General features: G+C 32.2%; 1 long non-coding RNA gene across 1 annotated transcript; it reads right to left on the bottom strand.

The window, feature by feature from the left end:
* Positions 1 to 33687: 33687 nt before the first annotated feature.
* LOC148273243 (uncharacterized) lies at positions 33688 to 111454 on the bottom strand. The gene is made up of 3 exons (XR_015824626.1): positions 111332 to 111454; positions 95252 to 95560; positions 33688 to 34530 (listed from the first exon to the last, which is right to left on the bottom strand). It is a non-coding gene; the product is annotated as an uncharacterized LOC148273243 (long non-coding RNA).
* Positions 111455 to 144179: the final 32725 nt, after the last annotated feature.

Below are 144179 nucleotides of genomic sequence, written 5' to 3'. Positions count from 1 at the left end.
TTATTATAAATTAAGACAATAAGTGTACAAAAGTGTCATAATAGAGTTTAATCAAAAATGTTTTGAGTGTGTCCAAATGTTTGAGAGACTAAGGAAATATTTACATTTAAATTTGTTGCGACAGAGAAGGAAAACGTTGGAAACAAACATTCACAAAAGTCAACAGACGGAAATGTTAAAGAAATGTGGTTTAAACATATGCAGAAGGGTAAATGTTACACAGTGTGTAAAGTGGCCACGTAAACCAGCCAATGACAGGTCATAAGCCCTGTAAATGCCTGGATTTTCATATTCCCTTCACATAAATGTTTTATTTTTCTTCTGCAACAACTTTAAAATAAGTGTAAATTGAAAAAATAAGGAACGAGAAAAATTATAAAGAATAATCATTTTACCAAATAGGATAAATTGTGTGTTTATATGTTTTAAGTTTTATACGATTTTAAAATGATTAATAAATATTTAGGGCATGTTTTAAAATAATTTCAAATGTTTTCTTCGGCACAGGACACCCTAGTGAGGAACATCATTACATAATCGGCCTCCGTGGTGTAGTGGTCAAGACGCTTGACTCACGCACGGAAGGTTCCGGGTTCGATTCCCGGTGAGAACACAAAAATTTAAAATGTGATTTCTCTCAAGCCTGGGTGCTTTGTGATGTAATTCACCACTGTAATTAGGCCTCCTGGCCTGTTGTGGTGCAAAAAAAAAATGTAAAATGTAAAAAAAAAAAAATCTCTCATTAAAAAAAATAAATACAAATTGTAATATAACGTATTAATTCATTAATGTAGGTGTTAGCAGTTCACAGTGGAGTCCTGGCGCCAACCCTGATGTATGGAAGGGAAGTATGGACTTGAAAAACTGGGATGAAAGTTGGCTGAATGCTGTCAAAATGCGATCTCTCGGGCGAATGTGTGATAAAACAATGAATAATAGGTGCACAAATGTCAAGATGCATACATTATGTAAGGCTGACATTAGCATTATCGACGAATTCAAGAAAGGAGCTCGGAGTTGGTTTGGACGTGTAGAGCAAACGGACAGCGAAATAATGGCTAAAAAGATTTACGATGCGAATGTAAATGAAAAACGAGGAAGACCGAGATAGACATAGCTCGACCAAATACTTAAAGATGGATATGTCAGAAGTCGGAATAATCGGCGCGCGTGCATGAGAAAATGTTTGAATGTAGAGGAAGTATGTGTATGCAAAGACATAGTGATATGGCGTTCTATCCTCTCTGCCTACGGAAAAACGGCGTGATGGTTTTTTTGCATATAAGTATTTTATATTAACCCTTTCAGCCCGGGTCTTCATTAAAATTCACACGAAATTTTAGTTAATGGGAGTAAATCTCACAGGGCACTGCATTTGCATACTAAGTGCAGTGTACGAGAATCTATCACGTCTTGCAGCTGCATGGGGCGGTAAATTTTTTTGCCCCCATTGAAATGTGGACTTGATGTTTTTTTGCTGAAATAAACAGACTGATCCCTTTGTTTCGAAATATTGATGTTTTATTGTAACTTTACAAAAATATACTTGATTACTTCACTGCTCTTATTATGATTAATTCAAATGGTGCCTTACTTTGCGTGGGCCAACAATCGTTTAAAATCAAGGGCCTTTAAACTGATAGAGAATTCTGCAGAAAGAGAGCGTGAACGACTTCGCGCGCCCTTTTATGACAACCGAATTCACTCCGAACATATAAAAAAATCCAAGCAAATTCAGAGTGCTCAACACAAGAAAACATAATATTAAATAGTAAAATTATTTTAAGTTCTTAATAAAAAATCCAAAAGCCCCTATTTATATTATTTTTAAAAATGGCAGTTAAGTGTTACTTTTTTAATAATTGTTTACAAATATAAGCTAGATTACAGCGCGTATGCTAACTACGTAGACAGTTAGAATTCTAGAAATATACGAAATTTAAGTGTAAGATTATTTGATAGATAATTAAATTTACATTTAGAAGCTTGATTACCAAAAGTCTTGCAATTACGAAGCGCACGGATGAGTGGAGTTCTAGAAACTTTAAAATTATTTTAATACAATACATATACATTGAGCAGGGTAGTAAGTTATCAAATAGTTGCAAATTACTAAAATGTTATTCTAAACAATATTTGTTAATTACACTAATCAATGAAATTATTCCAGCAAAATTATATAAATTTAGGCATAAAAACTTAAATAGCTTCCCTATAGATATTGCGGAAATAAAATAAATAAAAATATTTTTTTTTATATTTTTTCATTAGTAAATCTTTATAAAAACATTACTTTAAGAAATAAAAAACTGAACAATTAAAGTTGAACTTGTCAAAAAAGAGTCAGTGTCTTATGTTTGGCAAGTGTACAAAATAATATAAAATAAAAACGTAAATGCATAACAAATAAAAATCATAAATTAGTAAACAGTTAAACGTTGAAAATATATACATAACACTTTTCCAAAAATACAAAATTAATTTATATTCACATGTATACTTAATATGCATATAAACCTACTTACGCAATATATAGGTTACATGACATGTATAGTTAGATACATTTTGTTTAAAAAATACAGTTAATATTAACTATGGAAGGAAGCAGTTCTTAAATTTTCCGTAATTTATTTTTTCACGTAGATTTTGTGTTGAATTATGGACACTTTAAAAATGACATTTTTAATTTTATTTACAAATATTTTTAATTACGTAAATTCTATTGATACTCGTATTAAAAGATAATTTAGTGTAATTCCCTTTCCAAGCGCAAGAGTTTGTCGCTTCTTTAGAAAGAAACAGCATAAAAAACAAAAATAAAACTTTACTTGAATACTGAAACTGAAATATAATAAATATCCCTTAAAAGTAAATAAATATATTTTAACAAGTCATCATAAAAATGAATAAATACTTGATAACGCACTCTTTTAACATGTTTGCCAGGATGAGCAAAGCGATGGCCGATGTCCAAAGGGTAGTAATATTCTCTGCCTGGTTACTCTAGACATGTGGCAAGGGATGCGGCTGCGAGGCTTGTTTTTAACAACATAATTATTAGGAAATTGGCTCACAATATACCAGCCTTTGATTAACGTACCTAATCGAATCTGCCCCTAATAACTATTCCACGGAAAGGGTTTGTCCTTTCCTTTTCTAATCTCAAACTAAGTATGAACGTATTAACTTAATACCTCAAAGGACCCAAGCACATAATTGAATATGAGTAATATATTTTATCCTTTCGAGTCCAAGACCATTGTACTAAGTTAGAAAATTTCTCAACTTTTTTAAATCCTAACTATTAACGTGATTCGACCACATTATTCATAAATTGTCATACTTAAAAGCTTCTGATCCCTTATCCCGTAACTATTTCGTTTCGCAAATTAATTCATATCGTATGAGCGGAACAAGAGCAAAATACGGCTATTACATTAGAGTGAGATGAATGTATGAGAAACGAACGAACTTACTAAACGAAATTATGACAGAATAAGGGCTCAGATTCGATTTCGCCTTTGACCAAACCTAAAACCAAAACGAAACTTGTACATAATAGATTCCCTCAGTAACATATATTATACTTTGTTTTAAAAGATCAATAAATCTATTAAATAATACTTATAATAAACAATAAACAACTACAACAGTGTAAGTCACTCTCCAAGCACAAGAGTAAGTCTCTTTTTTGGAGAGTTACATTGATAATATTTACTAGATGTGTTAAACATAAATGAATAGAATTTTTTAAAAAACATGTACCTTTTATGAAATTTATGAATAAAAAAATTATTTTTTTTAAATAAATAAAAATCCATACACGTTTTGTCATTATTCAATAAAATATTTTGGCCATTCTTTTTTTTCAAAAAGTAAACGCAAAACGCCATAATGTTGTGAGATTTATTTTTAAAACTTTAGCATAAAATCGTTAGTTTTCATAATTGTTTTTTTAGTAGATAATTGAAAACAGGTTTTTTGTAAAAGTTTTTTAAGATTTACCTACCATGTTTTTGTATTTTTTAACAAACAAAACTAAGTAAAAGTACATATTTTAATAATGAAATATCTTGTTTTTTTACCATTACGCCGTTCCTTTGTAATGGTAGGCAGATACGATAGAGCGCTATATAACTCTGTCTTCACATACAAACCTCGCTTCCTCTACATTTAATGTAGTTATTTTAGTTTAGAACAAAAACTCGATCTCATTATAAATAAACAAAAGTTGTTATCGGAGGAAAGAATAAAAACGCATACCTTAGTCCATTGATTGATGACATACACACGTGCTAAATATTTCATTTAACTAAATGTTATTTAATATTTGTAGAAAACCACTTACCGACTTTTCTATGTCTACCGGTTTCGAGACGTACCCGTTTCTTTGTCAGGACACCAATTAAACAAACATGCAAAACCCACTATACACCATCACCATAGTTGTTGCACAAAAATATAAAACCAACACTACATGCATTTTTATAAGCACATGCACTGTGCAAGATTAAATATTTTATAAAATGTTTGACCACAAAGTTAATGCTTTAAATGTTAATAAAATTTCATTAAAAATATAGACCAACGACTGCTAAAAGCAACTCAGCGTTTTCCGTTAGGTACAATACATTATATTCTACAAGACCAACAGTGTTTCACATTAAACATCCGTCTACACATACGAGCAGCGTCCTGAAATAAATTAACGTAGTTCCCGCCATGGATACACGAAGAACAAAGGGGGGCGGCCTATAAAGAGATCACAGGGCATGGTAACGAAGTCAGTCCAATCAGTCAACTCAGTCAGTTCAACAACACATCATCGCAGTAACACTCGCGCTTCATTAAAATGTTCCGTATATTTATTCGCCACGTAATAAACACACCTTGAAACTTCAACATCGTTTATTCTGTCCACCTCCAACTGGGGTAGGAGCACCAACCTTTAAAAACAACCTCAAATCTTTTATATGATTAAGATTCAAAATGTATTATTTGGTGACGTTACATGTAATCATAATAATATTATCCCAGAATCTATTGACCGTCTGTAAGTATCTCTTTGCTTTGTAATATCTTTGTAAAGCTAAAAGCTCTTGAGTTGGCTATAATAAACAAGAAACAGAAAACGTTAAACATAACTAAACTAACGATATTGAGTTTACTTAATGCTATTAGATATTTGTTTTAAACCACTTACCGACTTTTCTACGTCTACCGGTTTCAAGACGCACCCGTCTCTTCGTCAGGACACCAATTAAACCAACATGCCACACCCACAACACACCTTCACCAAAGTTGTTGCACAAAAATATTAAACTAATACGACATGCATTTTGTATTGCATTGCATTTATTTTAGATAGTTGTACAAATAATTTGAGCATCTAGTTATACCTTAACTAATAAAAAAAAATACATATATTAAAATAGTTTCAAAAACAAAACACTATTTTAAAATTTAGACGCTCTTCGATGACACTCTACCCATATGGATGTTTGTTTTTAACAAAAGTCATCGCCATCCCACGAAACGATGCTATAGACCCAGCATCCCCGATCCCTTTTGGCAACTCACTAAACATCTTAAGTCCTCTATGACACAGATTGTTTTGAGTTGCCTGGATTCTTGTTTTGGGGAGTGAAACCTTCACCTCCCTTCGTTGGATAGCGATGAATTTCCTGAACATCACAAAACATGTATTCGGGCAATAATTTATTTTTCCACTTACATATTAACACTCAAGTATTTAAAATTACTCTTTGCATTACCGGAAACATGTATCATTTGAATAAATCCGTAGCATACATCATTTGAATAAATCCGTAGCACGTGACAACAAAATAAATTATTTTAATTAAATTACAAATTTAAAAGCTTCAATTAAATTAACTTAACAATTGAATCACCGTGTAAAGCGGCCTTGAGGTATTTTATTACGAAAATGGCGCTATATAAGTTATCCATAATTAATTAATTGATTGATCAAAGGAACACTTTTTTTAAAGCTTTCCCATTGTGAAATATTTCCATATTATCGACTTTTAGCCATTTATTATTTGTAATTAAAATTTTAACTCCTGTATTTTTATTGAAGTCATGATTAAAATTGATCAGGTGATTTGCGAATTTAGAGAAATTGTTATTGTGAAGACACCTCATATGTTTTTTGACAAAAAAAATCGGTTAAAATAAAATAAAATAACATAAATGTCCTCTGGTATTAAAATGTTGTGTTCTGATTCTTTTTTGCTTATCGCTTTTGAAATATATTTCTGTATCAGATAATGGAGCGAAAAGATAAACTGTTTGGAATTCTCTTTCTAGGAAAGTATTTATTGGAATTTCTCGAATGTTGATTCCTCCCTTTGTTATATTCCGTTATATTTATACTCTCTCAACACTTCCTTCTCAGTCACTGTTATTGAGAAAGATGAGATTTTCTAATAAGAAAACTCACTTTACTCTATATTAATTCCGTTTTCTTTAGTATTCAATTCACACTTCTCTTAAAATGCTTTTACTCGATGTAACAAAAGATAAGGCGATACTTTTCATTTAACTCTTTCATTCCGAGTGTACACCGTCGGTATACTGGCAAAACCCTCTAAATGCATTTTTACCTATACTGAGAGAAAAAAAATTAAGCCCATCAACAAGGTAATGAAAGCCTTCATTGATTGTCGTAATTGTTCAATTGTTCCAAGAAGCTAAACTTTTAGACCTAAGACAAATATATTGTTATCAATGTTTAAAATATATATTTTAGAACCAAATTTTATTTACAAGTAATTCAAATAGATCAAGTCAAAGAATCGTGAATTAGACATACCACATTGTAAAACGAGGCTCGCGCAGAGACATAAATATTTTATATGCCCAAAAATTTTTTTTTTTTTTTAATGATTCTAAACTTTCAAAATTTTCCTTCTTTTAAAAAACACGCACTATCCTGGATTCAAACTAAAGATATGAACTGTTTTTTTCTATGATATATTTTGTTGCCCTTTAATAATAAGGAATATTTTTATGTTTTTTTAAATATTCTTTTATTTCCTTTTTTACCAAATTCCATTTTATAAAAATACCATATGATCTTTTACAGAATATTTTATTTTCTCTTTCTTATGTTACACAAAAAATATTATAACTGTCCATTATTTATTATAGGAGCAAAAATTCATTAACATTCTCTTGTATACCCACAAACAGGCCATGCCTTTGTAGGATTTTTTGTTTAATATTGTTACTATTAATTTGTATTTCATTGCTATATATTTATGCTTTATTTTTTGAATACTCTGTTTTACCTCCTTTGTATATTGTAAAAAAAAATTTAAAAAATACGTGTATAGGATAAAAGGTGAGTTTCTGGCGCCTCAAAACCAAATCCAACCAGCTAAGGGAAGGTAACCCCGACAGAAAAACCCACCAGAGAAGGCAACGGAAGACTCTAGTCATATTTTCTCAGGAATCACTATGGCAAATACATCCAATAAGCAGTTGTCCTGGTTGCGGAATATAACAAAAGCGACCTGACAAGGCAGACTAAAAAACTGCTGCACTAATGCCAGAGAGAGTATTTATGTTAGAAATGTTATTTTCACTGAACTTAAACTTTAAGATACTAATAAATTAGCTTTAATAGAAACATGAATTCAAAAAACTTTCTTAATATTTGTATGGCACGGCCATTTTGAATGCCATGCTTTTGTTGTAGGAACACATCGACAGTACTGTTTTCTTTGATTTCGTTAACTGTTCTGAAGATCCTTGGCATAGGGGAAAAGAATCTGACGTTGGTTCAAAAATTTCCCATAACATTGGTACGCAAGGTACGGTGAAGTACATTAAGGTTAATCTGAACAAGGATATCATAAAAATCTATGAAGTTAGATATTATTTTATCCAAGAATATTAAACCAACCAAAACCCTTCTTAAAGTATTCTAGAAGATTATAATAGTTCATTAAAAGAGAAAAAAAAATTCAAAACAATTTTGTTTTTAAGTACATTTTTTTCTACCAACCGGTATCAAAGCTACACAAGCTTCTTTATCAAGGCATAATTACCTAATGAATTATATCATATTTTATTTTTACAGTGACAACTAAATATTACATTATTAATACATATTATGGAGCTTCTAAGTTAAGTTTTTTTAATGACAGGAAGTGTGAAGTGAGACGGATACGATCTTTAAATCTAGACAGGAGTGGACTAAAGAACACCGATCTGTAGAAAAAATTAATAACATTAAAAACAACGTTGTTTTATATTAATTTATTATAATAAATAACCACAAAAATAGTGCTTCAAATGAAAATTTTAAATTTAAAGAGTATTTCATTAATTTCTAAATATTTACTGTTTTAAAGATTTACGGTGAATCGATTTAATGAATATCAATTTTTGACTCAACAACAAGTCTTTTCCGGTCATCCCTATTTATATTTTGGAAATAATATATATTCGTGAAACCACCTTGGTTCCTTTAAATTGTTTCAAAATATGTGATTTCGACAAAAGAAATAAACGGAATTAATAGTTTTCACCAGAAAACATTAAAAAGTAATTTTATTAGTTTTATATATATGTCTACTTTGAAACTAAACCTCGGGGGGTTGAGAGGATTTTATCACTAAATCAAATATAACATATAACTGCATTTTTAATTTGTTTTCTCAAATGCTGTCGCTAAAAGGGTTTTATCGGTAAAACGATGATATTTATTCTGTAGAAACTTAGTCAAAAAAATTTTAATTATATAATAAAAATAAGGTTGAAAGACAGATTAAATTATGGTACATTTTTAAATGTGCGCGTAGGAATATATGTTTATATGTAAGAGGGTGTGTTTGTGTATATTTCTATGAGAATAAATGTTCAGGTGTGTATAAGCGCGTGCATCATTGAAAAGCAGGTGGAAGTGTATCACAGCCAGATAGAATGAGTCACGTAAGAAGCATGTTAAATATATCAACACATAAAAATTAAAAAAAATAATTGAACTAGAACGATAGAGAAAAAAGTGGTTTGCATAGTTAGTGCTACAAACTGGCAGATAGAATAAATATTTTTTTCGTGTGACGCGAAAGGGAATATACTATATACGAGTATATATATATATATATACGAGTATATATATATATATATATATATATATATATATATACATATATACAATACATACATGTATATATTTATAATATAAACAAGTATACACGAAATTTAAGATTTATTTTCTCACGTACCTACCTAAATTAAAGAGCGGAGTGTTTATTTCAAATAATCAGTATCTAAAAGTTCTTTCATATTTTTGTGCTTATGTTGGTAGTCGGTATTACAGTGAAAAGTTTGTTTTTCAATTTGTCGGCTGACTTCTGGCTGGTTCAAATAAATTCAGCATGGTTCTACAAATTTTACTTTCATAATCTGGTGTAAAAAAGGCCATTTGAAGATTACGAAAAATGCAATATCATCATTAAAAAAATATAAGAAAGGTATATCAAGACTTTGATCGTATGTAGACTAGTGTGATATCACAGCCACACAAGAGTTAATAAAACAATAATCCATTTTAAAACATTCATAAATATGGCCAATATAAGACTTACTTTCTTTTTCATGCAGAGTTTTCTGTTTTAAATTGATATATTATATAATTTTGTAATGTCGCTGTAGTTTAAAATAGGCGCCGTGGCGCAGTTGGTTAGACGGCCAACCATGAAACTGGCGTCGCGGGTTCGATTCCCGCCAGTTGCAAGAAAAAAATCAAAGAGAGATTTTTTTCCCAATTAACCTGGGTGTTGTGGTGTATTTTTCATTACCTTCTTTCATATCCCCTTTATCTCACATGCTGACAAGCCTAAAAGAATAGAGGCTTAGCAGGTTATTTCTTTAAAAATAAAAATAAAATATTTTCCATACAATTTTTGTTTTTTACTTTAACATTTTATTATGTTTTTTTTTATTTTCTATTTAGATTTTATTTCTTTTAATCATAATGCTGTATCTAATTTGTAGGTACCTAACTAATTACATACATATGTGCTTACATGTATTTTAGTTTTTATTTTTTTATAATGTAAGTTTTTTTTGTAATGTTGAGTTTTTTTTGCATTATATAATATTTTTTTGGTTCCTACATGCATTAAAAAAAATATGTTCGGTTGGGTTTTTTAAATAAATATTTCTTACCGTGTTTGTGTTACTATGTTATTTTTGTAAATACCCCCTGGGCGTAGATGTGAAATTAAATTAAACAATTAGAATTTAAAAAAGGTTGGATTCTGCATCCGTCACCGTATTTTTTTTTGCCGTTTTTTTGCCATCCATTCGCTCTACATGCCCACACTAACGCGGTACTCCATTCTTGATTTTGTCAAAATGCTTATCTCAGCTTTACGACATTCGCATTTCGACAGTATTCACCCTGCTTTCATCCTTGTTTTTACATTTCCATACTTCGCTTCCATACAAAAAAAAATTGGCACCAAGAGTCCATTGTGAACGGCAAAATGCAGGAACTTTGGTCTGGAGTCTCACGCATTTAATGATAAAACGATAATTAACGATATTATACCGCGATTGAGCATATCAACTCAATTATCGATCTTATATAAAACAAGATAAAACCAAAGATAAAACCAAAGATAAAACATTATGTTGATGGGTATATAGATTTTTCTTAATTTATGAATAATGCAACAAAGATAAGAATTTCCACATAAAATAATTTTGTGTACAGAGTCATAGGGACCCAAATTTTATTAGAGGTTTTATGGCCAAAGCTTCCTATAAAAACTTCGCTTTGATAAAGCTTTCTGACTGGAATTCTACATCCCTAATGATGCAACTTCCTCGTCGTGAAACAGATTTTTCCTTCCTTCCATCTCTATATTCAGCCTCCATACAGCCTCCTATACAGTCTTCCTTACGAGGGGTAGTAAAGATAACACCATGACACTATTCTCACCCCTATTTCGGCGCTAATTCAGGACAGAATTTTATCCGGCGTAAGAAATATTTAGCTCTCATTGTTTGATGTTCATAAAAATAATTGGACAGGTACAATTTTTTTTTCCAAAATTTAAAAAAACTTATTGCAGCTTTCCAATATTATTTCTTTTTTACCCTAGCCCTTGATCAACAACATTTCGTGTTTTTTTTTTCTTCTTATTTTTTTATTCACATACAAAAAACAATTATCAAGTCCTACTGAACCATATGACTGCATTTAGTCAGAATGTGCTAATCACTTAGATCTTGTAAATATAAATAGACATATTATTATCTCTTAATTCTATAACATATCAATATGACTGACTTCAAAAATATCAATACCCTTAAAACTCTTTTCTGTTCCCTAGTTCGCCCGCGCCTTGAGTATTCCTGTGTTATGTGGTCTTTATATTATGATGTTCACATCAAAAATATTGAATCAGTTCAACGTCGATTTTTAAGAAAGTTATGCTGGATATTGGGCTTATCTATAGACTAATATACGTATAATGAGTTAAAAACTAGTTCAAATATATCTTCTCTTCAAGACCGTCGAAATAAATCCGACCTTCTTGTTATATTTAAAATTCTTAACCCACTATTTGATGCGCCTGATCTAAGCTCAATAAAATTAAATATTCTAACTAGAAACCCCAGTTAAAACTTACTCTTTCATACCGATAACCATTAAACTTGCAATGGTTTTCATTCCCTTATGCCCAAAATTCTTAGGTCTGCCAACAAACATACCAGTCTTGATTTATTTGATAACAAGTTGTCTTTTTTCAACAATCACTGAATCAAATTAAATTATACTGTCTAAATCTTTTTTAATTATATTCGTTTTTTTAAGTTCGTCTTCTTTGTTTATTCTCAAATGTAATTTTTAAAAAAAAGTATATTATTAAGTGTCCTTGGCACGGGAAACCCCAGTGAGGTCACATTATTTTTATTATTAATTATAGTTTGTAGGCAAAAAATATGAATAAATAAATAAAATAAATACCTCTCTCCCACTTTCACTCCCACCAAGTCTTCTATATTAATTTATTTCAACGGCTTACCTCTTTGAAAAAGTATGAAATAATATTGATAAACCATTATAATAAAACAAAACACTAGTACATAAGTATATAAAATATAGATACATAAAATAAAATCATCAGAAAATAAAGAAATAATAAAGGAAAATTAAATAAGAAATTATAACATAAGTATCCAGCATATAAACAATAAACAAATTAGTTAAAATATAAAAAGGATTAAAGTAACAGAGGCGATGTATCATAGTATAATAAACAGTAAAACAAGTATAACACTTTTTATAATTTAGAAATGAAGTGATTAAAAAAACATGATTTTAATTTGTATAAAGATAAATTAAATAAATCTAAGTTTCCGTGTTTGTTCGCAAACATGTGGAGCCATGGAATAGGTTAGTATTTAGCATAGTTTGAACTATACAAATCAACAGCACAATAAGTATTTTGTCTCGTCCCACGCTCTCTCACATAAAAATTCACACAGTTGAAAAGTTCGGGACTGTCAAGAACATTATTTAATAACTTGAAAAGCCAAGATCATAATATACCATTGTCTTTCTACTTTCTTTCATAATAACTTTTGGTAAATAAATATGTCCTTAAAAATGCGCATTGAGCGTATATATAAATAAATAACATATCAAAAATCTTATTACTGTAAAAAATATATTTACATATATGATATATGCCTCGATACAAATAGAAAATTAAAAACAAACAATGGTCCAAATAAAAAAATGGAGTAAGACACAAAATAAAACAATATAGGAATTTCAGTTATTTATTTCCGCACATAATTGTGCATAGGACACAGCATTGGTATACCAACCGCGGTGTATCTGGATTATTTTTGTTACATGAAGGTAATGTGATCGGTCTACCGCTTAAGATGCCAGTCCAAGGACTAAGAAATATTCTAGTTTTTTTTTCAATAAATATTTCATGTCGAAATTCGAACCCTAGACAACTTGTATGGTAAGCAAACACGCAGACCATTTGACGAAAAATAACTGTTTTTAATTAAAGAGGAGTATGAGACAGGTGTAGAATGAGACAAGGTATTTACAGGGCTTTTAACCTGTTGTTGAAAGGTTTTTTTTTTACAACTGTATAACATTCACCTATTGCCATTTGGCAATACGCCCGCAGATTGTATAAAAGGTAAATGAACAATAAATATAAAACAGTTTTTTCTCTCAAAAGATTTAACTGTACCCAAGTGAAATTTATCTCAAAAGCTCACATAAAAATATTAGATAAATTTGTTGCGGCTTCCTGTATGGTAATTTATTCCATGTCAAATTTTGTTACATTTTTAAAAATATTGAAATTTGATTCTGATTCTTTATAAATATTTATTTAATGTGTGGTTCACTGGAGTATTTTACTCTCCCTAGACTAGCAACTGAAGCGTAAGACTAATTGCCTAGTTTTCATGTAACAAATGATCTAAATACGCCGTATTCGGTGCACCAATTCAGTGCCTTATACACTTCTAGATGCGGAAAGGGATGGTTATATTAATTTTCAAAAAATGTTTAAGTTATCTACTTATAAATATTTTTTTAACAAACTATGAATTATATAAAATAGGAAAATAATACCAAAAAAAAACTGAAATAAAAGGTATGGTTTGCATATTTAAGGTGACTAAATTTATATTTTAGTAAGTAAAGTATATGATTCGGAATATGTAAAAAAAAACCATCATTAGTTCAATTATTCATGAATATTTATTTTATGCTCTTCAAAGTAATTACCATTAGAGACAATACACATGTGCCATCGTTTTTTTTACAATCCCCATACCACTTCTCGTAGGTCGATTTCGGAATAACTTTCAGATCCCTCTGAAAAATTCGAATCGAATCAAAATGCTTTCCGTAATAATTTGGCTTTAGGGTACAAGAAAAAGTCACACCCAGCCAAATCAGGGGCAAACCAAAATGGTGCATGGGGAACGACTTTAGCGTTGTCTTTGGTCAAATAATCGCGCACATAAAGAGATGTGTGAAACAATCAATATAGTACATAATATAACATATATAAATATTAAAAATAAAAAAAATAAAATAGATTTGACCAAATGAAACGATCGTTTTAATTTTACTTTTGTATTTATTTCCGCAATATTTTTATTGTATTTGAAATTAATGTAAAATTTTCAAAGAATTGCATTTTCATGTTCGGATATTTTCAAACGATTATTTTTATTTGCTTTTTCATCTACCGATTATTTTCAAAGCAAACGAAACGTGATCAAAATCACACCACCAGTAAAATATCGGGCATCATAAATCTTTCTCTAGTCTCTTTATCGCTAGTGCAGGGGGATGATTGGTTGCATTTACGTGGGGTAGCAAGTGTATCGAGGAATTAGTTACAAAGGTGATATATTTTATCCACCCCGTTCTGATCTAAAAAAATCCTTAAAGTTATGATTTCAGGATGGAGGTTGTAGATTTAGGGATGAAATTAATGACCGTGTTATAAAGAAAGATGGATAGACAGTGAATATTTTGATGAAAAATGCTTGCTAATCGTCTTAAACGTGGTTTTCTTTGTATTTTAGTAATATTTAAGAATTTAGTATCTTATTGTTTTTTAAATGATATGGGCAATATGCTCTCACTGATATGTGCGGTATCATCATAATCAAATGGTGCATGGGGCACTGCATTGTTAAAATAAATGTAACCTACCTCGATTATCTGTTAAATAAGGTAAATTTAACAGTTTTACCAATTCCAATGCATATGAATCTTCTTTCTTACATACAATATTAGGTGATCAGTCTTACGATAAGGTCTTTTCAGTTTTAAAGAATCATTTTTGTTAATGAGCAAAAAATTACGACAGTAATGCTTTCGATTTTTTTTTCACGGTGTTTAAAATTTCGTCAGGGCTGACGTTTACTTATTTAACTTTTTGTACATAATGTTTTTTGTACATTGGCGGGTTTATTGCCAAATGGCAATTTTTTTATAAAAAATAATAAGAGAAAGAATTAGGAAAATATCAAGTAAAATTATTATGAATATTAACAAATGACAACAGGGATGGAGAATACCTTAAATAAGGAAATATAGAAATCTAGGCATTTACAGGACTTATGACCTGTCATTGACTGGTTAAAGTGGCCACTTTACACACTGTGTAACATTTACCATTTTACCTATGTTTCATGTGTCTAGTGGTAACTGAAATCAGCCAATGACAGGTTATAAGCCCGGTAAATATCTAGACTTCGATATTCTCTTCTCAAAAGCGTTGCTCTGTTGCGACAAATTTAGATCTAAGTAAATGCCTGGCAGGAAATCGAGCCTGTTTGCATACATTTTGACATTCAAAACATTATTACAAACATTACACACGGCATTAAAAAAAGCATTTGTTATATTTATGTGAAATATAATATCCTGGCCACGTCGGGATATTTTTTATGGAGTTCCATCACCATTTCCACAAAAAAGCTCCGGAGCCGAAAAATTCCACGATGTTATCAAATAATGAAGTTTTGAAGCGGTAGGAAGCTCTGTGAAGGCGTGGCGTTTACAATCTAAAATCAATTGAAATTACGTATTCCCTGATAAGAAAAAATTGAATTCAAACTTGAAAATTCTGATTTCAAACATTCATAGCTTTATTCAATTTTATCAAATCATTTTGTTACGGCGGCTTCCATGGTGTAGTGGTTAAGATACTTAACTCACACACGGAAGGTTCCGGGTTCAATTCTCGATGAGAACACAAAAATTAAATGTTGTTTTTCTCAAGCCTGGGTGTTTTGTTCTGTAATTCACCACTGTAATTGGGCCTCCTGGCTAATTCTACTTAAATATTTTTGTGTTCAAACTGTTCTCTGTTATATAATATGATTTTCAATATTTGTTTCATTGAAATAGGTAGTATGTTTCAATTATATCTATGTTTTTTACGAAAAAAAATGTTGGTATTTTTCTTGTAAGAGTTTTATTTACCTTTGTGTAATGTACTGTAAGCATATCTTTTCTCTTAAATAGGCAATATTAGGTTTTTTGTGGGATTTTCTGTTAGTGCATATTTCAATTTATGCTGGAATTCTGTTCGTTTATGTTTATTATTATAATTATTATTTTTAATTATTAATGTACATTTATTTTTGTTGTCTATTATTTGTGTTCATATTGTTATTTCTTTCTGTTTGTGTTGTTAATATGTTTATTATAATATGTAAGTCCTAGTTTATCATGTATTGCTAGAAAGTCCTAATAAAGAGAAAAAATAAAAAGAAAAAGTTATTTGATTTTAATTTCTATCTCAAATGATCCGTAAATAAAAATATAAAATTTATTTCACGAAAAAAATGTGTATTTTAAAATAATTATTTAAACGTTGACAAAGACTAGATTTGACCGTCTAGGGAGCTATAAACATACATATATTAAACCCGAGATGCATAACATCTAAGAGAAGGAAATATGGCATGTTTTTTTTTATTTACATATTTATTTGAAAATTGATTAATTAACCCTTACGGATTTTTACGTTCATTTTACAAAAATAATATATTACATATTTTTTTATTTAAAATCTGTTGTTGATGATAATATTTTTCATATCTTTTGAAAAGTTTGTCCAAGTCTTTTGTTTAGTTTTGTCTGTTAGTTTATTGTATAAATTTAGTCCCCGGTTTATTAGTCTCAACTGTCCTTGTCTCGTTTTAGAAGATTTTTTTTTTGATATTCTCGTATTGTGTCCATGTTTACTACAATTTTTTTCAAGTGTTTTTTTTGTTTACAATTGCATCAGTGGCTAATTTATGAATAAATTTTAAGGATTCTAGTTTAAAGAGCTTAGTTTGTTCAAAGTGTTCTTTAGTTGCTGTTAGATAGGGGAGGTTTTATCTCTTTCGCTCCTGAGATATTTTTCAAAATTTTCTTTACTCTCCTTTTTTTTACCATCTCTCCACTTCGGATACTGGATCTATAATATAAAAAATATGTTTTAAGTGGCCAAATACATGAACAATCGTTGTGGCTAGGATCTAACAGAATGTGAAAGGCAATTTAACCTTATTTTATTTTATTTTATTTTGAAGGAAGGAACCTGTAGCAATTGCACAAAAATGTTTAATCCGAGTAATTTAAAAAATATATTTCGTTACCCAAGTGACTTGCTCTTCAATGATTTCAGAGTACTGAATATTATTTAACGGTATATATTGAGAACGGTAGTGGTTACACATATAAATAGAGACATTTACCCAAGCGTCAACCACAACCATAATACAAGATACTTTAATAGGGATCTGATACTAGGTGAAGGGGTCAACACTGTTCTGGCATCGAGAAAACACTATTACGTAGGCAAAAAGGTCCATAACCTTTTGCCAGAATCGTGGAAAGACGGGAGTGTTGTCAAGTTGCGGAAGGTGTTGACCTCGCTCTTTCATGACATTGGTCGTAGAGAGTCAGAAAAGTTGATGCATGCCACGGATTGGAGATTTTTACTGGATGTCGAAAATAAAATATGAAAATGATGAATAATTTCAAAAAATATATTTATAGATGGCAACTATGAAGTTTCGCATAAATAAATTGTCTATGTTTTTATGAATGTATGTATGTGTATGCGCATGGGTGTATGTATGTGTGTGTGTATATTTGTGTGTATTATTATAAATATATATATTATATATATTTATAATATATATGTGTATATATGTGTATGTGTAAGTGTGTATGTATATGTATCAAAATGTATATACGAATAAGTTTATATTTTATTTGTCTGTGCTCTCTATTCATTTGTTAACTATTCTTATAAATAAGAATGGAATTGCCTAGCTTGGAACGGGGTATGTACCCTTGTAAGCTGAGCAAAGTGAACGTTAAATTGTATTTTGATAAAAGGTGTAAATAAATAAATAAATAAATTTGAATTTTCGTTTATACCCACACAACCGTGTTAGTCAGGAGCGAAAAAGCTATACTAACTTAAATATTTTATTTTGCTGTCTTTGTAGTCTGTAGTCCCATAGTAGTTGCATAAAACATATTTTAGTTTTTACATAGGCTTTTTACATTGGATTTTTTTCTGTTTTCAGAATAAAGTTTTTGATTTAAAAAAAAACTCGATAATGTCGCCACATTGCTAATTAAATTTTTGATATGCTTTGTCCATATCAATTGTTAGTCCTAAGTATTTAACATGCTCATTTTCAGTTAGTTGTTCATCATTTATGTGCACATCTATTTTGTGTAATTTTTTTGTAGATTCAAAATAGATATTATTGCATTTTTTTTCATTTTGTGTAAGTAAGTTTGTATTTGTTGGTTTTATATTTCTTACTATGGTGAAGGTGTGTAGTGGGTTTTGCATGTTGGTTTTAATGGTGATCTGAAGAAGAGTAGGGTGCGTCTCGAAACCAGCAAACATAGAAAAGTCTGTAAGTAGTTATATATAACATTTAGTGGAATAAAATAAATACCAAGAATGTGTAAGCATATTTAAAAAAAAAAAATAACAAAAGGATAATTTCAAAAATTTAAAACATTTTGCGTACTTTTTAATTTTTATATTCCTTTCAATGTTTTCTTTTTATTCCTTATAATGACTTTTTATTTTTTACACAATATGTTAGCGTGTTTATTGAATGAAACCATTGTGATATAATATGTACGTATAAACTTTTTAAGCTTTTTTTTTCTTCTTTTATCTACTGTATTGAAGTGTTTATTTTTACACAAAATATATTTTTTGCAAAGTAAAAGACACTACGTGCCGTGTATATTAATAAATAAATATTAGGTAATATGTATGCATAGGATTCGAAAATTTATTTTGTATATTTCATTTTAAAAAAGTATAAGATATTTCTTACTCATATATTATGCTACAGAAGAGGGTAAAATTGATAGAAAAAGTTGTAAGGTCAGACTATTTTACTAGGCCAAACGATCAGGGAATACTATAAATCAAGGTTTATTAACTTAAATTCTAAAAGGCTAAAGAAAACGATTCATTTATAATTTTCGCAATAAATTAGTCTATATTACCTTTTTATTTGCGAGTGGAGGCATTTAGGAGTGGGAAAAGTATTCAATGGTAAAATAAGTTTATAATCCTCCTGAAAAGTGCAAAATTTATGTCCGAGAATATAAAAGTGTCGCCAACTTTAATTTAATCGGAATATTTTTAACTGGCAGAGTGGTCCAAAAACTTCTAGCTAAAAAATGGATATGATTATTAAATTATTACAATGAGATGAAAAACATTTAATTGAAGGCAGTATAGAAGTCTAGGCATCTACAGGGTTTATGACCTGTCAATGGCTGATTTAAGTGGCCACTATACACACTGTGTAACATACACCATTGAGCCAATATTTTAACATCTATATTCGTTCAATTCTTTCATCTGTTGGTGTTTGTAAAGTTAAAGAGCTAAAACCTTTATCTATGCGGGTGAGATTCATCTAATTGAATTATTTCACCTACATACTAGGCAACGCCTGAAAATTTTATTTTTTCAATTTATATACTTGTTCACGGACCAGGTGGATTTATCAACAATCTTTTGAGTTTGTCCAAATTCTTGTAGACAAGGGCTGGATTCAACTCCCTGGGGAGTTGTTAACACTAACGTATTACAACAGAGATGAAGAACATTTAAGAGAAGGTAATATAACTCCCCAGGGAGTTGAATCCAGTCCTTGTTTACAAAAATTTGGACAAACTCAAAATATTGTTGATATAATTATAATAGCGTATCTAAATTAAACTTTCCAAATGTATTTAATTATTTACAAAATTTGTTTGCACACTTATCAATTGACATAAAAATGTTTTTTTGTATAAATAAGTTATCGTTCTAATTAACATGATTTAATCGATTACTCATATTAAATAACTTTAAAAAATAAACTAGAAACATATTTTTTGATCAATTTATACACATTTTTGGAGAATGTCCAGATCTGAGGTATGAGTGATGGAGAACTTACTGAGCCTGAGCAAGAAAATATTAATTTCTGTGCATACAGAAGCTTACAATCATCATAATATTTGTTTATTATTTTGTTTCTTTTTATATTTTATTTTAAAAACAGTTGAGAACCCCTGAGTTCTTATTAGGAGATTAGTATTATACCTATGGCATTTAATATACATTGCAACAATACCAACAAATCAATGATTTATGATTTTTGCTATTTCGAATATACTGCGTTGTCTTAATTTTTATTATTAGATTTTTTTAAAATTATTTATTTACCTAAGTATGTCAAGTATTAAAATCCCAAAGTTATTATATAGAATAATGTATAAAACAACTGTGTAATATGTATTATTATATTATTACATAATTTTGTAATAGAACACTGTTTTGTTAAATGTATTTATGTTTATGTTTATTAAAGGCATTTGTGCCGTGTACACACTAATTAATAAATAAATAATATCATTGGTTGGATTTGAAATGCTTTTATTATGTTTAGTATTTTTTTTAAATTTTCCACTATTGTTTTATTCTTCGTTCGTATGATTTACACAAATATTTTCATTTTGGGGGCATTTTCAACGAAGTAAATAACTCACTAATAGAAAGAGGAAATCAATTTGGGACAGAGTGGGGTTCGAATCTCAGACCTCAGATCTGTAAGTCCACAACACTTTCCACGGGACCATAATTTGATAACATTTATTTTTAATACGAAAAGCTTGGACAAAAGTTTCTTATTTATTATTTTAGTTCGACACCACTTAGATTTTGTTTAGTTTTATGCATAAACTTTATGTATTTTCAATAAATAAAATTAAAATAAACGAAAAATACGTTTAAACAAGTTTCTAAATACGTAATATAAAAAGTGAAACGATATATTTTGTCATTAATAAATAAATCTAATCCAATCTAAAAAAGTATTATTTTAATATTGGTAGATGTCTAAATCAATTTGTTTTAAAGTATCATATTATTAGCGCTATGATGTTTGAAAGTTTTGTAATTTTGAAAATGCATTGCCCGTGACGTCACAAGTTCTTGTGAGTTAGTTCTACTGGTTGGTGAGTTGGCTTCCCGGAAACCGAAAATCTATCACAACATTCAATCATTTGTTGATTCTGAAGAACTTATAGTAGTTGATTTTTAAATGATTTTTCAAAAACTTCGCCGTAAAATTAAATGCTCTAATTTTTAGTTCGTAAGAAAAAAAATCATTTCCAATATCCCGTAGCACTGAACATCCTCATTTTCGTGAATTATTCTGATACTTAAATACCATAAATCAGTATTTTGAATAGCAAAATTAGTTACCGCAGAACACCCATTTTCCCGCTATCCTGAGAGCCATATTGAATTATTACGGAAAATCAGATTTAGTGATGTTGGGCACAAAGTGTCAGAAAAAAGAGGAAGAATAGAGTTTAATGTAGCGCGAAGTTCGCGGTGAATTTATTGGCGACCCCTCCTGGCTCCTAGTTGGGCTGATTTGTCGCCAAACCTTAACTCCTCATACCTTTATACCATCTTCCCCACTTCTTATGCTCCCCTGGTACGCAGACAGGGTTTCCGAACCGTTATGCTTTACCGGTTAAACGGACGTATTGGGTGTTGATACATTTTGTATCCGTTTATTTTCCAAATTAAGAGAACAAGACGACATAACAATAAAAAAAATAACTAGTAAATATTGTGTTCTCCTTCATTATTTTACAAAAAAGTTGTCAATTATTTATAGCATTTTGAAAAGGACAACTCGCCAAACCTACCAATACTGTGACAACAATACTTCGACTTTATACGGAAAAAAACAGTCATGAATTTATCGAATTCATACTCTGGGCAATAAGTATCTAGACATCGGTGATTTCTTCCGTGTGAAGTTTGGTACCTGTAAGGCAGCCTTTTTCTTGTATTTAATCGGTAGGAGAGACTAGTACTCAGTAGTTCTAGACAACTTTTTTTTTATCATTTAGTATTATTCAAAACTGATATAATTTCTTTATTGATGTGTTTTTTTTTCTCAATTTTATTTATTGGTTACAAAATATTTCTTTTGTCAATATTTTTACTGTTTTAAAAGGTACTAAGTGCCGTTGATTTAAATAAAAATAACGTGCGTCCGAGTGATTCCGAAACATAGCGAACGAGAGACGTATTTCCGAGTGATATCGAAGCATTTCGAATAGATAACGCGTTGATATTCACGAATACCATAATTCCATGTCCTCTCTCTAGTTGGAGGATATGGTGTCCACAAAAAGCATACATGCATCTCTATTGGCGCCAGCTTCTGTGTGTCCTCCCAAATCAGCTTCACGTCCTATAGTTTCAACATAAACTGCCGAAAAACAATCAGTAGTGGATGTCCAAGACGTCGAGAATCTGATGCCTTGTAAAGTAGGTAAGCGTGGTTAACTCTCAGGAGGCATCCGCATAATATGGTCAAACCATCCGTATCGCCTCCGCTTAGTGACAGTTGTCACCGGAGTACGCAGCATCCGTTCTCTTATTACTTCATTCCTTACAAAATCAAACTATTCACAAATATACGAATCGGCAAACGTAACAAATTGTGAAATCAGGAAAAAGTGTAAATCTGAAATAGGTGTAATTGATAATATCAGAAAAGAGTCACTAAGATGTTTTGGTCATGTAAAACGAATGGATGATAGAACGATAAAACAGAAAATACACAGCTGGAACGAATGGTAACGTAGGGCTTGGACTATCAAAAAAGACGTGGTTTGATCAGATAAATCGAAATCTCAATAAATTGAAGTCTGGTCACGTAAAAAGCAGACACAACCGAATGACAAGATTTTTGAACGTAGAAGTAGCTAGGATCGTATGTCAGGATAGACGTGTGTGGCGGTCTATTCTCTCTGCCTACTCCTACAGTAAAATGGCGTGATGGTGGTAGTAGTAGTAGTGGAAAAGGTTTTTTAAATTTTTTAACCGGTATTCGTGAATTTTGCAAGCCCTGTCTTACTCTTTTAAGAAGAAAATAAGTATTATTTCCTTTAACAATAGCGGATTGGCCCAATTCAATGTAAGGTAACCGTTTTATACGTAGGACGTGAAACGAAAAATATAAAAATATATATTTTACCTCTCTTTAAAATGTTGTATAACTCCGTGGGGAGTAAATATTCATCCGGGGTTTAATTCAACTATGCCTTAATAGTATGTTCCATTAGATTTCACATTGATCCATAGTTGTATAATGTCGCTAGGTACTCGAATAATAAATGACTATTTGTTGATACTTCTGTTTTGTAATTAAGAGAAATAAAAATTATTATTATTCTACATAATGCGGATAATACTCAAAGCCAGCGTACGAGTAAAATATTCTAAGTTATAATGAATGCATAATGCATTCTTACCTCAAAAACTCAAACTGCAAGCGATTTTGTTAAACAAGTTGTGAACACAATAGAAACGGACGACATAGGTTTGCTACTCATCGATCAATACCCGGGAATTGATTCAAAAAAATTCAAGATTTTTTTACAAAACAGATACTAATGATCTTCACAGCAGTAAATGCATTATTCTTGAATGGTTTAAATGAGAGACTGAATCAAACTCTAGTAAACAAAACAAGATGTACAAGAAAATGAAAAAGAAAAAAAAAGCCTAGACAAAAATAGCTCAAAAATGTGTAAGTAAATATAATGAAGCCATTCATTCAGTCACTGGCTTTGCATGAGTCATCTTTTATATGGTGCATACATTCCGATTTTGCCGAATGAATTAAAACAATGAAAATCAAATAGTAACTGGATCAGAGGCAGAAAAATAGCACTTGAGAATGCAATAATGTTACATTACTACAACAAAACCGAAAACACTTTGAATATAATGAAGGAGACATGTTTTTTGTGGAAAATGGAAATGAGCTAAACAAAAGGAAATTATGGACCATATAAGATAGTCAAAAAAAAATTCAAACTTCATCCACAGAATAGATATTGATCACGAAAAAACAGAATCAAACCTATTCTATATCACAAAGCTTATAACAGATCAAACGATGGAAGTAGAGGACATCAAAAATGGGTTAATTTGGCGAAAATTTCACAATGATTTAAAAAACAACAAGGTGCAATTATCAAATTTTAAAGAAAAAGACAGGTTGTAAGCCTTGTAAATACCCAGACTTTCATATTCCTTTCTTCAAAATATTTCCCCCCTCCGTTGAAATTATTTTCAATAAGTACATATTGCATATTTAAATTTAATAATACTTTTAGAGAGAGAACACTACGAATTGTCACTAATATACGTCGTTTATTTTTTACGATCTGCCCCCACATTCGGCGGAAGAGATAGAACACAGGCGTTGACCCTTAGGTTCTACGGACTATGAAAAGCTTTTCTGTGACCTCACAACCCCTAGTGTAACAAACAAACCAAACTAACTGACTGACAAGCTATAAATTTATAGGGACGAATATACTCGTATATAGTAAACCTATTTATCTTTTTATTTATGAACGCCAATACGGCTTTTACATTATTAAGTACATCATGGTTTACATAAATAATATATGTATATATTAAATTTGGATAATTTTTAGGTGATTCCGTGTAAGTTGAATTCGTTCCGACGTTTCGGCTACCATTTCAGGAACCATCTTCAGGGTAAACTGTGATGGAGGAAGACAAAAAAAATAGTTTTGTTTACAGTTTATTATTAAAAAGTATAGTATAAAAAGGATTTTTTTTATTTCGATTGAATATATACATAAATATACGTTACCGTTTCCTTTTAGGAAAAAAATATTGTTTAATAAAATGAAAAGTAAAGTCTTACAATGATGTCTTTCCAATATTTCTAAAAATGCAAAAAATAATAATTCAATGCTGTTATTTATTTATTTCAACACTTGATATACATGTACAATTAATACACATATGCACAAGGGCGGGCATATTGCCTTAAGGTAACTTCTTCCTGAGTGCTTTCTGCTGGCCTAAAATTTTGGTTTATTTGTATATACTGTATTTTTTGTTGTAATGGCTGTTGTTTTCTTTAAATAAATAAAATAAAATTTAAAAAAAAAAAAAAAAAATTATTAGTAAAAAAAATTTTCTTCATAAATAAATATTTTGTATTCCTGAAGGAATTTTTTATTTCCTTTATATCAATATTATAAACATACAAATCACTATTTACAAAATAAAATAAAACGTACACGTGAAAATATTTTTTAAAATTAATCTCAGTAGGGCATTTCCACAAACCGGGAATAACATTGAAAATATTTTAAATCCGCATAGCGGATTTTTACAATTCTGACGTAACAATCAATGTATAAAAAACACGTTTCCATTTACATTTTATAAAATTTTAAAACGAGCACATACCAAATGGGTCGAGGTTGACGTCACGTCACTTTGACGTCACACGTCATGCCCGCCGAGTGCGTTCCTAACAAACATTGCGTACAAGTATATAAGTTACGAAATACGTGCCGTTTGTCGCATAGGGCGCGAAACGTCTCGTTTTTAGGTAGTTAAAAATGTTCGAATTTGAAACCATTGAATATATTTATTTTAGCCTCTGTTAAGTACTGATTTTACATTTTCTATACTGGCAAATCATAAAAGGCTGTAAATATTCCGTTTCTTCTAAAATCCTTCCTATTTTAAAATCTCTTATTGCTTCTACCGTTCTGTGAGAAAGTCACATGTAAAAAGTCGCCTCTCTGATAAATCTTTATCATATACTGCGTCAGCATATTCGTACAAAGTGAAGTTTAGTGTGTTAAAAATTGTACAGTTGATCATCATCTACATCATCTACACGGTACCGGTATACGTGCTGCAGCAATAATGAAGTGCTTCATTAAAAAAACAATCAGAGGAACATTAAAAGTGTAAAGTAAAACTAAAATACCGCTGTTATCAGATACTCAATGCCTGAGAGGCATGGAACTGACCAAACAGCCTCTTACAAAAAAAATAATAACGTTGTTACTGTCGTAATAGTTTGCTTATTTGGAAACGTGAAAAGACCATGTGATTAATTTTTTTTGAGACGTAATAAGGTGCGTAAATTTTCACGATCACTGTCATCAATATGCAAGTTGGTTTCGCTCCGACGTTTCGGCTACGGTCATGGGACCCATATTTAAACTACGTGCTGTATGGAGAATAAAAGTGTCTTTATCTACTAGCAGTTTGTACCGTGCCGCAGTCGGCAGTATGTATCTACTCGTACATTTAGTGCAATTTTATTGCTAGTCGTATGTTGTACTGGGAAGCATCTTTGGTCAAATTTAAGCCCGTCGTCTTCATTCATGTTATTTGAGTGTCTATATATATGGGTGGGTCAGATATTAATGGATTAAGTCCAAATTTTATAAAGTTGGAGTTTAATGTTTCTATGGGTAGATAAAACAGATTTCTATGTTGTGTGTTACTAACAGAATAGCAGCTTTTTTAATTTTCTCTATAGATGACAATACTACTATTGATAAGAGATCAAAATTTGAAACCTTTCAGAATATTAGAGAATCATGTCCATTTTGACAGCTCGTTCACAATCAGAGGTAATATTATTTTAACTGTTGATTGCTAAAAATGAGTTCAAATGAAGACTTTAGTTTGTCCAGTAATTTAGAATACTTACCAGATGAAGAATCTACCGAAAAAGACGAAATTATTGATGGTTGGATCATTCGCAATACTTTATAGCTGAAGCTTTTTAAAAAAGTCATAATCATATTTGGACACATTCAATGATATGATGGCTCTGAATAATTAAGAAAGCACTCTTACTGAACAATACTGATATTCATTTTTAGATGATACAATCCATCATACTGTTAATATTTTTACATAAGTATCATAAATTCAAAGAAAATTTAAATGATGACATGCCATTTTATGAAATTGACCTGACTAAAAAAGGTCGAGCAAGACCTGTCCAGTGGAGCGCAATCATTCAAGACCCTTTATACATCTGTCGTCGAGTGATTATTGATATTTAAAAAAAAGATATGCTAGATTTGCTTCTTTATATCCCACCTATTTACCACTGTTTTTATAAACATCTCCCCACACAAAGCCACACTCGACAGTCAGAACAAAGCGACCACGACATAAAGAGGAAGGTTTTGAAAATGATGAAGTTATTTACGATTAATGTTGTATTTTAACTCTTAAAAGACTATGGTAAACAATCCCTTTGCGCGCGGTGATGTAACATCGTGTTACACTAGTAAAAGACGGAATATTCTAAAGTTAAGACATTTGAAAAAAAAGAAAAACATGGAGACTACTGCTTAATAATTCTTTTTCCATAATTTATAGGAATAAACATATTATTTAGCCCTGTTATAGCAAAATAAATTTAAAATCACAAATACGCCGCTCATGTTACCCGCGTGCGTTCCCCATCATTGTAATCAACCGACTGAAGACTAAATCCGATAAAACCGCAGAACAGCGTATCTGTCTTCCATGTTATGACTTCTATCCTCGTGCTCTGTCTTGTATAAGGTATCTGTATAGATGTGTTGCTGAATTAGCGGACATATATTCTTCGCGGAGCAAGGATAAACATTTTTTGTATTTATATATGACATAGTTATACAAATTTTACTTTCCAAATCGAGTGCGAAAATGTCCATTTGAAGATTGAAAAAAATACGAATTCATAATTTTAAAAAAATAAGAGAGATATATCAAGTCTTGTGTCCTATGTCGACTAGTGTGACATCACAGCCACACAAGAGTTAAAGTTGATCTTTTTTTTTATGTGCTTCATTTTCGTTGGGAAAACTTTCATAATAATAGTTGATCATGTACATTTTGTTTTATTTTATTTGTACTTTTGATATTAATAAAGCCTTTGTGTAACTTATATTTTGTCTATTTATTTAAATTGTTCAAAGTGTTTGTAGCAAAAATATCCCTGGATTTTACAAAAGTCTTCAACTTTAGGTCTAATTATCTCAGAATCAGGATCGATGGACTTGATCCATTAATATTCTGACCCACCCATATTTTAATGAAGAAGTTCAATGCTACGGAAAATTGTATATTAACAATATTTTCTTGGGTGGGGTAAAAATTAGAGCGCTAAATTGTTCAGTGAAGTTACTTAAAATGTAAAAAAAAAAAATGTTAATAAAAAACAACTACTTTGAACGACATCACTAATTCTTAAGAATCAACCAATTGGAGTTTGATTAAAATTATTTATTGACAATTCTTGATGGAATTTCATTGAAATTATGTGTTGGTTTATATTTACATATTTCACAATGGAGTTCTAGTGCCAACTCTAATGCATGGGAGCGAAGTATGGAATTGGAAAAATTATGATGAAAGTTGGTTAAATGCTTTCGAAATGCAATCCCTCGAGCGAATGTGTAGTAAAACGATGTATGATAGGTGCAAAATGTCGAGATCCGGGAACTGTATAAGGCTGAGATACGCATTATCGACAGAATCAAGAAAAGTGTGCTGCGTTGGTTTGGACATGTAAAGCGAATGGACAACGAAACAACGGCTAAAAGGATCTACGATGTGAATGTTGATGGATGCAGAAAATGGGGAAAGCTGAGAAAGACAATACACGATCAAATGCATCAAATACTTGTTAGATGGATATGTCAAAAGTTGGAATAATTGGCGTGCGTGCATGAGAAGATGCATAAAAGTAGAGGAAACGAGGTCTGTATGCAAAGATAGAGGGATATCGCGTAAAGAAATTGCTCTCTGCCTATCCCTTCGGGGAAACGGCGTGAAGGTTTTTTTGAAGTTATTAATTAAATATACTTGGTACACTTCCACTTATTTGTTTGGCCAATTAGCACTTTCACCCTCTAATGGGCATCTTTAGACTGGTGTATATTACACAGCGTAAGGATAATTTATATAAAACTAAATATTATCTTAAGTGTAGATACATTTAAAAATAAGTTGAAAGATATACAATACGTAATATTTCAATGGAATAGAGTGGGACAAATTATTCAAACATGTGCTAGCGGTGTACTGTAAGCGATGATTATATTCTATAAAAAAAACTATTGTTTTATTACAATGTGAAGGGTCCAACTGAGGGGGCTAATAAGGGTGAGTTTTCGAATTCTATCTGTTGATTTATTAAAGTTCAATCACTTTTATTTTTTATCCTATTTATTTCTAAAACCTCTAATCTAACTTTGGATCTTTATTTATTTATTATATATAAACGGCCTAAGTCAATTACAACAGTTACATTAAGAAACATAAATGCAAGAAACTGAACAAAAATAATATAAAACTATTTAGCAAAGACAAACAAGGGCAAAACAATAATTGTATACAATATATTCAAAAAAACGAAAGACCAAAAACTTTGAGCTAAACCATGCCAACCCAACTTCATCCCACACTGTTTAGTCGCGAAGAAATCTACGAAAAGCCGGAAGATCTATCCCAAAGAATTCCAAGTCGTGTGATGAATTGACTAATCTACACATTCTGGACATTGGGGCATAAAAACCAAAGTTGCTCTTAGAAGATTTTATAAATAGCAGATTTTGACTTCTGGTGACACGGTTGGGAACATGAAAATAAATTGATTGCAACAGAGATGGGACATCACTTAAAGCTTAAAGCACAAGTATTTTGAAAATGCATATAAGGTCCATCTCAGTTCTACGTCTCTCCAATGAAGACAGATTAAGAAATTGCTCTATTTCAAAATAAGGATAATTACCCTTTTGTAATCAGAGCAACCATGCCACTTTTCTTAGAATAATAAATGTTGGACAGATTCGATATGGTCAATATGAATCCTGTAGAATGAAGACCAAATAGGAGAAGCGTATTCTAGATGGGGTCGAACTTATGTCCTATATGTAAAAAAATTATGTCTTTTGATTCATGGAAATTATGTGTTAACTCATTTAAATATTCACCAGTCTGAAGACGCCCATCAGAAGGTGAAAGCGCTAATTGGTCAAACAAATAAGTGGAAGTGTACCAAGTTTTTTAAATTAATAACTTTTATGTAAATATAAGTTATTACATCAATTATAGTGTTGTGATTGATTTTCAGCCAACGTCAAGTCAACTGACCAATCAGCCAAATTTACTGAAGAGAACTTGTGACATCACACGTGGAGTAATTTTAAAAATAAAAATGATAAAATTGAAAAAACATAACGCTGATAATACGATCCAATCAAATAAAAAAAGACCCATTTAACTTTCACATTGCCTGTATTTTTTTTTCTTTATTTTATTTTATTTTACTAAGGAAACAAACAGTACGGTTACATTATTTTATATTTTACACAGTTAGACTTAACTCTAATGGACCAGTGAAGTTTCCGTATTATAAAATAATTATATGTAAGGTTATCAATGAAAGTACAAAAAAGAGTATGAAAAAAAACATAAATGGGAGTTGTTTAAAAATTGAAGTAAAAAAAGTTATGTTATACTGTACTGTGTTCATGGTAAATAAAAAATACGACTGCTACTGAATATTCTAATCGTACTAATAAAATAATAAGACCGCCATTTTCTAATTAAATAACAGCGTACACGAATCACCATTATGCGACACTTTGTCAAAAAATCTTGACACGCTGAGAACTTTCTGCTTTCTACCTGTACCTAGACAAGCCCTCGCATTTAAACTTTGCCGCTCATTTTTGAGAGTGCATGTAAACAACATTAACCTTAATCCCCCTGTGTTTTTGTTTACACGAAGGTCCAAATTCCCAAAACATTAAATGTCGCCGAGCCACCGACGAAACACGCTAACTCCTAAAAGTTGTTTGAGGAATAATCGTGATTCTAAATTTGAAATTCAAACACGAAAAGTTATTTTGGAACGCTTTTTTCTTTCCTTTTATACTAAATTTATTAATTGGATCTTGCGATTTTTCTACGTATATTTGTTTATCATACCCCTTAAGGAGATTTGACGTATACATTAAGTTTACAGAAAAATATCAATAAACAAGAATAAATATAAGAAAATACTTTTTAAGCTGTATTCAAACCTTCTTTAAAAATAATGATTCATTTGATCAGCAATATTTTTTTAAATATATTTTTAGAGAAATATTGAATTTAACCCCTAGAAAGTTTATTAAGATAAATAGAGATTTCAACAGGGGCCTTTTAAAAGGAGAACAACTATTTTTTCAGCGGTTTTGTGAAAATCAACTCAAACAATAGTTATTATTAACCACCTGATATACGTAGCTTGATTCTACACAATTTTAATATTATACTTGTACAAATTTTATTAACAAATACCACAATATAATTCAGAAGTAAATGACAACATTCAACACTGAAGACTGAGTCATGACTGATTTATTTTAAAATGCATAATGCCAAAAACGGCCATTGAAAACGCCACATGTCTTATGTGATACATAATATGTCAATGGTATCACATCAAAGAAAAATAGTCCTTCGGAAATAATGTTTGAAGTACTAGTTTCCTAATAGAGAATCTTCATATAATATTTGTAATCTGCAAGCTTGTTTTAGTATTAAAAAAGTTGACTTGGGTTAAAGGTGTAAAATATAGTGTACTTTTTTGTATGGAGAAATAAGCTGAGGAAATTGGCTAGTTTCATCGTTCACTGAGAACGGGCTGGGCGCACTTCATAGAATTTTTTTGTAGGAAAATATAAACGGTGGTGGTAATTTATAAAAAATAAAAAAAAAATTTATTTATTTTCCCATAAACATGGTTACTTTCAAACATTATTATCGAAAGTCAAATATAATGGTAAGCTTTGCATAATCGTTTATTTTGACGATTCTAGTTTCGTATTTATAAATGTTATTTTTATCTTTAGGGGCATTCCATGACAAGTGGGAAAATAGGGCGAATTCCATTTATTATATCCATAAGCATATCTATATCTTTAACGTATTTATTTTCAAACGCATGATTTCTCCTTATTGGCAAGTGTGCACTGTAGTTTGTTGTAGATACATTCACATAAAAGTGTTTATTAAATCGGGTAACCGACCAGGCACTCGCAAGTTTTTCGTTGCAAGTTGCAACTTGAGTATCGTTACATTTTACTACAAGCCATTTGATGCGGATAGGGGAACAGTGAAAGGATTAGTTTCTTGTTTTTTTAACCGCTCCGTTGTAGGCTTGTCGTTATTTTGGTAAAAAAATCACAAGCGATTTGCGAGAAAAAAAATGTTAAGACTGTTACGTATTAACAAAAATGTTTGTGCTCCATTCCCACAGATAACGAGTTGCATAATCTCACAGATGTCACAATATAGCATAACCTAGATACTAACTGCCATTCACATGTGGTTAACATATGTTACACTTGAGAAATTGATAAATAAAAGATGCGAGGATGTCTCGTCTTGCCAATATATTTGTAAAAGTATTTATTATTACGAGTATTTTGAAGCTGGAAATAGAGCACAAATAACCATATTCTTATGCGTGCTCTTATAATAACAATGTACATATATATATTTCATTTATTGAACACGTATTTCTTAACCTTCTGTTTGAACTTTAATTTTTTTTTCTTCACTTAAGTGTTTTCCCATTTCATAATATTTTTTTACTGCCTTCGAATTTTTGTAAACGGGTGTCTGATTTTTACCTTTTTTTTCTTTTCTTTTTCTTTATTATTACAGTGCGTTTAAAGTTGAATGTAAAATAGCCAATATAAATAATATTTACAATTTTTTTGGTGTTAGTACGCATATTCAAACGCTTTCAGCTTCAGTGCCGAAATACGACGTTATTGGAAAAAAATAGTACATATTTGTATGTTTATTGTCCCGACTTAAAATGGATGCATATAACAAGTTGGAGCATGAAAATAATTACTTGTCGTGGGTAATTTTGCATAAAATAATAAATAAATACTTTATCTATAATTTCAACAAAAAACAATGGAATGGGTGCAAATAGAATAAAGAATTGACTAAAATGAAATATTTCTATTAACTGGATATAAAAACACCTGTTCTGATGATACAAATACGAGTACACAGTTTGAATGATAATAAAATCAAAAAAAATAATTTTTTAAAACTTTATTTTTTTTTTTTTACGCACACAAACAAACATTATTAAATTTTTGGATGAGCTGTACTCTTTAGGCGTTCAGTGGATGTTGTCTTTAATAAAATCAATAAAGCTAGGGTTTCCTAGGACAGCGGTGCCCGTATCTTAACGGCCGTAGTGAACGGTGATGCGGTGGACAGCCGTCGTAGTGGTGACTAGAGAGTGGTTTTATTTTTTAACGGTGTTATCAACACCATTTTTATAGGAAACCACTCTCTAGTCACCGTTACGACGGCTGTCAACCGCATTAATGTTCACTACGGCCGTTAAAATACGGGCACCGCTGTCCTAGGAAACCGAGCTTAATCACAGACTATTGACCATCAAGTCAGTTTCATGGGCGCAAATATGTAGGTATGAAAATGGATTGACATAGTTTAACTCGAAGTCTTATATGTTTATCGACTTTTTTAATGTACTGTACACCATTATTTTATTGGCCTTGTCTGTCTGTGCTACATAGTTTGATGTTCTTTTTTAAAACGGTCAAAAATCCTGTAAATGCCTAGACTTCCATATTTCCTTCTCGATTTCAAGGCAGAAAAGAAACCATCTGCCAAATTATTTTTATTGTGTAGGAACCGGTCAGCAAGAATCATCTGCCGTTCCACGAAGATTTTCACATGACATCGCGTCATTTATTTTTATTATTAAGTTCCGGTATCTCATTTTATAATATACATAAAGACATACTAATTAAGGCCCAAGACCTAAAACATGGAAGGTGAAAACACTCAGCTCTACACCACGAGCCGAACTTCTCTGTACTTTATTTCCTTATTCGAGCTTTTACTAGAGAGTAATCATTCTGTTTTACACACATAATTGAAATATATACAGAAAATTCATTTTTTAACGAACTGTAATATAAGTACAAGAGTTTTAGTATTTTTTGATACAGGTGAGATTAATCCACTACTCCTACTACTACCATCACGCCATTTTCCCGTAGGAGAGAATGGACCGCCACACACGTCTATCCTGGCATACGTTCCTAACTTCTTCCACATTCATACATCTTGTCATACATGCCCTTCGGTTCTGTCTGCTTTTGACATAACTAGACTTAAGATTTCGGTTTATCTGATCATGCCACGTCTTCCATAGTAGTTCTCGTCTCACGTTACCGTTCATTTTCGCCATATATACTTATTTTACCATTCTTTCGTCGTCCATTCATTATATGTGACCAATCCATCTCAGAGACCCTTTCTTAATCTTATCAATTATACTTGACTCAGAATTACACTCACGCCCGACTTCATCATTTATCGAATTTTTTTCAAATTAAAAAATTTAAAAACGACATAAAAATAATGAAAATATCAAGGTCTAAAAGTTGATACTTACGTCGTTAAACCGTTATTGGTTCTTCTTTTACTATATCAGGAAAAATCGAGGACTTACCTGAAACAAAGTTAAGAAAACTATTAGCAATAAACATTAATAGTTAGTTATCTATTAATATTATATCAAGCACGCATTCATTCCACCACTGAAAAATCATTTTACTGCGACATGATCAAACTGAAGTAGTAAAAATAAATGTAAATGAACTTTTTCAATTAGAATCTTTAAAAAATATTTATAAGTTAGCCATTGATATCGTTGTAAACAAAGAACAAAAACTTGAAAAAAAAAACATAGACATAATACAATAATATTAGAACAATATCACATACAACATTCCAAAACGACACAAGGACAATCGAGACTAATAAATCAATTACTGAAAGTATATTATAAACTACCAAACAAAACTTAATAAAAGAATCAGACAAACTTTTTAAAATATGTTATAATCCGTAAGGGTTAATAAATTACTTATTAAATAAAAAATAACTTTGAAATAAGCCATGTTAATTGCATAATTATGGAAATTATCGTTTGGTGACTTATAAAAAGGGCGTCGGACTTGAGTAATCTTTCAAAAAGTGATAAAATAGTTTTAATTTATGTAAAAAAAAAATTATTAGCGAAATTGATTTAAAAGAATTTGTGACGTAGTTTAAAGTAGTTACTTTTAACTAAAACCATTTTTATAATTTTTTTCATACGTATTCGAGAATCTTCGCCGTACAAATGCTATAATTTTTACCGCTTGTAAAAAAACATTTTTTATATCTAACTTTTCGTAGCATTAGACTTCCTCATTTGCCAAACTCTCAGCGAAAGGGGCAATGAAGGTAGAATTGTTAAATTCAATTAAATCGTGATGAATTTTTTTTAATTGGTGTAATTGATTTTCAAGAATTCGTGACGTAGTTTAAAGTAGTTACTTTTAACTAAAACCATTTTTATAAATTTTTTCATACGTTTTCGAGAAACTTCGCCGTACAAATGCTCTAATTTTTACCGCTTGTAAAAAAACATTTTTTACGTCAATTTTTTCGTAGCATTAGACTTCTTCATTTGCCAAACTCTCAGTGAAAGGGGTAATGAAAGTAGAAAAGTTAAATTGAATTAAAATCGTGATTTACAAAATTTACATTTTTAAAGAGTTGACAAAAAAAGGTAATAAAAAAAGTAAATTGACTACAAACATGTTTTTCAGTATAATGGCCAAAAGATAATCAAACATCATAAATTGATTATATTTCCGGAATTACCCTATTTAAGACAGAAACCTAGCATCATCCTATTCAAAACCTATCAACCAACCTATTATCCACACGGTATTAAAATCCAATTCTCCAAACGAGGACGACGTTCTTAACAATACACCACATCTAGCAGAAAAGGAGCAACTCAACTCGACCCCCGGCCGGCACACGCCTCCCAGCCTTACTCGTTACTGTATTAGTAGATAAACCTTTTTTCCTTTTACGGAAATGGACAATACATGACTTGAGTTCGACCCCATGAAGATAATCCGATTATAATTCTTTTACAACCAAAATTCCAGGAACAGTAAAATGTAGCAGTGTCAAATCGTCCTAAAAATTTATATTTCATTTTGACTCTCCCAGGAATCGAACCCAGGATCTCAAGCAGGGCAGGCGAACTCGCTAACCTCTACAGTGCGAGGCAGATTCTATGTTTTATATAAACTTTTGGTCCCAATAAGCCATGTAAGGTGGTGTCTTTCAAAAGATAAATCAAATGAGTGGAGGAAAGTTTATGAAGAAAAAACTGCCAATAAGTGGATCAAGCTACTTTTGAGAAGCACAGATGAGGCCAAAACATTTTGGAAGCTTGAAACGCTTACATATGAACTAGCTCAGGCTCTCTTAAGGCATGGATGCATGAGGGAATATCTGCATCGCTTTGGGCTGCGAGACGACAGTTGCTGTCCATGTGATCGCATCACTGAGCTGACTGTAGAACATCTTATATACTGTCCAATATTTGATAGGCCAAGATGGGAGCTTGAATTCGAAGTAAACACTCGGATTGCTGTGACTAGTAACCTAGCTGAGCTTCTGAACTGTAATGATACACGAAGAGAGACTGTTCGATTCATTACAGGGACGATCAAGCCGGATAAAATATATAATTGTCGTATCTAGCTCCTTTTGTTTTTTTTGTGTCCAACTTTTACGACTCTTTTTATTTTTTATTATTTGTTAATGTAATATTTCTAGAGTAGTTTTGTTTATTCTGATTCTGCTTTTATTTTTATTATTGTTATCTACGGTGAAAAATGTTAAAGCCAACTGAATATAACTTCAAGATAAATATTTTCGATTTTGCATATAACGAAAGCAAGGTACAAATAATTTGCAACTAAAAAAATATATATATAAACTGTTAATCAATTGTATTTTGAGGTTGTTATAATTTTTGCATACAAGAACTAGAAGGAAGTAAAAAAAATGAGTAACATTTAAAAGAAGAAAATATGGAAGTCAAGATATTTACTTAACTTATGACAATGATTGGTTGATGTAATTGCCACTTTATGCATTGTGTAACATTCGCCATTCCATCAACGTTTGAACATCCATATTTCAAAATGTTTTCCCTCTCTGTTGCAACATATTTAGAAAAAAATAAGAATTTAAATAGAAAAGAATAAAAAACATTTTTCATAAATAACAAGTTTATATTCACTCTCATGAAACATCACCAGCATCTTTTTTATTTACTGCAATTGGAATTGCGATGCAGTGCCCTATGCGCCACTGAGTTCAGATAAGAAAATGATGATACATTTATTTGTACCGTCTGGCAACGTAATTCACTTTTGGTTATTGTGATAAAACCTTACATATTCAATCCGGACATATTATAAAGAACCTTTTCTACTGACAAGGAATGTCGTTCAACCCTCCAAGTTTCCGGTTAGCCTCTTCTTTGCATGCGACCAACATCCGGTCTAGTTCTTTATGTGGGAAAATGCCGGAGATGCTTTAGGAAATCACCCTAACATTTTATTTTCGAACGTGTGTATACGAGTACCCCACAACCTTACAAATAATGTCGTAAGATTTCAATAACATATATTTTTATGATCCATTGGAAAATTTAATAAAATTCCATTTTCTTTATTAAAAATTGTTAAAAAAATAATAGATAATCATTTTAATGCGAAATACTTAGCAAATTTCTTGAGTTACATGCGTTTTTTATCCTAAAAATGAAAATAATATGTGACGCAAAAAAACAAACGTGGCAGTATTTACTATAAGTGAAACTGTCTTTGAGTGATTAATATAACTATATGAGTTTCTATTGTTTTTAAGCTATTTTTTATATCAGAAATAAAGGAGATGGCTATGTTTAAACTGTATTTTTTAATGTAAAATAACATAAGTAATCATTTAAAGCAAAAATCACAAAAATTACGGTGGCTGGAGATAGCCACGTTTGTTTTTTAGCGTCACAATTACGTTTTTATAATCTACTAACCAGAAGCAGTTCCTTAGTATGTGCATAAGTAAATTGTACTGCCAAGAACAAATATAGTATATTTATGTACTTAAATAAATTAGTCATTGATGGCAAAAACTCATATGTAATACAATGAAACAGGGATTCATTGCAACATTATATTCGATACTAGCGCCAAAATATCTAGCGAAATCGACTCTAGCGGCCAATTTTTCATCTTGTCTAAGCATACGTAATCGTCAAGGCGCGTATTATGTTTTGCACAATCTTTCTCCCTGAATTTGTATAAAAAATACCAAATCTACTAAAACCGTGATTTGAGATAGATAGACTACGTTTAATACGGGTAAATCGTGCGATAGGGGGAGAAGACAATATATTTATTACAAGTTGACTGAATGTAAAGAAATGCACTGCCAAGGTTTTTGGTCAGGAGCCACCAGTACTCGGTATCCAAATATAATAATTTTTGGAGACCATTTAAAACGAGATGTAGATGTCAACAATATTTGTTTGTCCAAATGTTTGTAGACATGGCTGGATTTTTGTAATGACTAAGATCCAAATTTAAACCAACAATGAGGGAAAACATTTTGAAGAAGAAAAATGGAAGTATAGGCATTTACTTGCATGATAGCCTATCATTAGCTGGGTAAAGTGGCCTCTTCCCACATACAAAATAAGGCAATAAGGTATATATTTAAAAGAAATATCTTTTCTAATGTAGAAAGAGCGCACAAAAAAATTGGCTTGCTCACAGTAAAGCAACAAATTAAATATTATGTAGCAATTTTCATGCATAAAATAATTAAGGGGATGAATAAAATAAGAACAACAATAAAATTTAATCAACAATGTCATACATATGAAACAAGGGGTAAAAAAAAATAAGATTACCAATGAGGAGAAAAACAGAATCTCAAAACTCATTGTACAAGGGATTGAAGCTGTACAATGAGTTACCTGAAAAAATCTAAATATTTCAAATTTATTCGAAAAAATATGTTATTGAGAAATTTAGATAATTTTTAAAAATATTATTAAAATTTTATATTAGTTCTTAAAATGTTATGAACTTACTTAATAAAGCATAAATAAATAATAAATAAAATAAGAGTACAAATTATTAAGTATTATTTTTAGGCGTTGCATAGAAGGTGAAATAATTCAGCCAGGTGAATTTTACACACTTCAACAAAAGTCAACACATGGAAGAGTTAAGAAAATGTAAATGTTTAAACATAAGCACAGTAATGAATGCTACACAAGGTTAAACCAGTCATTGACAGGTCATAAGCCCAGTAGATTCCTAGACATCCGTATTCCCTTCTCAAAATTTCTCAACCTTTTTTCTCAAATTTCAACTCAAGCTCTAAATAACTCATTGTTAGAAAATGGAAATCAAGTTTTCAAAAAGCAGGGTTCGAACCTCGGTCTGTCGATCCGTGTGTCCGCGACACTAGCGACAGGCCACAGGACCTTGTCGCATTCCGCGTCATCCACTGCCATAAATCAGTAACAAATATATTCGGTTGCGGATCCACTGTGCTCGTTCGTGTGTCCGCCTTAGAAAGAGTTTTCTGTATTTGTTTTTATGCTCGGCGTTTGTCATTTTAGTATTTAAATTTACGAATATTATTCATAGCGCCATCCCACTGCGCAAATTTGAATCCCAGAATCTGTCCCGTGTAAAACAAAAATAAAATTGCTTTGATTTGACAGAAAAATTAGGAAGCGAACTATTTTTTTTTCATTTTCTTTATTTGTTAATAAACAATCAAACTTTACCAAAATTAAAATATATATTATTGTGTAACGTATTATCATTGATTTGATTTTTATCATTTTGTAATTTTGAAATAACTCCGCCCGTGACGTCACGAGTTGCCGTCGGCGAGTTGTGCTGCCATTTAAAAGTAGAACCCTGTAGCTGTCCAAATATGTATTTATTTATTTTAAACTTTATGTACTAAGAATCGGAACTGTGGGGGACTTATTTCTAAAAGCAATCTCACAGCCAACCAAAACACAGACTGGCAAAACGAAGAGTTGGTCAAAAATTTGTACTAAACAACGTACGAGTATATATAATAAAAGATACGTATGTACGTGAAAAAATAACCTAATTAATTAAAAATAACAGCTGAACGAAGAGATAAGGTTAGCACATATTAACTTTAAAAAAGTACATTATGTTATACAGATTAAATACATTAAACGTCGAAAAAATGGGTACCCGGAAACCGGAAATCTATCACAACACAAAACGCTTTGATTCATTGGATATTGTTCACAAGAACTTGTGACGTTTTAAAGAAGTTTAATTTTATTAAAACCATTTTTAGTATTTTTTTCTTAAATTTTCGAGTAATTCACCGTACAACTATATGATCCTATTTTTACCGCATGTAAGAAAAGATTTTTATGTCCAATTTCCTATGAAACTGAACTTCATTTATGCACAAGAAACCGCACAAGACCTTGTATACGAGCTTAAGTATAAAAAGCATGTATTTTATTGGCTGCTTGGTTGAATGCATGTATTTTACATAGTTGAACACACAGTTATAGGTCGATTATTTGAAAATTCAGTGGCTTAAAAAAATTTAATATTTTTATTCACTTTTACGCGAGTATATTTTTAATTTAATATTTTGTTAAAACAGTACCTGGGGGTTTCTCTGTAAACTAGGCAACTCGCTGTCTTAGGCCAATATTATATAAAAAGTAACTTTAATATATAATTACATAACTTTAATATATAATTGCTTAATCTACATGGACTTAGGGTACAGTATCGATTCAAATAAATTTTATTTTATCAAAAACGTTTTTATAATGATCAAAAAACAGTCCCAGGGCGTGTCACCAGAGCAATATAGTTCCTTCAGATTTAAATAATGTAAACAATTACTTTAGGAATCAATTAAATTATTTCATTATTTCAACGATATTACATGATTGCTCATAAAACTAAAAAATGTAATTCAAGTTTGTCTCGGCATTTTGTGAACAGTCCCCCTTGTCTTTATTTTAAATTACGCGGCACATAGTCTACCGCTAAAACTATTGCGTTAATGCATGTAACGAAATGCAAACGACCTGAAGTTTGCACGGTTATCACCAAAACCACCCGGATGCCATGTTGTGTAGTGCTGCACGAGCGTCTCTCCGAGAAACCCGTAAAAAAACCTGAAAGCTGACAGTCTTCTGGTGAGAATTATTTTAATTAATTTTTGTGTATTTTATTTATTTGTTAGAAATTTTATTTCGTCATTAGAGATTAATGAAATGGGATTTATTTGCAGAGTTACTAACAAATTTAAAAGTATCACACCAATCAAGTCACTTTATTGCTTTATGGTTAGAAGTCGTCATTGGTCGAATTGGTCATTATCGTGTACACTCTGATTCACTCGAGCGCGGTCAGAAGAAATTTCTAAAACATATTCATTTTAAACTTCATATTCCAGCTGCGTTATTTAATTATAATCAATTTATTTTATTTAATTTAATTTATTTTAATTTAATTAAATTATTTAATTAAATCTTTTAAGACTTTCTGAAAGAATCCTAACTGACCTAATATTACTTTTTAAGTGATCAATTCATTAATTTACTATCCTGACATACGCGTCACAGATCTCATTTTTGTTCTACATGGACTCGCCTATCCCTAGGCTCCATAGATATGGCAATCAGTATGAGGACAAGGCTGATATATTTGGTTCTGGACTTGATAGTTATAAAATGAGTCTGATTTATTTTTTTCTCTCGCAATATTATTCTTAAACTTTTCTTTATATTTAATAATGTTTTTTCTTTTTTTGTTTTTTCATATTTATGTATTTATTTCGTTAATATTTTTGGTTGCTTATGTGTATTTACCTACTTGTTACTATTGTTATATTTATATATGTATTTTTTTTTTCATATTTTTGTTCAATATATGTTAAAGGCAATTTATGCCGTTTATATAAAAATAAATAAATAAATATTCTTTGTGAACAACAAAATAACATTATTTTATTACATTAAACAGTCCCCTGGCAACAGTCCCCTGCGCTAAACCAAACAGGGGACTATTTTCGCCTCCAGGGGACTGTATTTATGTATGTTAATCATTGTTTTATATACTTTAAGCATGGCGCCTAGAAAGGAGAAACTCTCTAAGCAGGAAATTTTAAAGAGAAAAAGAGATGCCGTGCGAAAGGGATATGAGTGTAACAAAAACGATCTGCAGAAAAGCGAAGAACTTGGAGAGAAAGAACGTCTTAAATATCGTATGAAAACTGTTGATTAATTTGTTACTTTATTGTTCAATTACATAATTCCTTAAGTATCTAATTTTGCTACTAATTTGATGTTTTTCATTTAAATAATCAGTCCCCTGTCCATAGGTAACAGTACCCTGTATCAATTGTTCAGAAAATGATTAATATTTCCAAAAGGAAAGGAAATATTTCTGGTTTATCTGCTTTTTATTATTGAGCAGGTGAATATATATTCACTTAATCAGATTTATTTAATATTTAATCAAAAAAGTGGCCTAGACAACTTTCATAGAACGACTTTCCCAGTTTACAGAGAAACACCCGCCTATGGTCTACATGAGAGTAGATTAAAAAAGAAAGTGCATTTATACGGCTGTGTTTTGAATCCACATCCTGTGTATTGAATATATATATATATATATATTGTTATAATTTTACTGTTCAGAATCCCAGCAAAATTCGATGTAATGCAAGAGCTACCTGTATATATTTTATTATCATATCATTAGCAACAAACAAAGGAATAGTTGTCTTCGTCTCGCTCATAAGCGCGAGAGAGACGAAGGAAATTTCATAGAGCGTTTGCCGTGTGACGTCATACCATAAGCTTATTCACAGATACTACACAAACGTAATGTGTAAATTTATATGTTGTTCGCGCCAGCTTCCCTAACAGACCTATAGTTACTGAGGGAGTATTGACTTACAAAAAAGGGGTACAAAGGCGTCCAATTTTGAGAATGTATAACTAAATTTCATTTCATGTAATTATATCAAATATAAATATGTGGATCAAAGGTTTCCATATTCTCTCAAATAAAATTGTTTTCATCATACATTTCAAATAAAAAAATATTTCATACTTGATTGAAAATTTCTTATAAATAATGTCGAATAACGAAGAAGTCAAGAATGATAAAAATAAATTTAATGAAACAATACTTATTGTCAGAGCCTTTGAACCGTACAGCGCTTTGACTTTATTTAATAAACTATGTTACGACGAAAATTTAAAGAATGCCTTGTTTTTTCTCAAGAAAAAGTTATTACGATATCCATTTTTACAAGCAATATTATGAGTGTGTCCAAATTGTTTGTAGACAGGCTAGATTTCCTCCCTTGGAATTTATTAGGGTCCGAATCTGTTGCCAAATAAAAAAAATAGCATTTTTGACCATGGAATATGAAAGATTAGGTATTTACAGGGTATTTTTTATTTTTATTTTTATTTTTTATTATTTATTATTGTATTTTTTTTTTGTTTTTTTTTAAATATACATAAGAATACTTACATAGCAATAAAACACATATTAACAGTAAGAATAGCAAACAAAAAATCCCTCAAAGGCATGGCCTGTTCGTGGGTATACAAAAAATAGTTGTGATTTTTTTGGTTCTATAATAAAAAGACAGGTTTAATATTTTTGTATAATATAAGAAAGAGAAAAGAAAATATTGTGTAAGAGATGAGACAGTCCTTTTTTTATAGTAATTGAAAAATTTAAAAAAAGAAGTAAAAACATATATATATAAATATTCCTTAAAAGGGAAACAAAATATCTTGAGTGAATATCTTTAGTTAGAATCTAGGAAAGTGTGTGTTTTTTAAAAGTAGGAAAATTTTGAAAGCTTGGGATTAACGAAATATTATCAGTAAAAATGAATTAAAAATTTGTCACAAATAATTAAATAATTTAGCCAGATGAATTTTACCCACATCAATAAAACTTTCAGCTCTTTCACTTCATAAAAGTCGACAGAAGGAATAGTTGAGGAAAATGAGCCCTGTAAATGCCTTGACTTCCATATTTCCTTTTACTTAATGCTTTCTCTCTCGTTTACAGTTTTCATCAGATTTAAATACATTTTAATTTCAGATTCGAAAAACGATTAATTGAATTTAAGAAACAAAATGTGATATATTTATGTTTTTCATTAATCGTCATTCATATGTTGGGAAAAAAACCTTAATAATCTTCCAAAAATCTTAAAATCAATGGCAAATATTTAAACACTTGAATTTAAATAATAAAAAAAAACACACGAGACGCACCCTATTTGGAACCCCATACAGAAGAAAATTTTGTATCTTTTAGAAATAAAATATATTATTTTAAAGAATCTGTTTTAGATAATAATTATTAAATTTAAAAAAAATAATAACACATACATAAATAAAAATGAATGAAAAACGAACTCCCTGTTTAAATACGAGTTATTGGAGAGGTAGACACCTTATTATTAATTATGAAAGTATGTTTGTTTCTTTGTTTCGCTTTATGTATGTACGAAATATATTTGATTTTATACTTATTTTTTTAACATTTATTTTCAACAAATAAAAAGTAAATCAAAAAACTTCTTTAGTAAACATAATGTCGTTACGGACATAAGAACGACTCTAAAAGAGTTAAATGTTGAAATTAAAACAACGTTTGCTTTTAATTGACTTTATATATAAATTTATTTTATATACACAAACCATCACGCTGTTTCCCCATAAGGGTAAGCAGAGAAGATAGAACGCCACATCACTCTATCGTTGCATACAGATCTCGCTCCCTCTACATTCATACATCTTCTCATGCACGCGTGCCGATTATTCTTCAGGTATTTGTTGGATTTGGTCATGCCATGTCTTTCTCGATCCTCCTCTATTTCTGCAACCATCAACATTTAAATTGTAAATATTTTTAGTCGTTCTTTTGCTGTCCATTCGCTCTACATGTCCAAACCAGCGCAGAGCTCCTTTCTTGATTTTGTCGATAATGCTTTTCTCAGTCTTACATCATGTACGGATCTTTACATTTGTACATCTATCGTACATAGTTTTAGCACACATTCGCCTGAGAGATGGCATTTCGACAGCATTCAGCCTACTCCCTGTTTTCCTAAATCCATACTTCGCTCCCATACAACAAAGTCGGGACCAGGACTCCATTGTGAACTTTGCTTTTGTGAAAATTTTTCTTCATTTTTTGCCTCATTTCTCTCCAATCCATGTCTTATGTCTGAGGATGGTGATTACGCCTGACTCCAGGCATGGCTCGTTTGTGGACAGTCTCTCTCCACCTGGAACGGTCCTGTGCTCTTCAATAGGCATTCGTCAGTGATGATTCTGATAACTCGGTGACTGTGCCGCTCCATCTTGTCAGTTGGCGTCCACGCGACCTTGTCCTTTCGGCACTTCCCAGGAGAATAGTTTCCTCCAAACTATCAGAGTCTCCCCTGGAAATATGCCCAAAGAACTGCAAGATTCTTTTCTTGCACATGGATATCAGTCTTTCTCCTATGTGCAGTTCCTGTAGAATAGATGCATGCGTACGTCTTTTTTTTTTTTAATTTATAAGTAAGTACATAGTTTAATAATAATTGAATAATAAAATATATTTATACACTTAAGTTTCACTTGCTGTTTAATAATTTTTTGACTATTTTTTTTAATGAAATTAGGTTTTTTTCTTCACGATTTTTAGCTGGTATTAAATTGTACAGTTTTGGTACTACACTACCCATTGTTCTGTCACCATAGTAGTTTTTCTGTCGTGGTACCATCAGCTGCTGTGCCGATACTTGTCGGGTCATGATCTGGTGGTTTATTTTGGATTTAAAATTTCAATCGAGGAAATGATCTGTCAATATCTTATACTGATACTGTTTGTTAATTGGCAAAACGTTAACAAAATCAAATAATATTAATTTGTTGTATTTTGCCTCATTCTTTATTTTTACAGGTACGATAATTTTTAAGATTTGTTCCTGTAAGTTTAAGACTCTATCCGTATAAGATTAGTCCCCATATTCTTAATCCATATTGAATAATTGGGTCAACTAGCCCCAAGTAAACTAGTCTCAGCACTGGGTATGGTATGTATGGTTTTAAATGGAACATGTTAAGTAGGGAAACTCTTAGCTTATTGCAAACTGTTTTTATCTGTTCTTCCCAATTAAGAGTGGAATCTATAATAATACCTAAATACTTATATTTTAATACTTGATCTATTTTTGTGCATTTGCAGTCTTGTAGATTGATATGCAAGCATTGTATGGTAGACTAACGCGCTGACCACTACGCCACGAGGTATTCATATTATATTTTGTACCATATTATAAATATATACACTGTCCATCAGACGTAACAATCATTAAATGCTATTATTATAGAATAATAGAGTTACTGTACCTAATTTTAATATTTTCATCATAGAAAGAATTTATGATTAGGTGTTAGCGGCGCTGCGTTAGCTGATATTATTGCTACTGTAAAATCGATAACTGATTGCGGTCGGGAGACTAAAAGACTTCACGTGTTCTTTACCATAACTATTACCACTTTGCCAATATTATAAATCAATAAACTATTTGCTGAAACCCAAATCTTACGCTTTCTGTAAAGTGGAGTTTCTTGTAACGAATTAATTGATTAAAATACTTTAGAGCTTAATCGTTTAAGTCATTTTCAATTGCGTCGTATGGTTGTTGACGCAATTTAGCTCTTACGCATATAATCCCGGTCTAAAATACTATCCTTACTGAACTTCGATATGTATTCAATGCGCGGGAGTAAAAATACATTCTCAAATCTCACAACATCATCGACATTTCTTCAACTCTTCCATCTGTTGACTTTTTGTTTTGTTTTCCCTCTCTGTTGCAACAAATTTAAATATGAACAGCTCCCTAGGGTGAAAATCCAGCCAGTCTGCAAGCATTTGGACATACTCAAAACATTGTCGTTTGTATACCATTCGTCGGAAGACGGCAGATAAAACTAGGTGCTTTTATGGGTTTTTGGATGGTCCTAGCTCCCATAAAAAACAATTTATCAAAAAAACAAAACAACCGAGACACACCAATGGTAAATATGTACAGTTTGTATAAAAATCATTACTCCAGTGCCATAATCCAGGGAACAAATACAGGAATACGTTTGTATGAAAAACAGTCTTACCGCGTTTCCTCTTAAGAAATAAAAACATAACATTTTTATTTGTTTTGTAATGGCATTCTTTGCATTTTTGTTTTATGTATTTTTCGTATGTGTGCAGTTGAATTCTGAACTGCGTAGTGCATGGTAAGCAAGTTTGTAAAGTGCAGATACCAATTCCATCGTTTAAGTGTTCAAATATTGATGCATTCGTGATGCGATTTTACTGTTAGTTGTTAAACAATTTGAAATTCACGAATTCAATCGTTTCATGGAGCAACTTTCATAGTTCAATTTTTAATCTTTTTTGTTTCAATCCGTTTAAGAAACACAGTGATTATTTTTTAATGGGTTCTAATGTCCGCCACGTGATCATCCAATGGTCCGCGCGTTTGCTTAACATACACGAGGTTACGAGTTTGATTTACGTCATTTTTGATACGAAACATTTATTTTATTTTATTTAGAAAACATACAGTCATGCATAGAAAGTATAAGATTTTCGAATGTGAAAAGACCAATTAAGTTTTCGTAAATTAAGTAAAAGATGTAAACATTTCATGTGACAAAAATAAATAAATAAAAAACTTAAGTGGGAAAGGAATAATTCTTAACATTTACGTTTTCCATGGAGGGAATTATTTAAAATAAATAAAAATACCGATGGATGTGATGGGTCCCCGTAAGTTGATTCTCGTCTTCTGTCCCTAGGTTTTTAGAGTTTAGAGAGTCAGACTGCATATTCGTAAATTCCCGACGCGTAAATCTTTCGGGATGTACCATTCAATGACTCGTTTCATATTTGTGAACTTCAGATGGAGAAACCTGAGCCATAAAACCCTTACGCTTCTTTTGAATCTGGCTATGTATCTAATTCGTAACATCACAAAATCATGTGAATTATTTATTTTAGATAATTTTATAGTCTTTTTTATGGTATGTATCAAATTAGATACACCAAGTAATGAAGGGTAAACCGGCTATTGGGTAGAGGGCACTGCTCTCAAATCCCCATGTTTAATCAAGTGATCCCCCGAATATGCGGCTTATTTTGTGATAAAAGCATTCTCTTCTTATTCTTAGAGGTGGGGATCAGTGCTTTGCAAGCTTCTGACGTCACTGCAACCTGTGAAAATGTATTGTGACGGGTCTCCGTGAATAGTTCTTGCTCTCTAAGCCCAGGTCTATAAAGAGCCTGGCAACTGTGTGAAAATAAGAGTTTACATTTCGCTAAATTTCTTCCTCCAAGCCCAAATCCGTAAAGCATCAGGCTATTAGGCAAGAAGCGAGCTCTTTAACATCCTCAAATTTAACCAATGGTCCCCCGAGGATGAGGCTCCTTTTATGATGTAAAGCATCTCACTCACATATAATGTGTATGGGTGTTTTCTCATCTGCGCTGCAGAACCTACATCTAGAAGTTTCGGAAAGGTTCATTCTAGCAATGTGGTTTTTCAATCTGCAGCGCCCTGTAAGGGTTCTAGTGATATTCCTCACTTGATTTCGGCTGAGATTTATTAGGTCAAAGGCAAACCTTTGCGAGTACCCTTTTATCAGTTCTTTCGCATGGTGCTGACGCTGTACTTTGTTTAAAGCATAACATTCACATATATTGTGCATGCATCATTTTGTGCTCGTAGAACTTACATATAAAAGATTTAAAAAATACTAGGACACTAGGACCTTCCTTTTAATTTTGGTCTAGTAAAATTACTATCGCTAATTTATAACAATTTTCTTTTCTACGTGATATTATAATGATTTTATAGTACGGTTGTTTTAAATGCACTAAATGAGTTTCTTTAATATTTTTTATTCCATTTGGCTTATGTGTGATTGGTGTGGCACTGAAGTATCAAGAAGGGCGAATACCTCTGCTGTCTTTACGATGCTAATAAAAATGCTTTCTACTTTTTGATGATTATGTACAGCAGTTACACTTATACTCGAGTGATTCCTTTTTACGACCAGCTATGAATATTCTACCCGATATTGAACCACACGGTGAACATGAAGAACGCGTTTCATCACGTTGTATCACTTTAATCGTAAAATCGACAATACAAAATAAAAGAAAATTGAACTGATTTGAGTTAACAACTGTTTCGCCTTACTGGTTTGTTTTTTTTTCGGCCTCATAAAAAATAAACGGCCAATTAATTAAACTTTAGTTCACAATGCAGTTACAAAGTGTAGATTAACTATTCCAGAGGTAATATAGTCTAGCTAACCGTCTTTGGCCAACCTTTTTAAGTAATTGCACAATTAGAACTACAATTAGACTCAAATATTCGTAAAGTAAGATTTAAAAAAAACTAATTTAAGCACCTACTAAAACCCCTATTTTGGATCCAATCATCCTTATATCAATGTCGATAGAGGAACTAAATACTTTAATGTATTTGTTTGACCCTTAGTGAATTTCAATTTTCGCTTAGTTTATAATATGAATGTGCCACATAAATAAACAATCCTTCATCATATTTGTCTAAATTCATCAACAATATATATTTCGCCACGTAATAAAATTCAATTAAAATGATAGTTATGTAGGCACTCAAAGTTATGATATTTTATAATCGGTAGATAAAACATTTATTTTGGCATGTGGATAACTAACACGCATTAACACAGTTTTTTTGATTTTTTTTATTTATTCTTAAGTCTTATACATAAATAAAAAGGCCTCCTGGCCTGCATCATGAATCTAAATTTGTAAGATGTTAAAGTACTTTTGTTACATGTTTTGTTTCATGTTACATTTAAAAAGGTTTTCATGAAAAACAAAGCAGTATTATTTACGCACACACAATGTGAGCATGCATAACATATTTTTTAAAAACATGTGTTATGTAGACTCTACACCCATACTCTACATTGTAGAGTATGGGTCCTAATATAGAACCCTGAGGAACGCCCGCTTTAATATTTCTAATACTAATTTGAGCACTATCAATATTTACAGACATTATACTGTTAGTTAGATAATCTTTAAAGACATCATGTAACGTATTATAAAAATATACTAATTTATGTTTATTATGGTTTTCAATCTATATTATAGTATTTTTTGTTGATAAAAGCGGCGCCGTTCTATTATGGTGCTGAAACTGAAATCGTCAGGGCATTGTGCATTATGAAAATCGGAACTTTTTAACAAAACAAACCATCACGCCGTTTCCCCATAGGGCTAGGCAGAGAACGCCACATCACTCTATATTTGCATACAGATCTCGCTTCCTACTTTACGATTATTCCTATTTTTGACCTGTCCATCTTCAAATATTTGCCATCTTTCGTGCCATGTCTTTTTCGGTCTTCGTTTTCTGCATCCATCAACATTTACATCGTAGATCCTTTTAGCCGTTCTTTCGCTGTCCATTCGCTCTACATGTCCAAACCAACGCAGCACCCCTTTCTTGATTCTGTCGATAATGGATGTCTCAGCCTTACACAGTTCACGGATCTCAACATTTGTGCACCTATCATACATCGTTTTACCAAACAGCTGCCTGAGGGATTGCATTTTGACAGCATTTAACCTACTTTCATTATTATTCCCCCAATTCCATACTTCGCTCCCATATATTAGAGCTGGCACTAGAACTTTATTTTAAACTGATAGTTTTGCCTCCTGCGATAAACATTTGTTTGCCAAAGTAGATTTCAGTGCACTTTTTTCCATTCTGAGTAAACAAACTTCCAAGATACACAAATTCTTCTACCTGATTCAGAATATCTCCGTTCACATTTATCTCACATTTAGTTATATTTTTATCCCTTATAAGCAAATCGCTTAGTAAAAATTTTGAAATTTTATGTAAATTTCACAATCACCCTATTCAGTAAAGTTCCAATTCACAATAGAATAGAGGATATTGCTGCATCTTGGGGGTATCGGTCTGTTTATTCTCTTATAAGTCTTATAGCCTCCGTACTCGTACTGGGGAAATACAAGAAAGGATGCCACGACTATATTGATTATAAATCCGACAGTTATATCGAGATAAAACGGAGCTTGTGTAACCCACACTTAATCAAAATTATTGTTCCATAACTCCCCCTAAGCAATACCTTTTGTCAAAAAGATAAATGTTGTAAATCGAATCAGATTTTTAAAAATCTAATCGGAATTTTCAAAGTCAAATCAGAATCAACAATATTTTGAGTTTGTCCAAATTTTTGTAGACAAGGACTGGATTCAACTCCCTGGGGAGCTGTTTATATTAACATATTACAACAGAGATGAAGAACATTTAAGAAAAGGTAATATATGAGTCTAGGCATCTACAGGGCTTATGACCTGTCAATGGCTGGTTTAAGTGGCCACTTTACACACTGCGTAACATTCACCATTCTGCCTATATTTGAACATCTATATTCCTTCAATTCTTTCACCTGTTGATGTTTGTGAAAATTTGGACAAACTCAAAATATTTTTGATAAATTACCTGGTCAATGAAGAAGTATAGAAATTGAAAAAATAACATTTTCAGGCGTTGCCTAGTATGTAGGTGAAATAATTCAATTAGATGAATCTCACCCGCATAAATAAAGGTTTCAGCTCTTTACCTTCACAAACATCAACAGGTGAAAGAATTGAAGGAATATAGATGTTCAAATATAGGCAGAATGGTGAATGTTACACAGTGTGTAAAGTGGCCACTTACACCAGCCATTGACAGGTCATAAGCCCTGTAGATGCCTAGACTTCTATATTACCTTTTCTTAAAGGTTCTTCATCTCTGTTGTAATATGTTAATCAAATCAGAATGATTAAAAGCATTTCAGAATGTTAAAAATGAGTTCATTTGTGTTTAATTATAATTATATTTTTACATTGTTAAAAAAAGACTGAATTACATTTTTACGCATATAATTTCCAAATGTCGCCGATAAACTGCCAAAGACCGCTATAAAAACGACATTCTTTGTCATTTAGATTCTACTTTTTCTCTTAATTGTTTCTACGCGCACCCTTTTCTAAACTTAGGTCTATTTTTGGGGTGAGCGAAACACATAGCAGAACTTTCGAATATTTTAAGTCCTCTTAATCTACACTACTTTATTACAGAGCTGACATTTGGACAAAACAGTTTATTTCAAAACGTTAAACAACGCTAACCGCCATCGTAAAAAAACACAACATTTTTACACAGATAACACATTTCGAATTTTCAAAATAAAATCTAATAATAAATTTCCATTTGTCCATGCGCTTTGTAGGCACGAGGGTTTTGTTAATCTATCATTCGTGTGTAAAAATTATCAATTTAAAAAAAAAAAAATCCAACTAAATGATTTTGAAAAAAATAATTTAAACACCAAAATGTAAATTTTTTTTTTTTTAAAAGGAAAAGAAATATTTACGTTCTTATGATTTACGGAAATATTTAATTTTGAGGGCCATTTTCAATGAGTTGTAAATAACTCACTATTAGAAAATGGGAATCGAGTTGGGGTAAAGTGGGATTCGAACCACGGACCTTTGGTTCGTAAGTCCGAGACACTAGCCACAGGACCACAAATCGATACCTGAATAGAGGCTAGATTTCCTACCATCCATGCGCTCTGCGGCGGCAAGACGTGTTGTAATCTAGCTCCTATCTGTTATCCGTTGTTAAATTCTATCATCATTGGCAGCGAAGAACTAGAATCCCTACCGTCCGTGCGCTATGTAGCTTCAAGACGCGTTGGGATAATTATTGTATAGCAGGGGCGAATCGTCCAAATGGGCGATTACAAAGTGATTTGACTTTCTATAATAATGTGTTATATTTACTATGTTTATGGGAAAATAAATAAAATAATTATTATTCACAAATTACAACCGGGATGGAGAATACCTTAAATAAGGGAATATGGAAGTCTAGGCATTAACAGGGCTTGTGACCTGTCATTGGCTGTTTTAAGTGGGGTTTGAGGGGGTGAAATCCAGTTTTTTGTCTATAAACATTTGGACAAACTCAAATATTGTAATAAAACCAACTGGTCCAAGAAGTTTGAAAATTGAAAAATTGTTTTCAGGCGTTGCCAAGCATATGAAATAATTCCGTTGAATCTCTTCACAACAATAAAGGTTTCAGCTCTTTAACTTCACTCTTTAACAATAAATATGGATGTTCAAACATAGGCAAAACGATGAATGTTACACAGTGTGTAAAGTGGCTACTTAAATGACAGGTTACAAGCCCTGTAAATGCCTAGACTTCCATATTCCCTTATTTAAGGTATTCTCCATCCCTGTTGTAATTTGTTAACCTTAATGATTCTCGAGGGGGTGAAATCCAGTTTTTTGTCTATAAACATTTGGACAAACTCAAATATTGTAATTATATTCATTTTAAATCACCCCCGCCTTTTATATCTTTCTACAAAAAAAATCTATAAAAAGCGCCCAGCGGCCAGCCCGTTCTCAGTGAACGATGAAACTAGCCGTTTACCTCAGCTTATTCCTCCATTATACGTAAACTACATTTTACGTCTACTAGTCGCGTTTTTTCAGTACTAAAACAAGCTTGCAGATTACAAATATTATTTGATGATTCTGTATGAACGGACAAGTCGGACAATTTTTCTATGATGGGATCCGTTGACATATTAAGTATCACATATGACATGTTGCGTTCGAAGTGGCCAATTTTATCATTATTCATTTTAAAAGAAATCGGCAGGTTCTCAGTGTTGGCATTTCAATCATATTGGAAATATATGCTGAATATTATTGTGGTATTTTTTAATAAACTTTTTTACAAGAGTTGCATTAAAATAGCGTAAAATAAAGCTACGTATATGAAAAAGTTAATAATAATCGTTGTGTTAGTTGATTTCTATAGAACCACAGAAAAAAAAGAATCTTTAATTATATTACTTATATATTATGTACTTATGTGTAGGTACGAATGAATGAACATTTTTTGTTGATTACCTCTAAAATAAATTACTGCTCGCTACTGTTGTATAGCACCTTTAAGGTAATTTTCACAAAAATGGCGATACAAAATGACCTATTACAATTGAAAAAATACTGAGTATCTCTAAAAACGTTTCTTAGTGGATCTGCAAAATCGCTATCTAGTTTTGACCGGAATTCGTAACAGACATTATCAAACGGCTACTAGTAGGAGAAACTCATTAATAATGTTATTATAAAACCTCATTATTTATTTTTTTTACATCTGTTCTTTATTATGCGCATTTTAACAATACTTCAATTCATAGCGGCCTCCATGACTCAGGCATGGAAGGTTCCGGGTTCGATTCCCGGTGAGAACATAAAAATTTAATCTATCTTTTCTCAAGCCTGGGTATTCTGTGCTGTAACTCACCACTGTAATTTGGCCTTCGAGTATGTTGTGGTGCAAAAAAAAATAAAAAAATAAATGCGTATATGCAAGAATCTGTTCGTAAATGTATGTGTGTATGTTTATTTATTTGGAAAAACAACAGAAGATTTATAAACAATTAGCACAAGAATGGTAATTTATAAGTCCAGTGGCTTTTTTGTAAACGTACTCGTACTAACGAACAAAACAATAAAGTATGATCGAGTTACTAAATAATAACTACGTTTCCAAAGCGTTCGGAGAGATGTAAAAGATTAGAAAATCTTAGGATTAGGATAAAATAGGAAGCAAAAGTGATCCTGTTAAAGAGTCAACCATAATATACCTATTAGGAAAGAATTAAAGTTTAAAAATTTAAAGTTTAACAAATACGATTTTATTTTTAGTAATATCTAATGTGCTAACGTATTTATTTAGTTGTGAAAAAATCTTAAATAACTAATTTAAACTTACATGATAATAAATATGTACAAAAACAATTTCAATTACTACAGTTATTATAAGTTAAATTCAGACGCATTTGTTTCATATTTTCTATTCTTTATCTGATTGAATTATTTAAGCAACTTTGACTGAATCAACTCTATTTCTGAAAATCACAAAAGGGGTATGTATATCATTATTTGTTAGTTTTCTTAAATATGATTTTTAGTAGGCATGATACTGTCAATTACTTTAATTACAAAACGATCTTAACATGTATATATTTCATAATTCCAATTGTCTTTTTATTATTATTATTTATTCTTTACTTTCACCGATTTTTTATTTCGTGTAATTTTGTTTTTGCCTCTTTTATTCCATATATTTTTAGACCAATCTTCGAAGAAATGTGCAATATTATTGTAATTTATTGTTTTTGTGTTATTTTATAGTTTTATTTTTAATAGAACACAGTTACATTCAATTTTTATGTTTATAAAAGGCGTTTGTGCCGTGTAAATAAAAAATAAATCTAATAAAAAATTATGCTCTTGATTTGGAGATAACAGACCACTGCATAATGTTCCTGTTATAAATTTATTATTTACTTGTATAGCAAGCATCGTGAGTTTTGTTTCTCACAGAACCCTATTTGAAATTATCTTAAAAGAAATATTATTTTGGATTACGATCATTACGCCTCCCGTACGGCGACTAAATAAATCAAGATGTCGTGTATCTCCGAAACAATACATCATTATTTGTTTTTTCTTTAGTAACAAATGTTTCACTAAGCATCAGCATGCGTGGTTTATACTTGTTTAATAATACTTATGTAATATGCAAAAGCCCTATGAGCGTAAGGAAATAAATAAAATAAAATATTATCCGTTGTTAAATACAAACCGCGCTCTGTAAAAGATAAATAATTCGAATGAGTTTCTAAACCCCAATCAAACATGGAGACATAATAGAAAAAAACCCCTTCTCAATTTCCTATAATAATCGAGCAGAAGACTTCAGTTGATTTTCATTCAGCATAAAAGAAACCTCTCTTTCAAATCAAAAGCGTAAGCCAATAATTTTCTTTCTTGTTTTAGATTCGATTATCTCAAGGTTTCCTCTCATTCTTGGTATAAAAAGCATCAATATAAAAGTTTGGGGCTTAAAATGTCTGCCTGTGGTTTTGTCAAACCCTTTTTCAACTCAATTCCGGATTCAAGATTTCATTTGGTTTAACTTGAGGAAAAGTCTCTGTAAGGCAAAGTACTTTGTATAATTTGATTAAACAAAGTATCTAATTGAAAAATCTATAATGTTAAAAGTACGTGATTGTAAGAATCGATGGCTAACTCCACGTGCCATTTTAGTGTTTTCATTTAACTTCAAAATTTGTTGTTTTTTTATATTTTTTTACAAATCCATACTTTAACATAAAATTAAAAATATTTTTTCTTCTATTCGTCTACTTTTATATATTGAATTAATATTTAAAACTGTAACTTTTTTAAAAAGAGACTAGCTCTTGTGCTTGGAAAGTGACGTACACTGTTATAGTTATTTAGTACTTTTAAGTTGAATAATTTCTCATACACATGAGAATGAGAATAAAAAACAGTAATACTAATGAAAAATAGAATGCTATTTTTACTCGGGTCTTAATTTTATTTTAAATTTATTTACTGATATAACAGTTTATTAGTTTTTAGTTTATTTGGGGAGGTAATATTTTTTTTTTCCTATGAAGACAAATTACTTTGGCCATGACTTGTGTGAAATTTAATTTATTTTGTTAGTAGTGAACATATATGAACTTTAAATAATTTTCTATATTGAATGTTTAAGGTTTCTTTCAAATTACTCTCATAAAATCTTTTGACCATTTTATTTTTGTTTAACATATTAACATATGCACCACCCCATTACCATGTTATAATAATGGTTGTACAATTGATTAATAAGCTATTTTTAAATTATTGATTCTGAAAACATTTTTTTAATATAATAAATATATATAAATCGGTGTCAAAAGAACCATTTTTTGTTTGCATTCTTTCAGTTTTAGCTATCATTTGTTTATGCTCAAGTAAATGACTGCCATTTTCCCTTTTTAATGAACTTTTTTTTCTGTATTGCAATACATTTTAATCTTAATACGCAGTGAAATTTTCCACTATTAACATATTTTGTTTATTTTTAGTACCGTATTTAGGAGCTAGAAACAGACTAATTGAATTTCAGTAAATTCTAATAGATTTTTTTTTATATTCCTCATGTTCCATATTTGTAAGACCCCCAGCAACAGATTAATGACGAAGGTTCCATTGTATTTCAAATTGTGATGACACCATACAAAAAATAGCAATCAAATTTAAGTTTCACTGATTCTCATAAAAGTTGATACTAAAACTGAAGTTTTCGTAAAGCTCGGAGCACGTGTAAAATTTCGGCGCTTTTTGGCGATTGAAAGTTATTTTATATATGGCACCTGGGAACGAATGAAGCAGAGAAAAGATCGTCTCGTCCACAGATCGTTGGGTAAATTCGAAACGAGTTTCTGCAAGAGAAAAACGTTATAACGACGATCAAAAATAGACGAGACCAATCAATTTATTTAGTGTTACATAAGTTGTGTCTGTTTTTTCCCAAATTTAAAAATAAGCGCAACAGCAACAAACCATTACGCTGTTTTCCCGTAAGGATAAGCAGAGAGAATAAAACGCCATGACACTATATCTTTGCGTACACATCTTCTTATGCACGCGCGCCGATTAATCTGACTTTTGACATGTCCATCTTCAAGTGTTGGTTGGATTTGGTTATGCCATGTCTTTCTCGGTCCTCCTCTATTTTTACATCCATCAACATTTGCATTGTTAATATTTTTAACATTTTTTTCGCTGTCTATTCGCTCTACATCTCCAAACCAACGCAAAGCTCCTTCTTTGATTTTGTCGATAATGCGTATACCAGCCTTAGATGATGTACGGATCTCAACATTTGTACATCTATCGTACAAAGGTATAACACACATTCGTCTAAGAGATCACATTTTAACCGAGTTCACTCTACTTTCATCCTACCTCTGCCAGTTTGATGTTTTACTTTCAAATATAAGTGTTGGGACTTAAACTCCGTTGTGCACTGCCAGTTTAGCTTCGATTGTCAAAATTTTATTAGCAATTACTGTGCTTAGTGGGTCGTTCATTTTCTCGCCCGCATTCACCCTCCTTTCAACATTTTTTTTACTCTTCCACCTCTTTAAAACATGCTTCCCAGATACAGAAATTCTAATTTTATTGGTTTTAAAAATAATAATAATGCAATGCATATTTCACTAAAGTTACAATTGTCAATGCTACCCGGTTGCTATAAATACCATTTTACATTGAAATAACACTTTTCAAAAATTTGTTGTAACAGAGAGGAGAAACATTTTTGAGAAGGGAATATGGAAGTCTTAGCATTTACAGGGCTTATGACCTGTCATTGGCTTGTATAAGTTGCCACTTTACAAACTTTGTGATATATAAATATGAATAACTCCCTACCTAGCGTGGAAATCCAGCCAGTCTGCAAGCATTTGGACATGCGCAAAACATTGTAAAACACTTTTTTGTTTGTATGGTTTATGTCCACAATATCTTGAGCCTGTCCAAATTTTTGTAGACAAGGACTGGATTCAACTCCCTTCTACGGACAATGCAGAAAAAAATCGCACATTCTCTGGGTGTCATTTGAATAAATCCTTAGCATGCGGTGACAAAGTACATTGTTTTTCTTGAATTTAAAATTTAAAAAGTCAAATTTAAATTTATTCCTTTATATAATCATTTTTGTAAAGCGCCCTTGAGGTATAATACTACAAAAACGGCGTTATATAAGTTATCCATAATGATAAAAATAATAACTTCCATATATAAAAAAACAAAAAATAAATGCATCTACCTGGATTCATTTCTACATGAATTCTTTAGTACAAAATAGGTCGGTCAGAACTCAATATAAAACCTTCCACACCCCTGGCTAGAAAAACTCATTTCCTTAAATTAAACAGTAATTAAACAATGATTACGTTGTATTGTCTCCAGTATCTTCCAACAGGATCACTTTACATGTCGGAAAAGGATTTTATTAAGACACTAAGTTTTAATGTGTAAAGGATTTGCGCTCAAGAAAACTAACAATACGAAAACACTAATTGTTTCAATAAATTTAAAACAGAATGCAATAAAACTGTGCTTTTAATTTAAACGAAATGAGGAATATCAGTGGTTTTTATTTATTTTCTTTGTTAATCGACCAATAAACTAAGCCAAAAAAATATATAAACAAATTGTATCGCATTATCATCATTAACTTTGATATTTTTTTAGTTTTTCAAAACTATTTCCATTTTTTTTTTTGGTATTTCTTTGGATTCTTTTTTGTATATCATTTTGTTTTTTCAAAAATATTTTTATTGTAATGTAATACTCTTCTTATTTGGCTTATTATACGGCCTTAGTCAATAACAATAGTTATACCTATTTACAAAATATGGAATAAAAAAATCATAAAACTATGTAGCAAAAACAAACAAAGGCAATAAAATAGTAGTATTGTGGCGGGTCGACAACGACGGCACGAGCCGAACATTGCCGAACGCCGACGTAGAGCGTACGAACGGGCCAAACCGGTTGAGAGAAAACTACCGGATTCCGACCTCACCGCACGCGTCTTCGAGGCACAAAATTACCGCCAATTTAGATTTACCAACTTCATTTTATTTTGCCTAATATAGTTATTAGAATCCTTCTTTCAATGTGTTAGCTTCAGTAGTTTAGTTTCGTGAATAAATCTTTGTGTAAAACGTAAGTACCCTGTTTTACTTGCTCTCATTCTGTGCACCCACATAACTTTGTACATCACAAAATTAGGCCACCAACTAGGTGCCTACATAAAGGTGGTAACAACACTACGACAAAAGTGGTATACCCCGACGTTTGAACACGAAAACACAACATTAAACAATCAATCACGGTGACCCCATTCAAATTCCATAAAAATTGCGCAAAATTTCAGACAGAAATATCTTCGCTTGACAAAATTGTACAACAATTACTTTTTTTCGGTCGGTACATGAAAAATTTAAAATTTCATTTTTAATTTGATTGCACTTTTAATTTATTTGTAATTAATCAAGGTTAATCTATTTCAAGGTTAACTTATTGTAAGGTTAATTAATTTAGTATAATAGAATTATATTATAATAATTATAATATATAATAGAATTAGATTGTTCAAAGACCGAGCGAATCGAGTGAATTTTTCTGTCGGTAACAATCTTCAATGTAAATGTAACTAATGTAAATGTAATTAATGTAACTAGTGAATTGATTAAACTGTGATTAATTTCTTAACAATATTACTCGGCCGGGATTAATTCAAACAGGTGATTCATAATTTAACTAAAATTATTATAAACAAACATAATATAATACGTTCGAGCGACTCGCTCACCAAAAATCGCACGCCGAGTAATACATTCCTACAACACATATAAATTTTATTTTTTTTTTTTATTTTTCTTGAGTCGAACACACAAACAATTCACACGAACATTTACATAGGGTGCCAGATTGAGTAGAGGTACTTACAGGGTACCGGAACATAATTATTTTTGACAAATATTATATGGCGAGACAAGCGTGACGTAGGCATCCGAAAGTTTTCTCCTTGTGAACGCACTGCGGGAGTAAATTTTTTTTTTTTACCAGCGAAATCTATCGGAAATATTTTTCAGCTGGCGCAGTCGTGCACAATACTTGCAATTTGTAAAATTTTATTTTTGTAAACAACTTGAAACTATCAAACAAACAGATATTCGGGCGGCTAAGCCGACGAATGTTTAACTTAGTACGTGGACATTAGTATCCATACTTTTTTTCTATATACATTATATCGTGTGACTGTACTATATATGTTTATATTTTTAACCTAGGCTATGCATGTTATTATGTGTTACAGATTTGAAGTTTTACCATAAACATTTTTAAACTTGATATATTGTACAACGGACAATCAAAAGGAATATTAATATTGAGGGGACCACTCAGGCTTGGAGAATACAAATACCTAATAGTTGGAAAATGTGTTCCGCCGTATGGTAAAATAATTATTTAAATTTTCTGTTTTTAATTTTCTTTTCTATAACTTGCACAGTACATACATAACAAATAGTGACTCTGACATTTAAAAAATAAATATTTTTGTTTGAAATTTAAATTTAAATTTAAATTTAAATCTAATAATTTAAACTTAACTTTTTAATACAACTACACTCATTATTGAATACTTTTATTTCAATATGTTAACTTATACTGTAATCATTATTACATACATTTTTCTGAATTTTTTTTTAAAAACGAATATTTTTAAACTGTAAACAATGGCTAACAAGGACAACACTGACTTGACAAATATCAACACAGCAAACAACATGTTCCACACGGATAGGATTAGCGTTAAACTACCACAGCTATGGGTGAACAACATCGAACTTTGGTTTAAACAGATAGAAGCACAATTCGAGTTGGCAAACATAGTTTCAGAAGACGCACGTTATAGTCACTTAGTGTCAAAACTTGAACAAGCGCACATAGAACAAGTTTCAGATATTTTACTCATGGAACCGAACCGAGCAAAATATACGAGGCTGAAGGAAGCTATAATCCAACGCATGGGCTGTCCACAGGACAGAAGGAGAGAAAAACTGTTTTCTTCCTTACAGCTTGGGGATCGAAACCCATCCAGCCTACTTAGAGAGATGCGGACGCTAGCAATAGGTTTACAAATAGACGAAACGACGTTGCAATACTTGTGGATACAACAACTGCCCAAGACGATCCAAGCGCATTTAGCCATAAGCGAAGATGACTGGGATAGGCAAGCGACGATAGCAGATCGCCTAATACAGGTGTACACACAGGATAATGTAGCGGTAGTAGGTACCAACAATAAAAATAACATTTGTAGTTTAGAACAGTCCGTACAAGCTCTAACCCATAAGGTAGAGAGTTTATTTCACACAATCAACAAACAGCATAGTCACAACAACAATAACAATAGATTCAAACACACAACAAGTAACAGCAGTAACAATTTCAATAACAACAAATACAACAACAATTTCAACAAAACAAGCTATAGGGCCAACGGAAATAACAAGAAAACTATTCTTTGTTACTTCCACACAAAATTTGGCGATCAAGCTAAGAAATGCGTCACACCATGTGAATTTAAACCGCATCTAGCTTCAAAAAACTAGATGGTCGAATCATAGCGGAGGCGGCTGATTCAACCAACACAACACGTCTCTTTGTTAAAGATCGTGATACCGGTGTGTCATACCTCGTTGACTCCGGATCGGAAATATCATTAATTCCTAGATCTTTACACAAACGCCATGGAGAAAAGTCTAAGCTAATTCTCTATGCAGCGAACGGGACTACGATCCAGAATTTCGGAGTTACCACGGTAACACTGAATCTGGGATGTAAACAAATGTTTACATGGAAGTTTATAATAGCGGATACGACACGCCCTATTATAGGAGCAGATTTTCTCCACAACTTCCACCTGTTAGTAGATGTTAGGAACAAACGGTTAGTAGACAATACAAACGGCAAGATAGTCAGAGCATTTGACATCTCCACAAACAACAACATAACATGTTCCACATCATTAACAGACAAAACCAACATTTACCACTCACTCATATTGAAGTATCCACAACTAGTAGATATCAATAAACCATACGCAGGGCTGGATAAACACAACACAATCCACCATATAGATACCCGTGGCAAACCCGTTATGTGTAAGACTCGTCGGCTGTCCCCAGAACTACTGAGGCAGGCGAAGCAAGAGTTCGATCACATGGTGGCTCAAGGTATTTGTAGACCCTCCAAGAGTGAGTGGGCCTCTCCATTGCATATGGTGAAGAAGAGCGATGGTACTTATCGCCCTTGTGGCGATTACCGTAGCTTAAACGCACAGACGGTACCTGATCGTTATTCCTTGCCACATATCCACGATATATGCAATGACTTATTTAACTGTAAAATTTTTTCCAAAATTGACTTACAACGAGCATATCACCAAATTCCAATTAATGAAACTGACATTAAAAAGACAGCTATAACCACACCATTCGGGTTATTTGAATTTGTAAGAATGCCATTCGGACTATCATGCGCTGCACAAACATTCCAACGTCACATCAACGAAGTCACAAGAGGTCTAGAAGGAGTACACGCATATATCGACGATATATTGATCGCTTCACCAGACGAAGAAACACATGTGGAACACTTAAAAGCTTTGTTCCAGCGACTTCAAGATCATGGAATGGTGGTAAACCCATCTAAATGCGAGTTTGCCAAGAAAACACTGTTATTTCTTGGTTATGAAATTTCGGCTGAAGGCATCGGACCCTCGCCAACAAAAGTGGAAGCCATCACGAACCTCAACAAGCCAGAAACCATTAAGCAGTTGAGAAGATTCTTGGCCATGGGAAACTTCTACCGAAGATTCATACCACGAGCAGCACACAAATTGATACGACTACACGATTACCTCAAGGGAGCAAAAAAGAATGACAACAGAAAAGTAGAGTGGAACGAAGTCACTACACACGATTTCGAAGAGGTCAAGAACTCGCTGATCAACGCCACTAAGCTTAGCTACCCAGAGGAAAGCAGCAAGATGTCAGTGTGGACAGACGCCTCAGATTACGCAATCGGAGGCGTGCTACAACAAACCACAGACGGCATCAACTACAAACCGATAAGTTTCTTCTCAAAAAAGTTGAACAAGGCTCAGTGTTCATATAGTACGTACGACAGGGAACTACTAGCCATTTTTGAGACTGTAAGGTACTTTCAACATTATCTGGAGGGCAGAGAATTCTGTATATACACGGACCATAAACCACTACAATTCGTGTTTAGAAGGAAAAGTCACGACAAAGAAAGCCCCAGACAACTCAGATATCTAGACTACATCTCACAGTTCAGCACGGACATCAAATACATAAAAGGAGAAGACAACGTCGTCGCCGATACCTTATCAAGAATCGACATGATCGAACAAGAGGCAAACATATCGTTCGAAAAGATCCATAAAGAACAAAGGCAGGACAACGAACTACTCGCACTCTTGGACGACAAGAACACTGCTCTGAACCTGATCAAAACCAACATGCAGGGACAAGAAATCGTCTTCGATCTCAACAAAGGCAACATGCGACCGTACATCCCAAAAACGCTACAGAGATCTTTCTTCAACCAAGTGCATAACCTCAACCATGCAGGAGCCGACGCCACGACCAAGACCATCAGTCAAAGAGGCGTCTGGAAAAATATGAAAGCAGACTGCGCAGCTTGGACGAAGGCCTGCATACCCTGTCAGAAGAGCAAAGTCAACAAACACACGAGGACACCGATCATCAAGATCGACATGCCGAGACAGAAATTCTGCGTGGTCCATGTCGACCTCATCGGACCTTTTCCACCATCAGAGGGACTGAGGTACTGCCTCACATGTATCGACCGATACACTCGATGGGCGGAAGTAATCCCTATCGCAGATATCCAGACCCACACAATCATCAGAGCCATCTGGGACAACTGGATTGCGAGATACGGCGTACCGGAGAAAATTATAACTGATCAGGGTAGGCAATTCATGTCTACGGACTTTAACTTGTTTTGTTCCAGATCAGGCATAGCACACTCCAACACGACGCCTTACCATCCACAAAGTAATGGCATGATCGAGCGATTTCATAGAACGCTGAAGACGGCCATTAAAGCTCACCACCCTGTTCCGTGGACAAAATCGATCAGCACCATACTACTCGGACTGAGGGCCACACTGCGCACGAATGCAGAGCACTCAGTAGCAGAGATGCTGTATGGGTGCAAACTAAAGTTACCAGCAGACATCCTGGAGCAGACGAACGACTACATTGACCCGGACTCCTACACTAGGCAACTGGTAAATTTCATGCAAAACGTCAAACCAAGGCCAGTCGAGCACCACAATAAAGGTAACGTTTTCATCCACCCGGAACTAAAGAGAGCCACACACTTGTTTCTGAGGGACGACAGAGTGTACAAACCCCTGATGCCGAACTACAAGGGGCCCTACAAGGTCATCACCAGGGCGGAAAAGACGGTAACACTGGACGTGGATGGCGAACATAAAAAGGTTTCGCTGGACAGGTGCAAGCCGGCGTTCCAGACAGCGGAAGAACGAGCCAGTCCAGCAGAAACGGAAACACCAACAGAACAACCGGCATACACAACGCGTAGCGGCAGGAGGGTGATACAGCGTCAGTTTTGAAAAACAGATTTCAAAACTTGGAAGGGGGCTGTGTGGCGGGTCGACAACGACGGCACGAGCCGAACATTGCCGAACGCCGACGTAGAGCGTACGAACGGGCCAAACCGGCTGAGAGAAAACTACCGGATTCCGACCTCACCGCACGCGTCTTCGAGGCACAAAATTACCGCCAATTTAGATTTACCAACTTCATTTTATTTTGCCTAATATAGTTATTAGAATCCTTCTTTCAATGTGTTAGCTTCAGTAGTTTAGTTTCGTGAATAAATCTTTGTGTAAAACGTAAGTACCCTGTTTTACTTGCTCTCATTCTGTGCACCCACATAACTTTGTACATCACAAAATTAGGCCACCAACTAGGTGCCTACATAAAGGTGGTAACAACACTACGACAAAGTATAATATATATTTATAAAAATGAAAAGGGGACGAAAGTAGACTGAATGCTGTTGAAATGCGATCCCTCGGGCGAATGTGCGGAAAAACAATGTATGATAGGTGCCCTAATGTCGAAATTAGAGCAGAATGCAAGGCTGAGTTAAGCATTATCGACAAAATTAAGAAAGGTCTTTTGCGATGGTTCGGTCATGTGGAGCGAATGAATGATGAAAGAACGGCTAAAAAGATTTATGATGCGAATGTGTCTGGTTGTAGAAGTCGAGGAAGGCCGAGAAAGACATGGCATGACCAAGTACAACAAATTCTTGAAAGTGGTCATGTGAAAAGTCGGAATAATCGACGTGCGTGCATGAGAAGATGTATGAATGTGAAGGAAGCAAAGGAACTGTGCCAGGACAGAGTAGTGTGGCGTTCTATCCTCTCTGCCTACCCCTCCGGGGAAATGGCGTGATGGTTAGTTAGTAAGTATCAACATATAAGACTACGAGCCAACCCATGCCAATCCATCTTCATCTCACACTGTGTTAATGGCGAGGAGATCGCCCTAGCGGGCTTTTAAATAAAAAAAATATACGGATATGGTATGGTAAACTATAAACTACATAGTGATAGCGAGTATAAAATAAATTAATACAGATTTACCCAAAATAAATAAATAAAACCATAAAAACAAAAGGGACTCAAACACAAAATGACTAAATGACCCAATAAATTATTAAATTACTAATAAAAGTCTTTCTTTGAATTTGGATATGGAATCTATATACATAATTATTATATATATTTCGTAGCTTCAAAAGTCTGCTGAGCTGAGTCAAAGAACGACCTACTGCTAAAAATGGTGTCAAAAGGAAATTGTAAGACGGCGTGGAAAACTGGAGTTTCGCTATATTTGCTTGTATTACTGCATAGCTGACAGTTGGCGTTAAAGAAGAAAGCAGCAAATCGAAAAATCGTTTTCCTGCTTCATTGGGCATCCATTCCAGTCTAAAATAAACTGTCCAACAAATCCGCCTTGTGACAAGTGCAGCGCAAAACACAGCATGAACGTGTGTATTACAAATACAGGATGCCCAAAAAAACGGAAACGAATGTTGACAACAACCAACGGATGGTTCTGCGCAACGCCCGAAAACATTTTCAGTTTAGATACTTCTTCTTAGACCAGTTGGTTTAATTAACTGTGTAGGTATGTCAAAATATTTGCACATGACCATGGCCACTGGAATTCTCCTTTTTGAGAGTTAACTCATGTGTAAGTTCATGCTTCATGCTTCATACTTCTACCAGCTGAGACAAATTAAATGCATACGCAAAAATTTGCCGGTTGACGCCGCCCGTCAATCAATAAATGCGTTTGTAGTGTCTAGAGTCGATTATTGTAATGGTATCTATGCAGGTCTACCAATGAACAAAATGACTCGCCTACAATCTGTTTTAAATGCCGCAGCGAGACTTATTTTTGGAATCTCTAAGTTCAGTCATATCACCCCACTACTTCGGGAACTACACTGGCTACGTTTTCCACAGAGGGTCGAATACAAACTCTGTTGGCTTATGTATAAGTCACTGCACAACTCTGCTCCGGAATATCTAAGGGAGCTATGCATTCCAGATGAACTACCTGACAGGCGTCTAACGCTTAGATCAGCTACGTCTACGGCGAGAGGAAAAGTTATTATACCTCTACGCAAACAGCGCACTAAATTTAGTCAACGCGCATTTGCGGTCGCAGGCCCTATGGCATGGAATGCTCTCCCGGCAGAGGTGCGAGGCTGTGAAAGTGAAGTGATGTTTCGGAAAAAACTTAAAACCTACTTGTTCTTTAAATCATTTGAATAAATCCGTAGCATGTGACAACAAAAAAAATTGTTTTAATTAAATTACAAATTTAAAAGCTTCAATTAAATTTATTTAACTATAGAATCACTATGTAAAGCACCCTTGAGGTATTATATTACAAAAATGGCGCTATACAAGTTATCCATAATAATAAAAATAATGTGTGGCTGTGATGTCACACTAGTCTACATACGAAACAAAACTTCATATATCTGCACTGTATTTTAAATGGCGAAGTCGTATTTCTGAACGAGTGGAGGCGTAAAAAAAAAGGTAGGATTTCTTGTGATCTTTAAACAGATATTTTCACACCGGATTTGGAAAGTAAAACTTGTATAAATATGATTGATTTTATTACAATTTTTCTTATTGAATGTGACGTGACGCCAATGCAGCAATAAATCTGTATGAGAGAGAGAGAGAGCACGAATATATAACTCATAACAAGGAAGACAAAGACGCTGTTTTGTGGCCGGTGAGATTGACAGTGAAGGGAGATGCACGCATGTAAAATGAGCGGTGAAATTCCTGTGTTTAGGAAGGACCTTCTTTTTTACATGCGTTTTTTTTCTATTTTATTAAATGATGCTTAATAAATTCAACGAATAATAATTACACTAAAAAAATTTATTTAAATATAAATAAGCAAACATGACGATAATAATAAAAATTGAAGCATAAATACAAATCATAAAATAAAGCATTAGTAATTGAGAAATCAATCATAAATATAAATTGGAAAATATACCGATAACAATTAAAATTGGAGCATAAATATAAATTTTAAAATATACCGATAATAATAAAAAAATGAAAAACAAATATTAATTAGAGAATATGCCATATTTAAATAAAAAATGAAACATACATGTAATTACTTGTAATAATAAGAAAAATAAAACAAATGTAAATGTATATGTATATATACAGAAAAATACTCAAAATTACTTGGAGAAACAGAATTCGAAATGAGATTGTTCCACAACGCATAAAAATGAAAAAGGATCTAGATTAATTCGCCAATGCAAATACTAGAAATTAATAAAGGTCTATGAAATACTAAGTATTTTTTTTATTTATCGTTTTAAATTCTCACGAAAACGGTTCATTGCATTGGCCACGCCTCTAATACGTCACGATTTGGTAAAATTTTGACTTTTGTTTTTGACCGTTTAAATTTAAATAGAACGTCCTCACAAATCTTGACGCCACAATTGTCAAGGCAAAACATGTCACGTTTTTGTTGAAACATATTTTTAAACAACTTATTTTTAAAATTATTAATTAAAACACGTTCCCAACATATCCACATTGAATTTGAAAATAGGATTTATTTTTCAAAATTGTAACAGACTGCTGATTATTTATATTTCTGCGCCATCCTGTACATCTTAAAGCAGTGCCAATGGTGTAACTTGCAACCACATTCATAGAAATAAACTCAAGATACACTCCAGCGCACAAGTTGTTAAGACTTGGAAACCGTACATGAGGTTTCTCTGTGTTTGTGCTTTGTGGTAAAAGGCAATGAATGGAAACTCCTAGAATTAAAAGCTATTTACTTATAGTAAGTATTAGTACGATGTATAAAATAAACACGAAATTTCACAAAAACTTTTTTTACTTTGATAAATCACGATGGGAACTAATATTGATTCCATATATATGTTAGGCATACTAAATAGTATAATCGATGTTCCATCATTACTGGGACAAGTAAAATTCAATATTCCGACTCGTAGGTTGAGAAACAATGAAGTACTGTTCATCGATCAGCATAGAACAAACTATGGCTTTAATTTTTCAATGACCCGTCTTTGCCGTATTGTTAACTCAAGACAAGATCTGGACTTTTTTGGTTTAAGTTTACAACGATTTAAACGAGCACTTAATAAATAGTCTAGAACTTGTCTTGATGTCCCTTATGTTTGTCAATGCTTATTTTATTTTTTTAAACGGTTTTAATTATTATTTTATTGTAATATTTAAACCCTTTAAATTGTAGACATGGACAATGTCCGTTAATAAATAAATAAATGGGAAAAAATCAGGGAACATATTTTGTTGAACCTTTCACTAATGAATATTTAATACACTGAATACTCGGTGGCCTCCGTGGTTCAGTGGTTAAGACGTTTGGCTCACGCACGGAAGGTTCGAGATCGAAAAAATATAAATGTGATTTTTCTTAAACCTGGATGTTATGTTTTGTTATACACCACTGTAATTGGGCCTCCTGGCGTGTTGCAGTGCAAAATAAAAGTTCTTTTCCACGTTTGTACAGCTTTTAAATACGTCCTCCGATTGTGTCTGCTTTTGACATAACCAAACTTCATAATTTGAAAAATTTATATTCAAAAGACAATTTTTTTGATTATTCATTATTAAATTAAATAAAAATGATAGCAGTTTGTTTTTAACCACCTTTTTTAAATTCTAAAATAGGAATATTTACGTTCTTATAATTTACCCAAATCTTTTGATTTTGGGGGTCATTTTCAACGAGTTGTAAATAACAAAATAACTCATTGGGAATCGAGTAAGGGAAGAGTAGCGTTCGAACCTCGGATCTTTGATCCGAGAGTCCGTGACATTAATCACAGGACCACAAACCAATTTATTTACCACATCGATATTTTATAATGTAAACAGTTTCTACCTAATTACATCACTTGAGGTAATAAAGAAATATATTTTTATCCGATAACCTTTATTTATTTTTTTACTACTACTGCTACCATCACGCTAATTCTCTGTAGTGGTAGGCATAAAAAAAGTACAGCCACATCCTGGCATAAATTTCTTGCTCTTTCCGCATTCATACATCTTGGCATACACGCCCTTCGTTTCTGCCTGCTTTTGACATGACCAGACTATTTTAAAAACCGTATCAGCAATAAGAAAATATTAAGTGAAATTACACATTGCTATATGTAAGAAGCAGTCATCGTGTACTTTTTAATTGCGATTTCATTGCTAATTTTTCTCAGGTTCAATTCTTTATGTAGTCAGGTAACTTTTCATAGTAATAACCCACTACCACCCATAAGGATAAAAAAGATTCTAGGATTATCAATCACGCAGATGCCTATAGTTAACAGCAAAAAAATGGGGCGACAAAACCACCCGCTTCATATTTATTGTTAATCGTAATTAATTTCTATATTTCACTTTTTAATTATTTTTTTTTCACCTTCTAGGCAACCCCTGAAAACCATTTTCCATTTTTTGTACTTTTTTTACCAGGTAGTTAATTCAACAACCTAGTAGGTGATTTGGTTCAGCCGGGTGAATCTAACCCACGTGATAAAGGTTTCAGCTATTTTACTTCACAAAAGTCAACAGATGGAAGAGTCGAGGAAATGTGGATGTTCAAACATGGGCAGAATGGTGAATGTTACACAGTGTGTAAAATGGCAACTGACATGTCATAAGCCTTGTGAAAGTCTAGACTTCCATATTTCCTTCTTAATTATTTTTTTTAATGAATAAGTCCCTAGGGAGAAAATCCAGCCAGTCTGCAAGCATTTGGACATACTCAAACATTGTTAATACAAAAACACTGAGAATGAAATGATAATTAAGATATAGTATATAGAGTAAGAAATTAAAGTTATATTTTTTTTGTTCGACTAGACGAATCAAGACTCAGAAATTGTGAAATAGGCCGTTATTGGAGGTTCTCTAACCATACGATACAAGTGAGACCAATAGTAGGCAAGTTTGCTGAAGAAGAACTGTACCGCGGATAACGTGTTAGATTTGATTTTAAGACCAGTTTTTTCTGTCTCCAGTGAAAAATTGATATAGTAGATTAGCCAATCGACGGTATTATTGTTTCTATTCGATTTGTGCCGGAGCAGTGAACGGAACAAACGGCCAAATTTCAAAAATCACTCCATATCATTTTACAGCTCCTCGGTTTTTTAAACACGTAAATATTATTTGAGTGCCACACTTCACATCAGTCTTTTCCATTTCACTTCCCAGCAAGTGTCAGCGTACCCGTGTTTTAGCATAAAATTCCATAGACAAAATGTGCCGAACTTGCTGCCAAACGGGGTAAACACGAGAAAAGTGAAAAATACAACAATGAAAAACATGATATTTTTCTAATGTTTCGCTACATATAAATTTTCTTTTTAAATTCAATAATGAGGAAGTTCAGCGATTTTTTTTTATTATCATTTGTTAAGACACCATCAAACTCTGCCTAATTTTTTAAATCGTATTTTCAGCGCGCTGAGCTTTGATTTTTGTAAAATTTTAAAATTACTCCACCTGTGACGTCACAAGATCTAATACGGTGAGTTCTGCTGATGGGTGAATTGGCTTCCCGTAAACCGGATATCTATCACAAAACTCGATCATTAGTTGATTCACAGGAACTTGTGACGTCATTCAGAGCAGTTCATTTTTAATTATAACCATATTAAATATTATTTTCCTACATTTTCGAGAAATTTCGCGGCATAATTAAATGCTCTAATTTTTACCGCGTGTAAGAAAATATTTTTGTAACTAATTTCCCATAGCATTGAACGTCATCATTAATTTTTTAAGTATTATTGCATTAAAAATGAGTGTTTCTTAACAAAAAATCTATTTGTTTAATTTTTATTATCATTTAAAAAATCACATGGCATATACATGGTGTTCTGTATTTAGGCGTATCAAAATTACAGTTTTGTGTGTAAAATTTAATCAGAACCTAACTCTAAGGTAAAAATCAAGCGGAGAAAAGTCCGCTTCGTTGAGTAGTGATAAGCGCATTTGCCTACTAACCATTCTAAAGATCCTGGGTTCGATTCCTGGGAAGGCGGACTTAACTCCACTCTATTTCCATATTCAAGATTTTAATCTGAGAGCAGCTATCATGTCGGAAACACTAGTCGAGAATTCTGGTTCTATTTCACAGAGAGAACTACATTTTTTGTCTATCTGGACACACAGCATACCACTTTTTTTCTATTTTAAAAAATGATTTACGTTCAACCTACATTTCAGCAAAAAAAAATTCAAGCTGATTTGGGTTTCATATTTTACGTCTCATTGATATTATTAGCGGTTTTTTTAGTATTTTTTAATATATGGCTACAATTTTAATATATGGCTATTACATATATTAAAATATATAACATACAATTTTAATATATGGCTATTACATTTATTTTACAAACATTTACAAGTAATTATGTAAGCAATTATGAATGCATGTAAATGAGTGTCGGTTAATGTCAGTGCATGTGTATTTGTGAGAGTGAGATAGTGTTGGAGTAAAAAGACGATGAATCATGGATTGCACAGCAAAAATAGCAGTGAGCAGGTCACTTAGTGAGGCAAAATGATGGCAGGTGGACACCCAGAATAATAAAGTGGAGATCATGAGCAAACACAAGAAATGTTGAAAAGCCACAGAAAAGATGAGTCGATGACATTGCCTTGATAGCCGGTAAAACATGGATGATGAAAGCGGGTGACAGGAAGGAACGGAGACATTTGAAAGAAGCCTCTACCCAGCAGTGGAGAGAATAAGGCCAAAGAAGAAAAAAAGAAAGAAAAAAATAATAAAAGTAAAGTTAATTTAAAAATTATCATTAATTTTTAAGTACACCCCATCTCACAGTACCAAACTTAAGACTAGGTGACTGCTCATACTCGTATACGGACCAAATATCGATAAGAACCATTTTACTGTATATTATGTTCGCAAAATGGAGTGTTTGAGGTTAACCCGCTTGGCTCTGAGTACCAGTCGATTGTTATCCGTTCCTTCCGCTCGATATTTCTTCTCGAATTTGCATATTAGAAGTGGGAAACTGAATAACCTGCTTTACCTCTTCGGAATAGTGATTCCCCGCTTTTTAGCTTCAAACTTACTCCTTCGGAATATTTATCCCCTTGCCGGGTTTAATTTAGTTACTTTTTATGCTTTTGAGCTGACCTCCTTCGCGCAATGTCGAGATTCTCTTTGTTTCACTACACACGAATAATCTGGATCTTACCCGTTTTGCTTTAAAGGCAAGCTAAAGACCCATTCCATTTACTCTTTTGTTTTGTTTAAGTATTCACAAATTTCCCACTAAGTAAAAAAAATATGGTCAACGAATGAAAAATTATAGAATTTTAAAATTGTAAAAAAATTACTTAAACCAAAACGCATTTAAAAAAAGCATGAATAACAAATAATACCAAAATCTAATTACCGATATGCATTAATGTCAATGTTAACACAAGTTGCGTCCGTTTTTTTTTCGAATTAGAAAATGAGCACCAAAAGTAAATTGAAATGAAACATTTTTGAAAAGGGAATATTGAAGTCTAGGCATTTACAGGGCTTATGACTTGTCATTGGCTGGTTAAAGTGGCCACTTTAGACACTGTGTAACATTCACCATTTTGCCCATGTTTGAACATCCACATTTCCTCGATTCTTCCATCTGTTGACTTTTGTGAAGTAAAAGAGCTGAAACCTTTATCGCGTGGGTGAGATTCATCCGGCTGAATCAAATCACCTACTAGGTTGTTGAATTAACTGTCTAGTAAAAGAAGTAAAAAAACTGGAAAATGGTTTTAAGGCGTTGCCTAATAGGTGAAAAAAATTAAATTAAAAAGTGAACTATAGAAATTAATTACAATTAACAACAAAAATGAAGAGGGTGGTTTTGTCGCTGTGCTTGCGATTCTCGACTTGAGTACCTACGCCCCATTTTTTTTGCTTAAACATCCACATTTCTTCAACTATTCCATCTGTTGACTATTTGTGAAATAAAAATGCGGAAACTGTTATTATGTGGGTGAGATTTACACGGCTGAACCAATTCACCTACTAGGCAACGCCTGAAAACGATTTTCCAATTTTTATACTTCTTCTTTAACCGGTCAGTTGTTTCAACACTGTTTTGAGTATGTCCAAATGCTTGGAGATAAGCTGGATTTCCTCCCTGGAGAGTTATTTAGATCTAAATTTGTGGCAACAGAGAGGTAAAACATTTTTGAGAAGGGAATTTTTTTTCTCTTTTTCCCTTGCAACAAATCGGTTGTAACAAATCGGTTGCAACAAATTAATATCGAAATAACTTCCTTGAGAAAAAATCCAGACAGTTGGCAAACATTTAGACATACTCAAAACATTGTTGAAATGATAAAGTTCTTTCGTCATTTGAATGAAATTTTTTTGTTCTACAAGAAAGTGTATTTGCTTTTTTGTTACTTATATTGTTTCCATATATTTTAAACCAGCAAAATGACATGTCTTATAGACGAAAGTGAGCCTTTTCGACACCACCTTGTATTCGCGTTCAATCGAGGGATAAATGAAAACTTTAAAAAAAGACTTTTTTAAGTTTTGTAATTTTGAAATTGTTACAAGTTGTCGTCGGCGAGTTATGCTTATTGATGGGTTGGCTTATTGAAAAACAGAAATCTACCACAACACTATTAATGGTGGAATTGAAAGTACTTTTGACGTAGTTCAAAGTTTGTTTAAATTAATTTTTTCATACATTTTCGAAAAAACGTCCCTGTTCAATTAAATGCTCTAATTTTCCCCAAGTGTTAGAAAACATTTTTTAAAACCAATTTCCCGTGGCACTGAGCTTCCTCATTGATATAATTGTTCAATGTTGGATCTCAAAAGATAACATGTGGTTCCTGTACAATATGGTATAGTTTTCGCGTCGGTGGGGCATTTTTGGTCAAATTCAATCCATCCACAAAATGCCCGCTTCTTTGTTGATGTTCGTCCTTAAAATGGTTCTCCCATTTTCCCACCTGTGAAATAGGACAATATTGTCCGTAGAAGACAAAAGTTAACCCCGAGGTGGGTAATTTATCGCGTACTTTTATTACTGCGTATAGAAAATATACGATTTCTACAGAGAAATTGAATTCGGTTCCAGGAATCCGGGAAATATCCTTGCGAAATTCTGGATAATTACAGGAATAAAGTTTTATTAGCCCACGTATTTTGGAAATGAAATCGTTATCACGAAGTACAAATAAATGTTTCAGAGCCTACCGAAAGTAAACATAACCGGTACAAATTTGTTGTTGTTGTTTTTAATACCAATTGTTTTATGACAAACTTCTTATAAAATGGAAGAGAATAATATAAGAATAATAAAAATTATATCACATACATATTATTATTAATAATATTTATTGAGTACTGAATTTACATTTTATATACTGGCAATTCATTTAAGATTGTAAAAATCCCGTTCCTACTCAAATCCTTCCTATTTCAAATTCTTGTTCTCTTGTGAGCAAGTCACATGTGAAAACTTGTCTCTCTAAAAAATCTTTATCATATCCTGCATTAGTATATTTCGTACAAAGTGAAGTTAGTGTTGTATAAAGAGGCTAAATTATACAGTTCATCATCATCTACACGATACCGGTATCCGTACTATAGCAATAGTACAGTGCTCCATATAAGAAACAATCGGAAGAACTTTAAAAGTGAGTAACAATTTCCATACAGTGCAATAAATTTTAATTCCCTCTGTTATCAGTATACAATGCCCGAAAGTCATTGAGCTGAATATACAATATGAAAATATTGACTAACAGTTAGAGATTAACAGAAAACATGGTGTTGCTGTTTAATGCGTATTTATTACATGGCGAATAAGATACAGCACTTGGATGTGTAGCGCGAGCGTAGCGGCGATGATGGGCTGAAGAGACTGCACTTAAACTACATGCTAAAGGCGTTGGCCACGTTTCTTTGTTCTTCATATCCCCATGGTAGGAACGATGTTAATGTACTGCAAGACGTTGATCAAGTGTTTCGCAGAATGTAATGAATTGAATTCAATAGAAAACGCTGACATGCTTCTTGGAGTCATGACTCTATATTTCAAGTGAAATTATTAAACACGTGTGTGTCATCGATCATGGACTATGAACCCCACAAGTCTAACGCTTCAATTGCTAGTCTCTTCAATAAAATATTGCAGTGAAAATTACTTTTAAAATATTTAATGTCGACATTGCAAGTAATCCATCCCAGGACCTTAACCCGTACATGACTCATAAGGAACTCAAGAAAACATTGGCATTCTATCCATTATATAGCATTTTACAATTAAAAATTATTTCTAGTCTTGGTGTGTGTGTGTACACGTTAAAATTGAATTGTCTTGAGGTCATCTGTTTGTGATTAAGAGTAATAATTCGTTGGAGAAGCTCTTAAGCTTGATTACACAGAACAAAAGCGTTCCAAATTTTTGGTTTGGTTTTTAGTTTAAAGACTAACGTTAAATGATGGTTTCGGGTTGCTTTTGTTGCGTAAACTGTAGCTAACTTCGTGGTTGATAATCGTAGAATGATTTTTACCCGTATAGGCAACTCTATTAGCCAATGTCGTATTATTACCTTAAGGTTTGTGACGACGTGAGCGGAGTTGCAATTTCAATGTTGAAAAAGGGTGACTTTTTTACGAAATGTAAAAACAAAGGTGGTTAGTACACTGTAAAACTTATGGTAATTGAATTGTTTTTTTTTCCAAAAACCATATATTTTATGCAGTCAATGAAATTTACAAACTTATTATGTAAAAATATTGGCAAAAATATTATTTTATTTTTTAAAAAAAGCATTCTACATAACATGGAACGGTTGTTTCCTGGAGGCTCGCAGAGGGGGGAAAAATATTTATTTTTAAATTTTTTAAGAAGTCTTTTTGCTACTTCAATAACATCATTCTGATTAACAAATTACGTCGAGCTATAGAACATTTCAGAGAAGGAAATATGGAAGTCTAGGCATTTACAGGGCTTATGACCTGTCATTGGCTAGTTTAAATAGGCACTTTACACACTGTGTGACATACAAACATTTGGACAAACTCAAAAAATTATAACAATCATTCTCTAAAATTTCAGAACTAAATTCGGAAAAAAATCTTCGCCATGATTGAGTTATGCATGGTAGACCAGAAGCGGACCCACTCGTTTCTCCACTCGATCAACGTATTTTAGGATTTTTACCTATTTGACTGACGAGTCGAAACTAATCACAAAATATTCTGGTTCTATTTCGCACACATAACTGTGTGTATCATCCACCGGACATGGATAAAAGGAAACGTTATAAAAAAAATATTACAAAAGAGATTTTTAATATTTTTCACTTGACTTATTTTTAAAATATATCATTAACTCAGTCGAAAAACCTTTACGAATCTACCTACAATTCATTTTTTATACGATATGCTGGGCCTTTTTTGTCTTTGTTCCAAGCATTTTGAATTATCCCTTACCTCCGAGTTTAATTTGATTTAGCCGAATCAAACAACCTTAACTTATTTATGTAACTATAAATGTCTGCGTCCCCATAAAAGCTCCTTGCCCAAGGACTAAGGCCGGTACTGCTATTTTCTCCAGGGCCGAATCCGTTATTTGGCAGAAGACGCCAAGATTATAAGCTTAATAAGATTTTCTTGAAAAAGAAAGAGATCTTTTGTGACACTTCCGGTGAGAAACTTTTCATTAGGAGACACTCGGCGTAATAAAATAAAGTTATAATTGCCAAAAGCTGTACTCTCACATATTAAAAATTATAGCATGCATAAAACCTACATAATATTTGTTCATACCTAAGTAATCATGAGCCCAGGCGGACGTAAAGTACAGTTATTTGTGTGAAATAGAACCAGAAAATGAGGAAGTTCAGTGGTCTTTTATTTTGTTTTTTTATTTGCTGGTAGACTCTCAAACTAAGCCAAAAAAATAAAATGTTTTTTGGTATCTTTTAAAATAAATATATATTTGGACCCCTGTATTTAGAAATAACTTTAAATTAAAGTTTAATTATTTAGGAATAAAAAACAAATCACAAAAATAAGCACATATTATACTTTTTATTTAGAGAAACACACAACTGGTTCTATTCCACAAACAGAATTACTGTATTCTTCGTTCTCAAAAAACAAAAAACAAGTCATATAAACAGAATGTTTTAATTAACATATTACAACAGAGATGAAGAACATTTTAAAGAAGACAATATAGATGTCTAGGGATCTACAGGACTTATTACAGCTCATAAGCCCTGTAGATGCCTAGACATCTATATTGCCTTCTTTAAAATATTTTTCATCTGTGTTGTAATATGTCAATGTTAACAGCTCCTCAGGGATTTGAATCCAGTCCTTGTCTACAAAAATTTGGACAAACTCAAAATATTGTTGAGAATGTTTTAAGAATGTCCAAATGTTTATAGACAGTCTGGATTACCTCCCTTAGGAGTTATTGACTTAAAGCAGCCAATTACAGGTCATAAGCCCTCTAAATGCTTAGACTTCCATATTCCATTCGCTAAAATGTTTTCGTTCTTTGTTGCAACAAATTGAATACAAACGGACTTTATTTATTTTTTTGTTAATATTTTTTAAATACGCAAAAAAAACAAATGATATAATATAAATAAAGAAAGCAGATCCTTCGACTAATCCCACGCAAAGGATTGAAGGACCAAACTACCGGGAAATAGAAATACCTAGTCCAGAGGCGCATTAGCCAATAGTGAATGGGCTCCATATGGAAAACTTTAATACGCCGCGATGTCTCAATAAACATTTGTGGAAACGGTTTTTGGAAAGGTAAAAGGAGATTTTCCTGGCAGAGTAAATCTAAAGGGGAGCTTTTGTAAGTGAACATGTAAGGAAATAAGGAAAACATTTATTCGTATTGCGTGGCACTACTTCTACGGTCAGTTCCCTAGAGCCTTTTTCGATACGCATTTTATAGAAAGGAAAATAGCTACTGCGTCTATTTTATTAGGTTACTCTGAAAATTAAAAATCTAAACACCATTAGAAAAAACAAGAAAATGATGAGCACATTATTTATTTATTTAACACTTTATGTACACAAACAATTTATATACAATCTAGCGGACCGACAGACGTTGTCCTGCCCGAACGTTGGCTTGCCTGGTATTACCCTGAAAAAAAAATTCATAGATAAATACGTACCTAGATACTTGTTTATGATAGAATTCCGAAACTAAAAATTATTAATATTGAAATATTGAATTTAAGTAGGTACCTAGATACTTGTTTGTGGTTAAATTCCAAAACAAAAAATAATTAATTTTCAAATATCGAATTCTTTTTGTCAATGTCGAGCTTGGCTTTTCTCGCCAACAGGGTTGCACTTTATTCATGAATGTGAATGTTTATTAAAATTATTCTAGTATTCCCAAAAATTTAGTAAAAAGAAATAAATGGGATGAAATTTCAAGCACGGCAAGGCAATCTGATTGGGATCCATAAAGAGCGAATGTTGTTTGTAAACATTCAAAAGCAAACTTTTTTGAAAAATTAGAAAACAATATTCTATCATTTTTTTGTATATGCATTCTCGTCGGATGCAACCTGGTAGATCAATGAAAAAAACATTTATGCTGCTTATTTATTTTTTTAATTTTAATATCTACGAACACGCGCAGCTCAAAGATCTACATTTCGCTGAAAACCGCATGTAAATTAGTTAAGCCGTTTAGGAGAAGTTCAGTGACATCACACGTACTAAAGAATTATATATATAAAGACAAGTGAAGGAATATTGCCTTAAAGCAATTTCTTCTTACCTACCCAAACCGTTCAAATTAAGAAAATTACAAGTTCATTGACATATTCTAAGTAATTATACAGAATCTTAGAATTTCATATAAAGTTTTAAACAAAAATGAACTAAAAATTTACACTTTACTTGAGAGGAGAGGGTATGAGAAGGAAAGAAGAAGGAGAAAGAACAACTCAAGAAAGAGAAAGGATAGTGACATTTCAATCTTGATTTTATTTTTTTTATAAAACATAAGTGCGTAGATTATTTTACAATTTAATTTAAAAAAACAAAAAAAATAGAGTGGTGAATGGGTATTAAAAGGATTCGCTCATTTCTAGAACAAAAAGATAGCTCATGCTGTGATAAAGGTTGGAAGAGGTCTTTCAGATAAACAGGCGAAGTGGGATTATTTAAAAAATTGTAAAGAGTTGATAGAATGCTAATATTTCTTTTGCGCCTGATACTGGCCCAGTGTGGTTGAGTGCGATGTTTTTATTTTATTTTACGCCCAGCTCGTATGGTGGCTGAGCGCAAAAAAAAAAAAATAATAAATATAAGGCAGCTTTCAAAAAGAACTGGTAGTGCGGCTAAGAATAGCAGGCGCCATATTCAACAGTATGAAGGCTGTCTGGAGATTGGACATTAACGTAGTAAAAACCAAATTCCGCCTATATAGTGCCTGCTTACCACCTATTCTCCTCCATGGATTTGAATCGTGGCACCTAACTAGGGCCCTAAACAGAATAGAATTGGTGTCTCAGAAGAATCTTGGGTGTGCGGTGGTTTGACTTTGTGCGGAATGATGTAATAAGTGAACGAACGCGGCAAACATCGGTGACAACTGTCATCAAGCGGAGACGATACGGTTGGCTTGGCCATGTACTACGGATGCCTCCTGAGAGCCTTAACCACGCTTGCCTACTTTACAAGGCATCAGGTTTTTGACGTCCTGGACGTCCACTGCTGACTGTTTGTCGGCAGTTCATATCAGAACTACAAGACGCGAACCTGACTTGTGGGGACGCACAGGAGCTGGCATCCGACAGAGATGCCTGGAGGATCTTCGTGGACACCATCTGCTACAACTAGGGAGCTGACATGGAATGATGATAATAATATACGTGGCTTCCACTTTTTATTGTGTTGCATCCCAACTTAATACAGGGCTTTTGGCCTCATGGAGTTAGGGATGCGTTATTTTTTTTTTAATATATTCATTTGGATAAATGAATAAGATTAATATTGATTCTAAATTTATTGCGAGCAAAGATGGGTAAAAAGCTAGCATTATAAAATCAATCAATAAATCATGTTGTGGTCCTGTGGCTAGTGTCTCGTACTCACGGACCAATGGTCCGTGTTTCAAATCCCAGCCTACTCCAACTTTTTTTTCCATTTTCTAATAGTGAGTTATTTACAACTCGTTGAAAATGGCCCTAAAACAATAAATATTTCGGTAAATCAAAAGAACGCAAATATTTATTTTTTACTATAAAAAAATTAAAAAGTAAAATTTAATTTAAAAATAATTTATTTTTTTGTTTGTTCGCATGTCTTTAAACAATTATCCCGAAACAATATTCAAAAATTAGGGTGGTGCAAAAAATATCCTTGGCGAATTTATGTATCTCTAGACTTTGGTGTATCTATGGTAAATCCTTAAATCTGCTATCACGGGGTAGTACAAAATTTCCCTTTTTCCTCGATTTCGCGTCTGATTTGTTTTTGAGTTTATCTTTTACGGCCCGCGGGTATTTTCTAGAGACTTCTCTGCACGAAGTTTTCTTGGCGGGGTTTTTTGCGGCATCAGCTTTTTTATAACCATTTCATCACATGTGGCTTATCGGTAACACATATTCTTGAATCATATTTGTTCTGATACTTGATTTGTGAACATCAACCAAAAACTGTGGAAATAGCATTTTTGAACAAAAAATCGCTATAAAATTGTTTTTTGTTGATGAGCCTGTTTACGCTGTGCACACATTGAATAAACCCTTTTAGCTTAACTAAAACTTTTTTTTCTTTTTTTTGCATTTTACAAAGGAAAACTTTTTTATTATTTATTATTATTAGTAAATTAAAATCTTTCAAAGTAAAAATACTATTCTATCACGAAATATCAAAAGTTTTTCCAAACGCAGCTTTTAATTTTGAGATTGCACTAATGTCCTTATAATACTCATTTCAGAACATAAATTCAATAAAATAAGCATATTTTTGTGAGAAAAGTATAATAAATACCGTAAGAACTCACGATTTACATAACGTAATCGCAAAGTTATTGATCCGAGAAAAATGCAACAAATCCACTTCCTTTGCGTGCCAAATGACAACAAATGGAGTCATACGCGTGCTTTTGACAGTAAATAATAACCAGAACTTTCGCGAATCAGGGATGTACAAAATTCTTCGACACTTTTTAAAACCAGATATCCATTAGATAAATAATTATGTGTTCTAAATATTGGTAGTAAATAGGTTTGAGCCGGCCAAAATGTTTGTAGACAAGCTCTGAATTCCATCCCCTAGGATTGGGTATTCATCATAATTAATATGTTTTATTAATTTATTTATTTTTGCATCAAAATAAATTACTTTCGATACTCACATAAATACAAACGATAATGAAGAGTAATATTAATAAATGTAATTGGTAATATAGTTTTTTTTTTTCTAGTAATGATTTAACTTTCTTTTTATTCGCCGAAATACTTTATTTTTTTAAAAAGAGATGTAAATAACTCAATATAAGACTTGGGAGTCAAGTTATGGTAGAGCGAGGTTCGAACCTCGGATCTCTGATCCATGAGACCACGACACTAGCAACGGGACCATGACCCGGTTTGACTGTATTCTGATTTACCTAAATATTTCAGTTGCCATTACCTAATTACAAAAACAAAATTATGAATATATTCTTCGCAAAAAGAGGAAATCAATCACAATTTTTAATGGGGTTAAAATATGAATTCATTATTTGTTTTATGTAATTAATTATTATATTGGATTAGCCGTTCACGGTGGAGTCCTGATGCCGAGCCGTATGTATAGAAGCAAAGTATGGAATTTAAAAAAACAAGGATGAAAGTAGGGTAAATGGTGTGAAAATGTGATATCTCGGACAAATATGTGATTAAACTATATATGATTGGTGCACAAATGTCGAGATTCGTGCGTTATGTAAGACTAAGACAAGTTTAGTCGTGTTGTTACCACCTTTATGTAGGCACCTAGTTGGTGGCCTAATTTTGTGATGTACAAAGTTATGTGGGTGCACAGAATGAGAGCAAGTAAAACAGGGTACTTACGTTTTACACAAAGATTTATTCACGAAACTAAACTACTGAAGCTAACACATTGAAAGAAGGATTCTAATAACTATATTAGGCAAAATAAAATGAAGTTGGTAAATCTAAATTGGCGGTAATTTTGTGCCTCGAAGACGCGTGCGGTGAGGTCGGAATCCGGTAGTTTTCTCGAAGCCGGTTTGGCCCGTTCGTACGCTCTACGTCGGCGTTCGGCAATGTTCGGCTCGTGCCGTCGTTGTCGACCCGCCACACAGCCCCCTTCCAAGTTTTGAAATCTGTTTTTCAAAACTGACGCTGTATCACCCTCCTGCCGCTACGCGTTGTGTATGCCGGTTGTTCTGTTGGTGTTTCCGTTTCTGCTGGACTGGCTCGTTCTTCCGCTGTCTGGAACGCCGGCTTGCACCTGTCCAGCGAAACCTTTTTATGTTCGCCATCCACGTCCAGTGTTACCGTCTTTTCCGCCCTGGTGATGACCTTGTAGGGCCCCTTGTAGTTCGGCATCAGGGGTTTGTACACTCTGTCGTCCCTCAGAAACAAGTGTGTGGCTCTCTTTAGTTCCGGGTGGATGAAAACGTTACCTTTATTGTGGTGCTCGACTGGCCTTGGTTTGACGTTTTGCATGAAATTTACCAGTTGCCTAGTGTAGGAGTCCGGGTCAATGTAGTCGTTCGTCTGCTCCAGGATGTCTGCTGGTAACTTTAGTTTGCACCCATACAGCATCTCTGCTACTGAGTGCTCTGCATTCGTGCGCAGTGTGGCCCTCAGTCCGAGTAGTATGGTGCTGATCGATTTTGTCCACGGAACAGGGTGGTGAGCTTTAATGGCCGTCTTCAGCGTTCTATGAAATCGCTCGATCATGCCATTACTTTGTGGATGGTAAGGCGTCGTGTTGGAGTGTGCTATGCCTGATCTGGAACAAAACAAGTTAAAGTCCGTAGACATGAATTGCCTACCCTGATCAGTTATAATTTTCTCCGGTACGCCGTATCTCGCAATCCAGTTGTCCCAGATGGCTCTGATGATTGTGTGGGTCTGGATATCTGCGATAGGGATTACTTCCGCCCATCGAGTGTATCGGTCGATACATGTGAGGCAGTACCTCAGTCCCTCTGATGGTGGAAAAGGTCCGATGAGGTCGACATGGACCACGCAGAATTTCTGTCTCGGCATGTCGATCTTGATGATCGGTGTCCTCGTGTGTTTGTTGACTTTGCTCTTCTGACAGGGTATGCAGGCCTTCGTCCAAGCTGCGCAGTCTGCTTTCATATTTTTCCAGACGCCTCTTTGACTGATGGTCTTGGTCGTGGCGTCGGCTCCTGCATGGTTGAGGTTATGCACTTGGTTGAAGAAAGATCTCTGTAGCGTTTTTGGGATGTACGGTCGCATGTTGCCTTTGTTGAGATCGAAGACGATTTCTTGTCCCTGCATGTTGGTTTTGATCAGGTTCAGAGCAGTGTTCTTGTCGTCCAAGAGTGCGAGTAGTTCGTTGTCCTGCCTTTGTTCTTTATGGATCTTTTCGAACGATATGTTTGCCTCTTGTTCGATCATGTCGATTCTTGATAAGGTATCGGCGACGACGTTGTCTTCTCCTTTTATGTATTTGATGTCCGTGCTGAACTGTGAGATGTAGTCTAGATATCTGAGTTGTCTGGGGCTTTCTTTGTCGTGACTTTTCCTTCTAAACACGAATTGTAGTGGTTTATGGTCCGTGTATATACAGAATTCTCTGCCCTCCAGATAATGTTGAAAGTACCTTACAGTCTCAAAAATGGCTAGTAGTTCCCTGTCGTACGTACTATATGAACACTGAGCCTTGTTCAACTTTTTTGAGAAGAAACTTATCGGTTTGTAGTTGATGCCGTCTGTGGTTTGTTGTAGCACGCCTCCGATTGCGTAATCTGAGGCGTCTGTCCACACTGACATCTTGCTGCTTTCCTCTGGGTAGCTAAGCTTAGTGGCGTTGATCAGCGAGTTCTTGACCTCTTCGAAATCGTGTGTAGTGACTTCGTTCCACTCTACTTTTCTGTTGTCATTCTTTTTTGCTCCCTTGAGGTAATCGTGTAGTCGTATCAATTTGTGTGCTGCTCGTGGTATGAATCTTCGGTAGAAGTTTCCCATGGCCAAGAATCTTCTCAACTGCTTAATGGTTTCTGGCTTGTTGAGGTTCGTGATGGCTTCCACTTTTGTTGGCGAGGGTCCGATGCCTTCAGCCGAAATTTCATAACCAAGAAATAACAGTGTTTTCTTGGCAAACTCGCATTTAGATGGGTTTACCACCATTCCATGATCTTGAAGTCGCTGGAACAAAGCTTTTAAGTGTTCCACATGTGTTTCTTCGTCTGGTGAAGCGATCAATATATCGTCGATATATGCGTGTACTCCTTCTAGACCTCTTGTGACTTCGTTGATGTGACGTTGGAATGTTTGTGCAGCGCATGATAGTCCGAATGGCATTCTTACAAATTCAAATAACCCGAATGGTGTGGTTATAGCTGTCTTTTTAATGTCAGTTTCATTAATTGGAATTTGGTGATATGCTCGTTGTAAGTCAATTTTGGAAAAAATTTTACAGTTAAATAAGTCATTGCATATATCGTGGATATGTGGCAAGGAATAACGATCAGGTACCGTCTGTGCGTTTAAGCTACGGTAATCGCCACAAGGGCGATAAGTACCATCGCTCTTCTTCACCATATGCAATGGAGAGGCCCACTCACTCTTGGAGGGTCTACAAATACCTTGAGCCACCATGTGATCGAACTCTTGCTTCGCCTGCCTCAGTAGTTCTGGGGACAGCCGACGAGTCTTACACATAACGGGTTTGCCACGGGTATCTATATGGTGGATTGTGTTGTGTTTATCCAGCCCTGCGTATGGTTTATTGATATCTACTAGTTGTGGATACTTCAATATGAGTGAGTGGTAAATGTTGGTTTTGTCTGTTAATGATATGGAACATGTTATGTTGTTGTTTGTGGAGATGTCAAATGCTCTGACTATCTTGCCGTTTGTATTGTCTACTAACCGTTTGTTCCTAACATCTACTAACAGGTGGAAGTTGTGGAGAAAATCTGCTCCTATAATAGGGCGTGTCGTATCCGCTATTATAAACTTCCATGTAAACATTTGTTTACATCCCAGATTCAGTGTTACCGTGGTAACTCCGAAATTCTGGATCGTAGTCCCGTTCGCTGCATAGAGAATTAGCTTAGACTTTTCTCCATGGCGTTTGTGTAAAGATCTAGGAATTAATGATATTTCCGATCCGGAGTCAACGAGGTATGACACACCGGTATCACGATCTTTAACAAAGAGACGTGTTGTGTTGGTTGAATCAGCCGCCTCCGCTATGATTCGACCATCTAGTTTTTTGAAGCTAGATGCGTTTTAAATTCACATGGTGTGACGCATTTCTTAGCTTGATCGCCAAATTTTGTGTGGAAGTAACAAAGAATAGTTTTCTTGTTATTTCCGTTGGCCCTATAGCTTGTTTTGTTGAAATTGTTGTGTTTTCGTGTTCAAACGTCGGGGTCACCACTTTTAGTCGTGTTGTTACCACCTTTATGTAGGCACCTAGTTGGTGGCCTAATTTTGTGATGTACAAAGTTATGTGGGTGCACAGAATGAGAGCAAGTAAAACAGGGTACTTACGTTTTACACAAAGATTTATTCACGAAACTAAACTACTGAAGCTAACACATTGAAAGAAGGATTCTAATAACTATATTAGGCAAAATAAAATGAAGTTGGTAAATCTAAATTGGCGGTAATTTTGTGCCTCGAAGACGCGTGCGGTGAGGTCGGAATCCGGTAGTTTTCTCGAAGCCGGTTTGGCCCGTTCGTACGCTCTACGTCGGCGTTCGGCAATGTTCGGCTCGTGCCGTCGTTGTCGACCCGCCACACAAGCATTATCGACAAAATCAAGAAAGGAGTGGAGTACTGCGTTGGTTTTTTTTTTCAGTATTTATTCAATAAGATATACACATTATTCCAATATTAATACATTATAAAGAAAACAAAGTATTAAAATATATTTTGTCCCGATAAACTATTCAATAATAGTTTGTCATCGGGTGCTCAGACATTAGTTTTAATTAATAATCAAATAAAAAGAGTACAAACATAATACTGTAAACGTATAAAATAATAAACATAAAAAATAGTTTAAAGATTTTTATTTTAAGTGAGAAAATAGAGTAAAATAATACAATTAAAATTAAAGAATAGCAATTTGCTAAAATATATTTTAAATATAAGAAAAAAATTAAACACATATATAAATAGTGTATTCTCATAAATGTAATTAAAACAAGATTAAAAAAAAAACAAAGTAAATCGAAAATTCATATCTACAGAAAAAATAAAAATAATAAGAAATTAAGACATGTAGAGCGAATGGATATCGAAAGAACGGCTAAAACTATTTTTCTATCCATGTCTGAAATAACTGGTCTTATAAAAAGGCTCCTCTTTCATATTCCTTCTCTAATAATTTCTCCGTCTGTTTTAAGATAAACATTTTTTTTTAGCATGTCGTCACTTTTTTAAGCGGTTTCATGACTGGAGGGCGTATTTCGAAAACTCCAGAAATATTCATGTAATAGGGGTATATTTTCAAGCTCTCTGTATTTCCCGGCCTTCCAAGTGTCGAGAGGAATAAAAAATAAATAAAAACAAAATTCGCGAGAAAGGATGTTTGTATTATTTCAGCTGCTCCATTTTGTAAAAGGCTTTGCAGGGGGTTTGATTTACGGCGGAACGGAAAAACGGTGTGAATAAAATATCGTAATGGCGACAGTTATAATTGCTGGCTTTAAATATGTCACTTTTCCACCCTGCAGCAGTGAACCGTTATTTCTAAATTGAGCTAAAACAGAATTTTCCATCATAATGTTGCATTTGTATTATAAATGAGCATTTTTATTTGCGAACGAAGAATACAATAAAATAAAACCAGAATGAGGAATTCCACTGTTTTCTAATAATTTTTTTTCCTATTAGTGTGCTATTTAACTAAGCAAAAATATATATATATATAATTTTTTTGTGCGTTATTTACAAAGATATGATTTTTTAAAGTTACATTTATCAAATACCGCGGCAAATGACTGTAATCAGTGTGTCACTTTTCAGTAGTGACGTCATGAAACGGTTGGCGTTCTTACTTTCACTGACCGCGGTAAGTTGTATTTCTCCAGCAAATGACAAAACTGACAAGAATCTATGGAATATTGCTTTGATTACTTCATTTAGTTGATCGTAATTTGCTCATTTACTGAAAAATCGGTAGATCTGGCAACGCTGTTGAAATGTCAAAACTTTTCAATCACAAATTATACTCTTTTTTTTTCTATGGTCAAAACGTTCCTTACAAGGTGCGGGGGGGGCTTTAAAGCTGAAACCGGAAATACTACACGTAGACATAAGGAGTGACGTTATTATTTACGATTTCAAAATGAATACTATTTTTAACATTTTTTATTTATTTTTGCGTGCGTTTTTGAGATATTTCATCCTATTCCAAAATTTTTAAATGTTCACGTGTACACGAAAACTTTTTAAAAATTTGATTCCGGGTTGGGCTTGAATTCCTCATTCTGGACCCTGTATTGACTCAGAGGAGCGTATTGTTGGAGCAATTTTTAGACCTCCGTGGTGTAACAATCAAGGCGATTGCCTCACGTACACGAGGTTTCGAGTTCGATTCCCTGTTTGATCACAAAAGTTACACTGAGGTTTTTCTCAAGCCCAGGTGTAATGTAATGTGCTGTAATTCACCGCCGTAATTATAATGGTGCATTGGTACACCAATTGCAGCGTTTCGTGATTATTTTTATAACATGAAGGTAAGATGATCAGTCTCACGCTTCAGGTACCAGTGCAGGGACTATGAAATATTCTACTGTGAACACACTATTTTATATAAATATTTAATTAGGCCTCCTGGCCTGTTGGGGTGAAAAAAATAAATTTTAAATAAATAAAATTAAACATTGAAAAAATATATACCTTAAAACAAACCACAATATCTTACGCGAAGTATGGAATTGGAAAAACAAGGATGAAAATATGCTGGTTGAAATGCGATCTCTCGGGAGAATGTGTGGTAAAACTTTGTACGATAGGTGCCAAAAATGTCAAGATGTCAAAATGTCAAAAGTATTAACGGAGTTGGAGTAAATCGAATGGACAGCGAATTAACGGCTTAAAAGACTTATGATGCAAATCTTGATGGATGCAGAAATCGAGGAAGATATGGCATGACCAAATTCAACAAATACTTCAGGGTGGGCTTGTAAAAAGTTGGAATTATCAACGGGCGTGCATGAGAAGATATATGAATGCAGAGGATCCGAGATCTGTATGCAAAGATATAGTGATATGGCGTTCTATCCTCGCTGCTTGCTCTTACGGGGAAACTGCGCAATAGTTTTATAGTTTGTTATATTTTTATAATAAATATTTTACAAATTTTATTCGTAGAATCATTAAATTAGCCTTATGATTTTTTTAATATTGATATCTGTGTCTTTTAAGGAACAGATAAATCACGGGAGTCACATTGAACTAAATGTTCAGACATATGATTTTGCAATGTCCAAAACATCATAACTTTTTAAGTAAATTGGATAATTTCAGCCTTTAAAGAATAAATATACATTTACTTATGTTATTCTAGTAATAGTACATATGAAAATAGCATATCTGAGACAACTGATTTTTTTTCACTAAAACAAAGTGGACTTCAAATTTCACAACTACTACTACACAAAACTAGCAGTTCACAACGGAGTTCAAGTTTCAACTCTAATGTATGGGAGCGAAGTATGGAATTGGAAAAATATTGATGAAAGTAGGTTGAATGCTGTCGAAATTCGATCCCTCAGGCGAATGTGTGGTAAAACGTTGTATTATAGGTGCACAAATGTCGAGATCCGTGAAGTGTGTAAGGCTGAGACATGCATTATTGACAGAATCAAGAAAGGGGTGCTGCGTTGGTTTGGACATGTAGAGCGAATGGACAGCGAAAGAACGACTAAAAGGATCTACGATGCAAATGTTGATGGATGCAGAAAACGAGGAAGACCGAGAAAGACATAGCACGATCAAGTCCATCAAATACTTGAAGATGGACATGTCAAAAGTAGGAATAATCGGCGTGCGTGCATAAGAAGATGTATGAATGTAGAGGAAGCGAGGTCTGTATGCCAAGATAGAGTGTTATGGCGTTCTATCCTCTCTGCCTACCCCTACGGGGAAACGGCAAGATGGTTTGTTGTTGTTGACTTCAAATTTTTATATTAACCTAAAAAAGCGTTTATATAGCGGTTGACTGAGGTGTTTAATTTACGTATAAAATAGCTTATTGCGATAATTTTTACATTTTTAATTTCAAAACGCCACAAAGTGGACTTTTAGGGACCGATATTTAACCTCTAAACTTTTCTGTAATTAGTTGTATGGTTCTCCGGTACTTTTTTTTAAAATATGTGTATTATTTAAATCAATGTGTGTAATTAAAGATTCAACACATTTTGAGTGATTGCATTAGCTCATTAAATAAGGCGAAAACCAATAGTAATTCTTTACATTTTCATCACAGTATAAAATTTACCATTTTATCTGTGTGAACATTAAAATTTCTTAAATTTTTCTATCTGCTGTTTTTGAAATACATATGAGAGTTGGCTGAGAACATGTGAGAGATGGGTTAGTTATTTCGACGGTCAAATCTTTGTGAAAGAACATTAAATATAAGTATATTAAGAAAGATGTGTTGCATAAAAGGACGAAGCACAGAAAAAAACATCAACATAGACATACTGTTTAGTGCTTTTGACTAGACACAATTTTACAGTTCTTAGCTTAAAGTAATTAAATAGAAGTAAGAAATTCCATAAAGTAAGCTCACTATTATTAGTCTTAGCATAGACTAAGTTAAATATTAATATTTTTTTAGTTTCCAAAATAAATGTTACCGATGTATTCTCTTAGACAAAAGGTATTTTATAGTAGGTAATTACGTTTTAATCATTTATTAAATAAATTTCGAAAGAAAGCAAACGATTAAAACATTACCCACGTTAAAACCATAAATAATCAACCAACCAAATGATTTTACATTTTACTTTCCAGTGGAGGACCTACAGAAGTCTCCTTGGCGGTGTCCAAAAACAAGGGAACATTTTTTTATTTCCGAACGAGAAAAGCTGCCTGAAGGAGCTCTCTGTAATTTGTTAGCCTTCGCATTTATAAACAGAAAAAAAATGATCTAGAAGAACTTATCTCTGTGCTGAAAAATTCCTTTATACCCGGTGATGAAACATCGTGTTACCACAAGCAAACAGAATATTCTGAAGATAAGACATTTGAAAGAAAAAAACAAAGAGATATACTCTTTAATAATTATTTCTCCATTATTTATAAAAACCGTATAACAATTTAGGCCTGTTTAAGCAAAATAAATAAAAAATCAATAATACGCCGGTCATATAAGTAGCGCGTACTTTCATCTACTGCCAATAACCAACTGATTGAACGAATTTCTTCTTTTGTTTTCATATCTTTCAAACAAACACCGGCCATAGAACAGCTTCTCTGTCTTTTTTGTTAGAAGTTATACTCTTGTGCTCTTTTTTATACAGTAAAACAGATGTGTTGTAGTATTGGCGTCATTTTCATTCTAACTTTGTTGCAAACAGAGGGAAAACATTTTTGAGAAGGGAAGTTAGATCTAAATAATAGGGAGGAAATCCAGCCAGTCTGCAAACATTTGGACATATTGAAAACATTGTTGATTCACTTTCATTCGTTTTATCACTCTACGCATAGTAAAGATAAATATTTTTTGTTTTGAAGTCCAGAATATTTATGAAAATTTTCCTTCCCAAATCCGATGGTAAAATGACAATATGAAAATTACAAAAAATACAACTCCGTCATTTAAATAAATAAGAGAGATATATCTAGTCTTGTATCCTATGTAGACTCGTGTTATAGCCACAAAAAAGTTTAAATGGACCTATTTGAATTGAGGAATAGAAGGAAGTGAATTATTTCCTGACTGGGATTAAATTGACTGGACATGATCAATTCACCAAAATGATGACAAAACCTTTTAATAGACTTAAAATTAGTTTTGAAAACCACCATATTTATATATCCGCCAGTACCTACAAAGAGGCCACGAATAGTTGCGAAATGCACCGTTTTGTTTTTATAGAGAGAGAGAGTAAAAAATAAAAAGGACAAGACCACAAGAGTGTTTAGAATATTGTTAAAAACATCCACAACAGCACGAAAGGGAATCAACAATCCTAAAAACAAATATTTTTCCAATTCGTTTACCATGACTTGATGAAAATGGGGTAGTCTGGTGATCAAGAACAACCCAAGGAGACCTAAGCACTGAAGAATTGAGTGGAAAAATAAATCGTTACCCTCAGTGAAGGGGAAGATTTTCATCGCGATTGCCAAACATCCTACTAGCTTCGTTTCGAATATATTTATTTATTTTGTTTACAGTTTTAAGAGTACGGTTTATTCTGCTTTTTAAAGTTGCAGAAACAATTGACAAATTATCAACTATCCTTAATGTTTATTTTATATAATTCGATTGATATCATTTTAAGTTCCTAGAACTCCACTCGTCCATACGCTTTGTAGCTGCAAAAAGATTAGTAATCTAGCTTCGATTTGTAAATATCCACAACTATCAAATATTTTATTTTTTAAATAGGGGCTAGAATTACCATCGTCCATGCGCTGAGTAGCTGTAAGACTAGTTGCGATCTCACTCCTCTTTTTTAAGACATATTTTAATTATTTATTTTAATATCATTCAAACACTAAATGTCAAATTAAAACATTATGTAAATGGGGGCTAAATTTCTAATCATCAATGCACTCTCTAGGTACAAGCCGTGCTGTAATCAAACTCCTATCTGTTATAATTTAACTTAATCTTAATTAGAAACGAGAAACTAGAATCCCAATCGTCGAGGCGATTTTTATAATAATGGCGCTATATAAACAATCGATTTGAGCCGCCTCTCAGATAATTGCCGCATCAACCATCTTACCCTTAACATTAATAAATGCACTTGTATTTCTTTCTCGCGTATACTAAATCCTTTAAATATTCAGCATACTCTTATGAATGAAATATATTCAAGTAAAGACGTAATCAGTGACTTAGGAATAGTTTTAGATTTCAAGTTTGTGTTCGATATTCACATTAATGGAATTATTAAGAAAGGCATACAAAATGCTAGGTTTTTAATGCGAATGTCTAATGACTTCAAAAACATTAAAACATTTATATTGCTTTATAACACATATGTGAGAAGAAGAAGAATCCCTAATATAAAATATATTTAAACAACCTAGAAAGGGTACAGAAGAAATTCATAAATTTAATAAAATATGAATTTTACTGTACACCAAATTCAATTCAAACTCTGGAGTATAGAAAAGTGATTGCAGATCAAATATTCCTGTTTAAACTACTAAACAACGTCGTAGACTGCCCTTTACTTACAAGTTCTTTAGAATATCTTGTACCCAATAGAACAAGACTCCATACTTCATTTAATTTGCCAGTACCTAGGACTAACTCAAGGAAAAACGACTTTGTCTTTAGAGCATGTCATTATTATAATACTGTTCTCTCCAGTCACGCTGATATTTTTCATCTCTCCTATATGAAATAAAGAACATTCCTTATAGACAGTACACCCGTTTAGTTAAACGATGTCAGTAATTATGTTTGTAATGTATGTTCATTATTATATTTTGTACCTTTTACATTATTTTTATATAACTTTTTTCTTTACTTATTCTTCAAATTTTAATTTATCTTGTTTCTATTTACTTTATTTTTATTACTGTTTATAAATTTACCTCAATTATTTTATTTGCAACTTCTAAGTGCCTAACATTTCTTAATTGTTAAATTGCCTTTATTTTGATACCGAAAATGTACTTAATCAATAGCTTACACCACTGTGGAAAATTTATATTTACTGTTTTCACAATTTTCGTTTATATATATTCTTATTTTCTGTATACGATATATGTAATAACTGTTTTTTTTCCCAAATAAAAATAAATAAATCAAAATAATAGTTGAATGAATATGGAAATCTAGGCCTTTACAAGGCTTATGACCTGTAATTGGCTGGCTTAAGGGGCCACTTTACACACTGAAACATTCACCATTCTGCCCATGTTTAAACATCCACTGATGACAGTTCATAAGGCCTGTAAATGCCTAGACTTCCATTTTCCCTTTTTAAAAATGTTTTCTCTCTACAGAGAGGTGGTTTAAATTTGTTTCAACAGTGAAATAAATTTAAATATGAATAACTCTAGGGAGGAAATCCAGCCAGTCTGCAAGCATTTGGACATACCCAAACATAGTTGAATAATAATAGTATCAAACATCAAGAAGAGCATTTTGTGTCATTTTAAATATCCGTTTCTTTTTTTTTTTTGTTTTTTACAATATACATACGAGGTCAAACAGAGTATTCAAAAAATAAAGCATAATTACATAGCAATGAAATACATATCAATAGTAAAAATAGTAAACAAAAAATCCCACAAATCGGATTGGTACGTTCCTTCATCAAGGTGGAGACCAACGCCACCAATCATTGAGCAACGATCGCTTTTTAAGCGAAAATTCACGAATCGTTGCTGGAACTTTCAGGAAGATCGGAAAAACTCGTCAGAACTGGGAGTGCTCTGTCAAGTGTATGTGGCCAGAGCCGAGTAAAATAAACAGAAATATTCGATAGACTTACATCATTAAAGTTATCCGATATGAATCTCTGCACCAGCGAAGTCTTTCCACTATGGGAGTCTCCCACCAGGACGACCTTCACTTCCATCTCCTCCTGGTCTCTGCTTCCACTGTCCCCCGTTTTATTCTTGTTGGACCACATTCTAACACTATCGATTCTTAAAGTAGAACCATACTTGAAGACGCCACGACACTTAAACTCTTCAATTTTTCACTGAATTGACAATTTACGATCAATCATTTGCATAAAAAACACTAGATCACTGGTTATTTTGATAATTTATCACTGATTTAAAAAGCTGTGTACTTTCTGAAACAAAAGAAATATATTTTTATAATCTTTTTCTCAAACCCTTTTCAACATGTTATGTGAGAAAAAGTATGCTGTACAAATACTATACATTTGGAATCGGATATTCTAATTACGAACGGAAGTATTTTATTTTTCCTCGGTAAAGCGCCCAAATTTGAGTGATTCATGTCTTAATTTACCAAAATTATTGTTGCAATAGTTACAAACAAAAGAGTTGACAATATTTAACGAACGGATCATAGGTAAATAATTTCTAAAACACGGTTGAACAATAAAATATATTAATAATATTTTATTTTATAAATTTTATGTTTGAAGCAATAACTTTGTGGTTATTTACCATAGTAAAATTTAAAGAACAACAATTTTTGGACCACAATTTTTTATTTTTTTTATGGACTGGTTTTAAAGCTTTACAAGCTTCTTTATCAAGTTATACTTTTTTTTTGAAAAAAAAAAAAAATGAGCGGTTAAAAAAGTGTTTTTATTTTATTTTAATACTCATAATTTTAATTTCGAAATTAATTTAGTTTGTCAGAATATATACTTCGTATCTCAAATATTTTTCTGTATTTTTTAAAATGTTTGACTATCACCCTTTTGACCATAGGACAGTTCAGGGAAAGAAGATGCTAACCAATAAATGGAAAAGATACGCCCAAAAAACAAATGTTTATCAAAAATTCGCAATAAGTTAACAATCTGCATTTAAATAGAATGTGACGGAAGTAAATAATTTCATAATAATTATTTAATATTACCTACTATTCAACTGAAAAAGATGCGTGATCATATAATGTAATATTAAAAATATTAAAAATACAATAAATATATACGTAGGTAATTAATGTAGCTTTTAGAATTAGGAATATTGACACGTATTTTTTTTTTTTAAAGATGTTTTTTTTTTTAGCTAATGCAGACAACTTTATGAACGTTAGAAAGACATTAATCTATTTATACTGTTCAATATGGTATAAAAAAACAAAGCAACTTTAAATAATAATAAATAAGATAACATTCCTTTTTTTCAACAAATTAACGTTTTAAAGCAAGTAAATATAGTACATTTTTCATTTTTAATAATGACATAACAAAGAATTGAAAGCAAGGGTTAAAATACTTCTCGTTAAAGAGTTAAATTTCAGTAACTTGGCGCTGTGTCATAGACCTTTGTCCTCAAATTTAATATGCAAAATTAATAAAATATCAGAAAGTCTTGCAGTCTGGTGCAGACGATGCACCAGTAATTGCATTGCATTGAGGGTCCCAGAATTCTCGGCGACTGCAGATGAGACGTCTGCTAAGGGGAATCTATTCATAATAAATTTAATAACATCCCTTAGAATTTATAAATAGAGTGAAACGCATACGGAATCCATACTTGTAAGACTATTTCGAATCGTCCATGTTGTTTTCATTAGGTAATGACAGTCTGGCGTCTGTGAAGTCTAGGAATTGAGTACTGCAACTATTACTTATGTTTTATAGTTTATCTTCTAGCATCTTTGTGCTTTCGTTCTTTTTTTATGTAATGAATGGGAAATTAAAAATATAAAAATTCTTCAAAATAAGGCGATGAGGATTACACTCAAATATTCTAATGTAGATAGAATGCGCAAGTAAATTGGATTTCTCACAGTAAAATAACAAATAAAATGTTGTGTAGCAGTTTTTACACATAAAATAATTAGGGCGATAAATAAAATAAACCATAAAATCCAACGTAGTTTATATAATTGGTACACATATTATTTATATTTTTATGTATTTCATTGCTTAATATTTGTGTTTTATTATAAATTATACTTTATTATGTATGTTTAAGTAACATGTATTTTTGGCACATATATATACTTTATTTTTGCATAATAACAATTTTTAATTCCTTACATTTGATAAGCTTGGCATTTATAATTAAGTAGTTTAAGTTTTTTTATGTTATTGGTTTATAAGTATAGGACTACTTATGCTCTAAAAGATAAAAAATCTCCATCTTAGAACAGAATGAGCTATATTAGATGGAAACTATCATAAAGAGCAAACACTCCGTTTTCATTTTATATTCATTAATTTTAAATATATTCCCTGTTATTAAATATGTTTACTAATTTTACGCAATAAATTTTATAAAATAAATAATGAATAAGTAAATTCAACATAAAATGTTATAGTGTGAAACTAGGGTTAAAACAAGATTAGACCAATAAGGAGAAAAACAGAGTCTACAGGGGATTAAAGCTGTGTAATTAGTTGCTTGAAGAAATAAAAGAAATAGAATGTGTTGAAATATTTTAAATGAATTTGAAAAACATATGTGAAATGAAATTTTCATGAAAAATTGTAATGTTGTTACAAGTTTATATTAGTTCTAAAGATGTTGATAAAATTAAAATCTGAAGAATGCTTTAATCTTCAGTTTAATAAAACTGATTTTTATTTAGCATTATAGACGATAATAAGCGCGGAGCGCAAGATAACGTTAAGGGTAATGTGTATAATTGATCGCAGGGCCCCGATTGCAATGGGAAGTTAACGGAGTTATCTTCGACCGTCTATAAAGAAAAACCTACATTTGTGTACAAAAATTAGTAAATTTGCATTAATATTTAAAGTATCTTCGTCGGCTACATATAATTTAACATGTTTAGAAGATAAAATTGTATGCATATTCTGCTTTTTATCCAGAAAACTTAATTTTACTTTGTAGATACAATTCAAGATAAAGGTTAACTTCCCATTGTAATCGGGGTCTTGGTTATGATTTTAGTATGTCTATAGATTTCAAAGCACGAAAATTTTCCATTTATTTTAGGACGAACAAACATTTTCATAAAAACGACTGTACAAAACGTAAGTTGTAGTGGATAAAAAAAAAAATTATAAAATTTTTTCACATGATTTTTAAATGGCAAGAAGCTTGATTTTAAACAATCAGTGTTACAATGCAGTACCTCTATGAAATTGATTTGGCAGTATTTCATTATTTGTCAATATATAGAAACAGTTATAAAGATAGAGGACAAAGTGAAAAACAAAGTAAAAAATGGAGTAAAAACATGGTAAAAATGTAGTAAAAACATAGTAAAAATGTAGTAAAAAAACGAAGCAAAATCAAAGTAAAAACAAAGTAATAAATGTAGCGAAAGTATAGTAAAAAACATTAAAAATATATAAATATGTATATAAAAATATTTTTAATTCAGTAAAATGCGAAAAAAAAACAGAATACATGGTCATAGTAAAAAAAAAAATGTATGTGTTTAGCAAAAAGCATATTTAGAAAAACATAGCAAAATACCGAATAGAAAGAGAAAAAAAAACGTATTAAAAAATAAAGCAAAAGATGTAATAAAGAAAAAATACATAGTAAAAACAAATCAAAAAGTCATAAGGATCTGAAAAAATTAAATCAGTAAAAAACAAAAAATATATATCAACAATTTAAATTAAAACATATTATTTATTAATAATTACTGTTCAAATAAAATAGGATAAGATCCATAACTTAATTATGCCTTGATACGGAAGCTTTGAAACCGGTCGGTAGAAAAAATAAAATATAATTGTTTGAAAAAAAAATTGTTTTATGTTTATTTTATTATTTAAATACAATTTAATTGTAGGTCCGTTTTATTTTAGAAACATTCAATTTCATGGGTACTCTACTCAACGTTTTCAATATTGAAATTATTCAGCCTGTTACTTTGATAACAAGAAAAGCCACTTTAGCTAGAATTGCATTGCGTAATCCGGGAATAACAAATTTGCATTTTCTCCACAAAATGTAGAGTGTTGCGAGAACTGAATTTGAATGACGCTTTGTAAGCTTTCCTTAATTTGAGTGCATAAACACGCTTAGTCGGCTAGACATAGGTACAAGATTTAACTTTAAAACAAAATACGTAGATACACAGCACTCCAACATAGTACTACTAAAACTTTGGAACTACCCTAGAATATATAAGTTCATACAGTTCTAAGCTTTTAAATTACGATCCTCTGATTTACAACCCCCTGCTTTACGATACCCCGCTTTGCGACGCGCAGAACCAGAATCTCGTTTAACGATTGAAGACTTCGTTCTAAAAACATCAAATGTCCGAAATTTTCCAAAACGATATTATTGGATTTTATTATTCTCTGTCTATGCGTCCATACAATCGTTCTTTCCAAATATTTCTGAAAAAGTCGTTAGTACCTCAAATTCACTGTTAAAAAAACGGTGTTTTCGTGAAAACAGCAGTATGGAAATATTACATACTACAGTAGAGTCTCGATTATCCGACCTAAACCGGCCGCGGCAAGGTCGGATAAGCGAAAAGGTCAGATAACACGGAAAATTATAAAAACGACATTGAAAATGAGTTACATAATTTTATTTGCAAATCGATTTTTTATTAAATATGTACATGTAACATAACTGACTCGCTGAGAACACCATTTTTCAATTTCATTTTAATTTCTCTTCCAGTCTCCTACCGTTGTTTTTCCAATGTTATAATCTTGCGCTACTTTTAATAAAGTTTCACCCCTGTCTAATCTCTTCAAGGCTTTCAGTTTTTCTTCCATTGACACAACCACCTTTTTACGTTTTTAAGCCGTCACCACAACTTTTAAAGAAGACAAAATCAAAACACAACTAACAGTCTAACAAAATGGCAGAAATAAATTATAAACGGATGAAGAATACAGTTCCATGATTAGAAACAGAACCCTGGATGAGTGTTTTTGACTATATGGTCACTCTCAGGCAGTAATTCTGAAAAATAAAATCGAGTGAAGAAAAAAATTTATGACACGAATTGATGTTTCATTGTCATAGTATCAAAACGAGTTTGACTTGCATGTTTTTAATTTGTAACTTCCGATGTAGTTTCAATGGATATTATAATTTTTTTCTTTGGTCATTTTTGAAATTGTCCTAACCAAGAGAGGGGTTGGTCTCGAAACCGGTACATCTATAAAAAAAAAAGTCAGTAAGTAATTGTTTACAAATAAAACTAACATTTATTGACTGGTGTTGTCTAAATTTTGTTAAACATATAATAATATACCGTCACGCCGTTTCAGATTAGAGAGTACAGCCGTAAGCAGAGAGGATAGAACGCAACTTCAGTCTATCTTTGCATACTGACCACTGAACTTCTTTTTTCTGCATTCATACATCTTCTCACGAACGCACGATGGTTATTCCGCCTTTTGACAAGTCCATCTTTAAGTACGTGTTGAATTTGTTAATGTCATTCCTTTCTCAGTCTTCCCCGTCCCTGCACCCATTAAAATTTGCATCGTAAATCGTTCTTCGATGTCTATTCGCTCTACATGTCCAAATCAACGCAGCATGCCTTTCACGATTTTGTCGATAATTTTGTGACCCCGTCGTTTAGAGGTTGAGACACTTGAGTCTCGCACGGAAGGTTTTGGGTTCGATTCCCGGTGAGAACACAAAAAATTAAAAAATAAATTTTTCGCAAGCCTGGTGTACTGTACAATAACAGAGCGTCTGAAAATATTTTTTTCTGAAATACGACATTTATTTTTTTCAAAACTTATAGGTACATAATATGTATTTGAGATGCCTCTACATATTTTATTGTCCCTATTAAGGAAGCGCAGACATAAGTAAAGAGGAATCCAAAAATATCTCTCTGCAACTGACTTGAAAGTCTTGTAGAATACAAAGCTAAATTCTAAAAATTACTCAACGTAAAAATTCTTCTTACGAAGCACTCGCATAATGACTCCTTTACCCTAGATACGAGTACTCTCCGACGCAAGTCATTCATAAAACATTGATTTTTCTTACACTATAAAGGGATATTAGATGGTTACGTATTTTTTATCTTTTATTTAAGAAATTCAGCCAAATAGTGCAAAAATACCTTTTTTGTAATGTAATGTATTTACGAGATCATAATAGATTCTGAACTAAGCTCAAATATCTAAATTTAGTAAATGGGGTCTAGAATTTCAACCGTCCATGCGCTCAGTAGCTGCAAGACTTGTTGTTATCTAACTTCCAATTTTATAAAATTGTTTTCTATTTCGTTTTTAAAATATCACTTAAACTCTAAATTTCATTGTCAAATAAAAATTTTAAAAATAAAAATGTAACTAGGGGCTAGATTTCTTATTGTCCATGCGCTCTGTAGCTGCAAGACATTCTGTTATCTAGCTCATATATATCATAATTGTAATATATCATAATTGGAGACGAGGAACTAGATTCCCAACCGTACATGCGCTCTGTAGCTGCAAGACGTGTTGGGATATTTATTTATTGTACAGCGCCCTTGAGGTGATTTTCACAAAAATAGCGCTATATTTATTTATTTATTTATTTAAATATGGCATTTCTGCCATTTACATATATGTGGTATAAAGAGTGCTTAAAAATAAAAATATTTTTAAAAAAATCGAGTATGAAATATTAATATACTCGTACTGTACACATTATTAAGGCGATCCATCCAGCGCGGAGCAAAAAAAGGCAGTTTTCAAACTAAAATTTAGAGTCTAATAATAAGTATAACAATTTTTTTTTAAAACCACATAAAATATTAAACATTTATCTAGTAAACTGATGAAGTAAAAATGTTTTTTTTTAATTTTATTTGACTAAAAAATTGCAAGGAAAAGTGCACTTTTCGTTTTTTTCAACATTTTCAACACAAATTATCTATATTTAGATAATACATTGTAATATTTTTTATTATAGTTATTGAAAGATCTATTATTTATCTAAGCCGATGATGAGTTAGTTTTTTGAAAAAAAGCATACAATTTTCGTAAAATACAATTCTTTCAGAGTCCATTTTGGGTTAAATTGTTGAAACTAAATGGCTCTTTCTTATGTATATTACTTTTAAAATTGTTTTTTTTTTTACATTTCTCTATACAACACACATTTTTCTAGTTACATATATTTTTTATTTTTCAAAAAATGCTCAAATATAAATGTAATTAATATTATAAAATCATGTATTTTCATTGAGAATCAATCATATATAAAACGTACAGTTTGGTATCAGTTCTCTCGGGCGTTCACCGAGTACGGACGTGTTTTCTGTGTCGGATTTTTCGGGACGTTTCTTCTGTGATTTTTTAAAGTTTTTGAATTAAAAATGGGTTCCAAAACAATTAAAGCTAAAGGTTTTACAAGAAAACATAAATGTCGTAACAAGACCAAGAGATTTGACAAGATAAATGAAGAAAGAAATAGGTAAGAATTTTTTTATATTTTCGCATGTATAACTACAGTGTGTTTCGGAATCGAGTATTCTTTAGCATATTATATATGAGGCGCAGAGCTTCATAGAAACTGAAACGACATTACCAACTGATTTATTTGTTTTCCGAGGCCTTGAATTATCCAATAAATATTTATTTATTTAACGTTTTGTACATAATGTTATTTGTACATTGGCGGGCTTATTGCCAAATGGCATTTTTTCCAACCAACCAATAAAATAATAGTTTTATTTTTTTTATTCAAGTTACAGAACATATAAAAATAGAAATAAACGTATTTGTTTATAAATTACCTTAGATCAAAACTATTACTCAATGGGAAAAATGAAAAAAAGAGGGAAGGAGGAGAGATTAAGGAGTAGAAAAGAGATTTATCTTCAGACGAGATTTAAACAGAGATAATGTAGCAACATCTTTGATGGATACTTGATGTTATGTTGATTGTTAGTGCATTTAAAAAAATAAAATATATACCTCTACCCACCTAAACAATAAACGTGTTTCAGGAAAAGGGAATTGGCTGCCCAAAGATCTTCTACAGACAAGCATATTGTTTCCAGTAGTTTAAATGAAGCTGATGATGGAGAATATTACAATTGCGATACTCTTCATTCAACCGTATGTATTGTCATAAATTACCTAATTTAATTAATTATAAACAACTAACTAGTAAATAGTCATTACGGCATTTCTATAAAGGGGTAGGCAGAGAAGGTAGAACGCCACACCAATCTATCCTGGCATCATATATCTTCACGAGAATAATTCATATGTCCACTTTCAAGCACTTGTTGTACTTATAAATTTAGGCAAAACTCGCATCATATTTATGCTATGCTCAATAACTAACTAAATAACTAAACATCACGCCATTTCTCGAAAGGGGTAGGCAGAGAGAATAGAACGCTATACCTCTCTGTCTTGGCACACGTGGCATGCTTCTTTCACATTCATGCATCTTCTCATGCGCGCACCCCGATTACTCCGACATGGGACAAATATTTATTGTACTTGATCATGCCAGGTCTTTCTCGACCTTCGTCGACTTCTACATCCATCATTTATTCGTTCCGCATGAGCGAACCATCATAAAAGACTTTTTTTAATTTTGTTCTACAAAGCTTATCTCAGCTTTGCATTCTGGATATAGTGCTGGTTTTAGTTTTTTTAGTAATAATATTACCAAACAATGAAATAAATCATTTAATTTATTTACCTACTGAGTTAATTATCACTAGCTTATTAAAAATAGAATTCACCGAAACATTTATGCACACTCCATGATAAGCACTGTTGATTCTTGGAACTACATATTTATTTGAGTCAAACTCGGATTTTTTGGTGATTGAAAATACATATTAAAACCACAGCTAATTGCGTTCCTCATTAAGGGTTCTTTTCTTAGAAAACTCAATTATGTTAATAAAATTTGAACATAATAATATAATGTTTCCTATTTTATTGTCTTGTGCACTGTTGGATATTGCAAATACCATATATATATTTTTATTTTTTCAACAGGTATCTGAAACAATACTTGAAGAAGATGTTGGATATTGTTTGGACGTAAAAAAAAAAGAAGACGACAATACTCATTTTAGTATTAGTGGACGAAGAATAATTGATTTAGGGTTTTTTTTTGAACAATTACAAGAAATCGTGCTTTACAGTGCTCCATTATAAATTTAAAGTTTAGATCTGAAGTTCGGAAAGGTTTTTATAGCACATTTGTTGTGAAATGTGCAATAGAATATTTTCGATACATTCAGATCGTAATGAATCAAATAAAATTGAAATTAATCACGCGATAGTTTCTGGAATTATGAGCATAGGTATGATATTTGCGATATATGGATATATGGACTGGCTCTGACCGCCCTCTACATATCACATACATCCAAAAAGATGAAGATTTTTGGAAAAATAAAATGTTAGAACCATTGAAATTGTTTTATCTAAATTGCCTTTTGCCAGAATTAGTCGATCCGAGGTATCATCGAAACATGCCGATTAGGGATCCTGTGTATATATTAGAGGCAATAGCGAAAAAATGTGCAGACAATCAGAAACGTAAGAGCAAATGATTTTTTTAAAAATAATTCATTAACTCAAGACTAGTGTTTGATTTTTAATTTATTATGGATCTATCCGGATCTATATGCATAATTATTTTTTTGTTTGTGTAATACACATGTACTGTGAAATGTACCTAGTTCATGTAAAATTATTATTTGGGATAATTATTACGTTTCTCTATAAAAATTTTTGCTACCATGTATTTGTTATCTGTAATGATCCAAGAAAAGTGTATTTATCAAAGAGTTCGACCCCATTAGTTAAAATGTCCAAGTTTAGATTCTTTTGTCCGCCTTTTTTAAATATTTTGTCTGCCCCGTAACATAGTGGTAGCGCATTTGGCTACCGTGCATGAGGTCGAGTGTTCATGTAATAAAATGATCAAGATACACTGCATTTGGTGTACCTTGTTGTACTTTGCGTGCGGAAAGGGGAAAGTAGTAGTATAAAGTAGTTTATAATCTTAACCTGTGTAATTTTTCTGTTTTTATTTGTCTAGCAAATTTCGGTGTTTTGACTTCAATAAATGTTTTTTTTTTAAAGACATAACAAGTATATTATATTTTACTTTTATTATGTTGTTTGTGAATAAAGTGTAGCTTTAACAAAAAATATGTTAAGTATTAGATAGAATATGTGTGCTTTTATTAATAATTAAATGGTATTTTTTACTTTCTTTTTTATCAACAATAATATATTTGTTAATGTAATTGGATATGTATCTGGATAAATAATAAAATATTTATTGATGATAAAATATTGTTTTTTTTTTGTATACTTTTTATGCATTAAATCGTATCCACCACATTGATATATTAAGACTAAGGAATAAATAATATTCCAAAAAAGATGTAAAAAAAATAGTTTATACGAAAATTAATGATAGGTGAGTACAAATTTATAATCCAAATATAATAAATAAATTGAGCCGTGAGTCCGTACTGTAACATAATACATATTATTTATCTTGCAAAAGTAATTATAGTTTTCAATTTGGAATAATATTGGAACTCAAATTCAAATTCATGACCATGCAGGTAAAAAAAATCTCATTTTTGCGGGTACTTAGCGGGCATACTGTATTTAACTTTACCCAAGCTTGACTCACCCGCGCGCACGGACAAATATATTGCTGTCTCTTTTTAAAACTCACTACCGTCTTAAAACGAAAATGAAATTGTGTTTGGCTGGATGAACCGCCTTAATTACTTGAAATACATATTTATTTTAAAGAAATTATACAATAACAAAATACATTAATCAATCAAATTATAACTATTCCAACCCAATCTTCTGAAGATGATTTGCTCTTTTTGATAAAAATATGTTGGTTACTTTATTTTTTAAGTTAGGCAGAGATAAACTAAATATATCAAAATGTGATGCATATTCATTCCCGGTATTCTGTAATCTAACAATAGGTGAGTTATATTGAGCTACCGTTCGAGAATTTTGACAATAACATATTGTAGACATTCTGCTTTATCTAGGTGGTACATAGAATGAAATCAATTTCAGTAGATCAGGGGTATCAAACATTGGTTTTATTATTTTATATAAAGTCGTAAGATCGGTCGATGTTCTTCGTTCTTGCAATTTAGTTAATTTAAGAGAGTCTAAAATTTGGTTATAATTTAATTGATTAGTAGAAAAACCCATCTTAAAATTAATATATCTAAGAAATTTATTCTGAATTTTATCAATAGAATCTGAGAAAGTGATTTGATAAGGTGACCATATTGGAGAATTATAATCTAGTTGGCTTCTAACTAGAGATGTGTAAAAATATTTTAATGTGTTTAAATTATTAAAATCTTTTCCGGTTCTAAGTACAAATCCTAATAATTTTACAGCTTTGTTAGATATTTTAATAATGTGCTCTTTAAATAATAATTTTGAATTGAGCAAAACACCCAGATCGCTCATATAAATTATCCAAACTTACATAAATTATCCAAACATTATTATTATTAAGCTGGAATGATCAAATTATAGAAATATCCAAGCAAATACGGAAATCAGCATACATTTATAAAAGCCCAAGAAATATTTTGAATGCTCAACTTATGAGACAAATTTACTTTGCTTTTTGCCAAAGCAAACTATTATATTGCCATTGAGCTTGCGGAGGTTGCTCTCGTTCAATTCTTGAACCAGTGAAAATAGCACAAAAATGGATCATGAAGATCATTCTCAAAAAACCCTTCTAGTATCCAACGGAAGATCTATAAGCTGAGTTAAAGATATTGGACGTAAGACAATTGTTTGTGAGGTGCCTACTACTTAATTTTTATGATAAATTCAGTGAGGTCAAAAGAACCCAACAAAATATAAACACCCGATCAGCAACACAAATTAACTGTATTGTCCCATTTGTATCAACCGCCGTAGGTAAAAAGATATATAATGTAATCGCTTCAAAAATATTTAATGATTTATTGCCAAATACGAGTATAAAAGACTCAAAATGTAAAACAAATTTTGAAATAAAAATAACTGCACATATAAATAGTGTATCGAGAGATTTTTTTGAAAAAAATATGTAAATAAAAAAACGTAGTACTTTATATAATTGGAACACATATTATTCATATTTTTATGTATTTCATTGCATTATATTTGATTTTTGTTATATATTATACTTTATAAATTTTTGTTTAAGTAACGTGTACTCTTGGCACATATATACTTTATATTTGTATTATAATGATTTTTGATTTCTTACATTTGATTAGCTAGGAATTTATAATTAAGTAGTTTTAGTTTTTCTTTTTTGTGTTACTATTTTATTAGTATAGAACTATTTATGCTCTAAAGATAAAAAATCTCCATCTTAGAACAGGCTGAGCCATATTAGATGGAGACTATCATAAAAGAGAACACTCCGTTTTCATTTTACATTAATTGGTTTTATATAGATTCCCTGTTATTAAGTATGTATACTAATTTTTGCAATAAATTTATAAAATAAAATAAAAATAAATACTTAGAGTGGTTAAAAAAAAAACTAGTTACAACTTACATTATACTCAATACGTACAAAATAATTTCAGTTACAATGTTACAACTTATTATATTCAGACGCACTGTGTTTCCTAATTTTTATGTATTTCCCGTTCTTCGTCTGATTGAATAATTTGAGCAACTTTGCAGCATCATCTCTCAGTTTCTGAAGTTAACACAAGGGTTGTATCCATTATTGGTTAATTTTCTAAAATATTTTTTTAGTAAGCATGATATTGTCAACTGCTTTCATCACAAAACGATATTCTCCATCATTTACTTCTGATATAGATATTTCATTATTTTAATTTCTTTTTTAATATACAAATTTTTTCTTTACTGTAATTTTATTTTTACGTCTTCAATTACATGTTTTTTGACACCAATATTCGAAGAAACCAAATAAAAACGATGGTCGCGATTTAAAGAATGATACACCACTGGTTCCATATATTTTTTAAAGATTATCGTATTTTTGTATATTATTTAATTTTGTATCAATTTTCTTAAGACATCTCCAATAAAAAATATTCTGTATTTTATATTGAAAAAAAAGAAATGCTGTTTACCTCAAAACATGTATTTACTATACATAGTGAGATAAGACAGTACTAATATGTTTGCTTATATTTTAATTTAGCTTTTTTGCATATTATTATTTTATACCTTAACAGTTTTGCAAATAATAAGAATATTACGCCAATAATAAACGCTGATTTTCGGCACTGAACTGATTATTATAATTTATGATAAAAACATTTATTTCTTGGTCAAATATTTTAACAAATGTTGGTTAATATATATGTAAATATACATGTATTTAACCACTAACCTACTATTTATTTTCCATTTTTTATGTTCGGACGCGGTGGCTTATGATGAAAAGGTAAATTGATTTTCTTAAATTATTTATTTATTTTTATTTGGGAAAAAAACAACAGTTTTTACATTCGTTGCATACAAAAGATAAGAAAATATATAAACGTAAATAGTGAAAACGGCCAAAATAAAATTTCCACAGTGATGTAAGCTATTGATGATTAAGTACATTATAGGAATCAAAATAAAAGCAATTTAAAAAATTAAGAAATGTTAGACATTTAGAAGTAGCAAATAAAATAAAAATACATATATGCATGTACAGTAATAAAAATATAGGAAGTAGAAATAAAATAAAATAAAATTTAAAGAATATAAAAGAAGACAGTTACACAAAAATAATTTAAAAGGTTCAAAATATAATTATGAACATACGTACATAATTACTGATATCGTATAACTAAACGGGTGTACTGTCTATAAGGAATATTATATTTTTCATATAGGAGAGATGAAAAATGTCAGCGTGACCGGAGAGAACAGTATTATAATAATGACATGCTCTAAAGAAAAAGTCGTTTTTCCTTGAGTTAGTCCTAGGTACTGGCAAATTTAATGTAGTATAGAGTCTTGTTCTGTTGGGTTAACTGTATTCTAAAAAACTTGTAAGTAAAGGGCAGTCTACGACGTTGTTTACTCGTTTAAACAGGAATAATTGTTCTGCAATCACTCTTCTATACTTCAAAGTTTGAATTGAATTTGGTTTACAATGAAATTTGTATTTTATTAAATTTATAAATTTCTTCTGTATTCTTTCTAGGTTGTTTATATATATACATATATTTATATACGTACATATTTTAATTTTTATGTATAAATTTATTTCATATTCATACTCAGTTTGTAAAGCGCCATCGGGTTATTATATTATTACGAAAATGGTAATACACCAGTTATGTATAATATCGGTATAACAATGTAATTAAGTGGGTTCGAAAAATTATTTGCGTCATTATATTTGATACTTGAAGTAGCGTATAAAAATATGTTGATATTAAAAAGCTTTCTAGAAAATGTATCTAAAAGGAAAGCTTCAATGGACCTCAAGACTCAAAAGACGTTATAAGCATAATATTTTATTAGGTATTCAAAAAGACGGAAAGTCATATTAAACGCTGAGATGCAAATATCTTCATGTTATGGCACACTTTTGTAGAAGTGGTATGACGTTTCACATGTCTTCAAATAGTGCTTCTCTGCCAGTTTCTTTTCTACAAATTACTATGTGTGAAACTTACATTTATTCATGCTTTCTTATGTAAGTTTATTACATTTTAAAAACTATTATAAATTTTTGCTGGCATTACAATTTTATAATAATAATAATAATAATATTTGGATGATTTATATAGCGCCATTTTTGTGAAAAATCACCTCAAGGGCGCTTTACAATTGTATACCTAAACTTACATTCTAACTAAACTAAAGTGATATATTATATTTCTAGATTTAAAATTGAGGGTATGATAGTCTAAACAAGTGGGATTTTATTTGGGATCTGAACTGACTGGGACTGTCGATGAATCGTAAGTTTGAAGGCAATTGGTTCCAGGCAGAGGGGCCGGCAACGGCAAAAGCACAATCTCCAAATCTGGTGTTTGGGGAGCGCTGGATTTCGACAAGTTTTCCTCTCCCTGGATCAAATGCTGACCTAAGAGTATATTTTTTTTTGGCATGTATTTTCCCTAATACAAAGGTCCGATATATCAAAATTTATCCAGAATGTATTTTGTGTATTCATTTGTAAACGCATGAATTCTCCTTATTGGCGAGTGTGGTCTATAGATTGTTGTAGATACATTTACATAGAAGAGTTTATTGAATCGGGTAACCCGGCCAGGCACTCGTATGTTAATTATTTGTGACAGTTGAGAACAATCAAATATTTCATTTAATATTTAAAATTAAAATAGCAACTCATTATAATACCTATTACTACCATCATATGTAGGGTTGGCAAAGATGGACCGCCACACACGTCTATCCTGACATATCTTTCTAGCTTCTTCTACATTCATTCATCTTGTCGCACATGCCCTTCGGTTTTGTCTGCTTTTGACGTATTTTTTAGTCATTCACGTCCTACGTAACCCATTTTCGCCATATCTGTTCTTTATTAGATTATTTAAAAATTCAAAACACCTCTGATCAATAAGTAAAAAAAAAAAACAATATTTTGAGTTGGTCCAAATGTTTGTAGACATAATAATAATAAATTGTAATAAAAACAGAAGGTCAAAAAAGTTTAAAAATTGAAAAATTGTTTTCAGGCGTTGCCTGGTATGTGAAATAATTTCAACAGATGAATCTCTTCACAATAATAAAGGTTACAGATCTTTAACTTCACTTAAATCAACAGATGGAAGAATTGAAGATATATGGATTTTCGAACATAGGTAAAAAATGGTGAATGTTACACAATGTGTGAATTGGGCGCTTAAACCAGCCAATGACAGATCATAAGCCCTGTAAATGCCTTGACTTCCATATTCCTTTCTCTAAAATATTCCCCATCTCTGTTGTAATTTGTTAAATAAAATAACGTTTGTAACTCACTTTGTATAGCTTCTAAGAAAAGAACGATCGACAATAATAACCGTTATTTTTTTCGAAACACTTAAAATCACTCCACATTTTTACATGAACAAATCACTCAAAAACTATCACTAAAATCACTAGCGTAAAGTCTAGTTGCACCAAAATCTTTCCTCGAAAGTACTTAGACATGCAGTTTTGTCTTCAGAGGTTTAAAAACTCGACGCGTTCTCACTACGACACTGAAAGAATGAGGAACGAAATGCGAGACCGCTAAGGAATGGTGCACTGGGTACCCACGAATGGCGCTAAAGTGACGACTGACGGCATACACAAAGTGAGAAAAAAGAAGAGAGTGGTCCGGGGGTAGGGGGATGAATGAATGTGGTGAACAAGTGTATTCTGGGAACCCTAAAGGATCCAACTCATGTCCTTACTTGCTCGCTGTGGGGTATTTCGTAATAGACCCTAAATGGGTGTTCACAAAAAAGTGTTTTTATTTTTTTGATTATTTTTTTGAATGTTGTGATAATTATGCGTTCATGTATTTTTTATTATTATAATTGCTTAAACTAATACGAATTAAATAAAATATTTTTATTTAACAACTTAGAAATCTTAGAAAATAAAAAAAACAACAACAACAAACCATAGCGCCGCTTCCCTGGAAGAGTAGGCAAAGAGGATAGAACGCCACATCACTCTATCTTTGCATTCAGATCTCGCTTCCTCTACATTCATACATCTTCTCATGCACGCGCGCCGCTTATTCCGACTCTTGACATGTCCATCTTCAAGTATTTGTTGGATTTGGTCACGCCATGTCTTTCTCAGTCTTCCTCTATTTATGCATCTATCAACATTTGCATCGTAAATCGTTTTTGCCGTTCTTTCGCTGTCCATTCACTCTACATATCCGAACCAGCGCAGAGCTCCTTTCTTGATTTTGTCGATAGTGCTTATCTCAGCCTTTCATAATGTACGGATCTCAACATTTGTGCATCTGTCGTACATGGTGTTACCACACATTAGCCTGATAGATCGCATTTCGACTGCATTCAGCCTAATTTCATCCCTGTTTTCCTAAGTCCATACTTTGTTCGCATACATCAGGGTCGGGACCAGGACTCCATTGTGAACTGCTACTATTGCCTCGGGGGTTTTGGGGGTCCTAAATAAAAAAAGCGATTCACAATAAGAAAAAAATAATCAATAATCAAATAACAATGTTTCCTTGAGTCCACTCCTGTCTAGTTTAAAGGATCGTACCCATCTCACTTCATACTTTCCATTTTTAGAAGAACAACATGACAAAAAGACTTAACTTATTAACTCCACATGCTCAATGTTATAAAGTAATCACGGTTAAAATAAAATACGGTAGAATAGATGCGAAGGTTTTCACGGTCACTGTTATCAATTTGTTTCTTTTTTGGGTGATACCGTGTCTGTTGGATTTGTTCCGACGTTTCGGCTACCATCGCAGAAGATGAGTCCTGCAATGGTAGCCGAAACGTCGGAATAAATCCAACATACTCGGTATCACCCAAAAAAGAAACAAATTAAATACGGTAGAATTCATAACTTAATTATACTTTAATAATATATAGTTTTCAAACCGGTCGGGTGGGTAGAAAAAAAATGTATAAAAACAAAGTGTTTCTATATTTATTTTATTTTTAACAAAAACCAGAAAGTAAGTGCTTCAATTATAAATTTAAATGTAAAAAAATAATTCAAAAGTTAGTTGAATAGATGACTGGACTGAAGAATAGCACTTAAACGTCCTACTCCAATGCCGTCACAACCTGGATTTCAAGCAATCGACTGATGATGATGTAAAATAATTCCCGAGGGAGCATATAAAGGTCGGTTTTGGATTAAAAGTCAACCACTCTTATTTTTAGAGGTATATTTAAAAAAATACACGAATTTGAAATAGTCTTAAAAGCTTCAAATGAAATAAATTATATTGTTTTATTCTTATTTTCATACAATGAAATATTAAAAATAACATTGGAAACATAAAAAATGGTGTATAATATGTATATTAACTGATAATCATAATATCGATGAGTTTTTATTAATATTATTAAATGAAAAATACTTATCAATAATATCAATTAATGATTCGATAGTGAATAACAAACTCATTCGAAAATATTTTTCATAAATAGTTTACATTTGAAACCGCCAAAGTTTTTTACAATAACTTTGGCAGCTAACATTCATAAATGTTTTTAAAAAAAACCTAGACTACAAAACAAAATTTAATGTAAAGCATAGGGAGACGTAGGTGACTCAAAAATCTCGTAGAACTTTTATGTATATATATATATATATATTTATAATAATATAATATTTATTTTGTGTCGGTATTTTTTCCGTTTCTCAAAATTATTTATCATAAAAGGAAGAGAGACACACTAATGGTTAATATTTAATGTTTGTAAAAAAATCACTGCTTTAGTGCGATAATCCAGGGAGAAAAAACGTAATACGTTAGTATAAAGAAAGGTCAGACCGCGTTTCCTCTTAACGCTGACGACGTAGCTTGTCAAGTGTAAGAGGTCTATCAGCTTGTTCATCAGAAATGATTAAAATGATCACGCCATTTCTCCGTAGGGGTAAGCAGAGAGTCTATCCTGGCATACATTCCTAGCTTTTTCCACATTCATACATCTTGCCATACATGGCCATCGGTTATGTCAGCTTTTGAGATGACCACAATAAGATTTTTGTTTATTCGATCATGCCACGTCTTCTTTGGTCGTTATCGTCCCACGGTTCCGTTCATTTTTGCCACATTTACATATTTTACCATTGTTACCTCATCCATTCGTTCTACATGACCAAACTATCTCAGAGATTATTTCTTAATCTTTTCAATTATACCTGACTCAAATTTACACTCTCGTCTGATTTCATCATTCGTAACCCTGATTTCAATTTTGGTTCCATTATCATCTTATCTTAAATAGCTGTAATAGAAAATGGGAATCTATTAAAAAAAATAAAAATACACAAGTTTTACCTATCATAAGCGCCCGTATGACCACAGTAGAAAAATTACAGATTTCACAGACCAAAAAGGAAATAATGACGTGACTGGTATCCGTGGTGTAGTGGTCAAGACGCTTGACTCACGCACGGAAGGTTCCGGGTTCGATTCCCGGTGAGAACACAAAAAATTAAAACTGTGATTTTTCTCAAGCCTGGGTGCTCTGTGATGTAATTCACCACTGTAATTAGGCCTCCTGGCCTGTTGTGGTGCAAAAAAAAAAAAAAAATGAAAAATGTTTAAAAATCATTGAAAAGCCATTGTTGTTAAAAGATGTTGAAAAAAATACATATTTTTAAAAAATTGGTGTTTTTTTTAACCACTCGGTAGTCAAAAATCTCATGTGAACGTTTTCAAATTTCGAACGCCAACCGTTTTCTCAGAAGTGCACATCGCCAAATTGTTCAGTAATCGCCGCTCTTTAGGCTTCCGACATGTCTCCCTCTCCGTCACGCCCTTCCGCACCCTGCGCGGGCGAGCGGGACGACGACATGAAAAAACCCGGTTTAATCTTAACAGGGTAGGAAGATAATATGCATCTCGCTCTAACTCGTGGAGTTTGTGCGCGGTTCGGTCCTTTATGAAAAAAAGGCATTTAACAATGCTCTTGAAATAAAAATCACATTTGGGATGCAATTATTGGTAATAAGGAGGTAAAACATTGTGTTTGAAGTTATTATATGTTATTTAACAGGAATTTGAAGTGTTACACATAATTCTTTTAATGACTTTTTGTCGAGAAACAGGAAACATCTTTTTAAAAATTAAATAAACAATTTCTATCAGTATGTATTTATATGTAGGTATATTTATACTACTTACCTAAGTATTAGTTTTAAATAATAATACATGTAATTTCAAAAAGAAAAATCTTCGTTTGGTGTTATTCCAAATTTTTTTATTAATATACATATGTTGCTTTCTTAATTTTTTTTTCTTTTTTTACAGGTTGAAAATATTTCTATGACCAAATATTTTATTTTTCAAGTATTTTTATATCTAGTAATATAATTTTTAAGCTGTGTACCTTTTTTTTGACTCCTTAATTTGTAAATAACTGTACAGTAATAATTTGTTTTAAATACTATATTTTACATATTCTACTTACATTTATGTATTTTATTGTATCTGCAACTTATATGTAAAAGGTACCAAGTGCCGTTTATTTCAATCAAAAATAAAAATATGTATTTTCAGTTTGTTCAAATATTTGTAGACAAAAACTCGATTTCTCCCCATAAGGAGTTGTTAAAATAAGCAAATTACAACATATGTGAAAATTTTAAAGAAGGAATATGGAATTCTGGGCATTTACAGAGAAAAAAACATAGGCAAAATTATGAATGTTACATAGTGTGTAAAGTGGCCTTTAAAAAGCTTTATTGATGTAGGTAAGATTTATTTAACGAAAATATTTCACGTATCTAATAGGAAGGGCTTAAAAAACAATTTTACATTTCTTCTTTTACCTGTTATTTTAATCAAAAATATCTTTCAACAATCAGGTAGAAGAATTTGTATATCTGTAAAGTATGTTTACTGAGGATGGAAAGGCTGAGAAAGATATTAAAAGGAGGGTGAGTGCCGGGAACAGGGTTAATGGTGCACTGAAATGTACTTTGGCAAACAAATGTCAATCGCAGAAGGCAAAATTAGCAGTTCACAATGGAATTCCAGTGCCAACTCTGATGTATGGGAGCGAAGTATGGAATTGTAAAAAAAAAAATATGAAAGTATGTTAAATGCTGTAGAGATGCGATGCCTCGGGCAAATGAGTGGTAAAACGATGTAAGATACGTGCATAAATGTCGAGATCCGTGAACTGTGCAAGTCTGAGACATCCATTATTGACAGAATCAAGAAAGGAGTGCTGCGTTAGTTTGGACATGTAGAGCGAATGGACAGCGAAATAACGGTTAAAAGGATCTACGATGCGAATGTTGATGGATGCAGAAAACTAGAAAGACCGAGAAATACATGGCACGATCAAGTCCACCAAATCCTTGGAAATGGACATGTCAAGAGTTAGAATAATCAGCGTGCGTGCATAAAAAGATGTGTGAATGTAGAGGAATCAAGTTCTGTATGTAAAGACAGAGTGATGTGGCGTTCAATCCGCTCTGCCTACCCCTACAGTGAAACGGGATGATGGTTTTGTAGTTTGTTTGTTTGAACAATATTTTCAGTTTGTCCAAATTTTTGTAGACGAAGATTCTTTGAATTTTCACACACATATACACACTTTCATACATAAATATCGATATAAGTTTATACCGTGTCAGTATATAACGATAAAGATAGTCGTTCATAATCGCGGCCGAGGGCTGCGATTATTATATAAGCGGTAATTGAACATGTTTTGAAAAAAACATTTTTCTATTTTTAATTTAAAAACTTAATTTTACTTTGTAGATAAAACATTATAAATTTAAAGTTCCCATCAGAATACGTACCCTAGGGTGGATTGACCTAGGGAACGAAGGTACCTATTTTGTAATTCAACTCGAGAGCTTAAATTCATAAATTAGTTATTCAATTCACATCGTAGATGTTTCAAAGTTTATACATTTTACAAAATGGCGTACCGCGTACCTATATATTTATTAAATTTGTTCTGTGTTTTCAACACCCACGCCCCTAAAAAGTAAAAAAATAAAATGCCCCTAAATAATCTAGCTCTTATTTGATTTATAATTTATGTGTAACGCTACAATGAACAATAAGTTACAAATATGTATTATCAAGTCTTAGATTCATTAACTCTTAAAAGACTGTAGTAAATAATCCCTTTACGCGCGATGAAGTAACATCGTGTTACCACTAGTAAAAGACGGAATATTCTAAAGTTCAGACATTTGAAAAAAATGGAAAACATGGAGACTACTGTTTAATAACTCCTTTTCCATAATTTATGGGAATAAACCTATAATTTAATCCTGTTATAGCAAAATAAATTAAAAATCACAAATACGCCGCTCATGTTACGCGCGTGCGTCCCCCATCATTGTCATTAACCGACTGAAGACTAAATCTGTTTTAGATGACACCCACCGCAGAACAGCGTTTCAGTCTTCTTAGTTATGACTTCTATATTCATGCTTTACCTTGTATAAGGTATCTGTATATATGTGTTGCTGAATTAGCGGACATTCATGCTTCGCTTTGCAAGGTTAAATATTTTTTGTATTTACATTTAGCAAAGTGATACAAATTTTACCTTCCAAATCGGGTGTGAAAACGTCCATTTGAAGATTACAAATAATACGAATTCATCATTTAAAAAAATAAGAGAGTATCAAATCTTGTGTCCTATGTCGACTAGTGTGACATCACAGCCACACAAGAGTTAATAAAGGTTTAATAAAATAATACACTCACATATGTATTTGTTTGTATAAACCACTCACATGTGAATCCTGACCAAACACACTGGAAGGGCATTTCTTTACATTTTGTGGACTTGTAGAGAAGATGTACCGAATATGGCATACGTCCATAAAATGAGATGAGGCTGTTTCTCAAAAACCAATAATAATAATAATTATAGATAACTTATATAGCACCATTTTCGTTATATAATACCTCAAGGGCGCTTTCCAAAGTGATTATATAAAGATATAAATTTAATTTTAACTTTTTAATTTATGAAAAATAATGTACTTTTTCGTATTACTTTTCCACCACATGCTAAGAATTTATTCAAATAATTGAGAGAACAATTGGGTTTTAAGTTTCTTCCGAAATATCACTTCACTCTCACAGTTTTCTGCTGGGAGAGCATTCCATGCCGTAGGGCCTGCGACCGCAAATGCACGTTCGCGGAATTTAGTGCGCTGTTTGCGAAGAGGTATAATAACTTTTCCTTTCGACGTAGATGCAGCTGATCTAAGCGTAAGACGTCTGTCAGCTAGTTCATCTGGAATGCAGAGTTCCCTTAGATATTCTGGAGCAGAGTTGTGCAGTGACTTATACATAAGCCAACAGAGTTTGTATTCCACCCTCTGTGGAAAACGTAGCCAGTGCAATTCCCGAAGTATTGGAGTGATATGACTGAATTTAGAGATTCCAAAAATAAGTCTCGCTGCGGCATTTAGTACAGCCTGTAGGCGAGTCATTTTATTCATTGGTAGACCTGCGTAGATACCATTACAATAATCGACTCTAGACACTACAAACGCATTTAATAATTGACGGGCGGCATCAACTGGCAAATTTTTGCGTATGCATTTAATCTATCTCAGCTGGTAAAAGCATGAACTTATCGTTCTACTAATTTGAGCGCCAAGAGAAAGGTCAGAATTAAGAATGACTCCCAGTAGTTTAACGGTGAGTAAAGCGGTACTCCTTACATCGGGTAGTGCCGTATCATGGATCAAATTCTGTCGTCTGGCTGAAGCAATCCATAGCTGCTCTATTTTAGATGGATTAAGTGTTAGTCAATTTTCAGCCATCCAGTTTCCTATTTTCTGAATGCATCCATTAATCAAATCAACAAGCACATTTCTCTCGCTCGGTTTACAATAAAAATAAATCTGCGTATCATCTGCATAGCAGTGAGACCACAATCCACATTCTTTGATAATATTCTCTATATCTTTGGTGTACAGGAGATAAAGGAGTGGTCTGAGTACTGATCCTTGGGGTACTTCAGTAGACACCTTAAAGATGGGTGAGCTATTACCCTGGAACACAACTGCATATTCCACAACATGCAACATGCAACCAAAGAAGAACGCTCTCTATAACCTATTGTGCCCACTTCCCTACCAACCGACCAGAATATATTAGTACGCACCCGAATGCCAGACGCACAACTATACAAGCAGTGATTACGTTTTTGTGCCTTTTTATTTGATATTCACGTAAATTTCATTTTGTTATTTTCCAATTTTTTTTTGCACAAAATTATCAATATTTTACTGAACAATATGACAGTCTTTTCATAATGTTTTAAAGTTAAATTTATGTTTATTATTTTTCTGTGAATATGGTTGTTTGTATTGATCTTGTTTTTAATAAAGGATATCTGGGCGACCTTTACAAGGAATACTGTCTGAAATAAGGAACATTGTTTCTAATATGGAATTCTCGAAGAACAAAATTTATTTATATTTTCCAGATTATATCCAAGTTTCAGACTCCTTTTAAAACAGAGTTTAAAGGCTTGCAAAAGCAAAGGGACATTTTGAAAAACAACACAAGGCAAGGGTGAATCTAGTGCAAGCCTGCTGTCACTAATGCTACTATATTAATTGTTCGAGGGGCAATAATATCGATTCCATATGCGATAATTGCACGTAAAATTAAAAAATCTCAAAATCTCATATTAGGAGCACTTAAAAAAAACGTTTTGTTGATTGTTTTAATTTTTGTATGATATTTTTAATATTTCAATGACATTTTATTTTATATTACTATGCTGCCAACGATTGTGTAATACTTTACGACCAATTCGATTATAATTTATTTTTTTCCCTAAGTTGTTCCATATTCGGTAAATTTTGTCTACTTTTAATATTAAGTTTATTAATATTTTAAAATGTCGTTTTATCCTATCAGCGTACCCTTACGGGAAAAGGGCGTGGTAGTCGTTCATTGAAAATGTCTTCAAAAATGTTTTGATTTGAAATAAAACGATAGATCATATCAGCCAATAACAAGTCATAACCTCTTTAAATGGCAAGAAATTTAAAATCCTTTCAAAAGGTTCTCCACCTATCAATCTTCATTAACTACTAATGGAGTGAATACAGTGCTTGTCTACAATGATTTGGTGGGGTTTAAAATATTTTTGATAACTAAGGACCCCGATTTTCACAAAAATAATAATAGTTTTAATTTTGACGTCAAGTAGCAGAGGAATAAGTTAATTTATGTTTACGTGTAATATACATTATACTGCTTGGCAGTAACTCCAAATTCCCGTTAACTTTCAGTAGTTACATTGTTCTGTATACTTTCAGAGAGCTTAGAAGCAAATGTGGATATATTTAAAACAACAAAAAAATGGTAAATAAATAAAAAAAACATTTTTTTAAATTAAAACTACAACAAAAACAACAAACCATTACGCCGTTTCCCAGGGCAGAGAGGATAGAACGCCACATCACTCTATCTTTGCGTACAGATCTCGCTTTCTGTACATTCATGCATCTTCTCATGCACGCACGCCGATTACTCCGACTTTTGACATGTCCATCTTCAAGTATTTGTTGGAATTGGTCATGCCATGTCTTTCTCGGTCTTCCTCTATTTATGCATCCATCAACATTTGCATTGTAAACATGCTTAGCCGTTCTGTCGCTGTCCATTTGTTCTACATGTCCAAACCAGCGCAGAGCTCCTTTCTTGATTTTGTCGATAATTCACTCATTTCACAAAAGCGGTATTATCTCAGTTTCATTTTTATATGGCTGGCTGCTTTCTGCATAGCTTTGTTCAATTTATGAGTTTTTTTCTGAGTTGTGCCGATTGTGTCACCGGTCGCAACTATGGCCGTAATAAGTGTAGTGAGTTCCTTCGCGGGGTATCCACCTCCGGCTGCAGTGGGAAGTCAGTATTTAGCAGTCGGGAGTCAGCAGTCGGCAGTCAGCAGTAACTCTCCCAGCTTCTAGTCTCCCACTGGCGGGACTCAAGTTGGGAATTGTTCAGGTGTAAACGGATCCGGGGGAAGTAATAAAGCGGGTCTGGGAAATTACGGCGGGCGAGATGGCGGCGCACAGACGTTGATTTTTAAGAATTAGCCGGTCGTAAGTAAATTTTGTAAAAGTGACGTTAAAAATACCGAAAAAATCATATAGCCGAAACTTGGTCGTTTCGCGGAGTGCAGGTTGTCATTGTTTTCAGCGCTCTGTGTAAACATTTAAACAAAGATACATTTTGTGATGTCCACCTAACTTTTTAAAATTATTGTAATGAATTCGAATAATTCATATAATAATTTATATGTCTTGATACTTTTACGCGATTTTTAAATTTATTTTATATTATTTGTAGAACTTCATAAAAAGATTGTTTTGTAATGATTTTTTTTTTTAAATTTTCATGTTAAAAGACATTTTGTTATATTATCTCCTCTTATCGCGAAATGTTTGTTATTCTACTGTATATTTCATATATTAGGCTAAATAATAAGATAAAATTTAAGTGCGAATAGCTGCAAATTGCAAAGTTATGGGTTTTTTGAAGGTTGACATAAAAAAAACAACTTTTGTTTAAAATATAATAAACTGCGATTGTTTAAATTATTTTGGGTACAAATGGTACATCGAGTAAAAAAAAAGTGAGCCGTAAATATCTTTAAGATCAAATACAACAGCAATATTTGCCTAATTTGGATGAAAAAAGTAAATACATATATGGTAAATCACCTTTTGTCGAGTAACGGTGATACGCCAGATAATTTACGCACTTTAAAACAAAGATTTGCGTATTTTAAAACACCAATAAGAGAAAAATATTCTCAATCCCATAGAAAAGAAGCATTATTTCTCAAAATCAATGAAGTTCGGTTAGAAGGAATAATTTAAAATGCCTTATTACCTATACGACAGTTGTCGGAAGAGGCAAAAGAAGCCCGAAATAAGCACTTTCGGTTACATCGTGAAAACTACACAAGAATGTAACCTTGGTATATACAGTCGACTACTGTTGAGTTTAGATTAATTATTATTGAATGGCATGAAACAAACAAAAAAATAAATAAACCAAGATCATTTTGCCCTGAAACAATTAATATGTTACTACCAGCTGACCCAAATATCGAATTTAATATTTCAGACACGGATCGAGAATTATCTATTAATGAATAATCAAATCCAAAATATGTGTTTGCATTTAAATTATTAGTCTTTGCCTCAAATATTTTTTTGTTCGTGAAATTTGTCATTAAAAATTAATTTTGTGTTTTTTAAGTTCACGTGTTTTTTTTTCACTTTTTTGTGGGAAAAGTATTCTAATTTTACAAAGGGCGATAATTTACTCAAAAAATTATAATTTAAAGCCAAAATGCACTGTATGATAATTTTGACCGCCTAAATCATTTAAATCGACGAATGTGCAGCGATCGTAAGTAAGCTTCGTTACAGCGATAACGTCACTTGGGACCACTCGTGTGCATTCATGGATAGGTTCCACATAATTGCTGTCAATAATTATGCACAGCGAAACCACTATATTCGTCATTTATCTGTCCCTGTGGATCTAATAAATATATATCATTTGACAAATGACCGAATGACATTTCTTCGAAATCTAAACTTTTGATGTAAATTTAAAAAAACCGATAAAATTATGACTTGTCTTTGGCTGGTTTAAGTGGCCCCTTTACTCGCTATGTAATCACCATTCTGCCCATGTTTAAACTTCCACCATCAATTCTTCTATTTGTTGACTTTTGTGAAGTAAAATAGCTGAAACCTTTATCACGTGGCTAAGATTCATACGGCTGAACCAATTCACCTACTGAGCAACGCCCGAAAACAATTTGTGGCCACTTAAACCAGCCAAAAGACAGGTCGTAAGCCCTGTAAATGCCTAGACTTCTCTTTTCCTATCTCTTAAATATTCTCTATCCCTGCTGTAATTTTTTAATTTAAATTATTTACCTTTGACGGTATGAATTTGAAAGGGGAAGTGAGATTACTGATTGCATAATAAATGTAAACAACGTATGTCTTAAACAAGTATAAGAATAGGTGTTTCTGGGAAGGACCTTTTCAAGAGATGGACGATTAGAAAAAGATGTTGAAAGGAGAGTAAATGCGGGCAAAAAAATGAACGGCGCGCTAAGGTCAATAATTGCTTATAAAAATATATCAATCGAAGCTTAACTGGCAGGGCACAGCAAAGTTTTAGTCCAAACACTTATGTTTGGAAGTGTAACGCGGAACTGGTAGAAGAAGGATTCAAGCAGAGTACACGTGATCAAAATGCAATGCCTTTGAAGAATGTGTGGGAAATCAATGTATGACAGGGTTGCGAATGGTGAAATCAGGCGATGACAAGATGTATGAATGGAGAAAAGGCTAGGAATGTATGCCAGGATAGACGTGTGAGGCGGTCCGTCCTCTCTGCCTACCCCTACGAGAAAATAGCGTGACGGTAGCAGTAGTAGTTACATATCATTGTTTTCTTATATTTTACTATATTATGTATTACAATGTATATTATGACATATTGAGATTGCTTATTAATTTTTTTCCATCAGTTTTTCTCTTTTACGAAAAATTGTTGACAAATCTACGAAAATCTAAGCTTCTGAATGAAAAATATTACGTTTTTCCGTTATTAATATTTCCCGTGTTTTTGTATACTCAGTGTGAAGTAAAAGACATTTCTTAAGATACTTCTCTGTGTGGATTTCCTAATATAATTTAAGACGTGATAAACCAAAAATGGATTGTAATAAAATATTTGCTCGAAAAACGTCTGGCACAATCAAATTTTTCGTGAGCGCTACAATATTTTTTGTCGAGAAAATTGCTTTCAATAAATTATAACTGGTGTTTTTTTCGTCGTGATAAAATTTTCGATAAGGGATAAATACTGTAAGACTGATAGGAGGTCTCGGGTTCGATCCCCGACATGGTTGACATGAAATATTTATGTAAAAGGGTGATATACGTTAGAATACTATAAAGGTGACCTCCGTGGTGAAGTGGTCAAGACGCTTGACTCACAAATGGAAGGTTCTGGGTTCGATTCCCGGTGAGAACACAAAAGTTCAATATATTTTTCTCAAGCCTGGGTATTAGCTCAGAATACTGTGCTGTTATTCATCGCTGTAATTGGGCCTCCTGAGCTGTTGTGATGCAAAAAAAACAAAAAAAACCATACACATTTATTGTCCCTGGACTGGCACCTGAACGTAAGACTGATCATCTTACCTTAATGTAACAAAAAACATCAAGTTACACTGCGATTGGTGTTTCGATGCAGTGCCCTGTGCACTATTAGGTGCGGAAAGGAAGTAATATTATGATGACAGATAGATGCGTAGATTTTCACGATCAATATTATCGATATTTGTGGTCTTCTTTGGGTGGTCATGGACTAGTTCCGTCGAACTAAACGGGATCACCAAAAAATGACGGTACATATTAATGGCGTCAGGTTTTTTGAAAAAATAATTAACGATCTGTAACAAACAAAAAATTGTGATACAACTTTGAATTGGAATAAAAGAAACAAATATTTTTTGAAATGATTGAATTTGAAATAATGAAAATACAAATTTATTAAAAAAATATATATTCGGCACTTTCCGCGATGAGCAGTCACGTAGCATACTATTTTGGTCCAATGTTTGGAGTTTTTTCCCGCATATTCGGCGTTTTTTCCGAAATGATGCGTGTTACATTAGTTTTCAATGCTTTAAACGTGGTTGGTTTGTTTCCATATAACATAAACTTCAATGGTGTCATATCACGTAATTGTGGAGGCCAATTAACAAGACCATTTGTAGAAATAATGTCGTTCCGAACTTGTCACACTATAAACATTCATGGTTTTACGAAAATCCCTCTACGTTTGGCAAACTGAATGTCAATTTTTTAAGTAAACTTCTACAATTGACAGGCGTTGTGAAAATGTACGCGTTCCATTCTTAAATTGAGTATTGTTACAGAACATAAAAGTCAAGATCCGTGCATTATCTAAGGCTGAGACAAGCATTATCGAAAAAATCTAGAAAGAAGTGCTGCGTTGGTTTGGACATGTAGAGCGAATGGACAAAGAAGAAAACGCTAGATGCGCAAATGTTGATGGCTGCAGAAAACGAGGAAGACTGAGGAAGATATTCCATCACCAAATCTTTAAAAATCTTGATGATGGACACGTCAAAAGTCGGTCGGCATAACTGGCACGCGTGCATGAAAAGAGTCATGAATGTAGAGGAAGCGAGGTTTATATGCAAAGAGAGGATGTTATAGCATTTTCACCTCTCTGCTACCGCTACGGGAAAACGGCGCGATGGTTTGTTTTTTTTTGAAATCTAGAAATCATGTCTGGTTAATATCGCGAGAAAGTTGATTATGCTAAAGGAACTAGTCTCCTAATAATTAATCTATCAATCTGCTGACAAGCGAAATTTATATCTCGTACTTGGAACGTAGAATTAATGACCTAATAAAATGTATACCTGGGTAAGGGTTATTGGGTTAGGCAGCAAATACATATACATATTATATACACAAGTAACTAGGATCTACTGAAGACCAACATAACTTGACTTGTTTACTTCGCTGGGTAAACAAACCGTCCCAACTTAAACTCGACCAAACTGTATCATAAATCCATTTGTAAAATGAGTAGTTGTCTTGAGTGGTCATTGTAGAACAAAATTAGAACCATACAACAGAGAAATATCACATTCTTCAATAAAAATGCGAAATGGATTTAGAAAAATGAATTGTATTTTTAACGGCCAAACATCATTATACTTACGTAGGACGGAAGCTTTTCAATAATTTACCTCAAAATCTACGTCAAGAAATAAATTACGAAAAATTTAAGGATAAATTAAAGAAAAGCTTCTTGACATAACTCTTGACATCTTGACATTAACATTAACTGTATTTAAAAAAAAGAGATGTATGTCTAATATGTGCCCGTGTTTACAAATTTTGTGTTTTTATTTAATATATTTTTTTTATATATATATATATATATTTTTTTTTAGTGTTATATTTTCTCAATTTTTAAAATTGTTTAATTTTTTATTTATTTTATTATTTTGTTTTGCATTTTATGTTATTTTGTAAACTTGCCAAACACAAGAGCTAGACTCTTTTTTGGCAAGTTCAACCTTAAGTGTTTCATTTTTCTACTGAATGTATTGTTTATTTATGCTAAAATAAAGGTTTTTAAAAAAAAAAATTAAAAAAAATGTGAATATTGCGAAAAATTGTTTTCATTTATAATTTTCCAAAATAAAATTGTTAAAAAATACGCCTTCACAAAAACGCGCCATGTTTAATCGTGACACTCGTGATGTCAAGATGCGTTCGTCTAGAATGTTTGGATTTTTTTTTTTATTATTTGCATGGGTCGTTATTGTCGCATAGTTTTTACGAAGGATTTTGAAGTTATGAATGATATATTCGATGTGCATCTGGATACTGAAAAATTATTTTCATTTATAATTTTCAAAAATAAAATTGTTAAAAAATACGCCTTCACAAAAACGCGCCATCTTTAATCGTGACACATGTGATGTCAAGATGCGTTCGTCTAGAATGTTTGGTATTTTTTCTTATTATTTGCATGGGTCGTTATTGTCGCATAGTTTTTACGAAGGATTTTGAAGTTTTGAATGATATATTCGATGTGCATCTGGGTACTTATATACAGTATTTATATCCTTTTCTTCCGAACATTATACACAAAACATTGTTGTAAAATCACTTATGGCTGGTTTAAGTGGCAACTTTACACACTATGTAACATTCACCATTCTGTCTATATTTGAACATCTATATTCCTTCAATTCTTTCATCTGTTGATGTTTGTGAAGTTAAAGAGCTGAAACCTTTATTTATGCGGGTGAGATTCATCTAATTGAATTATTTCACCTACATACTAGGCCACATACTACATACAGTGTGTAAAGTGGCCACTTAAACCAGCCATTGACAGGTCATAAGCCCTGTAGATGCCTGGACTTCTATATTACCTTCTCTTAAATGTTCTTCATCTCTGTTGTAATATGTGAATATAAACAGCTCCCCAGGGAATTGAATCCAGTCCTTGTTTTCAAAAATTTGGACAAACTCAAAATATTGTTCACTTATGTATGTAAATAAACTTCTTAAATATTTTAAGGATAAAGTTGTCTTAAACAAAAATTGTCATGAATATGCTACTATACAAAAGGATAAAATAAGACTACCATTATTGAAAAGAGCTGAGTCGCAAAATTGTTTGATGTATAAGGGTTTAAAAATGTATGATGAGATGCCTGAATGTATGAAGAATGAAAAGTGTCTGAAAGAATTTAAAAATAAATGTATAAGTTACTGTAAGGAAATGTAAATATATATAGATGATGTAAATGTACATAATAGTTTATATTAGTTTTAATATAAGCTAACTTAAGAAATAAATAAAAAAAAATAAAAAAATAAATAAACTCGGATAAAATAATGTACGACGGTCTCTTCTTAAAACGTACGTACTGAAATGACCAATCGTCAAAAATTAATGAAAATCGTTATTTATCGTCGGCAATGCAAAGAAGCGTTTTCGAGGGAAAACTTGTAAATAAAAAATATTTTTATGCCACTAATAAGTAAAAAATATAAAAATTTTACTCGAAAGTAATTTAAAGGCTTTTATTCATTCATAATTGTAAAAAATGTGATCTTTTCCTGCTGTTAACTTTTGGCTAAAATTGCATAACTCTCTCTTCAACGTTCTTACTACATCTAACATCTAACATCCTTACAATTTCTTTTTTACGAGGTTCAAAAAAAAGAATACGTATGTTGCCTATAAAATAAACATTTCATTATTTTCATTAGAGTTCTTGTTATCATCACCATCATTCTCCTTCCACACCTAATGCTGCATAGGACAACGCATTCTCTTTCCACACCTAATGCTGCATAGGACAACGCATTCTCCTTCCACACCTAATGCTGCATAGGACAACGCATTCTCTTTCCACACCTAATGCTGCATAGGACAACGCATTCTCCTTCCACACCTAATGCTGCATAGGACAACGCATTCTCTTTCCACACCTAATGCTGCATAGGACAACGCATTCTCCTTCCACACCTAATGCTGCATAGGACAACGCATTTTAAATTTTGTAAAAGATCAACAAGGATACATAAAATACCGACAACTTGTAAGTACCAGTCTTCATATATTGTATCCTCAAATATAGAACTCCACCATCTTTCATAAATTATGCAAAATAACGGTTTAGCTTAATTAAATTAATTTGAGTAATAATAAAGAATGAGTTAAAGAAATTACTAATTTACCTACATACTAGGCATCGCATAAAAATTTTTTTTTTTCAATTTATTTACTTCTTCATGTATGTGTTCATGTTCAAATATGGGCAGAACGGTGAATGTTACCCAGTAAGTAAAGTGGCCACTTAAACCAGCCATTGACAGGTAATAAATCCTGTGGATGCCTGGACTTCTATATTACCTTCTCTTAAATGTTCTTCATCTCTGTTGTAAAATGTAATATTAATAATTGTTTCAAAAGAAAAGAAAAGTCAAAAAAATAAGACACAAGAAGTAATAAAAGAAACTAAAATTAATTTACCTACACAAAACAAAGATTAAACATTTGATAAAATAAATAAAACGACTTTGTTTTTAACCACCATTTTTTTTTTTTTTTTCCACCTACCGGTTTCAAAGCAAACAAGCTTCTTTGACGAAGAAGCTTGTTTGCTTTGAAACTGGTCGGTGGAAAAAAAAAATATTACGTAAAAACAAAGTTGTTTTATTTATTTAATTATAATGAATAACCACAAAGTTAGTGCTTTAAATATAAACATTATATTAAACATTTAATTTCAAAAGCAGAGCAATATTTTTTAAATATTTATTTACTCTATCATGATAAATGTCAATGTTAACTTTTTTTTCTATTTTGCTGTCGAGTTTTATCGTTTTTGCAATAGAGTTAAAATGTGTCATATTGTTTGTAAAAATTGGAAGGTAAAAGGTATCAGGTGATCTCAGACGCCTACGGGGAACGTACAATGCCACATTTCCAACACAAAACACTTAATCAACATTTTTGTAAATTGTATTATACAAGTAGATCATATTTGCAATTTGTCTCCTAGTTTCTAACTTTTCAATTTAAAAATACTTCAAGCACTCTTCATAATACTAATAATTATAATAATTGGCCGATTTATATAGCGCCATTTATGTGAAAAATTACCTCCAGGGCGCTTTACAAGGGTATATTAAAACTTACATTCTAACTTAGAGAGAGTCCAGAGAAAGTTCCTACGATTTATAAACTTTATGATGGGTCTACCTCTTTCGGAGATATCATATAAATGGTTATTGGAAAATTTGCATTTATCCTCCCTTTCAACTAGACGCATAGTAGCTGATGTTGTCACACTATATAGTATTATGAAAAATGGTGTAGATTGTCCATGATTAGTAAATGAAATAAATTTTAGGATTCCTTTTAAGAGTACTTTCCATACTAAATCATTCCAAACAAATTATGCTTGTTCGATTTTACATAAATTCCAATAAATTTAACTATCTTTTTGATACATTTAATACTTCGCCTGCTTAGATATACTTTCCATACTAAATAATTCCAAACAAATTATGCTAGTTCGATTTCACCTAAATGCCAATAAATTTAACCACCTTTTTAATATATTTAATACTTCGCCTGCTTAGATGTACTTTCTAGCTTCTTTGACGAAGAAGCTTGTTTGCTTCGAAACCGGTCGGTGGAAAAAAAAAGAAAAAATTAGTAGTTAAAAACAAAGTTTATTTTTGAAATTATTTTACGCTTGTGTTTAAAAATAACAGTTGGTTGTTGTAAAAACAAAAGTCATTGTAAAAAATATTACGTATTATTAAAACAAAATAATATAATGGCTTTCCTTTTTAAATTACTGGTGTAAGTGGTACGAGAGTGCCTTTGGGGTGAATACATCCCTCCTTCACAAATCCCTCGGAAATTACCCTCTATATCATGACATGGGAAGGAAACGTAAATTCTTACTATGGTGTTGCACTGACTTTAAAAACCTAGAAGAGCAAATGCATGAAAATCAAGTTGAGAAAATAATAGAATCTTTCGAAAGTGAAATTCTAAATCTGAAACAATTTTTTTCTGAAACCGGTCGGCATGTCAAACTTATTTGACTGATTTTGCACATTTAATTCGTTCACGATTAACTTCGATGACGATCTTTCGGCTTTATTCGGTGGAACTATGGGACGTGGGATTGACGAGAGAGGAGGCGAGAGCGCTGGCTGGCCATAGGGTCTCCAAGAGGTGTCTGATGATGTCCACATAGAGCTGAACTACCATAGGTTTGATTCAGTCAGCACAAAAAACCAGATACTTCCTTACAAGATATTTGAAAAAATACACTCGTTTTTTTTCAGTGTGATTTTTGCGTTCTTGTGGTTTACCTAAACATTAGTTTTTTGGGACCATTTTATTTTGGTCTACTCCGACGCTTTTCATATAAGTCACCAAAAGATGAATACCATAATCACGCGTGTAGCACCGCTTATGTAAATGTTATTAATTACATCAATTTAATAAAGACACAGTGGAAGGATTATTAGGAGCTAGGTACTACGTTTGACAATTTCAACACCAAGGGTTGGCAACACTACTTCCCTTTTAATAGAAAAGACAGCACAAAACATTAGTTCAGTTCATATCCAGAGACATATGTATGTAAAATTTAATTTACTAACCATTCTTTACATTCTCTCAAAGACGAGAATATCGCAACTATCGGTCTATATATTTAAGGGCACCCCTGAGAATGTTGTTTTTTTAATTCTTTTATAGTTAATAAATTAAAAATTCCTATAGCTCACATTGAAAAACTGTTACATGTATAAAACAAGTTATATGTATAAAATAAAAATAAAATAAAAATGAACCAAAAAACGCTAACAATGAACAAATATTCTCATTAAATTTATGCCTTTTATTTAATTGATTGTCTATCTTCTATCTATATATACATAATGCAATGTTTGAATGGTTCTCCTCGATGGACTCGATAACAACCGGACCGATTTACGTGTGGTTTTTAGATAAACGACATCTTTGCCACAAGAAGGGTTAAAGCTCATAAAATCTTCAATTTATTAAGTACAAAAAAAGTTAGGAGCGTAAATGTTTTTTTTATTCATCACCAGAAAAAAAAAAACATTTACGTTGCATTCGCCGTACAAAAAAAATGATGGATGTAATTTTTTTTTATATAAAAAAGTTTGTTTTTGAATGTTTACAGACAGCATTCGTTTTTTTATGGATCCCAATCAGATTATTTCATTGAATTCCTTATAATTTCTACCCATTTATTTCTTTTTACTGGATTTTTGATTATGCTTAAATAATATCAACTGAGATTCCATACATTTTTGAAAATCGCATTCGTGACTTAAGTGCATCCCTGAGCAGAGTTTGACATTCGCTAAAAGAATCTTTTATTTGAAAATAATTGATTATTTTATGTTTTGGAATTGAAACATAAACAAGTACTTAGGTACCTACTTAAATTCAGTATTTGAAAATGAATTATTTCAAGTTCTGGAATTCAACCATAAACAAGTACCCACGTACCTACTTACCAATGAAAAGTTACAACATCTTTTTCACGTTTATCCGAACGGTTTTTACCAAGCGTTTTTTAGTAAAGTTTTGTAAGTATACTTAATTATGTTTGATCTTAAGAGCAAACGCGGTCCGACTTTTCTTCATACAAACGTATTTTCTCACTGAATGGCACTAGAGAAATGTTTTTTTTAGAATAACAACAACAACAAACTATCACGCCGTTTCCCTGTAAAGGTAGGGAGAGAGGATAGAACGCCGCATCACTCTATCTTTGCATTCAGATCTCGTTCCCTCTACATTCGTAGATCTTCTCATGCACGCGCGCCGACTATTCCGACTTTTACCATGTCCACAAGTATTTGTTGGATTTGGTTATGCCGTATCTTTCTCAGCCTTCCTCTATTTCTGCATCCATCAATATAAGCATTGTAAATAGTTTTAGCAGTTCTTCCGCTGTCCATTCGCTCTACGACTCCAAACCAACGCAGAGCTCTTTTATTGATTTTGTTGTTAATGTTTATCTCAGCCTTACATTATGTATGGATCTCAACATTTGTGCATCTATCGTATATATATTTATACGACACATTCACATGAGATCGTTTTTCGACAGCATTTGATTTTGTTAATTTAATCTTTATATGAGCATGAACTCAAATCTAGTTTTACACACGTTTAATAAATTCGAAAGACTTAATAATAAAAACATCCAATTTTGAGTATTTTGAAATGACTTTTAACTGAATAAAATAAATAAAATAAATAAAAGAAATAAAACAAATAAAATAAATAAAATAAATAAAATAAATAAAATAAATAAAATAAATAAACAAAATGAATAAAATGAATAAAATGAATAAAATGAATAAAATGAATAAAATGAATAAAATGAATAAAATGAATAAAATGAATAAAATGAATAAAATGAATAAAATGAATAAAATGAATAAAATGAATAAAATGAATAAAATGCATAAAATGAATAAAATGAATAAAATGAATAAAATGAATAAAATGAATAAAATGAATAAAATGAATAAAATGAATAAAATGAATAAATTGAATAAAATAAATAAAATAAAAAAAATAAATGAAATAAATAAAATAAGTGAAATAAATAAAATAAATAAAATAAAATAAAGTAATAAACTTATTTAAATGAATTTCGAGTTCGGCTGAAAAACTAGTTTCGGTTGGTCGCTAAAAATGGCTACTTAAAACAGCTAATAGTAGCTCATAAGTCTTATAATGCCTTGACTTCTATATTCCATAATCAAAAATGATTTCCATCTCTGTTGCTATAAATTATTTACATTTATCGTTTTGAATACTTCGTATAAGAAGAAGATAATTTATTGTAAATATTTTTTCATCGCGGCTAGTTCAACCTCGATACTCCCTCCCATCCTCCATTCAACATTACAAATGAAGCAGACCTAATCTACCCCTCGGGAAGTACAAATACTGTATGCGTGTCAAGCGATTCCGAATTCTCAACAACCCTTTATATTGCGCGCAAAAGGGGGTCTATCATCCCTGAAATCGTTAAATTTCAGAAAAATCTTCAACAAATAAACCATCATGCAGTTTCCTCGTAACAGTAGAAGGAGAAGATAGAACGCCATATCTCTGTAGGTTTAGAAAACCCCGTGTCAAGAAAGACATTTTACAATTTTAGTTTTTTTTTGTCGTGATTTTTTTTAGTTTTTGCTGGTGATACTCGTACATCCAAACTGACCAACGAGTGATAGCTTCCCGTTTTAAGACTGTAAATACATATTTTTAAGAATCTGTTATTTTTATCATAAATATTATCCTCCTCAATTTTTGAAAATACTGTTTGTATGTTTCCCTATTTTTATAATTAATATTATAAAGTAAACTGAATTAAAACATAATATAACATTTCAATAAATGAAATTAACCGTTATAAATTTGAATAAAATTTCATAGTAATAAATTAAGCAATGATTCGTTCATATCATATTAAAATTCAGACTTAAAATTAACACATACATATGTTAAAACTATTTACAAATGAGATTTATGTTTATATAATATTATTATTATAAGAAAACACACATACGAATAAATGTTTAAAAAGATTTAAAAATAAATTAATGATTAGTTTGACATTATATTATTTCAAAGGAATGAACAATTTTAGAAGAGGCTTTTTAAGTAAGATGTACAAAGTTAAATATATTGTTACAAATTTTAACTAAGTGCAAACTTTGGGAAATTACTTTTTATTTTACATTTTTACACCGATAAAGGCCTATAAAATACTGTACAGTAAAAAAAAATTGCTAAGTAATAGCGGCATAAAAAAAATTTTTTAATTTGTAATTTTGAATTCCGCAAAAACGGTGAATTCATTGGCCACGCCCCTAATACGTCACGATTCGTGTTTATTTGTTCGTGGCCATAGAAATTTGTGTAGAAAAATATCACGAATATTCACGTCACAACAATCAAGGCCAAACCCGTCGCGTTTTTCAACGAACGTATTGTCATTGAATTTCTTTATACATTTATATATGAAAACATTTCTCCACAATATCCATATTGATTTTGAAAATACAATTAATTTTTCTTAATCCACTTCATATATTTTTATCGGTATTCGTAGAACGTGATATTTCCCTACTGTAGGGTGACCATAGTTTTCAGGTTAATTTTCATTTCTTCCCATGAATATATTTTTACTTCCTGCTTAAAATGTCACGAACTTTTTTGCCAGACTGTTACGTTAAGTATGTGTCGGATTCGATGATGCCATATCTTTCTCGGTGTTTTTCGTTTTCTGCATCCACCAACATTCGCATCGTTAATCTTTTAGCCGTTTTTTCGTCATCCGTTCGCTCCACATCTCTAAACCAACCAACTTTCATGATTTTGCCGATAATGCTTGTCTCGGCCTTACATAATGCATGGATTTCGACATTTAACTTGCCAGAGAAAAGTTCAGATCCATGTAAATTGAAATACCAAATACAAATAATTTTAACAAACAGTACATACATTCATCATCAATCATTTTCCTGTCCGCACCCGCACCCAAAGGTGCATAAGGTACTGCATCTTTATCACATGTTAAATAAAGATAATGTTATTAATAGAAGACATGAGTGGATGAAGCCATTATCTCGCAATTTTTTTAAAATGCGCTTTTTTACATAAACGAAGATTGTATGTACGTCCTTTTTACATAAAACCAACAACACCATAAAAAAGAAGCAGAAAAACTATTTTGAGAACGAATGAAGGTGTTTTGTTTTCAACAATTGTACTGGTGTTCAAAACTTCAACCCCCAGATATCTCTGCTTTTTGTTTACGTCACATAAACCGTTATTTATTTTTATCCACTCATGTTTTCAATTTGTCTCACGCTTTAGGTTCCGGTCTAGGGACAGTGAAATATTTCAGAATAAAATCACCATTTTATTAATTATTTGATGTCAGTTTAGCGAGAAATCGAACCCCGGACTCATCTCCACTTGATCCAGCCATCGATATGCGTCCGAAAAAAACTCGTCCTGAAGCTAAATCATAAATAACTATTGACGTGCTTAAAAAAATGCTAAGAATTCGAGCAATTACAATGAACATTAATGAACATGCTTAAGTTATCGCAGTAATTAGTCAACACGTGTGTAATCTCTAAGTCAACGCTCGTGTCGGTTTGTTTTTTGTTTTCCTCGTAAATAAATACAGTTTTCTGGCGAAAAATTGGCATTTACTACAAAAAATAATACACAACATTGCATTTTCAATATAGTAAGAAGCGTTTAATAAAAAAAGTGAAAATAAAATTACAATTACTATGGCGACTGCTTTTCTTGATATTTGGCTTGCCAACCGCCGGCTAAATGCAATTAACAAATAAATACATAAAAAAAGCAGTTTTGAAATATTTTCCATATTTACACCGGTGAAATTCAAATATGTAATTGCGCAGCAGGATTATACGTCGCGAAACGTAAATATTTTGACATTTAATATTATGTGTTCACGGATATTGCATGTGATCATGAATACGATAAACAACCATGGTGAGAAATTGTTATCACGTCGCTTATTAGCACGTCGATAGTTATTTGTGATTGAGCTACTGAATTATTATTCTATTCCACTCGTGTTACTGTATTCTTCATCTGCCTGAGCATGGGAAATTAGTACAACCAAATATAATGATTTAATTTTAAAAAATTAATGTTTTACTTACTTAGATAAATATGTTCTTATCATCAAGAATTATACCTAAGTACGGAGAATTACTCGTGTCACTATTGATACTCTGAAATATTGAAAGAAATCTTACTAACTGAGATAAATTTTCATATTAAATTTCTGAGATTCTTGATGAAACTTGTGTTAGGTGCATTGTAAATCATCTTCTGACTCTGCCATTATGATTGCATTGTCTGAGTAGAAATGTATGTAGTGTATTGTAATAACCTCAGAGTAATAGAGACATATAAGACAAGATCTGGACTTTTTTTGTTTAAGTTTACAACGATTTAAACGAGCACTAAATAAATAGTCCAGATCTTGTCTTGATGTCCGTTATGTTTGTCAATGCTTGTTTTTTTTTAAAAATATATTTTCAACTCTTATTTTATTGTAATATTTAAACCCTATAAATTGTATGCATGGACAATATTCTTTAATAAATAAATAAATAATTTGCTCAGCTTTAAGAGAAGCCATTTAGCTCTATTGCATAGACCGAAAGTGTTTCAAATTTTTGGTTTGATTTTTCGTCAAACTACAAACGTATAACGGATGGTTTCGATTTACGCTTGCAATTCTCAACCTGAGGACCTACGGCCCGTTGTATTGCTGTAAATTGTAGCTTACTTCGTGGTTGTTAATCATATAATGTTTTTTGTCCGTTATCTGTGGTCACAACCAACTTAGTCCGAGAACGAATGCATAGAAAAACTTTTTAAATCTTCCAGAAATCTTCAAATCAATACCAATCGTTTATGTTTTATTTGGTTAAAGTCAATTTAATCGGGTTGTGGTCCGGTGGCGTGTGTTTCGGATTCCCATTTTCTTATAGTGAGTTGTTTACAACTCGTTGAAAATGGCCCTCAAAATTAAATATTTGGGTAAATCATAAAAACGCAAATATTTATTTAATAAAAAAAAATCGTTTAAATCGAAACTAAAAAAACACACGAGTATCCTAAACTTCATACGGTAGAAAATGATGTTTCTTTTACGGCCTTACTTATAGACTCAATACAAAGTTACACCTAGGCATTGTTGTGAAATTAGGATGGTAATTCAATGCCATCCTTATTTATTTATTTATTTAACAGAGACAAACAGTCGACAATAAAATAATAATATCAAAAAGATACGGTTAAGGGCCAGCTCAGTTTCTAAATAAAAATCATACATTTTAAATTGTGGTACAAGAAAAGGGTGTTTTTATGTGTATTTGTATGAGAGTAAGTGTAGTGGTGTGTTCATGTTTATGTGGAAATAAGAATTCAGGTGTGTGTAAGTGTGAGCATCATCAAATAGCAAGTGGGATCGTATCGTATCGTATTCTACAAGTATAATGAGAATGGTATTTCCATCCATATTTTACCACTATACCTAGACGTAACTTTATGCCAAGTTTATGAGTAAGGTCTGGATCTGGACTTTTTTGGTTTAAGTTTACAACGATTTAAACGAGCACTAAATAAATAGTCCAGATCTTGTCTCGATGTCCCTTATGTTTGTCAATGCTTCTTTCTTTTTTCTTTAAATGTTTTAAACTACTCTTTTATTGTAATATTTAAACCTTATAAATTGTATACATGGACAATGTCCGTTAATAAATAAATAAATAAATAAATAAGGTCCTTAGAATATAATATCTTACTTTTAGGCACTTAAATAGGTACGAAGGTTTTCACGGTCACCGTTATCAATTTGTTTCTTTTTTGGGTCTTACCGTGAGTGTTTGATTTGTTCCGACTTTTCGGCTACCATTGAGGACCATCTTCACTCAGTTTACCCTGAAGATTGCTCCTGCAATGGTAGCCAAAACGTCGGAACAAATCCAACACACACGGTATCACCCAAAAAAGAAACAAATTGATGTTAGGTACTTGTTTGGAAAATAAAAATGAATTTAAAACAAACTCCGTCTCTTCACACGAGTTTTTACTCTATTAGAGAGGTAAAACGTTATTTTTAATTATTATATGTACATACCCTATGTAATTTTATTCTAATTTGGCAACTAAATATTTATTATGTTTGTTCGTTAGACCGCGGGGCTAGCCACGGGAACACAACCCTTTAATTTTACACTGCAATATTTCATTGTTTCAAAACCCCGTGAAACAGACGATCGAGATACACTGCATTCGGTTTTACATATGCAGTGCCCTTTGCACCATCGGGTGTGATGACAGTGACTTTTTAAGATTATTATAATTTTCTTCAGTATTCCTTTTTACAAGTTGGCTATTACTGTTCAAAAATTTAGTTGTACGGGGCTCTTCGGGGACTGAATTCGTGACCGCTGTGACCGCATTGTTCTAGAAATGTATAGTCGGCATTCATAACTTACGTTGGTTTTGGGTAGGAAAAGTTCTCTCGTTACGTTGATAGCATCTCCCCGATATATCTTTGGTGTCAGAATCGGACAATGAGAGACATTTGTAATACGATATGACACTACTCTGAGAGCGTCATCAACCATCACTTTTAACGACGAGGACCTTTTTTTAAATAGCATTGACATAATATTTTTTAGTTCCTCTATTTGAAGTTTATTGCAACAGAGAGGGAATTATTTTGAGAAGCAAATATTTATTTAAAATCTATAAATTACTTCCACTATCTATAAAACAATTAGTAACGAGAACATGTTTAAAAAGGCTATAAAAAAATGGATAGTTAAGCTAGGTAGAAGTAAAATGGATTGTCTTATTCGCCCAAACCAATATTGAATCAACCGCTCCACAAGTGAATAGCTTTTGTTAGGTTTTTGTTATTTTCATTGTGCGTTTTGTAATTTAAATAATATAAATGTACATATTTACCTAGTTTTTAAAACAGTCTGAATATTTTGTTAATTATCTCTGTTTATTAAGTTAGTTTTCTTTGTTTATTCTCTAATGTAAAAACATTTCAAAAAGTATATTGTTAAGTGTCCTCGGCACGGGTAAAGTGAGGTCACATTATTTTTATTATTGATTATAGTTTGTAAGAGAAAAATATGAATAAATAAATGAACTATTATGTAAATTTAACACTTATAATTCATATACCTATCTTTATAAATATTTTATGATGTCCTATAGCAACGATTAACCATTAATTTGCAAAAGCTACTTATGCTAATGATCTGCTATTAACTCATTTTATGTTCATATTTTGTATGCTGTCATACATATATGAAAATATATTTTTCTTGTTCTCTTTATTTTTCTTTGTATATTTCCATGTTTTAATATTGTTTTTTTTTATTTTTGGGCATCTTACTGTACGCATTGAATTCTCATATTTTATATTGTGAAAGGCACTAGTGCCCTATAATAAATAAATACTGAGGTAAGTAATGCATAAAATATGGGATTCGGTTAGGGGAAGAGCTTCCAGTCTCAAAACTAAAACGAGACTCAGTGAACGAGACTTTTTATCATTTTTGGTTACGTGAAGGTAAGATGATCAATCCTTCGCTTCAGGTACTAGTCTAGGGACAATGAAATATTCTAGTGTAAAAACACCCTTTTAAATAAATTCAAATCAACTATGTCGGGAATCGAACCCAAGACCTCTTGCATGGTCAGCGCGTTTGCCCACCATGCCAGAGGTCTCGGGTTCGGGTTGGTGGACATTCTCATTGAATCAAAAATAAGAAATAATTCGCTTTATTTTATTTCAATAAAAGAAAGCAATTTGTTTACATTTCGCTCTCGACTGATACATTTATTTCAACTTGAACATGATACCAGAGAAAATACAAAAATCAGACTCCTATTTGGATACAAGGTGAAGTCACAAAATTCAATTTTATTGAAGCAGAAAAAAGTTTGTTTATTTATTTATTTTTTTAACAAGATTAAGATATACTGTTTTATTCAAATATGACCCGAGATTTCCAATTTAAAAGTACCGCACATGAGATATTGTTTTTTTCTCCAAAATAGTGAAGGAAAATCGATTTATGTGTTAATTTTTAATTCGATCTGACATGTAGTTTATTTATGCCAGCGGTGTTAACAAATCGATCTTTAGTGTGTTCTGCGAATTTCGCTTAATTTTCTTTAACTAGATCAACGCAAATCTGTCGCTGAAGGATGCTTTTTATGGACGATACCGCCGTTTAGAGCATCATTACGGATAAGGATACGAAGGTGTATGTATTTAAATATATATATATACCAAAGTCGTTAAAAAATCTAGGATGTTTACTGCTGTCTTCGATTATCATGTCGTTGCGCACTCTGAGCTCCTTCCAATAGACCAGACGGTCAATAAATAATACATTTAGGCGTGTAGAAGCGTTTGAAAAAGAATACTCGTCGAAAAGGGCCAGATAGATAATTCTTAGTTTTTACATCACGATAAGCCGCCATTTCACACATCTCTCCTTGCACGCGATTATTTGGCCAAAAACATCGTAAAAGTCGTTCTCCATGCACCCTATTTAGCTCCGTGTGACTTTTTCCTGTTCCCTTGACTCAAATTACCACTTTACCAAAAGCATTTAGACCCAATTGAGGTGATTAAAGAAAATTCGCAAAGGGATCTGATAGTCCTTCCGAAATCGGCCTACGAGAAGTACTATGCAGATGGGAAAAAAACTTCGCCATTTGTATATTGTCTCAATGCTGATTATTTTTAAAGGAATAGATTCATGAATATTTTTTAATTTTTTATTTATTTATTATTTGCATACAATAATACATTTTTATCATTTTTTTAAAACAGTTTTTAATTTTACAGGACTCACCAAGCTAATTAATATGGATTGACGGTAGAGATCCTTTGCATGAAAACATATGCTTACACTACATAGTTGAATAACAATAATTACTACTAACTTAAATATAAGGAGCGAAAAAAAAGACGTAAATTCATGTTTTCAAATAATATTTAGAAAAATGCAAAAAATGTATATGATATCGCAATTATAAGATAAAAAATAAATACAAAACCAAAATATGAAAATTTAAAACAAAAGTGTGCACATAATTAATAGGCACAAAGCCTTTTTAAAAAAACATTATTTCTTTAAATATATATACCTATATTTATATCTATATCCATATCTTTATCCATATCTATATCTATAACGTACATGCACACATACATATCCATACATACATATATACACATACACATACATATATATGAACAATATTTTGAGTTTGTCCAAATTTTTGTAGACAAGGACTGGATTCAACTCCCTGGGGAGCTGTTTATATAAACATATTACAACAGAGATGAAGAATATTTAAGAAAAGGTAATATAGAAGTCTAGACATCTACAGGGCTTATGACCTGTCAATGGCTGGTTTAAGTGGCCACTTTACACACTGTGTAACATACACCATTCTGCCTATATTTGAACAACTATATTCCTTCAATTCTTTCATCTGTTGATGTTTGTGAAGTTAAAGAGCTGAAACCTTAATTTATGCAGGTGAGATTCATCTAATTGAATTATTTCACCTACATACTAGGCATTAAACCAGCCATTGACAGGTCATAAGCCCTGTAGATGCCTAGACTTCTATATTACCTTTTCTTAAATGTTCTTCATCTCTGTTGTAATATGTTACGTATATATGAACATATAAATACACAAATATAAATATTCATGTCAATATTACATATTTATATCCCTGCCATGTATATATCTATATTTAAAACTATTCCATTTTATTAATAAATATAAGCTCCTGATCAAATAGCCAGTCTCTTATTTGCCCTTGTTACTTTTGGTAGAGCCATTTTTAAGATTGTTTGGTAGCAAATTGAACACAACTGGAACCACATGTTTTATAGTTCTTTTCCCATATTAGTTGCTTATCTTTGGAATCACAAAACCTTCATTTTGTGATTAATTAGTTGAGATTAAGTGTTTTTTTTACAAAATCCGGGTTATATTTGAACATAAAGTATGTGTTAAACAATTTATAAATGAAATGTTTATTATGTTATTAGAGCATACATTAGAATATGTTTATGTGTGCACTATTTTAAGATTCCAAAAAAATATATGTGAAATTCAGTCGATCAAATTCAAATGATTCATCATCCACTATCTTCGCCAAACAACATTGGATGCGTATTCTATACACGTAGGCTAATTCGTGGCAGGGACTCGGTTCAAATATACCTACAAACCTTCATAACTCTTCTGTGCTCCCGATACTCCGGCGAATTGAGCCTATTGTAATCTCCATAATATTTGAACTAATTTCACTACAGCTGTCACCGAGATTGTCTTGTAATTAGACATTAATGAAATAAACTAATTAATATTTACATAAAGTCCATGCCTGGCGCGTATAAGCTTTGTAGAATTACAAAAATGAATTATTTATAACTATATAAATACGAGTACCATCGCTATATTAATTTATTTACATATTCGGCAATGTTTTATTTATAATATACGGCACAAGTGCCTTGTACAATATAAAATATGACTAAAAATATAATGGATTATGCTGTAAAAAAAACACGAATAGGTACATTACAAGAGATAAAATAAATAACAAATATAAATTTGAATGGGTATATAAAATACAACTTTATAAAAATACAGCATAAGCGCGCCTATTAAAAATCGTTAGTATAGTACGGTCCGAATTGGTGTTGTGGCAGAGCGAGGGTTCAAACGTCGGACCTGTGATCCGTGAGTCGGTGACATTAACCATAGGACCATTACCCGGTTCGAAAAACTCAGATTCAGTACATCCATTTATTTTGTGTGGTTTTGGTAGCATAAATTTGAGTAACAGATTTTTATTTATTACATTTAGTTTACTCCGAACAAAAAAAAATAATTGTGAGGCCCAAAGGAGTGATATTTCCGGTGCCCGAGATTCTATTCAACCGAGGCCCGAAGGGCCAGCGGAAGACCAAAAAACTCCTGGATAACTCAATGCTCCAAAATCCTGCAGAGAAACGACCTAGATAAAAGTGACGCCCAGAACCGAACATACAGGCCCTAGGTTCGATTCCTGACAGGGTGGACATGAAATATTGTTTATTTAAGGTGTTTTTAGGCTGGTACCTGAAACGTAAGACTGATCACCTTACTCACCATATAAGAAATGTGATTTGTATATGTAACTTATGGAATTCTAATGAAATCCTCTATGCACCATCAGGTGCAGATAGAGATATAATGGTGATTACGATTATAATATTGAAAATTAATAATCAAACATATATTATTTGATTAATTGAATTGTATCAGCAGTCTATTAAGAAACATTGTACCTTCTTCAATATACAGTGGTGTATTATGTAATAAACTGTTTCTCTAGAATCCAAAGTCATTGGCCCAACTGTAATAGCCATTAAGGGAAGCTTCTCTTTCATCGGAAGGGTGTTACAATAATCGTAAACTAGGGAAACCACTTTATTATATTCTCTGGGCATTACTTCTGGATTTCATTACTTCCTGTGAGAAACTCGAGCTATAGATTAAGCAATATCTATATTATATTATGTAGAGGTACTGACTTGTAAGAAACTGATTAAACATATGATTTATATGAAACTCGTATCAAAAATCATACCTGCCAATAAAATGGAAGGTTAAAGTAAGCGTTTCCGTAAATTGAAGCGTTTTGAAATGACATGCGATACTACAGGAAAATGATTAAAGGAAAACGCAGTCCAGGAAGAAGGCGTTTCTTTTGGCTGAAGAGCTTGCGAGATATGTTTCATTACACAACAGTACTTGTTCGGGGCAGCTGCAAACAAACTCAGAATTGCCGAGGTGATATCTCATATCCATCGGGGAAAGAAACTATAAGGAGAAACATACAAAGTTGGAGCATTTGAATTAAGGAAAGGAGCACGGGAATGGACCTACCTTAAATGCGATGCGATCCAAATTATTTAACTAATGTTGATAACAACTTTCAAAACGACGCACCACGATTCCGAGAATTCTTATATAATGTCATTTTTTTATTTATTTTGTTCCAAATCCAAATCTTATTTTGTATCTTCTTTCTTGAGGTAAGGTAGGTACCATAAAGATGGGTCAAAGAAAAGATGGAAATGAATAAAAGGTAATCGGCCAGGAATAGTGTCGATAAATGTTTTTTTTTATATATTGAACAGACGACGTCATAATAAAATAAATAAAAACAACGTAGTTTTACCACATATATTTTATTTTTTCTACCGACCGGTTTCAAAGCTATGCAAGATTTTTTATCAAGGCATACTTAACTAACACCTTAATAAATAAGCTTGTATAGCTTTACAACCGGCGGGTACAA

Source organism: Micrasema longulum, unplaced genomic scaffold, assembly GCF_059751315.1.
Source record: "Micrasema longulum isolate JH-2025_06_02 unplaced genomic scaffold, ASM5975131v1 h1tg002028l, whole genome shotgun sequence".
Classification (NCBI taxonomy): Eukaryota; Metazoa; Arthropoda; class Insecta; order Trichoptera; family Brachycentridae; genus Micrasema; species Micrasema longulum.
The sequence above is the reverse complement of the archived record's forward strand: the minus strand, read 5'-3'. Positions and strand labels throughout refer to the sequence as shown.